This window comes from Periplaneta americana, chromosome 17, assembly GCF_040183065.1.
Source record: "Periplaneta americana isolate PAMFEO1 chromosome 17, P.americana_PAMFEO1_priV1, whole genome shotgun sequence".
Classification (NCBI taxonomy): Eukaryota; Metazoa; Arthropoda; class Insecta; order Blattodea; family Blattidae; genus Periplaneta; species Periplaneta americana.
The window spans coordinates 81,731,515-81,875,693 of NC_091133.1; the positions used below are offsets into that span (position 1 = coordinate 81,731,515).

General features: G+C 35.2%; 1 pseudogene; it reads left to right on the forward strand.

Annotated features, from left to right (window-relative positions):
* Window positions 1-74,615: 74,615 nt before the first annotated feature.
* Window positions 74,616-74,733, forward strand: LOC138693500 (5S ribosomal RNA; annotated as a pseudogene).
* Window positions 74,734-144,179: the final 69,446 nt, after the last annotated feature.

The following is a 144,179-nucleotide window of genomic DNA, read 5'->3' on the forward strand; positions in this document are numbered from 1 at the left end:
CGCTATTAGCATCCATACTTTTATTTTATTTTTTTATTGGGTTATTTTACGACGCTGTATCAACATCCAGGTTATTTAGCGTCTGAATGATATGAAGGTGATAATGCCGGTGAAATGAGTCCGGGGTCCATCACCGAAAGTTACCCAGCATTTGCTCGTATTGGGTTGAGGGAAAAAAAACTCAACCAGGTAACTTGCCCTGACCGGGATTCGAACCCGGGCCACCTGGTTTCGCAGCCGGACGCGCTGACCGTTACTCCACAGGTGTGGACAGCATCCATACTTTTTGTACTTTATTCTGTAAATTTAAATGCAGTGCAGTGAGAAAGAACCTCTACAGTACATCTAAACATATATTTATTACTATTTAATGTCAATAACACAACAAAATTTCAACACATCATTATGTACATCAATTAATAACTTCAGACGTTTCACATTGCTCCTCTTCGTAACTAAATACTTTCCATATATCAGACAAAGAACATTTTCGCCTCTTTCAATCATAAGAAGTCAGGAGTCCAGTCAGCCTAAAACTTACTGAACGACTTCTTCCTCAATGTGTAACGTACAACCCGTGAGTTCATCAGTGACTTGTACAGACCGATTATTTAGTCCTGACAGCTCAGCGACCCGAAAGAGGGGAAGTAATAGGAGGAGTGGGGAGAGTTCCGGAGTAGAGATATAGGCGAATGGTTGGCAAAGGAATGCAGTACAGCTTAATTGTACTGGAAACATAACGCTATATCGCACGCATGTCATCCCATCGCTTCGAAGGCAAGCGAGTGAATAACCCAAACACCCCTTGGCGTAACTAAATGGACTCGGCTGACCAAGGCACACATCGCCTACGACTGTCAGAACTAAATAATCGTACTGTACCTGCGTGCCGTACGTGCTCTGAACAGCGTATACGGGCGATCAGGCACGCTTGCGCTCTCGTTCACATCACTGTTTTATGATGTTCATGTATTCTCTCTCTGCTTTCTTGTGAGTGAGATGATCCGGATATGTCTAGTTGGTTTTCTGTTTTAAAATTGTATCTATAAAACAGAACATGCATATGTAAATTATTCCTGTTACATTCGTTTGACAGATTTTTCTAAAAGAGAAAAATCTTTCGCGCTACTTAAAAGTTTGATATTACATGCAGCCAATTCCTGGATCTCATACCGGGCCTGCCAATACTCCGGGAAAGAAATAAAATTCTCAATCAGCAGATAAGAAAGGTCAAGGTTGTCGGGCTTGGAGTAGCGGTTGTGTGCCGCGCAGAAATTCGTTTAGGTCGCTCCTCTAGTTCTGCCCCATCCGGCTTCCCTGAAGCGCAACATTTTGTTATGACACAACTTAGCACGGCTTATTAAATCCAACCCACATTTATAAAGTCAAGGGACGCAGTTAGAACTGTCACAACTAAATTACATCTCTTCCTCGAGCGCAAGAAATCCAGCCCCTAAAAATTATAACACGCAGCCAGAAAACAACAAGAGGTTGAATTTCACGCATCCACGTTTCCGAATCATATAAACTCATTACTCTCCTCGACACTGCTTCTGGCTGTATTTTCAGGGATGTCGTAACGTTATCACTTCCCTCAACATGACAATCACTTCCCTGAATAAGACATTATTCATACTGTGGAATAAGCATTGCATTAATGCTCGGTGGAGGCTTTAATATTTGTCAGGGAACCCATTTTCCACCACAGAAAATGAATATGTTTATGAAGACATATTTTAATTACTTTCTTCTGTAATAAATAAAATGGATTAAAATTGGTTTTAAATAAGCTATAATTTCATCCATATGCCTAATTACAGATTTAAATAATGTTAAGTATATTGTGCGTAATAAACTTATTATTGACAAATAATTCCTCAATAAAACAAAATAATACAGTTAATATTTGAGGAGAAAAATTCGCTCCGGATCCTTAGTTCTACGTACCATGCGCTCTGACCACTGACCTACGCCGAATTTAATCCACAAGCACCGGATCGAACTTTCCTCCCTCAATGTTTCCCTTTGTGGCCTGACTCCAAGTTAGGCATATATGTTGACGTATATGTCCAATATCAACTGCCATTATACTAGGAGCGCACTCAGCTGAGTGACTTGTTTGGCCGGGATTCCGCAGTTACATGCACAGTAATCTGTACAAATATATGCACTGCAGCTATGAGAATATTGTAGATTTTTTTTATTAATTTGTCCTACAGAATAATATCGATGTTAATAGCGTGTGGGAAAATATCAACTACTAAATGTACATAGAAAAAATAGAAATGATCGGGACGAAATTGAAATACAAACTGCTGAGCCATTTATACCCGAACCCACGCTTTCAGAAGTCGAAATTGCGATAGAAAATCTGAAAAAGTACAAGTCTCCAGGTATCGATCAAATTCCAGCAGAATTAATACCAGAGGGTGGAAGTGCATTATATAGCGAAATTTATAAACTTGTACTTGCTATTTGGGAAAAGGAAATTGTACCAGAACAATGGAAGGAGTCCATAATTGTACCTATTTTTAAAAAGCGGGACAAAACCTACTGTGGTAACTTTCGAGGAATATCACTTTTGTTGACGTCATACAAAATTTTGTCCAATATTATTTTGAGAAGATTAACTCCGTAAGTAGATAAAATTATTGGGGATCATCAGTGCGGTTTTCGGCGTAATAAATCCACTACTGATCAGATTTTTTGTATTCGACAGATAATGGAGAGAAAATGGAGTATAAGGGTACAGTACATCAGTTATTCATAGATTTCAAAAAGGCATATGACTCGGTTAAGAGGGAAGTATTATATGATATTCTTATTGAATTTGGTATTCCCAAGAAACTAGTTCGATTAATTAAAATGTGTCTCAGTGAAACATACAGCAGAGTCCGTATAGGTCAGTTTCTATCTGATGCTTTTCCAATTCACTGCGGGCTAAAGCAGAGAGATGCACTATCACCTTTACTTTTTTTATTTTTTTTATTTTATTGGGTTATTTTACGACGCTGTATCAACATCTAGGTTATTTAGCGTCTGAATGAAATGAAGGTGATAATGCCGATGAAATGAGTCCGGGGTCCAGCACCGAAAGTTACCCAGCAATCACCTTTACTTTTTAACTTCGCTCGAGAATATGCCATTAGGAAAGTTCAGGATAACAGGCAGGGTTTGGAATTGAACGGGTTACATCAGCTTCTTGTCTATGAGGATGACGTGAATATGTTAGGAGAAAATACACAAACGATTAGGGAAAACACGGAAATTTTACTTGAAGCAAGTAAAGCGATCGGTTTGGAAGTAAATCCTGAAAAGACAAAGTATATGATTATGTCTCGTAACCAGAATATTGTACGAAATGGAAATATAAAAATTGGAGATTTATCCTTCGAAGAGGTGGAAAAATTCAAATATCTTTGAGCAACAGTAACAAATATAAATGACACTCGGGAGGAAATTAAACGCAGAATAAATATGGGAAATGCGTGTTATTATTCGGTTGAGAAGCTCTTATCCTGTATGCTATCCAAAAATCTGAAAGTTAGAATTTATAAAACAGTTATATTACCGGTTGTTCTGTATGGTTATGAAACTTGGACTCTCACTCTGAGAGAGGAACATAGGTTAAGGGTGTTTGAGAATAAGGTGTTTAGGAAAATATTTGGGGCTAAGAGGGATGAAGTTACAGGAGAATGGAGAAAGTTAAACACAGAACTGCACGGATTGTATTCTTCACCTGACATAATTAGGAACATTTGACATGGGCAGGGCATGTAGCACGTATGGGCGAATCCAGAAATGCAAATAGAGTGTTAGTTGGGAGACCGGAGGGAAAAAGACCTTTAGGGAGGCCGAGACGTAGATGGGAGGATAATATTAAAATGGATTTGAGGGAGGTGGAGTATGATGATAGAGATTGGATTAATCTTGCACAGGATAGGAACCGCTGGCGGGCTTATGTGAGGGCGGCAATGAACCTTCGGGTTCCTTAAAAGCCATTTGTATGTGTGTGTATATATATATATATATATATATGTACAGAATAATATCAGCTATAATATTGATAATTAATTGGCAGTTGACATTGGACATATATACGTCAACATATATGCCTAACTTGGAGTCAGGTCACAAAGGGAAACATTGAAGGAGGAAGGTTCGTTCCGGTGCTGTGGATTGAATTCGGCGTAGCTCAGTGGTCAGAGCGCTTGGTACTTAGAACCAAGGACCCGGGTTCGATCCCCGGCGCCGGAGAGAACTTTTCTCCTCAAATATGCATTGTCAATATTACAGATATTATTCTGTAGGACAAATTAATAAATAATCTATAATAAAATAATATAGGCCTATCATTTCACGTAATTTATTACGAAGGTCATTAATATGTTGGTTCCATTTTAAATGATTGTCGAAAATTATGCCTAAATATTTAACTTCATAGGACTTCTTAATAAATAATCGAATATTTACAATGTATAAGGCAAATCAGAGTTATGTAAGTTAATACTTAATACAGAAAATACTCATGTATTACCCCACCCTCACAACAAATTATTTCTTCTTGATTTAAGCAACTGAAAAACTATTGGTAACACGCGAAACTTATACAAAATGTGTACAAACTTACGCCCGATTTATATTCATGTAAGCATACTCCGTGTGTAGGATTGCCACCTCTCACGATCTGATCCTGAGCCTGCGGATTTTGATACCCCATCTCCGGGCTCCGGATTCAACTATTATTTCTTCGGGAAATTTTTACAACTTGGAGCAAAATACAAAACGTTCAATTTCATTCAACGAAATTATTAAAGATAAGAATTCTCGTCTAGCAAAAGTAGATGCAGTCTTTTCTTTTTGTGGGTTGTCTAACGACGCTATATCAACTACCAGGTTATTTAGCTTCGATGCGATTGGTGATAGCGAGATGAGGTCGAGGATTCGCCACAGATTACCTGACATTCGCCTTACGGTTGGGGAAAACCTCGAAAAAACCCAACTAGGTAATAAACTCAAGCGGGAATCGAACCAACGCCCGATCGGCAGGTAAGCGCCTCAACCGATTGAGCTACGCCGATGGCTCAGATAGTCTTTATGATCAAATTGCTCTTTTGAATGAAGAATTAAATTTTGAGTTAATGTGTGATAATGTTTGTCTTTAGATTAATTCAGGATGAAAATATTTCAAAACTCTAACTTTTCAGAAACTTCTTCAATTGATATCAAAGATAATGTCTGTACCAGTTAGCAATGCTTTAGTTGACCGCTAATATTCTCTGATGTCAAATCTGTGGACTAACGAGCGCAATAAATTAAGAGTAAATTTAGTTAAGGCGGAATTGTGCATTGGATTGAATTTTATGATGGCATGCTAGGAATTTGCAGAATATATATCCAATTATGATCGAAGAGACATGTTAAAAGGTTGTCAAAGTAACCAAAGTAATCAGAAATATGGCTTTAAGTTTAAAATTAAAGCAAAGACAATTCATGTTCGCTGTTCAGTAAAGGTCCATATAAAATGTTAAATCTTATTTTCACGTTTACAACATAACCATTGTACAGTAGCATTTGTAGGCCGACAAGGTAAATTTCAATTATGTTAATTTTGTAATATTAATATAAATACATTCTGATCCGTTTAGGTATGAATAATATTAATTTATTATTATAAAGCTATTATGATAGTAGAAACAATTTCTTGCTGGTTATATTACGATTAAAAGATGGGAGTTTCCAAGTACAGTAGAAACCCGATTATCCGTCACCCTATTAACCGATTGTTGGATTATCCGACTGTGTTTTTTTTTTTTTTTTTTTTTTTTTTTTTTTTTTTTTTTTTTTTTTTTTTTGCTAGAGAAATATATGAAGTTCAGTACATTATATTAATACGTTACTTTCTTCGAGAGAATTATTACGAGACTTTACCTTTACACAGTATGGTCTACTATTCAAGTTGTTGTACTGTATAACATCTATATAAAATGTCTTCCACGAGTATCAAAAGAAATCGTGTTGTACTAAGTATCAAAAAGTGCAAATAGAGTTGTTTGAGGAGGGAGAAACTGTGGCTCATGTCAGAATACGAAATTGGAATCATAACTTTATGCAATTTAATAAAAATCAAGGATCATCATCATCATCATCATCTTCCTAACAAGTATTAGGCCAAGTGGCCTGTTACGGTCTCAAACTAGAATTTTCAGTCCATCTCTTCTTTGGACGGCCTAGAGATCTTTTGCCATATGAATGGTAATGAAACAGTGCTTTTGGAATTCTGTATCGATTCATTCGTTCGAGATGACCCTTCCACTGAAGTTGATATTTGCTGATGAACTGCATAATAGGTTCTATTTGAAGTTCTTGCATTATGTCCTCATTTTTTTATGATCCCAGCGAGTATATCCAGCTTTTGCTCTCATAAACCTCATCTCACTTGCTGTTATTCTACTGACATCTTCATTCTTCACAGTCCACGCTTCACTACCATAACTTAATACTGGCTGTGCTATGGTTTTATACAAGCCTATTCTTGTGTGTCTTTGTACTAGTGAAGGTTTCATGATTTTATTAATGATCCCCGTTGTTTTATTATATTTACATATTTTTTCAGCAATATCTACTTCATCATAAGGTGATAGTGTATAGCCAAGATAAGTGAAGGTATTTACTCTTTCTATTATTTTATTATTCAAACAGATTTTGCTTGGTACAGGGAATTTCCCACAAAATGGCATGATTTTCGATTTTTCAATATTAATTTCCATGTTATATTTTTCACTGACTATATTTAAATTGTGTACTGAATATTGTAAATCATCTTCAGGTGATGCCATGAGAACTAAATCATCAGCGAAAAGTAAAGCATCAAGCTGCAAATTTCGATTAATTGGAATAAATCCATGGCGTGTCTGTCGTCAATCTTGACTGATTCTATTTATATATATATATATATATATATATATATATATATATATATAATAAACAGAAGTGGTGAAAGCCCACAGCCTTGTCGTACTCCATTATAAATGGGTCGCCACTGTGAAAGTTTATATATATATATATATATATAAATTTATAAACTTGTACTTGCTATTTGGGAAAAGGAAATTGTACCAGAACAATGGAAGGAGTCCATAATTGTACCTATTTTTAAAAAGGGGGACAAAACGAACTGTGGTAACTTTCGAGGAATATCACTTTTATTGACGTCGTACAAAATTTTGTCCAATATTCTTTTGAGGAGATTAACTCCGTACGTAGATGAAATTATTGGGGATCATCAGTGCGGTTTTCGGCGTAATAGATCGACTATTGATCAGATTTTTTGTATTCGGCAGATAATGGAGAAAAAATGGGAGTATAAGGGTACAGTACATCAGTTATTCATAGATTTCAAAAAGGCATATGACTCGGTTAAGAGGGAAGTATTATATGATATTCTTATTGAATTTGGTATTCCCAAGAAACTAGTTCGATTAATTAAAATGTGTCTCAGTGAAACATACAGCAGAGTCCGTATAGGTCAGTTTCTATCTGATCCTTTTCCAATTCACTGCGGGCTAAAGCAGGGAGATGCACTATCACCTTTACTTTTTAACTTCGCTTTAGAATATGCCATTAGGAAAGTTCAGGATAACAGGCAGGGTTTGGAATTGAACGGGCTACATCAGCTTCTTGTCTATGCAGATGACGTGAATATGTTAGGAGAAAATACACAAACGGTTAGGGAAAACACGGAAATTTTACTTGAAGCAAGTAAAGCGATCGGTTTGGAAGTAAATCCCGAAAAGACAAAGTATATGATTATGTCTCGTGACGGGAATATTGTACGAAATGGAAATATAAAAATTGGAGATTTATCCTTCGAAGAGGTGGAAAAATTCAAATATCTTGGAGCAACAGTAACAAATGTAAATGACACTCGGGAGGAAATTAAACGCAGAATAAATATGGGAAATGCCTGTTATTATTCGGTTGAGAAGCTCTTATCATCCAGTCTGCTGTCCAAAAATCTGAAAGTTAGAATTTATAAAACAGTTATATTACCGGTTGTTCTATATGGCTGTGAAACTTGGACTCTCACTCTGAGAGAGGAACATAGGTTAAGGGTGTTTGAGAATAAGGTGCTTAGGAAAATATTTGGGGCTAAGAGGGATGAAGTTACAGGAGAATGGAGAAAGTTACACAACACAGAACTGCACGCATTGTATTCTTCACCTGACATAATTAGGAACTTGAAATCCAGACGTTTGAGATGGGCAGGGCATGTAGCACGTATGGGCGAATCCAGAAATGCATATAGAGTGTTAGTTGGGAGACCGGAGGGAAAAAGACCTTTAGGGAGGCCGAGACGTAGATGGGAGGATAATATTAAAATGGATTTGAGGGAGGTGGGGTATGATGATAGAGACTGGATTAATCTTGCTCAGGATAGGGACCGCTGGCGGGCTTATGTGAGGGCGGCAATGAACCTTCGGGTTCCTTAAAAGCCATTTGTATATATATATATATATATATATATATATATATATATATATATATATATAATAAACAGAAGTGGTGAAAGCCCACAGCCTTGTCGTACTCCACTATAAATGGGTCGCCACTGTGAAAGTTTATTGTTACTTCGAATTGCTATGATGGTTGTTTTATATATATTGTAAATATTTTGTATAATCTGTTGAAGTACTTGATCATCTGCCAAAATCTGAAGTAATTTATTCCGATTAACTTTATCAAAAGCCTTTTTAAAGTCAATGAATGCCATATGCGTTTCTAGATTAAATTCTCTATGTTTCTCAACTAGTAATTTCAATGCGAAATATCCATCACAACAGGACCTTCCACGACGAAAACCATTTTGTTCCTCACTGATAATATTGTCGTAATGCTTATTGAGGATAAAGTGTATAAAGTACGTAAATCTACAACATGAGACGTCCACTCTTCCTTTCAACAGATAGCCATTATAAGGAGCTTCCTTGCAACTTAACTCGTTGTTAACAACCAGAAACTTAAATCAGTGAAGTTCTGATCCACTACCTGGCGTATTCAATACAAAACCATAGAGAAGCTTACGAGATTGTAAGTATTATTCACTAAATTTACCAAAATCTTTTATGGTACGGATTATCCGATTTTTTCGATTAACCGTTCAGTTCACCCCCTTAATTATAACGGATAATAGAGGTTCTACTGTATGACAATCAACATTGCATAATCTGAAAGGACAAATGAAAATCGTAGATGATTAAAATTGCTACTACAAATCAACAGCGGGAACAGTGTGTTCTTTGATACTCTACATTTGAGAGTGTTAAAAGAGTTCAAAGGGAATTTCGACTTGAGTATGGTGTGCTTAATGTAGCTAAATACGATTCCATAATGATGTGGTATCGAACATTTGTACAAACAGGTTCTGTGTTAAAAACATGCAGAAAGTCGCAGGCGAAACCCAGTACGAGAAGTAGCTGTCTCTTGGCTTGGTCCTCAAACTCCTCTGACTTCTTCGCATAGGGTTTTGTTAAAGACATTGTCTATTCACAGAAACCCAGTAACATTGATGATCTGAGAGGAAAAATTACTTAAGCGTTTCAAAAAATCACCCCTCTTATGTTACAACGGACATAGGCTGAATTGCATCACCGTTATGAGTTGTGCAGGGTGCGCCATGGGGGTAATGTTGAACTCTGAGAAATCTCCCATCTTTCAGTGTTTTATGCACAAAGTTTCAACAAATAAAGTTCAGCAGTAAATGTTTTACGGTGTTTTATTTTATCCATACTCAAACGGATCACCCTGTATATTTCGATTCAGAATAATGGAAGTTGTATTTTTTTCTCAGGACTAAGCTATCCGTGTATAAGGACTATTATTATTATTATTATTATTATTATTATTATTATTATTATTGAATGCGAATAGAATCAATGTGTCATGGTTATGCTTATAGTTAATTTCAGGTAACTATGGTGATGAAACAAATAAATGTTTCTTGCACTCAAAATCGGGCGTAACGTTTTACACACTCGGTATTACTGGAAGGCGATGCTTCAGCTGTTACATGGGGCATGTAGGATCAACATGACGGAACAGCATTATATTCCGATGCTGCGGTCCAGCGAGAGATGACCCGCTAATTTCCGCTCAGTTGGGTTAGATGGAAAAGGATCAACACCTGGACACACAGTACACAGTGCACACGATTCAGTTAGACTATTCCTACGAAGCCATTTGCAGACGTCGTTCAAACAGCAACCGATCGCACGGAGGAACTTTATCGCCAGAACGCACAGATCAGCGACGACACAAGATACTGAAAGTCAGATTGCAAACGCAGGTTAGTCAAGTTGAACAGCTTCTCTGAAAACTGACTACACAACATAATTATATTATAATTCCTTGTCTGCTGAAAATCTCTTTCGAATTATTGTTTTTCTCACAAAGATTATCATGCACTTGCTGGAGACAAGACTTAATACTTGTCCCAAACATGCTAGGGATCCATTTTTGAGCGAAAAATCAATTAAAACATGTTTCGAATCAGTATGCCTTTTAATTTTGGGTTGTGACAGCGTTTTGCCATCACAGCTTCGAACTGTGACAGTTCCTGAAGAATCGCTGTGACAGGTAATGGCGATTTTATCACAGTGTGATTTTTGTGTTCCAATGATTCTTGGTGATTGCTTTAATGTCATAAACATCTCACTCATATGACCTGTGGCAGGTAACAGCTATTCTATTATGTCACTGTGTGATTTCTGTGCTCGACTGATTCATGACGATTGAAATATTGCCGGCTATTAACATACAATTCGTAATAGATTAAGTAATTATTAAGAGTTCGTATGAATTTTCTGACGTAGAGTTGCCTGGAGCAATGAAATATAATCATAGTCGACATCAGTCGCCATCAACGCTATAATCTCGAACTATAGTCACATTCGGAACCAGCGACGGACCTGTATTTCCGTAACTTTTCAAATCAGAAAGACGCATTCTTTTCCATTCTTTTTACCACGATCTGGTGTACGCAGGCGGCATTTAGTATCTAGTCTTTATGGAAAAGTAGTATATCTGTATATTATGAAGAAAATATTGCAGATCAAGCATTTTTAATAAAATACAATGAGAGTGTATTAAATTTTAGTAAATAAACTCCTTGCGCCTCTCTTATAAACTTATAATGTTTCTTCTGTCGTAATCTTAGAAGATGATCTATATAGCCTATATTTTTAATCGCCCAGATAACAACCATTATATTGCTTTATTTTTAAACAGATGTATTATATATACAGAGTGTATCTATATATGTGTCCATAAATGTGGGAGTGTATTCCTGACACTAAAACATAACAAAAAGTTCATATGAACATGGGTCCGCAAATCCTTCGTTAGGGAGTAATGAAAGGAATTTCCTGTAGTGACCCCTGATTATGTAAATCACCTCAAACTTCCATTTTTCCCACTTTCCCCATTATAGTTGGTCATGACGTTTGTTTTGTTTTGTCTGATTGCCTTTTGTTCTGTTTTGTGTTCTTCATAGCAACATTCATCACATCACAAGATGTATTCAGTGTCATCCAAAGAATGTGGTTTATGCACGATGGTGCTCCACCTCACTTTATTGTGATAGTTCGCCATTATCTCGATAACCAGTTTCCGAAAAGATGGATTGGTCGAAGGGGATCCATTGCATGGTCTGCCCAATCGCCAGATTTAAATCCAATGGATTTTTACCTCTGGGGACATTTAAAGTCCTTGGTGTATTCAACACCTGTACATAATATCGATGTTCTGAGGGAGCATATCCAAAATAGATTTGTTCCAATCCGTAACACTCCAGAACATTTGCACAGAGTACGGCAAAGCATGGAACGGAGGCTCAGGGCATGCATCGAAGCAGGAGGAGGTCACTTTGAGCAATTTTTGTAAATGTGTGTTGTTAAATGTATCACATGTAACCATTACCAAAAAACCTGTAACTCCTAATTATATTATGAACTTTTTGTTATGGTTTCGTGTCAGGAATACCACCCCACATTTATGGACTCATATATAGATACACTCTGTGTAATATTTCTGAAGAGAATGATTATTGTAAAATATTCTCTAAATATTTATAACACGGTATGTTTCCAAATTCTTGGATGCGGACTATGAATTTAATTGTGCGTATTTTCTCCTACCTCGATCCTATTACCATTATCACTTATGTATGTTAGTCATGTGCATAGGCCCTACGCCCGAACGCTCTCGTTACCCGAGATCCTTATGACTGAAGTGGTTGAAAATAACAATCCTAATTTCAAAGCGGGTAGCAGAATGAAAGCACGAAAGTAAAGTTGGAGGTTTCTGAAATCATTACGCAATGTAATACCCGCGTCCTAAGCCACATTTGATGTGAACCGCAGACGGTCTGAAGTATTCTCGTTTGTGTGGCCTCTTTGTTTAGCGGCCACAGAAAAGGGTAAACATTATAAATGGATATGTGGGAATATCAGTCTGTTGGTTCTGTACAACTGCAGTACGCATTTCGCCGTCGCTATAGAAACCACTGGCTTATATCATTTGTATGCAATAAAATAAATAAAGCATTAGTTCGTATAATATTTCTCATAATAAAGCATGGAAAAATTCACCTATATTTTCCGTTAATTTTCAACGCGAAACGTCTATGTATCAAAAGATCTATACTAATAATAAATCTGTAGTCGAAATTTTTCTGGTAATTTTCGATTTTCCAAAAATAATTGGTCCTAACATATATATAATTAACCACCCTGAAACCGAAAATCGCTTTTTTGAAATTTTTTGTCTGTCTGTATGTTTGTTACCTTTTCACGCGATAATGGCTGATCGGATTTCGATGAAAATTAGAATATAAATTAAGTTCGTTGTAACTTAGATTTTAGGCTATATGGCATTCAAAATACATTATTTAAAAGGGGGTTATATGGGGGCCTGAATTAAATAAATCGAAATATCTCGTTTATTATTGATTTTGTGAAAAATGTTACATAACAAAGGTTTCTTTAAAAATAATTTGCGATGAGTTTTATTCCTTGAAAAAGTTTGATAGGACTGATATTTAATGAGATAAATGAGTTTTAAAATTAAAATAACTGCCATCTAAGGCCGTGTAATGAATTAAAAAACAAATGACTTCGTCTATAAGGGGCCTTGGACAGCAACAATCGAAAGCTATGAAAGATAGTCTGCAGAGAATGTTTCTGTGTTTGTATGAAGTAATATCGGAAGCTTAATTAACCGATTTGTATAATTAATTATTATTTCACCATTGGAAAGTGTAGTTTCTCTAGATGGACATAATGCTATAATGTTATTACAATAACTTCTGATATAATATAATATAATATAATATAATATAATATAATGTAATATTATATAATATAATTTAAGTTATTTGAAGGGTTCAGAACCATAGTGGGCCAAGCGCCATTTACTGAATACGTAGAAAACAAGGGTTAAAATTAAGTTATTACCATAATTCAATGGAAACCTATAACAAGTAAAATAAAATATACACATTAAATCTAAATGATGTCAATCTTCATTAAACTATGGTTGCATGTAATAAAAATTAAGGAACATTTTAAAGGAATTGTCATTGCACCAAATGAGTGTCTCTGGACCAAAATGATCGCATTTTGATTATTTGGATGCAATTTAAATTAAGTAACATATTAAACGATTTATCCATCTATCAAAGACGAATGTTCCCTGGATTAAATGTCCTATTTTAATTATGTAATTACTTTATATTTATTTCTAACTGGTGCAGCGGAGCGCACGGGTACGGCTAGTGTTTAATATTTTACTAAAATATCAACATCTGACTTCAGTCGCTAAGCAATGGCATGAGTTACGTCTCACAATTCCAACATCAGTAGCTAAGCAACGGCAATGTGTTATGTCACACTATGCTAACTTAACTTGATTATTAATATTTGAGGAGAAAAATTCGCTCCGGCGCTATTATACTAGGAGCGAACTCAGCTGAGTGACATGTTTGGCCGGGATTCCGCAGTTAAGTGCACAGTAATCTGTACAGACATATGCACTGCTAGCTATGAGAATATTATAGATTTATTAATTTGTCGTACAGAATAATATCTGTAATATTGACAATTAATATGGCAGTTGACATTGGACATATACGTCAACATATATGCCTAACTTGGATTCAGGCCACAAAGGGAAACATTGAAGGAGGAGAGTTCGATCCGGTGCTGTGGATTGAATTCGGCGTAGCTCAGTGGTCAGAGCGCTTGGTACGTAGAACCAGGACCCGGGTTCAATCCCCGGCGCCGGAGCAAATTTTTCTCCTAAAATATTAATTGTCAATATTACAGATATCATTCTATATGACAAATTAAAAAAATCTATAATATAATAAAAGCTATAATATTAACTTGGTTAGTCACAAATAATTTAGATGAAATACAGTAATCCTATTGTAAATAATTACGCTATAAGCTAACAGATATATGCTGTGAATTTATTTAAAAAATTAAGGAAAATAATAATCAATAATAAAACATAAATTTCATCCTCAATCATATTCACAGTTCTTGTGAATAAGAACCAATTCCTTAAAAATCTAATTATCACAGTGACGCCCAACAGAGAACATTAACGTTTCAAGCAGTTCTCTGAATTCTGAATTCCCTGTCACATTTTTTAAAGTAAAATATGTTTTTATCCAGGAATAGCGGTATGAATTAGATGTCATTAACCCTACCAACAGGGAGGGTACTTTGTGACCAATAGAAAATTTTAAAAATTTTTTGACATTTGTTATAAGCAAATAATATGCAAGTTACTATAATAAAAGAGAAAAATTGAAATATCATTGTAAATATTCCAACAATTACTTCAACAAGGGGGGGGGGAATATTTTTTGTTCACTTAAGCATATTTTCATATTTTAGTAAAACTATCAGTGAAAACGAATAAACAATAACACAACAAGATAAAAGGATTCATAACTGACAATAAATATTTTAATATTTTCAATATACTAATTACATATTTAAGACATAAATTTTAGGGAAGGTGGGCACAAACTACTACTCCGTTGGTATTTCTATGCTTAATAGGTTTTAACAAAATGTCAGGAAGAATATCTGGAAACAGTTTTTCGTGATCAAACAGTTCTTGTTTTCTATTTAATTCTACTGTACAATTTATGTTTATAACATACTGGTGATATCTTAAATTTTATTAAGTAATCTATAATTAATTATTAACAAACCAAATATAAAAGAAACATTCCTAAAAATGGCAGAGGATTCTCTAAATACGTGGAACGTTTAGGTGAATGGTGGCTCTGTGATTTCAAATAAACATACTGTCAGTGACTCAGGAGAAGACGAGAGCGGACTGAGGAGGAAGAGATGTGAACAGATGACGTACGACAACACGAGCAATATTTGTACTGCAGTAAGCGGAAACATTAGGTCTCCTTCTGTTCAACTTAGCTTTAATTTCCATGCGCATTGTGACTCATGTTTCCTGCACGAGTAATAACCTGGCTACTGGGATGCTTATCTGAGCGATGTTTGTAATAATCAACAGCGATAGTCAAGAAGGTCACGTCATTCTTTCCGCTCGTCTTCTCCTGAGTAACGGACAGTAGGTCACCGCGTAGTGAGAATCTTCATAAGGCCTGCTGGCAGTAGTTGCGTCAGAGTAAACAAAACAAAACAAAAACAAAAACAAAAAACAAAACAAATAAATAAATGTATTTAATATTTCAAAATTTGTTTGAAAAGGCGACTGGATTATCCAACAAATTTGATCCATTCTGAATTGAATGTTTTTAGAATTGACCAAATTTATAAATACACTTTAATGAAATTCTATCATAAAAATAGAACGAAATTTGTAGCTCAGCCACATGCTCATAATAAGAGACGAAATGAAATTCTTAAATTAGTTGAACCTAAATATTTCACATCTGCTGCTTTACTACACAGTACAAATTATGGTCCACGGCTATATAATTCGATAATAAAATTTCATCCAGAATTGACTACTTTAAGCAATGAAATTTTCAGATCCAGAATTAAAAAATTTATATGACAGACTTCCCCGTATTATATTATGTACCATGTATTGTAAAACAAGTTTATTTCTATCCTAAGTGTATTTTTCTATTTTATCTTGGTTACTATATCAACATGACCTGCACTAATTATACTACTAATAATAATTTAATATTAATCCATCAATCTAAACATCGTCTCTTTTTTCACTCAGTTATTATTAGTATTATTATTTACTAATTTTATTACAATCTTTATGTAAGCTTTTTTTCTTAAGTATTTTGTCTACAAAGTATGTGTATCTATGTAACGGAACTGTCCCCGAACACGAGCTTTGCTCTTTCGGGGTATTTTAATGTAACGTTTTTATGTATATGCTATTATTAAATAAATAAATAAATAAATTTCAATTTGAATCTGATACATTTGAGAAATTCACCCACATATTTTTCTTGGTTTCATATCTTAGAGATTTTTGCCATAAAATTGAATTTTTGCATCCCTACTACTTTCCTCGCTTTAGTAATTCTCCCACAAATTTCCTGAACATTTGTGCCATGCCTATCAAAATATATGCCGAAATAGGTGTAATATTCACAAGACTTGATTATACAATTCTTCTCTTTTTTAAATCGGTTAATTATAGGTTAAATATGAATAGTTAAAATGCCTCAAAAAGTTTCTCTCCACCACAAATATTACAGTACATGTCAAGTTTTGAATTTTGGTCTCTTTACTAGGCCCAGTCAGGTTGCTAATACACGATTGTGTGCAATTTGTATAACAATGTGTCAGGACAATACGTAAATGACACTACTTGCTAGTTGGTAGTGAAACTGTATACAAACCAGGTTTGTGCGTGAACTTGGAGCATAATTAGGTTGGGCAGCGAGCGTCAGTGAATAGGTGAGGGAGGGTGGGGTGGATATGTGTTCACCAACAAATTGGCTCAGCATTACAGGCAATCACCCAGAATAACGAACTTGATATTGTCGTGTCTGTACAAATCACCCGGAATAACCGCCCGGGCTTGTGTTTGATTACGATGCCTGAGAGCCTGCGTCTAGAGGCACTCGTATAATTAACCTAATGTGGCCTGACGAGGCCGTCCTAGCGGAACCGGAGATCAAATGCAACCAAGGGAATTATATACACTTTACTCTTGAGACATCTGATGTTCATCCTAAAGAATAAATTATGAATCCAAACGCTATAACAGTAGAACTGACAATGTGAAATGTGGTTGATACTAGAGAGATGCAGAATAGAGCTTACAACCAGTTTAGATTCGACCGCTCAGAGAACATCCGTCAAGGTCGAGCATCCGACCGAATGTTCGAATTTAAACCGGTTACGTCTTATGTTTTGCAGGCTACACAGAACACCAGGCGCAATTCATCATACATGAAAATGATCTTTTCTGAGTACACAATCGGAATAGGCGTAACAATTGAAAGAAATTTATTTTCTCTTATTAAAAAAATATGTTTGATATAGGTATGCAATTGATTGTACACTTCAATATACTTATCTTCGTAATCATAACTAATACATAAATGAAGAAATGGACACCAGTAACAACATAGGAAATAAGTGTAATGTACAATATGAAATCTGGTGTCTAAAAGGAATGCAGGAATAAAATAAATTACAATTACTTTACTAAATAGAAGAACAAATAAGTATATACATTCTAGGGTAACATTTACTCTTTAAACTCAAAATACATACCTCTAAAACAGTATTAATATACAGGGTGATTCACGAGGATTTACCGTCACTTGCGTAGCTTATTCCCGAAGACATTCTGAGCAAAAAATGTCAGAGTTAACCTCAATATTTTCAGAGTTACACTAATTTTAATTCTTTGTAAAATACCATTTTTCTTTAGTTTTAAGGGTAAAAGAATATTACAAATAGAGAATGAATTATTCAGAAGTATCATTTCTTTAATTGGCTAGTGTTGTGAAGCTAAAAATGTGTTGTCAGTTGCTGTGTACAGATTTTGTTTTTCAATTTTTAACTCAAATGATATTCTTACGCACTTATCACAAAAATTCTTACAAATCATACGACTTTCGGAACTTGGCTCTTTCAAGTTTAATTATGCATCCTAATGTACAGTCATCAAGAATTTACAAGAGTGGTGTGATTTGTAACAATTGCTGTGGTAAATTAGTAAGAAAATATAATTTTGTAGTTAAAAAAAAAAAAAAAACTGTACGAAGCAACTATGGAATTCACAAGACATTTTTAGCTTCAGCATATTAACTAATTAAAGAAATAATACTCCTGAATAGTTCATTCTTTATCTGTAATATTCTTCTACCCTTAAAACCCAAGAATAATGGTATTTTTACAAACAATTTCAAATTAGTGTAACTCTGGAAATATTGAGATTAGGACAAATGTTTATATGACTTTTTTGCTCAGAATGTCTTCGGAAATAAGCTCCATAAGGGACGGTAAATCCTCGTGAATCACTCTGTATAATGTCTTTTAATTACTATAAACAGCTGAATTATTTCATTAATAAATCATTTTGAAGAAGATAGAATGTCATGGATGGATGGTTCGATTGATCGATAGATGGATCGATGTATGATTGAATGTCGTGAGAGAGGACGAATTATCAATTAAATGGTAGGCCTACACGATGATAACAGCGTCCTTGCAAGGGCTCTTGGAACTTCTGTTCTGCTTTTTCGTCCACCGACAAAGAGTGAGAAAAAACTCGAAGAATCAAGTATACGGAGTGAGTCAGTGTTTATTCCCGTTTTGGTCCAGGTGTGTGAGAGTGGCTAGAAACTACGTATGTTTTCCCTTCGCTATGAGTTTGACATGATTTTCCCAAAAGGATTAGCCTAATTCCAATCAGCCTTTCTGTCTCCATTCCCGTGGGGTACGAGTGCAAGTGCTGGATAAAATGTGTATGAAATATTGAAATCCTGTGATTGATATAATAATGCAAATAAGTGTGATAATTATTTTATATATCTGTTTCACTCCAGTGGTAAACAGAGGCAATGGACCACAAATTGAACTCTAACCTAAGGGGCCGGATTAGGAAATGATTGTACACACACGTTGACAGAGAATGATTGGCATGGGTCAAACACTTGACCTGTGAAATGAGTTGAACTATAATAATTGCACTGATATGATATACACAAGTCTGTGTGTTATTGATGTTTGTATCTACAGCTGCCGTCCCTAGGATGCCAGCTGACCCCTTGTTGCAAATACCACCATATTTTGAACAAACCCCGGTGGTGAATAATTCATGAACAGCAAAGCCAGGCCGAATCTAGCTTGCAGCTGATTTCAATTGAACCATGCTCGATTTTAACAACAGAAGATATATATTTTTGTTAACTTCACTGCTCCCTCTGTCTGCTACATTGTTTTATTTGAACCCGCATCTCATTGAGGTCAAATTGTGATAAATTCAGGCTCTATGTAACGTTCTGTACTATATGTTCTGGTCTGTGATTCCAACTCGTTACGGAGTTTACAACAAAGATGGCTTAAAGCGACTAGAGGGAACGAAATGGAATATCATATGCATAACTTTAGGCGTCAGTCTATTATCACAGATAACTTACGTTGACAACTTGCTTAGCACCAATACTTGTTGCGGTATTTGATTTCCGTTTCTACATAGCATTCTAAATTAGGTAAATCTACATATGCAACATAGAATATAAACACATAGACGAGACAGTTTCTCTGCTACCCGATCTGTTGATATCAACGACTTGTGACCTTAAGTTAACAAGAAAGTGTAAATCCATTATAAAGTAAACTACAACACCCACGTTTTGCTCTTTATCTCATAAACTTTTAAACCTAACCATTTCAAATTTTTAAGTCAGATTATGGACTCTCTTATTAACATAACCTATGAATTGTAATATTCTAGTGGACATAAAAAATAATGGAATATTTTTAAAGAAATCCCATGAAAAAAAAACTGATATATAAGTGCCAATTTTTGTCATAAACTAGTGGAAGGATTTGAATAATTTCTTACACAGTCTACAAACATCATTTAATTTTGGGAATTAAAAGAAAAATTTAATGAATATTTTGAAAGAAATACCTGAAAAAAACTGACATGTAAGTGCAAATTTTTGTCAAAAATTAGTGGAAGGATTTGAATAATTTGTTACACAGCCTATAGACATAATTTAATTTTTGGTAATAAAAAACGTATGGAATATTTTGAAAGAAATCCCATGAAAAAAGTAAAACTGAGACGTAAGTGGCAATTTTTGTCATAAACTAGTGGAAGGAGTGGAATATTTTTTTTATACTACAGCCTACAGACGTAATTTAATTTTAATAATTAGAATCATTTTCCTATATTGTTCTGGAAAAGAGTTTTTTTTTTTTTTTTTTTTTTTTTTTTTTTTTTTTTTTTTTTTTTTTTTTGAAATCTGATGTTACATTAGGTTACTTACATTAATTTTTATGTTTAACAAGAGAAATCCATCTAATTCCCCGACTAGTAAGGAAAAATTAAATGATGTATATAGGCTATATAAAAAATTGATACAAATAATTTCACTACTTTATGAGAAAAAACGAAACTTATGTATCAATGTTTTCAGTTTTTTTCACAAGATTTTTTTCAAAAGTATTTTACTAAAATTGTAATAACTTATGTTTACGAGATTATAACATTTTGCAGACGATATTCACCAGAGTTTCTCAAATATGTTTTAAAATGAACAGCTTTAAAAGTTGATGAGATACAGAGCAAAATGTGGTTGATGTTTTATAGGAAATTTACATTTCCCACTTACCTTAACATTAAATCATAACAGGATCGCCAACATCTAATCATTGACCAACGGACCAAAAGCGAATCGACTAACATAGCTAAAATTCTCAATCGGCTATACAAAGGACGATGTAATACTTGATTAATAATAATAATAATAATAATAATAATAATAATAATAATAATAATAAAATAATAATAATAATAAAATAATAATAATAATAATAATAATAATAATAATAATAATAATAATAATAATAGCAATGTTGTAAAACTGGAAAGTTCTGTAAATAATGGATATTCATATCTGTTTAAAATTGTCAGATTAGAAACAAGTGCGGGCTATCTCTATCATTTTCATGTTCTGAGAATAATAAGTTAATTAAGTAGTAAAATACCGCTGCAATCGAAAAGTATTGGGAATAAATTTGAATATGGAAAAAAAAAAAAGTTTCCTTCTCAGCCAGGATTCGAACCACGAAAGTCTTAGTTGCCAGTATATCGTGCTCTGGAGTGAACAAGGCTCTGAAATCAGCTACAAGGGTCGGTTCGGTATTTTTTTGCCACTACTGTACTTTTTTTACCACAAAAAATTGGATTTTTGACCCCTAATCGCTACCTGGTTCCCTTAATTCGCAAAGTCGAGACACATAGGAGGGTCGTGAGAAAACTCCCAATCAAGTATCATTCTAGTCAGTGCCCATGATTTAATTCAAACTTGCAGAAAGATTAGCCTATGCTTCAGAGCTGACTGACCTACCGGAGGCATCATTTTCGTTATTGCTAGCATTTTACTATTGCAGACTATCTGAAATATTTGGCACCACAACGAAAATTTCTACCTTATATACAACGCTCGCTTTTTAGTGTGTCTATAAATTTCTGCTGCCTGCACAGTCTGTGTTTCCACCTTAGTGATCAGGATATCAGAAACTTCTGGTTTTGCGCACGGCTATTTCCTTCAGGAGGTTTTGTAGCCAACCAATTGGATAACAGAAATTTGGAGCACGTAACAGTAACACGGCGTAAAAAGCGTCAACGAACAAGCACCATGTCCTCAAGGCGGCACGTACGTAGCAAATACATATGTGAATCTGATAGCGCGGCATAGCTGTCAGGCATGGGGGCACACGGAGCGTTATTTGCAAACGCGCGGAAAAACTATTTAGAGCGGGGAAACACGGGCACTGCAAAAACTGCACTGAGTCCAGGTCGAGACCAGAATCACAAACACGTACTGTACCTGGACCGCGGGGAGCTGTGAGCTTTCTGAATTAGAGATAAACGTATGGAGGGGAAAGGAGAGAGGAAAAGGGAATAAAAACAAAAAACAAATAGTACACAGACACAGAAATAAGAAACAAACAACAAAATAGTGAAATAAATAAAAGAGAAAAAAACGAAGAGTGCAAAATAGAGGATAAAATGGAGGAAGGAAAATAACAATAATAGGAAAGCATATCAAGAGAAAGAAAGAATGAATTCATGACAGAAAGAAATAAAGTGAAATAAATAACAGTGGAAATAAATAAAGGAAAGGAAAAGGTATAAAGATAATATAATTAATGTATAAGAAGTACAAGGTAGAGAAATATATACGGAAGAAGTCGTATAAAAATATAAAAAATGGAAGAAATAAATCGAAAGAATAAGAGAAAGAAGAAATGAATGGATAAAAGTACATAATAATAGACAACGAATCATGGAAGAGGAACGTTTGTGAAAGAAAAAAAAGGAAGAGGGAATTATATAACGACAGAGGAATTAAATAGAATGCGATTTTTTTTTCTGGAGTCATGAGGAACAATTTAATGAACTTACCAGGTTTTTTTGTAGGCGGCCGGGTAGCTCAGTTGGTAGAGCAGCTGGCTACGGACTGGAAGGTCCGGGGTTCGATCCCAGGTGGTGACAGGATTTTTTCTCGTTGCCAAACTTTCAGAACGGCCCCAAGGTTCACTCAGCCTTCTATAAAATTGAGTACCGGGTCTTTCCCGGGGGTAAAAGGCGGTCAGAGCGTGGTGCCGACCACACCACCTCATTCTAGTGCCGAGGTCATGGAAAGCATGGGGCTCTACCTCCATGCCCCCCAAGTGCCTTCATGGCATGTTACGGGGATACCTTTACCTTACCAGGTTTTTTTGTAGATTTTTAATACGGCAGTGATATTTAACTAATTAAAATTGATATTTTATTATATTAAAAACAGTTAGCAAAGACTTAACGAAAGATTTGAATTAATTTGTAAAAACAATTTTAACATAAATATGCTCAGAAATACGTTTTACATGTTGCATTTTGCGTCATTCTAATCAATGTTAACATTCAATATTTTAAAATATATATGGATTTAGGTAAATATAAAATCACTGTATTCGTTTATTAGACTCATTGTGTTAAAATAATAATAATAATAATAATAATAATAATAATAATAATAATAATAATAATAACAATAATAATAGTAGTAATAATAATTTATTTATTTAATCTGGCAGAGCTAAGGCCAGTACATAGTTATTACATTAATATCTAAACGTAAAAAAACATGAAAGTGAATAATGAAAGTTAGATAAGTAATATTAGTGAGACAATAATAAACATTGGTAAGAAATAGTAATAATAATAATAATAATAATAATAATAATAATAATAGTCTAATAATAATAATGAGATAATTTAAATATTTATTCTGTGCTAGGCTATACATAACCATTAAACACTGAGCAACTTGTAACAGCTTTATTTGTTAATGATAACTGTTTGAAAAATATTTCCTTAGTCGATTGGTTTGATGTCCGACAGTCTCTGACATTACTCGGTAGGGAATTCTGAAGTCGAGGAACAGCCACAGTGAAAAAAACATGAATATGAGGATGAATATAGGCCTATATAAACGCAATCAGGTTATTCATTCATAAATTTCTGCCCAAGGGCAGGTCTTTCACTGCAAACCCAGCATTCTCCAACAATTTCTATTTTCTACCTTCCTCTTAGTCTCTGCATATAATCTATATATCTTAATATCGTCTATCATCTGATATCCTCTTCTACCTTGAAATCTTCTCCCGTTCACCATTCCTCCAAGTACATCATTCAGTAGAAATTTTCTCCTCAGTAATCAGAATATATGAAAGTCATTCTTTCTTCCATTTTGTGCGATATGGAATAACTACATGGCAGCTGATAAGGTACTTTAAGTTTTAGGTATATGATATTTTGTTTACGTACCAAAATGTATTTTATGCTCGACCATGCCGAAATGTAGTAATTATACACCTAGTAGCAGTCCTTTAATGCATGTCATTAAAGTACACCTATTCATTAAAGTTCAGGTTTTCGATTATTCTCGGATATGCAATCGAAAGACAACGAGGGAAACGTCACGGAGGCTGGAAATCCAATACTGTCGCAGAAGGTTATGTTCTGTTACTATAATAATTAGCGTTAATTGTAAATAATATTCAAATAAATTCTATTTGTCATCTCGTTTTTCAATGTCTAATTTAATTTCAATGTTATATCAAGGTTAATATTTAGTTTACTCTGTAGATTATAGGCTATCAAGGTCAATGTGGAGATTCGTTCCTCGGAAAAAATCAATAGTTTCGCGTCTGCGCACATCTCAAAATTTACGAGGTATTGCACAAGGTCAGTTCCGCTCTTCAGTTAGATATAAATAAAATGAATATTTCTGAATAATTTCAAGTTACAAATATGGTCCAGCATAAAAAGTCGTATGAAACTCGCCTATAATGGTAATTAAAACGCTCGTATGAAAATTATGAAACGAGCGGAAGCGAGTTTCATAAACAAACATACTTGCGTCTTAATTACTATCATTATAGGCTCGTTGCATAATGTACTATTAAAGGAGAAAATTATTTAAAAAAGTACTGATTTTTCATCTTATTTAACTATACTCTCCACTTAATGATCAATCGTCGCATCAAGAACCAGAAGATGGAGACACAAAGAAAGAAAGAAAGAAAGAAAGAAAGAAAGAAAATATTAGGAGGAAAAATACAAAGAAATGAAAATAACGCGTAAGAGAGAGACAGATACGAGAAAAACAAAAATACTTCTATAGGCTAGAAAGGAGAGAATATGAAAGAGATGGGGCAAAAATAAAGGAATAAATTATTAAGAAAAGTGTAGTGTTCTTCTAATCAATTTTTAGCAAATTTAGTAATATAAAAACTGCACATGAACTGGACACAGCCCATACATGGATGAAGATGAGCTCTGCTGTACAGATTCCGCCGCTAGGAGAGTTGTGGCAATTGACATTCAACACGCGCCATCAGGATTTCTCAGATCCCCAGGGACCCTCCTTCACATTCCGTGGAACATGTGTTCTCAATGACAGCACAGCTGCTCTCTCTATCACGGCGCTTCAAGTTCGATTCCCGGTAGCGAAGCAAGTAATGTACGTGGTAATTGCAGCAATGATTTGCGACGGTTAACAACAGATGTCAATTGTGACGCTCCTTGAATACAACCACACTGAACAATTTAATTGCTTGTTGCCATGGATATCATATAGCTGCAGGCTGTAACAGTTGTTCTGTTCTCAAATAACTAATAACTCCAGCTGAAAACCAATTGAACGCCTCACGACAATAACAGAATAACATGATTTTGAAATTAAATTTACCACTATAAATATCTTGCTTATTCAGTTGTTTTGTTAAGGTTTTAGTATGCTTTCCATTCCGCCCACTACACAGTGGGACGGATAGCGATTCTAGCCGGAACAAAATCTAATATTGATAAATTCCTTTCGAATCGTTGAAAATAGCAAAATGAAGGTAAATTATTATGACATTTGATGAAATATTTGTATGAGAATTATTAATTTAGTATAGAATGCCTATTTATTAAAAAAGAATCGTACAGTAATAGAAATTGCGTACAACTAATGCAAATAAAAAATTAAAGTAAATAGAAATTATTTTACAGACTACTATGAAGAGAAAAGTAATACTGTATATGTAGCAAATTTTGTGACTCATGTTTAGAAATCTGAAGTGTCCAGAAGTGCCGGATCCACTAGCGCTAGTGTCGTCCTCATCTTGAGGCTGCAGTTGAGCAGTGCTGTTGTTGGCACTCGCAGGTGGTACTCGTAGTAGTTTAATTACCTCAAATTACATTTTTGATTTTCTTGTATTTGGATATCGATTGATCTGGGATATGATGGGATCAGAAGATACTAACAACATGTGTAGGACATCTAAGTTTCTCTCACGAGGACACTTCCTAGCGTGGTCTAACCTGTACTTTTGTAAATGTTTGTGTCTTGCCTCTTGAGCATCTTCAGATAATATTCCAATAGGAAGTATCGCAGTTTCTGCAATTTTTCCTACATGTATAAGTATTTTATGCACGCTGGATGGCATGTAGTACCATGGATATATCTATTGTACATAAAAATGGGCTGTATCATTGGTGTACTTCTCAAACGCCTCAATATACTGTATATTGAATATCCACATGAAATGGTGCATAAAATTACAGAAAATCTGTGAATGAGGTCTTACTAATGCCCGTAATATTGGCTGTAATTTGTGGGTTTTCAAAAAAACCAACGTGCTATATTGCAATCATTTGATGTCCCAGGGCCACCAGATTTCGGTTTGTCAATTAGAAGACGTAATTTGAGAGCGAAATCTAGAAATAAGCCCCTGTTTTCTAGCTTCAAAAATATCTTTGTTGTTGCCTCTGACCTGACAATGATTTTTAGAAAATAATCCTTTTTACGGTGACACTGCATCCAACGTCTGTTAAAATTACTTCGAATATTTTTCAAAATATTATGAATGCACTTCTCACTATTAGAATCACATGTTTCAATACATAATTTGTTCAAAACATATCTACATAGTTAATCCAAGTCGCCACTTTTATTGGCAAGTATTGGAAATAGATCACGGCGCGAAATCACCGGTAGCGGTTCCGAGTATGAAAAAAATTAACCACATGCAGAGCGGTCAGTAGGAGCAAATGAAACTAGGTTAGTCTTAAAGTGCATACTTAAACCTACATTCTGACATAAAAATAAATGTGACTCTGTGTGACTCTCCTATTATAAGTCAACGTTTACTTTGAGAAATAGTTTTATAAAATGGAATTTCCCGCCGTTAAGTTAACATGCCGTTTCTAAAAATTCAAAGTTATTATGATCATAAAATTTATATAATAGTTATGTACCAACCTTGTTCTTCATTTTCCATTTCAGAATCACAAAATGTTTCACTCCCAGATCGCAGAAAACAAGCTTGCTTCTTACACTATTTCAGCGTGGCTGAGCAATAAAACTGGTTACGGAGAGGAATCCTCGTCAACATCATTGTGTGACGTCCGTATGTTTAGTGTCAAAGCTTCTTTCTCATAGATAAGCATTCTGTGATTCATTAGCAACAACTTGAGATAGGACACGCATAAAAATGAGAACATGTGAAAATTGATTTTGTTCCGGCTAGAATCGCAATCCGTCCCACTGTGGCACTGGGAGGTCGGATTTATCCCTACACTTCGACCAGTCGACCTACTGCACATGACGTTTTCAGAGAATGAACAGATAAAATAACTGAAATATGCTGTGAGTTCAAGTTCTAAGGTTTCCTAATATTTTTCTCAGGACTAGGAGCAGATAGAAACATGTGATTGAGTTTAAAAAAGAGCGGGAACTTGTTGTGAATGCGTGACATAGATGACAGCTGGGCTTATTTTTTAGAGTTCGGAAAAAGTCTTAGGGCCTAATCCATGTATATAATGTTGATGATTATTATAATGAAGAATATTATTATAATATTATTTTTATTGTTACATACCGTAGAAGTGGGTAAAGTCAATCAGTGGGTGTATAATCGATCATTTGCGATTTTTATTGATAATTATATATTTTCTCAGTTACTTGTTAAAATTTTGTTATGTTGGCTTCATTGCCTGACATTGCAAATGTAAGCGAGAGGGACAACAAAAAGCCTGTGCATGCCAACAATGGGAACACTGTGTAATTACCGATGAAGTGAAAATTGTTATTTTCGACTTTTTCTCTTAAATGAAAACAAAGTCTTATAAACTCTAAATTAGCCTATATCCAGCAGTGAAAGGCGACAGGAAGTATATGTAAGTACTTTTCGTTCAGACTGTATCCTGAAATAATAGTTTTGTTAGTACCGGTATTGAAACTTATTATTTTTAAAAAAGTTGACCTTTGTAGGGTTAACTCGATCATGCCATCGACCTACTCGAAGCAGGTAGGACCAGCAGGAAGAATAAATTGTTCACCGAAATACCTCCAACTAACACTTATAAACAAAAAAGTGTCATAGTATAGCTTATATTGATGGGATAGTGGGGAAAGAGGAAGACGAAATTATGGTGAATTTCTTGCGTAGGAGAAGCACTGCCAAAGGAACATATTTTGTACATCCCTCTGTACCTGACTATGGGAATAACGTAGTTTCTAAAGTGACATGAGGAGGGGAAGATTTCAAATAAAATCTGATATAAACATAAGCAATGTTGAATTGTATTATAGGTTATAATTGAGGTGTGTAATTTCAATGTAAATTGTGATTTCTTATATCTTTGTTTGTTGGTATGTGAAGTATTAAAATGTGTTTTTATGTTTTATTAGTTGGCAATCATAGTCACGATTGTACAGTGGAGACCTATAGGCCTAAATATACCGAATAGTTTGATCACAGTAACAAAAGATACACTAATGCTATAGGCATATATTGTAGATTATTATTGTTTTTACAACCCTTATAACAAATAAAATATATGTAATACACTTATTTTTTTAAACATAAACAGTGATCGACTTTACTCCGCAATATTTTAAAATCGATCTTAAACTAAAAATTCAATGGTGATCGACTTTACCCTATTTAAGCAGGTAACTTCAATCACAAGTCAAATAAAAAAATCAATTTTTATAGAGTATAATTCAATTCTTGTAACGTGCCTTCATAAGTGAAGCATATGACGACAAAATGCTATGTTCTGAGGAACTTAGCTCCATTGCATAACCTCAATATCATCAAAATTTTTATCGACTTTACCCTCTTCTACGGTACAGTAGGCCTATATGTGTGTGAACAGATCAGAAAATGGTCAGTGAACTCGCATTCAACAAGTATTTTGAGAACAAATCAATGATCCCCTGCAGAGCCTAGCTTTCTTCCCACGTGTAACGCATCAGCTGTTCACGGCTGGACATTGGGCCGAAGTTCAAACATCTCTTGTTGGTTCTCAACTCCTCAGCGCTGTCCGGTAGCAAACACATGCTGATGGAGACACACCTGAGTGTGTGGATGCTGGACGAACACAAACAGAACGCGAGACAGTAGACAGTAGACCAGTGGTTGCAAAACACCACGAAATTGTGACGTAATAGAAATGCAACCCGCACATCACTATCGCAGGGAGAGGGGTGGAGTGGGTATCTCCTCAGGTAATGCAGCGAATAACAGTGTAGAGACGGACTGTGACCAAAAAACGAAACCAATATAACATTCTTCTACTTATTAACTAAACACACTTTTTTCCATGTTAACTTTTTATCCTCCTATTCACTTTTTTTGTATTATTATTAAAACAAAATAAATTTATTTTCTTATTTATCATAGAAAGAACGTATCTTTACACAGCAGATATTTGAAATTAGAGAAACGTACCAGGCTGGTCACGAAGTTGTAAATTACACTGTATATTTAAAAAAAAAGTCAAAGTATTTTACTCCGATTAAGACATAGAAGCCGATACTTTTTGTTGTTTGTTTATTAATGAAATATTCAAATTACAGTATATAGCCTACGTTGAAAAAAACGTGGAAGTATTTTACATCGGTTAAGACATAGAAGCCAATACTTTTTATTGTTTATTTATTCATGAAATAGTCAAATTACACTACATACGTCAAAAAAAAAAGTCGAAGTATTTTACCCCGATTAAGACATAGAAGCCGTTACTTTTTATTGTTGGTTTATTATTCAAGTTACAGGTAAGGGCGTGGTAATCTTCATAACAAGAAAAATAATGACAACGCACATTGTTCTTTTATACTTCATTTAAAATTTTACAACGAATTAAGTATCTCATATTTTTGCCATCTGCACAAAATAAATACTTTTCTTTCCATGCTCCTTAAAATTAAGTTTTTACTTACTATCTGTTTTCGAAAAGACATCGGAACATATTGTCCTACACACTTGTAACATTACATGCGTACGTCCGCTGCTAATAAATGTCTTTACTTATATCGAAGTGATGGCTGTAAACAGAGAGTGAAGGTGTGATGCCATGGTTACGCTTGAGTGGAGGCAGGGGCATGTGTCGCGACACAGCTTTTGGCGATCACTGCAGTAGACAGTTAACGTTGCCACATTCTACTCTCCGCACTGCACAAAGCACCTAGACTTCTTTTATATCATTCACGAAATATCTCTTTCTTACTCAACAAGTTACATTATACAGAGACATCATTTTATTTTTACTAACATTTCTAAGCCTTTGGATTAAGCTTGAGAAACGGAAACACAGTTAGCTATCCCCTTCCACGATTGGAGTTCGATTATATTGGCGTAATATACAAACATATCACTTTACTAGGTATAGGAGGGAAGAAAAGTAGTTCATCCATTTACGTAAACTAGGAAATATCACGCTTTTGAGTTTGATAATTTTCATTAAGTTTTTGTTTAATCGAAATACAGTACAGTACTAACAATGAGTGTTTTTACTCACGAACTGAGCTGTCCATGCGGACGTATTCATTATGCAGCGTATATTATACTGTCTACAGCATATTAACGTACACTATAGAGAATGAAGTTAAATTGAAAAATAATCATAATATGGATAATTAAATCCATTTTTGAAAATGGTGGCCGTTCATTTCGATACAGGCTTCAGTTGTAATATGTGTAATTCCAATTACCTGTTTCGTCCTTCGTACTAGTAACTCATGTTGAAATAATTCTGTACCTACTCTGTAAAAGAGTACCTTACATACTGTAAATTCAATCTTCACGTTTGCTCGATCCGAAAAGATAAAATTACTCAGACATGCTATCTACTGTCCGTCCAAGTGGTTATTTTGCAGGATTGTAGAAAGGGGGGAAATCACGTGACAGTTAATTACCGAACAAGGCCCTTTTATTTAAGTTATTTTAAACAGTTGTATTGGTATAACATTACGTACACATCCAATTCCTAACAGAAATTAATGTTCTCAGAAAAGAGCTAAGACAGCCCAGCCACTAGCCTTTAGAGAGAGGCGAATACAAGCAGGTGGGGAAAACCGGAATGCGACGTACGCAGATCGACGACATGATTAAATATTGAAAGCTCTCTCGTCGCTGGAAAACGCGAACATATTTTTGGAACGTACTGTTTACTATGACCGTAAGGCTACTACGACTGTATATGCGGACTTGGATCTGTGTGGAAGACGGTTGAACTTCATTAGTAGAAGGGGTGGGAGTGAAGTATATTCAAAAACTCAGATACAATAAAAATTGAAGTAAAAATAAAATGACGTCCCTGTACAAACGTACAGATATCGACGGAGTGACAGAGAAAGTTTGTGTAAATATTCTTACAGTTTATATATAAAATCAACATGAATTGAAATGCATTTATCTGCAACTTCTTCCTTATTCCAACGGTTCGGCCAATATTCAGTATATAGAGTGATTCAAGAGGAATAGTAAATATTGTAGGTTGTGGTAGCATGGAATATTATGAGTAAAAAAAAGTTCACATAAATATGTGTCCAATTTTCAATGGGTGTGAACATACAGCTGTTTGACTGTTACTCATAACAACAGTTGCAAGTGACAAGAAGGAAAGACTTCAGCATTACATTTACTGTATACTTATGTTATAAACACATTTTAACAGTTCACTGCACTTTTATGCCTTGTTGTCATAAATAAGTGTGCAGCTGATTTCAGAGCCTTGTTCACTCCATAACACGATAGACTGGTAACTAAAACTTTCGTGGTTCGAATCCTGCCTGGGAAGGAAACTTTTTTTTGTTCTTTATTCAAATTTATTCCCAATACTTTTCGATTGCAGCGATATTTTATTATTTAATTAACTTATTATTCCCAGAACATGAATTTTACCAGCAATCGAAAAGTATTGGGAGTAAATTTGAATAAGGAACAAAAAAAGTTTCCTTCCCGGGAAGAATTCGAACCATGAAAGTCTTAGTTACCAGTCTATTGTGCTTTGGAGTGAACAAAGCTCTGAAATCAGCTACAAGGGTCGGTCCGGTTTTTTTTTGCCACTACTGTACTACAAGATACAGTATGATTATTTAGTCCTGACAGATGCCGGCGATGTGCGCCTGGGTCAGGCAAGTCCATTTAGTTACGCCAAGGGGTGTTTGGGTTAGTCACTCGCTTGCCTTCTGAGCGATCTGATTTCATGCGTGCAGTGGAGCGGTATGTTTCTGGTACAATTTAAGCTGTCCTGTATTCCTTTACCGACCGATCGCCCTCATCTCTACTTCGGAGCTCTCCTCACTATTCCTATTACCTCCCCTCTTTCGTGTCGCCGAGCTGTCAGGACTAAATAATCGGTCTGTACGTGGGGTGTTAACACCACCCCAATCATTCAAATGTCGCACTGAGAGTGAACAAGTGGCAATAAAATTGACCTAACGGTTTCAGCACAATAAATGATCCTTTTCAAGACGGTAATAAGCCCGCCAACAGTGTAGACAACTTCATTTTCAGAATCACTGGTTATTTAGTAGCTGGGGTGTTGTGGCCAACCTACATCCTAGTTAAAGGTTAATTCGCAGGAAACCGCTCATTTTATTAATAAACAGCAAAGGGATAAATAATTTCTTATCAGTTACTCTAATGATAAGAATAAAAATCAGAAACGTATGGGTAGTTGTTATCGAGTAAAACAGTATTAACATTTAGGTGAAAATGATTTTTTCTGGAAAAAAAAAATATTAATTTGGGACTAATATTGTATTAGAAATTTTTGTTTTACTCTGACTATTACACTTTTACTACGTCACAATACTTTTGACCAATAAAACGGTACGAAAGGACGTCTTTCAACCAATCATGGCTGCTTATCGCACAATTTTATCGCGTCCCTAGCATTTCTTTATTTTTATCACTACCCTAGCATTTTTTCTTTGTTTGCCAACATTTCAAACTACACTGGTCTGGATATAAAAAAAAAAACAGAAAATTACAAACCATTCCAGTCGATGCACAGCACTTTCAAATATGACTCGCATTGGCATTCAAGAACAAGAATTAATAAAGATCACTGGTCATATATGAAAAGCACCATTCGGAAATCCTGAATAAGTTGAGGGATACACCATGTACATCAAGGAGTTCACTTTTTTTACGCATACGTCCAATATAACATCAACTGAACCACCAACCACTAAAACATTCAAATTTGAAAATTGTACTTTCAATTATTGTTTCTTTTAAAATAATTCATGTTTATTTTTTATTTCATCATCGTTAATTAAAACGTTTCTTGTTAATTTCATCATCCCTAATTAACACTTTTCTAACATTTGTTTATATTATTTAGGTTATGTTTGTTATAGCTTCTGCTATATGATATTATGGATAGTCACGTATCAGAGATTGTTTAATACTAAGATTTATTGAAAATCGTCTGTTAAGTGACTTTGATTACTGGAATCCGGATGGTTGACGTGGAATGCAAATGTTTTAATAAAAATGAAACTGAATCAACAAAGCCTTCTTGACTAGTAACCGTCCACAGAGTTCAATGAAGATTCCGTAGTTGGCACAACTGATAAGAAAACATAAACATAAAACACTACTGCCATCTAACGTAACGAAACATAAAACACTACTGCCATCTAACGTAACGTTGAGTTGGTACAATAATACATTTGAAGAAGTTATATTTTCGTAAGCCAATTAATATTTTATTGTATTGGAGTACTTTGTTACTTCTAATCTTTATATACTTTCTTCTAAACGTGTAATAGTCAATTAAACCCCAATCGAGTTTTGATTTGCTCTAGATAAATCAAAACCTCTAGTGAGATTATTTTTTATGAAAAAAAACAAGCTGCGAAAATCTGTACAGTTATATTACCTCTACTCTGTATACATCAGTATCAAAGACATGGTAGGACTCCATACTGAGGGCTCGTATGACCGCAGGTTTTTACGATTAAATATTGCGTCACAGAGACCTAGAATAAAAGCTGACAAACATCTATGGACTAAACGAATTTCCAACAGACTCTTGTCTTATACTGAGCGTCATTACGCTAGAAAACCAATCTCCAACTCACTATTCTATTTTTATTCACTGCAAAGGTCTGCCAACTGCTGCAGTCTTGATAGCTCCCGTATAGCTGCTTTCTCAGTGTTACTATTAATTAGACGTTCTTCGCTTCGCTTTCAAATCAAATCAGCGTCTCCGAGGGACTTAATTAAAAATTATGTGAAGTTCTTTGTTCTAAACGAACCTCTCTCTACATCCGAGGTACAGACTCAATATAAAATTATGCAGTTTCCAATTAAATTCAGAAAATGCAGTTTCGTAGCACCATTTCATATTATTATTTTATTTATTACAACTGTCTTCCAACGTAAGTAGTCTCTTAAACCTTAGTACATTGACATATGATTTACATATATAAATACAGAGTAAAATAAGTATATTTTTTAAATTATTTCAGTAGGTTATTTTACGACACTGTATCAACATCTCAGGTTATTTAGCGTTTGAATGAAATGAAGGTGATAATGCCGGTGAAATGAGTCTGGGTTCCAGCACTGATAGTTACCCAGCATTTGCTCATATTCGATTGAGGGAAAACCCCGGAAAAAACCTCAACCAGGTAACTTGTCCCGACCGGGATTCAAAATACATCTTAAGAGTGTAAATGATTATTTCAAATTGACATGATTTTGTCTAATTTATTCATTTATGTAAGCGATAATTTTGCATTATTATATTGACATTTGGCACTACATTAACTGCAATATTATATTTTAGCATCTATTATGTTTCTTTCTTTCTTTTGTTTGTGTTGTTTGTTTTGTTTTTTCTTATTATGTATTTTGTATATGAATCAATGTAAGCCACCTGTAATTGGAAGCTTGCTTTTGTTGGTGGTGGATTTAAAATAAAATAAAAAAAATATTTATCTGCTACTGCAACTTCGCCATCTATTCATAGAAATAATAACTAAAGAATCCACACTTACATCAACAACTTATCGATCACTATCGATTAGTAAGGTCAGATATCTTTGAAAGTCAGTGTACCTAAAAGTAAGATGCATTAGATCACATTAAATTAAGCAATAAGTGAAATTAAATAATGAATTTACAATATATCTAGCTGGAGGATCATGCGAAATTCCCCTTGAATTAATTCCGAAACTATGCAGCCTTATGTTGCAGAGCAGAAAGTTTCCAGATTTATTGTTAAATATTTATTAACACAAGGAATACAATTTATTTTGCCCCATTTCTGGCACCCGCCCTCCAACCCAGAGACCGTTCTTCATTCTGCTTAATTCAGCATTTTAGAGAACAAGCCTCGCAAGATGAAGGCCTGTTGTTTTACACTGCGTTGTCTTAAGTTACTTTCCCGTCGTGTTAACAGAACTGCAGAGACGTAATAAATAGCACGACCTGGCAACTAAATAAGCTTAAAAAATGGGCCGGTCGGTGGGCGGTCTCGCTACGAGCCCGAGATAAGCCTCTACCATTTTATCTCGCTACATTACCCTCTCTGGCATGTTTCTTTTGTTCTACTCCGGCGTCTCCTGCTACTTCGATGGCTTCCGAGGAAAGACGAGATATCATGGCAGAAACACCCAACATTTCGCGAAACAAATATTACAGCCTCACAAGAACTTTAACACCATTCTTTTACTTTTACACTTCTATCAAAAGTTTCATTCTTTGAAATTAGTTAAGTTGGTTTAAATATCAGGTCTTGAGATGATTTGGTCTTTAAGAAGCTTCCGAGATCTCAAGCTTGTGATGAGATTTAATTTCTCAAACCTCTCCTGTACAAACATTTCATCTGAAATTAATGAACACGTAACTTGTAAGTCGTTTCGAGACGTAGGAAAAGTTGAATCTCGATAGAGAATAAAAAGCAGCAAAATTTCTTTGAGGAACTTAAATGGATCTTTACTGAATTAGATTTCTCGAGAAGCGGTAAGTTCTCACAACGGTCTTTCAACATTTGGAACACATGAAATAGGCCTATACAATCTTGTACAAGCTTAAAGAGAAAAGTGGAGCAAATGGCAATCATCTCTGAATCACTTCAAAACTTTTGCTAACGTTTCGTATATTGACATGTAGTTATTTGCTCTTCTACCTAATTTAAGGCGATTATGATGACGAATCCTGTTTTGAAGTTAGGGAAGCCATTAGGTCGGATTCTTTCAGCCCTTATGGTACGATGACATGAGTAAGGAAGTAGGCAGATGGAAAAGAATGGTGGTAATGACGGTGAAATGAACCCAGAGTCCGGAACTGAAAGTTACCCAGCATTTGCTTCTAATTGGTTGAGGAAAAACCTCGAAGAACCTCAACTAGGCAAGTTATCCGAACCATGATTCGATTCCGATCCCGCTGACCATTACTCCAAAGCGGTGTATTTCTTTCGTCGCAATTGATTCTACTAATATCCTAATAATCCAAGGTCCAAGACCTGCATAACATGGTGGATATTGTAAGAATATTCTGCCGACCTGTATAAGTGTTTTCATCATCACTCTACCTATGTTTGTTCTTTCATCGCTATGAAAGAAGAAACCACAATCTCCTTTTCACTGAAATCTTCAAAGTATGACTGTGTTGCGTTTTTCATTAATATTTTGTCCCTGTCTACAGTAGGATCTTGAGGATATCATGAGTGGATAGAAGACCTAAGATCGAATACTTCGTCTGCTGAATAAAAGAGAGGCATTATTGTCAACGGTGAAAAGAATAAAAATCCTTGGTCATTTGATGAGAGGATAAAAATGTCGACTCTGCCAAAAATCAAGCAGAGTAAAACAAAAGGAACAGCGGTCGTGGTGTACATCGAAAAACTTGGTTGAAAAATTTTATTGAGTGATATATCGCCAACACCAACACAACCTATTCTGTAGAATCAGTAACAAAGTGAAAGTAGCTATGATGACAATCAACGTCCTAGGAAGGCATGGTATGTGAAGAAGATTTTATCCCTGGGACACTCAGTGGTACAGAATACACCCTCAAGTGTAGAGCAAAAAAATCAACATAATTTTAGCAGAAGTGTTATATAGGCCTATGCGAATCTCTTTAAATAGAAGTAAATCTAGTTGACATCTATAATATGTCAGGACTAAAATGTGCATTGCAACTCTCATTGCAAGAGATGTCAACAAATAAGACGTCCTCTGGGAAAACAGGTTCAAGTACGTTATGTCGTTTTTCCGTTCCCAGCATATATTGAATTCTTAATAACACAACCCTCCTGACAAAATATTATTTAAATTCAACAAACATAGCGCACTCTACAAATATCTAATGCTGTTATGCCAGATTCAAAATCTTCGAGACTCTGTTTCTCAAATTAAAGATTTTGTAATTAAGTTGTTGTTCCAAAGAACGGCTCAAATGTAAGAGTAACCCAGCTCAGTATTTGTCCGTGAACTTCAATTTTGTAATTAAATAAATTTCAAACGATTAATATATTAAATAGATCAAATACATATTTGATTCATTCCATGAAGTTTTATCTCACTTTAAAATTAGTCAGCAGAAAAATTAATGCTCTACTTTGTAACTTAGTAAATTTCCTGCGAGTGATACCCCAAGTTGCTTCATAAAAGATATAAGAATAACGAACACTTAAAGCGTTTCCCACTTATAGGACATATGCCAACGAATACTATCGCGGATTCGCCCAAAATGGGTCAGGTGCTGAGCTGTATTCGGTCACAGTAAATCGAAGACTCAGTTACGACCTGCAGCAAAGGGTTTTACTTTATGTTTACAGAATGACGCATAAAAAGTGGAAGAGAAATTTCAAACGCAAATTGCCAAATAAACTTTCATGACTATTGATTTCGTTTTATATCTCCCCATTGAATTTTAAATTCATATGAAACTTTCTTGTGTGTAAACACGTTTTCCAGGCTTGTTTGTGTACTTTCTATTAACTCGGTCACATAGAGCATCATAAATGGCGCGAGCAATGCCCTCAGGACGTCAAACAGAGATATAAAAAGGCCCGGGAAACGTAAGACAGTAAAAGTTACCGTGTGCATATAAAAGAACGGAGGTTACACCGCAAGTCAACGCTTTCCGAATGCTGAGATCTTCGAAAGAGAATCATTCACTAACTACGAAACGCACAACAAAAATTCAAGATACCTTCTTAACCTGGAATTAGCGCCAGGTAAATGCATACAAATTTTAAATGAATAAAATTCCGCTTCTACCTTGTTTTCTGACAGTTCCTCACGAAGATACTGCGAGGTATGATGAAGAAATAAACCGTGTTGTATTGCCCATGGTATCTGACACTCAGAAAAAGAAATTCAGAATGGTGCAAACTCATGTGTTTTTGTAATATATTTGTATATGTAAGTTAAAATTACATTTCTGAGAAATGAAAAAACCTAAATTAGCATTACAAACACCTTAATAAGAGAATAAATAAAAACAACGTCAATTTCTGAAGATATATAGGCCTATGCATACAAGAAGAACTAAGATCAAGATATTCATCAGAGAGAAAATACGCAATATCAAAAAATTATATTGAAATGCAGGTAAAAAAAAGAAGAGGAATTGACTTAAACGATGGAATACTGAATCGAAACAGTTTCTCCATAGTCGAGTGGATAGTCTCACTCCTTTCCATCATGGCGAGTCGATCCCCATCCAGGACACGAAGGAAATTGTAGTGGACAAAGCGGCAACCAGGAGTTTTTCTGGAGGTTTCATGGTTTGTGGAGTATTGATATAATAATGCTGCTAACAATAGGGTATACTCTGGGAAATAAAGTTTGTTTCAATAAAACGTACTATCCTACTTTCTGTGATGTGTTGACGTGTTTTAAACTTGCATATCCCACCCTAGATTGTTCGGCAACTTCTCTGTCATGCCTGTTCTGGGGGTTTGCAGAGCTCTCAGGCAAAACGTAACGAAGAAGTGAACGAATTTATGAGATAACCGGATACTTTATCTTGCTAAGAAGTGAACCTTGTTGAATATGTATTGCTTGTGGTATGAGAATACAGTGCAGGAGTTTTGACATCCCTGCTAGAGAGCTGCACATAGGGTGACAATCGGTTCAGATTAAACCGTTCAGAGAACATCCGTCAAGGTCTATCATCCGACCGAATGTTCGAATTTTACCCGGTTAACCCGAATGTTTTTCAAGCTTGACAGAACACCAGGCGCACTTCATCATACATGAAACTGACATTTTTTGAGTACACAAAGGTAGTAAAAGTTTAACCAAATTTACTTTGTCATATTAAAAAAGGTGTTTGAATGATATAGGCCTACATTGATTGGACACTGTAATACACTTATCTTCATAACTAATTCATAAATGAACAAATGGACACCAGTAACAACAAAGGAAATAAATGTAATGGAAGATATGAAATCTGGTGTATAAAAAATGCAAGAATAGAATAAATTGCAATTATTACTTACTGAATGGAAGAGTAAATGTGTAGGCTACATATGCTACATTCCAGTGCAAAATTTACACTTCAAACTGAAAATGCTTAACTCTAAAACGGTAGCTGTTAACATATAATGCCTTTTAGTTACAGCTACATTATAATTTCGTTACTAATTTTGAAAGAGTTAGAGTATTACTGACAAAAATAAAAGTACTCTCAAGCTCTAACGCTTTTACTTTCACGATCCACGTTGTTGTTCTTGACGATTCTTGACGATATCCAACTTTACTGTAATATCTGGATGAATTAATCAATCAACGAATCAATTAATAAAACAATTAACGAATCAATGAATGAATCAATAAATTAATACATGAATCACTCAGTGAATCAATGAATCAATTAGTTAATCAATGGATGAATGAATCAATGAATCGATGGATGGATGGATGATTGAATATAGATATTGAGAGTGGAAAAAACTTATCAATTAAATGGTAGGCCTACACGATAATAATCGCATCCTTGCAAGGGCTCTTGAACCTTGTGCATGGCTTAATAAGGTTTGCTTTTGCCGTCCACCCACAAAGAATGAGAAACAATTCGTTAAACCGAATAATGAAACACTCCGCGAGACGGAAGAGTTTGCATAGTGACTACAGCGACAGGCGTTCAATAGCAATATATAATTTACATTTTTTTGTAACCGCTTGTGCACGGCTCTAATCCCTGTCCTAAACGGAATTCGAGCTCACGGACCATAGAATACGTAGAAAAGGTCTACACAACGTCCGACAAAATACAGAGTAAGAATCATTGCATTATGAAACATATGTGTAAATTTACAACGTTGAATCTGTTTTGTCATAGAATTACAGTCTATAAACCAAGATGTAGAGCTTGGAGGGGTCATTTCATACCGGCGCCAACGCAACTAACTGTGGAGCTTGCAGAGAAGAGCACCCTCATGCATAAAGCCGTTGGGATACCGCCTTTTTTCACTCCCTCCCCCACACAACCGACCTAGACATGCACTTCGCATTCCGAAAGTGCTGGAATGTAACGTTCTGGCCAAATGTATTTTTACAGAAGCATTTCTGGGACTGCACTCAGTGGACTTTTACTAAACTTTTTATGCAATACTATTAACACCCGAGTCAAAAAATGCGTACAATAATAAAGCTCACACCAGGCAGAGAGGTTTTAACCTACAAAATAGCACAGCGTACTGCATTTTAATGTGATTGCCATATTACTTCTCAACATCGATAAAAGCATCCCTCCCCTAGTTATAAGCCCTGAGAATCCCCGATGGAATGTGTAGTGAACCAAGGCGCATCTGTAGCGTTTTCCCCGGGTGCTCCCACAATCCCTGCAAACATTTTACCATATATATATTATTTACAGACCTTTTTGTCACCAGTGTATAATGTAATAGGAAACTGCAGGAGTACTAAAAAACCCACACATCTGAAGAATCAAAACACATTTTGAAATCAACAACACCGCACACAATCAACTGTTTAAACCTGCACATGTTCTCCAATTTCACAAAAGAAAGCACATATTATAAGAAAAAGAGATAAGCTAATGAATATTGTGGAAATAATAATTAATGAAAAATTGTCAACGAAAATTCGGAATGTTAGCTTTTCTGCCAACAGAACTGACATTGTAAATATGATTTCCTAATTTTTTTCCGCGCGCTCTTTCTACACACGACAGTCTTCTCTCCTAAATAGAATATGAAACACTTCACATTTATATGAAGGGATCATAATTAGAATATATTGTCCACCAATTTAAATGAAATGAGAAAAAATATTTTTCATGCAACAGTTCTCTTGAAGATATCTTCTCTATTGCTGCCACGTCTGGTGGTGAGCCCCTAAGTTCTTCGTCTTCAAAATCAGTAATTCGGAACGATTTAAATATTGAAATGTTAAGCCTACAAAATATCGTCCAAACTGAATAGCTGTTGTAATGAAGGCGTGCCTCGGGGAACTCCCGGAAGGATGGGCAAGTTCACTAGTAGCAAGGATTTTTGGTTACGTCACAACAACAGATAATAATACATCTTGATTACACAACTTTTAATACTGTATCATTTCGGAATATGTATGATAAGACTTTCTTGTGTTGAATTCTAACGTACCTTGTTTACATGTTTCGACCTATTATGGGTCATCTTGAGAGCTGATCGTTGCTGGTCTTGGCGCAAAAAACATAAGAATATAACACAAGCACAAGAACACAAAAATACATCACACTAACATATGAAAACAAAAACACGCACAAGATTGCAACCTTATTCTAGACATTAAATTACAACATCGCATACAGAATAAATAACACTCTACAAAAACATCTCAACACACAAGCAAATACAACCACACGGGAGTATACAAACTCAAATGTCACACTTGCAAAAACTTCTACATAAGACAGACAGGCAGATCATTTCAAACACGTTACAAAGGACACATGGCAGCCATAACAAAATTACAAAACACTTCCATATATGTAGAACACATCACAAATGCTAACCACACCCACAGAGACATCAACACAGACATGGAAATACTACACATCCAACCAAAAAGCCAGAAACTAAAGACACTAGAAAATATGAAATATACAGGCACACAAAAACACACCCCAATGAAATTCTCAACACACAACTCATTTTCAGAACACACACACACTTTGACTCCACTTTACACCACACGAACACATCCTCACAGGAAAGAAAACAAGAGGCGCCAAGACCAGCAACGACCAGTTCTGAAGATGGCCCACAATAGTTCGAAACATGTAAACAAGATACGTTAGAATTTAACACAAGAAAGTCTTATCATACATATCCGAAGATAATAATAGTCACTTTTCAACTAACGATTTTAATAAACTCCGAAAACAATAACAAGTTAACAGGATATATTAGGAATCTAAACTAAATAGCAATGAAGAACTTAATAATAAAACATAACGGAAGCTATGCTGCCACAAAGCTTTAACAATACACCAAGTTAGCAAGGCAAGGTTAATCTAATGCTGTAGGCAAAATAGAATTGAAGAAGAAAATAACTTTGCCAACCACATTTAAATGCAGTACACTGTGCGATTTTTGCAGGTTAAAACCTCTCTGCATAGTGTGAGCTTTATTATTGTACGCATTTTTTTGACTCGGGTGTTAATAGTATTGCATAAAAACTTTAGTAAAAGTCCAGTGAATGCAGTCCCAGAAACGCTTCTGTAAAAATATATTTGGCCAGCACGTTAAATTCCAGCACTTTCGGAATGCGAAGTGCATGTCTAGGTCGGTTGTGTGAGGGAGGGAGTGGAGAAAAAAAAAGGCGGTATCCCAACGACTTTATGCATGAGGGTGCTCTTCTCTGCAAGCTCCACAGTTTCGTGCTTTGGCGCCGGTATGAAATGACCTCTCCAAGCTCTACACCTTGGTTTATAGACTGTAACTCTATGACAAAATAGATTTAACGTCGTTAATTTACACATATGTTTCATAATGCGATGATTCTTACTCAGTATTTTGTCGGACGTTGTGTAGACCTCTGCATCGGTTTTAATGCTAGCCGTGCACAACCGGTTACGAAAAATGTAAATTGTATATTGCTATTGAACGCCTGGTGCTGTAGTCACTATGTAAAGCTCTTCCGTCTCGCGGAGTGTTTCAATATTCGGTTTAATGAATACTCGAGTTGTTCCTCATTCTTTGTGGATGGACGGCAAAGGCAGACCACATTAAGCCATGCACAAGTTCCAAGAGCCCTTGCAAGGACGCGATTGTCATCGTGTAGGTCTACCATTTAATTGATAGTTTTCTTCCACTGTCAATACCTATATTCAATCAATCAATCAATCAATCATACATCCATTCATCCATCGATTCATTTATCCATGAATTAATTCATTCATTCATTGATTCACTGATTGATTCATCGATTGATTAATTCATTCACTGATTCGTTAGTTGATTCATTAATTGATTCGTTAATTCATTCATCGAGATATTACAGTAAAGTTGGATATCTTCAAGAATCGTAAAGAGCAACAACATGGATCGTGAAAGTATAGTCCGACCATCGGTTCTGTGCCCCCGTAAGATGTGCGAACTGTACCTTAATTCCTTTTCAGCCTCGGCAATACATTTCTCTCCCTGTATTCCTATTTCTCTCTTTTCTATCCCTCTCTCTTTCTCTCCCCCACTACTCACAATTTTGAGCCTTCTTGTGGGACAGTTTATTTGCACTTGCAGTCCAGTGTTGTCAACTCAACATGAATACTGTAGTACGGAGTGGTGAAAGAAATATTATTAAGCAAGTAATAGCATTTTGCATAAGTCAATCAGCGTCATTAGACCTACTTAAATTAAATTATGAATAAGTAATAATTAACCTTACAGTATTATAAGCAATATTCAAGAGACATGATACTGTTTGGCGGAAGTTTGGCAACATCCCTATTCGGCAAGGTTCGTGGACTGCTGTTTGACGTAGTGGGAGAGAAACGGGTGGAATGGGGTGAGTAGAGGCGTTAACTTTTCCAAGAACGACGACAGCGCTGAAGGGGCATAGATTCGATAGTCCGACAATACAAGCATTGGAGCTTGAGAGTACTTTTCTTTTTGTTAATAACACTCTAACGCCTTAAAAATGTTTAACGAAATAATAATGTAGCAGTAAATAATTAGAGGTAAGCATTTTGTGAAAGTGTAAATTTTGCACTAGAATGTAGCATACGTACTTACTTACTCTTCAAATTTAGTATGTAATGTGCACACATAGGAGTAACGGTTAGCACGTCTGGTGGCCAGGGTTCGATTCCCGGTCGGGGCAAGTTGACTGGTTGAGAGTTTTCCGGGGTTTTCCCTCAACCCAATGTGAGCAAATGCTGGGTAACTTTCGGTGCTGGACCCCGGACTCATTTCAACGGCATTATCACCTTCATTTCATTCAGACGCTAAATAACGTTAGATGTTGATAAAGCGTCGTAAAATGAACTACTAAAAATAAATTCAGTAAGTAACAATTGTAATTTATTCTATTCTTGCATTATTATTACACAGATTTCATATTTTGCATTACATTTATTTCCTTTGTTATTACTGGTGTCCATTTGTTCATTTATGAACTAGTTCTTAATTAGTAATTAAGATAAGTTTATTAAAGTGTCCAATCAATGAAGGCCTATATCATTCAAACATCTTATTTATTAAAACAAAGTAAATTTCGTTCAACTTTTACTATTTTTTGTACTCAAAAATGTCAGTTTCATGCATGATGAAGTGTGCCTGGTGTTCTGTCAAGCCTGCAAAAAATTAGGGGTAACCGGTTGAAATTCGAACATTCGATCGAATGATAAACCTTGATGGATGTACTCTCAACGGTCGCATCTAAACCGATTGTCACCCTATCTGCAGCTCTCTAGCAGGGATGTCAAAGAGCCTGCACTGCGTTCTCATACCACAAGCAATACATACTAAACAAGGGCCACTTTTTAGCAAGATGAAGTATTCGGTTATCTCATAAATTCGTTCACTTCTTCGTTACGTTTTGCCTGAGAACTCTGCAAACCCACCGTAGAGGCACGACATAGAAGTTGCCGATTAATCTAGGTTGGGCTATAAAAGTTTAAAAAATAAAATACGTCATCACACCAGAGAAAGTAAGATAGTACGTTTTATTGTATTCTAATAAACAAACTTTATTTCCCACAGTATAGCCATTGTTAGCAACAACATATTGGAATTTTTCTGGAAGCTTATAAATTCCATTTCTGCAAATATTCTGATTGATGAATGTTGAGCCTGCATTCCTCCAAGGAAGTAATAATGAATGTACTTCTTCTTCTTCTTCTTCTTCTTCTTTTAATAAAGAAGAACGGCGCACAAATGTGCATTTGGTAATATATCAGTTTTTGGAATATTCCATGAGTGAGTCTGTTCTCTTCTGACATTTGCTGAAATGGTATCGCTCATACAGTTCACCACGTAACACACATGTACACTCCACTGAGGGCTCGTGGAACCCTCGTCGTGTGCAAAGCTTATGATGGAAGCCATGCACTGCCAGCTTAGTCAGGGCGCTCCTCATGCAGTTATTCGGTTCCAGCCATCTTCTGTCTAGCATGGCGTCTGTAGCATAGAATTCTAAGCTGATCTCAGCGCGTTTCCTCCGTCTACTCTGAAGAAATTCCACTTCCTGTCGGGTAAATGGCAACAGCAATCTGATTCTTAGGTCTTCAATTAAGAATGTTCCCTGGGCTAGCTCGTACGTGAGCATAGATGGTGACAATTTCGATACTCCCAGCACTCGCTTCAGGTATCTAGCTTTCACGCTGTCATTGCTTTTCAGGTCGGATAGTGTGAGCTTAGTCCATATTAGCTATATCCAGTAAGTTATTACTGGGAGTGTTTTGGCGTTGAATAGGGTCATGGCGCTTCTTCTTCTTTTGGTATACAGCTCTTATAGTTTAGCTAAATCCTCTTTTAAAACAAACCCCCATCACTTCTGTCCTTTGCCATCTTCCTCTATCTCCTTATGCCCACTTTCCTCAAATCTTCCTCAATGCAGTCTAACCATCTCAATCTGGGACGACCCCTATCTCTCTTTTTCTCCAGTGTTCCAGTGAAGATCATCTTCGCCATTCTTTCATCCTTCATTCTAAGTAAGTGACCTATCCATTCAATTCTTCTAATTTTTATCGAAGTTACTGTATTAGGTTCCGTATATATTAGTTCTAATTCCAAATTACTACGGATTCAATTGCTTTGTTCTTTAATAAGACCAAAAATCTTTCTCAGAATTTTCCTTTCCCATCTTCTAGGTTGCTGTTGTTGCTGTTCAGTCATAGTGCATGATTCACATCCATAAGCCACTATGGGTTTAATTATTGTTTTATATATTAATAATTCTGTCTGCTTAGAAATATACTTTGGCATAAAACCATTTATTCCCTGCTGAAATTCTAGCTTTCATATCTTTACTGTAATGATTGTCCCATGTAACCACTGAACCCAAGTATTTAAACTCATTACATTCCTTAAATTGCTCTGAGCCAATAGAAACCATCTTATTTTCTTCCGTTCTTATCCTACTCTTTTAAATAATTACAGTAATGGTAATATTTCAATACTGGTTCACATGTAATTTTCGAATTTCTATTTACTCCTAATCATAATTTACTTTTTATCCTCCTTTCAGACCATTTCTTGATTGTTCTACGCACAATCACTACTTAACATCCATTGTTATTATTTGTTACACAAGTATGGTCAGTTTAGTCATTGTCACTGTTTACAATAGGAGTACGGGATGTTAGCGTCACCCACACCACTTAAACCGTTATTATCTCGTATATGAATTCAAATTGCAAACTTGTTATAGTTATTGTTGTTTTACCAATTCTAAGAAAGGTACTGAAAGTTTCAGAAGTACAGACTTACTCAATATGTAGTTAAGAGCTCCATATATGTGACTGAAGTGTTGACAACAGCCAGCGCGACTGCTTAAGTGTTAATAACAGTGTTAATATTATTCTTCTAGTGGGTTTATTTACTGTCCTTTGCAAGGTATATACTCATAATATAACAATTATATGTATGTATGTATTTATTCGCACTGCAATGGGTATATACCAGGTGGCAGTGGTAACTAATTACACAACAATAATGACAATAATAAACTTATTAATTAAAAATACAATTAATAATACTAATAATTAATGCTAACAATAATTTATAATAATAATAATAATAATAATAATAATAATAATAATAATAATAATAACAGGGAATATCATAAATTAAATGAAGCACGATCACTTAAAATAAAATTTAGAATAAATCTAATTTGTATCTTAAACCAAAGTTCGAACTAAAACCCACGAGTATCATATGTTCATATCTGCACAAGTACCTTTCAACATTACACTCATTTCGCTGTCAACACACTCACTGCACTGGAACTACGACACAATTCACTGATTCTATCCTGATTTCACTAACACTTCAAAAACATTTCTCTGTTCAAATACTTTGCAATGCCACTATAAACTATAAAGCTTCACTGACAGGAACACGTTTCACTTACTCAACACACTTCACTGACACAACACACTTCACTGACACAACATAATTCTTCACTGATACAACACTTCAATAACAAAATATAATTTACACCCTTTAAATACTGTGTATAATTACCGTCTATTAGTAAAGTCCTTAAGCCTATTTTTAAATATATTTTTGGTTATTGGTAAAGCCTTTAGTAAGTCTGCAGGTAAAGCATTCCAGTCCCTGATAGTACGATTGAGAAAAGAAAACTTTCCAGTGTCCGTCCTCTGTCTTCTTTCCCTCAATTTATATGAGTGGTCGTTCCTTGAAGAGTAATTTGGCGGCTGCAAATTTTATCATGAAAATTACTACCGTAATGTCGATGACAATTATGACAAAGATATTGATGATGATGATGATGATGATGATGATGATGATGATGATGATGCTTACGTTGGCGGGGGTGATGAAGCTATACATCACTGCCTTGTCACTATTTGAAATAAATTTTCTCAGAAGCTTCAATTTAAAATACGCTTATTAAAACAGCAGCTGTGGCTTCATAAAAATAGTTGGCATTTTATTAATTTCATTTCAAACAGAAATATTAATTAAAATTTAAATAACACTGTATTTTTCACAAGACAAACTTTTCTCTCTTACATGAAGTGCGTCAAAGGATGACAAATTAGGTTACCATGGTAACCATTGCATGGATAAAAGGAGTAAGTGTAATACAGTTGACATCCACATAATTTTAATTCCGTTTTCCCTCATAGCTGTAGTGAGGAGGGAACACTTAATTAAATTTCATTTGGCGTACTAGAAATTTTGGCTTGTGAGAAAAGGGATTATTTTGCTCGAGTAAATTCGCAATTATTGCAACCATTCAAGCGGAAAACTGGTCTTGTACTGCGTCTTCATTTCCCTTGTCTTTTAGACAGGTCTGATTGCAATCAACTAGAAGTCTGTGCAGTCACTGCTTCGAAACAAAGAAGAGGACGGAATGCGCCTGTTCAGGTTTCTTGGAAAATATACCGGAATTAAATTCCGATCCTAGATCCCGCTAACCTGGCAACCATTAGTCCCTGGATCGCAAACAAAGACTCAACTGTTCACTGTTTCAAAGGACAAGACGCCGGAAATACAACGCTAACCACTCTGTAAAATCAAAAAAGATTTCTCCGAAAAAATATCGGAGAGTAGTTACAGGAAGGTGGGATACTTTAACAATTTAGGCGCGTTCGCATTTCGACGTTGTTTAAACCAATTACTTATATTCTCACTTCTTTCATTCGTGATTCTTTTCCTTCTTTCCTTTCGTTCTTCCTATCTTTTTTTCTTGTCTTCCTTCCTTGTCTTTCTTCCTTCTCTTATTCCTTGCCTAATCCTCTTATTTCCTTGTTTTTCTTCCTTGACTTTCTTTATTTTTTTGTCTTTCTTCCTTCTCAAATCCTCGTTTTTCCTTGTTTTCTTCCTTGTCTTTCTTTCTAGTCTTCTTTTCCTTTTCTTTCTTCTTTGTGTAATCTTCCTTCTTCCTTGTTTTCCTTCCTTGACTTCCTTTCTTGTCTTTCTCTTCCTTTCCTTGTCTTTCTTTCTTGTCTAATCTTCCTTCTTCCTTGTTTCCCTTCCTTGTCTAATCTTCCTTCCTTGTTTTTCTTTCCCTTCTTTCTTGCCTGTTGTATTTCCTTGTATTTCTTCCTTGTCTAATCCTCCTTCTTCAGCCTTTTCCTTCCTTTTCTTTCTTTATTGTCTAATTCTCCTTCTTCCTCGTTTTCCTTCCTTGTCTTCCTTTCCTTGTCTTTCTTCCTTGTCTAATTCTCCCTCTTCCTTATTTTCCTTCCTTGTCTTCTTTTCTTGTCTTTCTTCCTAGTCTAAACCTCCTCCTTTCTCGTTTTCGTCCTTGTCTCCCTGCCCTGTCTCTCTTCCTTGTCTTACTTCCTTGTATGTCTTCCTTATCTCTTCCTCCTTCTTTCTCTTTTTCCTTCGTTGTCTTTCATTCTTGTCTTCCTTTCTTGTCTTTCTTTCTTGTCTTTCTTCCTTGTCTTTCTTCCTTGTCTAAACCTCCTCCTTTCTCGTGTTCGTCCTTGTCTTCCTTCCCTGTCTTTCTTCCTTGTCTTACTTTCTTGTACAGTATTTCTTCCTTATCTCTTCCTCCATCTTTCTCTGTTTCCTTCGTTGTCTTTCATTCTTGTCTTTTTTCTTGTCTTTCTTTCTTGTCTTTCTTTATTGTCTTTCTTTCTTGTCTTTCTTTCTTGTCTTTCTTTCTTGTCTTTCTTCCTTGACTTCTTTCCTTGTCTTTCTTCCTTGTCTAAATCTCCTTCTTTCTCGTTTTCGTCCTTGTCTTCCTTCCCTGTCCTTCTTCCTTGTCTTACTTCCTTCTATTTCTTCCTTGTCTCTTCCTCCTTCTCTCTCTTTTTCCTTCGTTGTCTTTCATTCTTGTCTTCCTTGTCTAATTTTCCTTCTTTCTAGTTTTCTTCCTCGTCTTTTTTGTCTTCCTTCCTTGTCTCTTTTCCCTTCCTAATTCTCATTTTTTCTTGTTTTTATTTCTTGTCATTCTTTCTTGTCTCTCTTTTTTGTTTTTCCTTCTCTTCCTTTCTTTGTCTTTTTTCTTGTCTTTATTTCTTTAATTTCTCTCCTTGTCTCTCTTTCTTATCTTTATTCCTTGTCTGTCTTTCTTGTCTTCCTTCCTTGTCTCACAATTTCAAGGGTTTTCAAGTAAATGGAAGCTATATTTGCGTTCTGCCTTATTCTTCTTCTTCTGCATAAAGCTTAGGCAGACGGTGTGTCCCGAACTCAAAAAATCTCCCAGGGCTCTAGGACGTCATATAGAACGGAGTTCTCTTTGTTTGTATTGTAGGATTGTTTTGGGAGAGGAGGTTTGTATATTCAATTCTTTCTACAAGGTGTTTCCGTGGTGATGTTACAAACATTTCTGGTTGATAGAGAAAGGCAAAAGCATTAATTTGCGACAAGGAACTCCGATCCGGAAACACTTCATACGAAAGGTATGAATCAATACCATTTTGCGATGCCTATTAAGGTGGAATAAGGACATTTAAACAAAGATTTAATAATTGTATTACCTTCAAGCTACGAAGATTACATTTAAAAGACTTGTTCAAACTGTCGAACCCCGTGACAACGTAACAGTAGGTTCTGTCGCATCCGCTCTAATATTCCTGGAATCATCCTGGCGATGTCACAAGCAGCTAGGATTCTTACCAGGACGTCCACTTCATTCTCTACAGGTGTCTCGTAGACAAGACTTTCTACAAGAATAAACAAATGGGGCAGATCAGGCGTACGAGCTAGCCAAGAATCAGGACCTCCTCTTCCAATCCACATTTCAGGGAACGTATGATTAAGATATACACAAGCATAATATGAAAAAAGAGCTGATGCTTCATCATGTTGAACCCATATGCGTTGGCGTACATCACGTGAGACATGTTCCAATGTGCTTCTTAAAATCATAGTGTGCACCGCTGCAGTTAAGGGAACTGAAAGAAGGTCTACTACGTAGTATTGGCTACGCCCGTCCACATGTTCACTGCAAATATTACTTGATGACTCCTCGCAACTGTGGTGCAGGGATTCGTATCGGCCTGTACATGAATATTCCGCCTATTAAACATTCCATCTCTAGTGAAACAGGCTTCATCCGTGAAAAGCACATAGTAAGGAAAACGAAGGTCGAACACACAGCTCTGCAGTAACCATTGACTGAACACGACGCGATGTGCAAAATCAGCAGGAGTCAAGGCATGAACTTCATGCGGATGTTTGGTGTGCAGTTGTTGTTCCCGTACAGTACTGTGGGCGACACCCATTTCACGTGCTACTGCTCGAGTGCCTATTGGAGACTACTTGGCCAAGCGATCAAGCACTGCTTCTTTGAAGTCTGGAGTCCGTGCATTTAATCTCTCACCTCAGTCGGGGAATTGTGGTGGAAATTGCCCCGTTTACCGTAACAGTTGGAAAAGTATTGGAATCATGGTATGAGCTCGATGTTTCCGGCGTGAATATGTGGCTCGATAGAGACTTTCTGCTTCCCAACTGTCGCTATTTGCTTGTCCGCAAACAAACAGCATATCTGCAAGTCCCGCAGCGTTTACTCCATCTCAGTGAGACTGATCAAATGCATTCTTCAAAATATAAATGTTCTGAAATTTATACTTCAATTTGATCCATCAACAATTATAATAAATTTATCATTAAATTGGATAAGTACTACAGAATGAATCAAAAGTCTGGAACCATATAAATATCTTCCATATGCTTGATTTTCGATTACTAAAAGTGTTACCAGTATTTGTAAGACCAAATGTTCTACCAGTCACACATTTGATTCTAACCCTCAGCTATCTCAAAAACTGTCATTTTGGATGCAACTTTGAAATTATAAATGGAAAGGGGTCATGTAAGTACTCAAAATCATGTGAAATTTTCTGAAAAAAAAAATGGTGCAACTGATTTGAGATATAACTATTATAATGACACAAACATTAGTTACTGCATCTACAGATATTTTCTAACATGGTACACTACTAAGGAGGCTTTAGAAAAGATATTTTTAAGCAAATCTGCTAATTAATTTCTTCTCCTTTACCGTTTGGTTAACCTATGTTAGTAGGAAGTGGAAGATCACGTACGATACGTGTTCCAGAGAATATAGAAGAAGTTCATAATGCAGTATGTAGTGAATATGACGCCTCAAGAACGATTCTGAGTGCAAGGAAAGCGTCAAGACGAGTAGGAATTAGTCGCAGCTCAGTCAGAAATATCTGTAAGCTGGACTTGGAAATGACAGTTTTTAAGAGATGTAATAAAACGAAAGTGACAGAAGTGCCTGACAGAAAAGAAGATACAGTAACGAGCAACAAGACTCCGAACGCCCGGGAAAAAATCAAGAAAATCTGGTCCAAAAATTAAATAAATTCACTATTGAGCCACTGTAATACTAGCAAAATGCAAGCCAGAATCACTTGTATTACTATACCAAACTTGGAATAGGATGGACTGACGGCGCTATTATAGCAAGCGAGAGAACTGACGAAGGTTGTACGAGTAGTTCCCAAACTCACCAATCCTATTCCGAGCTTGGTTGCATAATACGAATCGTACAGCACCAATCTACTACATAAATTCCACAATGTTTAGTAGTGGCATGAACTTTAGTTTTGCAAACTTATGTCCTCCACACCATGCTTCTTCCATCAGAATATAACATATCCGTTCTATCCATTCTTCACCATATGGTATTGCAGAATTTCTCGGTAATAATCACAGTAATATGATAAGCGTAAATAATCACTTTGTGATTCAAAACGGACGCGCCATGTTCCGTCGGATCCCGGCGACTTCGTCACTCGTAATGAGTGCACCTCTGTACATTGGACATTGTGCTTCTGTCACATATTCTGTGACATAGTACATGAGGGTAGGCCACCAAAGATGAATAGAGAGGTAGAACTTAAACTAAGAAGGATTCAATCCGGTATCAGAATTTGAATCCGTTGTGGCTTAATGGATAAAACGTCAGCACGTAGAGCTGAAAATCCGGGTTCGAATCCCGGTGCTGGAGAGAATTTTTCTCCGTTCTAACCATTCTTCACCATATGGTAATACTTTATTACAGAATTCCTATCATGTGCTAAGATGATATTGTGTAAATTGCAGCCGAAAAGTGGTTTTGTGGGGCTTACTCTACCACGAAACACGTCTGCTGTATTTTCGTTAAATATTTTCTAAGAGCGGCAGCACTTATATTAATGTTAACACCACGTTTGAATTAATCGCTATCTTTTGAGCACTTAAACGGTTGGGAAAACCTCGGAAAAATTCCAACCAGGTAATCAGCCCAAAAGGGAATCGAACTCATGCTCAAGCGCAACTCCGGATCGGCAGGCAAGCGCCTCAGCCGACTGAGCTACGACGGTAGCCTTTGAAAAATATTGAAATCCGAATTTGGATAATCAACCTACTTCTATAAGAAAATATACTGTGTAATATGTCCTACATTTAATATAAGCAAATCGTCTTGCTGTGATTATACCGTTTAAATTTACTGGTGAGCATGATGTACAGAAGTTTATGTACAAGGCAACGTTAACACTCAACCAGTTTCAGCTTCCTAGCGTCAGAGTGTATTATAAAAGATGGCTAGTTCTCAAATTTTCCAAAGTTGAGAAGCTGCAAATAAGGAGCAAGGAATATTCATGACAGACGCACCACTTGGAGCAATATATCAGGGGATTAGTTTAGCAAGTGCCTCTCCACGTCACCAGACAGAATACAATTTATAAGGCAAGTGTTTTACCTTCCTTCATCGATTCGATATTCAAGAATGCTGTAGAATAATAAACACCTTAAGCGTCCTTCAACGGTAACTTGGAACTTCAGAATGACAGATCAAACAGAGTGTGGTTTATTCATGTTTAAATATTGGAATAAAACATGCTACTATTTAAAGGAAAGAGGCCGAACACTTACTACAGTTCTAATGATCTAGAATTATATTAACGTCCTGAGTAATCTTGAACAATAATCGAACATGGGAATGGCAGCACAACATGCATATTATATATATATATATATATATATATATATATATATATATATATATATATATATATGCATACACTGGAGGATTATCTGTTATAATTTAAACACAACCCATTTTTAAATATTTGTAAATAAATTATGGAATACTTATTAAGTCGTCATATAGCATAGAAAGTCTGAGGCTAGGCATTAAAACGAGTAGAAAAGTGTTATTTCATTAACATATACAAACTTTATTGAATGAAATAAAAAGTCTGAGGCTAGGCATTAAAACGAGTAGAAAAGTGTTATTTCATTAATATACACAAACTTCATTGAATGAAATAGAAAGTCTGAGGCTAGGCATTAAAACGAGTAGAAAAGTGTTATTTCATTAATATACACAAACTTTATTGAATGAAATAGAAAGTCTGAGGCTAGGCATTAAAACGAGTAGAAAAGTGTTATTTCATTAATATACACAAACTTTATTGAATGAATAATAATTAATAAGATATAATACATTTTAGGCATCAGCTTATCAAAATAATACATAATAAGAACTAGCCGATAAACACGAACATTTTTTTTTTGGAAATATACTGTGGAAACAAAATAACATTTGTTTTAAATTTCTAATAAGAAAAATAGAAAATTTATTATTAAACTCAGTTCTGAAATTATGCTACAAATGAAAACTCCACTACTATAGTGTCAAATATTCCAAATAATGTCCACTGATTTCAATGTTAGGACGATTTTCATTCCGAACTGGGTCAGAATCTAAACTATTTTGAAGAAAACACACATGTTCCGGTTTCAAGAATTTCAGTAATGAAATTATATATTTTTTCTTTGGTAATTTTAAGCTAGGATGAGGGATATTTCTTGGATTAAGCTCTTCCTTTGGTGGTATATTATGTCCTCTGTAAAACTGAATTGTTAGAAAACGGTATTGTAAGTATACGATACTGCAAAGACCCTGATGTATTAAACATGAGTGTAACATACTTTGTATTGCGAATTTTGAATCTTTTGACTAAGCACAGCACTTCACATAATCAACTCTCCTGCCATTTAGAGTTAACGAAATGAAATATAACTTTTACAGTCGATAGAGAAGGATAGAGAAGACATGGAAGATTATGAAAATGCCATTTCCGAAATAACGACTAAGTAGAGTTAAGCTGTTATTGCACCCAGCGTCTCAATTGTGGACAGCTAGAGAAAGGCACTTCTTAGTACCATGGGAAAGACAGGACTTAAGAAATGGGAAGAGATTCTGATGAGAAGAAGAATAAAACTAATTCATTCCTTCGATAGTTAGTTCGCCCCTCCGTCCGTCTGTCTGTCTGTCTGGCTGTCTGTCTGTCTGTCCATCCGTTGATTCGTTCATCCATCCAGCCTTGCATCCATTTATACATCAATTTCTTTCATTCATCCATTCACTCTGTCAGTTTTGGATTTAATCAGTTACATAGCCTACATAATAACTCACTTATTCATCAACTCAATTTTCCATTCTTTAATGTACTTACTTATTGCTTACCTACTTACTTACTTACTTAATTATGGCTTTTAAGAAACCCGGAGGTTCATTGCCGCCCTCACATAAGCCCGCCATCGGTCCCTATCCTGAGCAAGATTAATCCAGTCCCTACCATCATAGCCCACCTCTCTCAAATCCATTTTAATATTATCCTCCTATCTACGTCTCGGCATCCCCAAACGTCTTATTCCCTCCGGCCTTCCAACGAACATTCTATATGCATTTCTGAATTCGCCCATACGTGCCACATACCCTACCCATCTCAAACGTCTGGATTTAATGTTCCTAATTATGTCAGTTGAAGAATGCAATGCGTGCAATTTTGCGCTGTGTAACTTTCTCCTTTCTCCTGTAACTTCATCCCTCTTAGCCCCAAATATTTTCCTAAGAACCTTATTCTCAAACACCCTTAATCTCTGTTCCTCTCTCAAAGTGAGAGTCCAAGTATCACAACCATACAGAACAACCGGTAATATAACTGTTTTATAAATACTAACTTTCAGATTTTTTGACAGCAGACTAGAAGACAAAAGCTTCTCAACCGAAAAATAACACGCATTTCCATGTTTATTCTGCGTTTAATTTCCTCCCGAGTGTCATTTTTATATTTGTTACTATTGCTCCAAGATATGTGAATTTTTCAACCTCTTCGAAGGATAAATCTCCAATTTTTATAGTTCCATTTCGTACAATATTCTGGTCGCGAGACATAATCATATACTTAGTCTTTTCGGAATTTACTTCCAAACCTATTGCTTTACTTGCTTCAAGTAGAATTTCCGTGTTTTCCTTAATCGTTTGTGGATTTCCTCCTAACATATTCACGTCATTCTTTAATGTACATACGCATTAATTCTGCGATTTGTCAATCCATGGTTGCTTATTGAAATATTCAAACCTCATTATTCGACTGATTCACCTCATTCACTTATTGATTCTATGATTTTTTAATTAAAATTTTTTAACCCTAAAATTGGCAAAACTTCATTTCTCACAATAGTTTATTAAACTGTGTCGGACTGTAAAGAAAACAACTATCGCAATGTCCAGATTTTATATGTTGTACAATATTATAGTATTGTGAAATTTAATTATCCTACCAATTTTTTTTGTATTGTCCTATTAAAATTATAGCATATAGCCTATTAACTTGTTGTATCCTATAGGATACATTGTCAATTTAAGGATTAACTATCCATTAAATCATTAAATGATTCATTCTCGAGTTAATAGTTTATTGTACATTAGCCCACTCATTTACTAAATCTATTTTCCATTCTCTTATTCATTAGTTTACGTGCGCATTCATTCCGTCTTTCGTTAGTTCATATATTTACTCGTCCAAACGTTGATGCATTCACTCGCTTCGTCTCCAGGGAAGTACATTATAATATATACTTTAATAATGAACCACATTTTGTACTTCCGTTTCCATCAACAGTAACTCTGAAACTTGTTTTGTATCTCTTATTCGGGACCCATAACGCTCATCCTGTGACGTCACACATTGCCAAAGTGAAGCTTTAAGTCTCTGTCAGAGAGTCACGCCCTCTTGTTGCGGGGGAATGAAACTGCAAAAAAAAAAAAAAAAACAAACGAACTTCAACCAAAAAAATTGTGCGATGTCAATGACAGCTGAACTAACACAATGGAAAACACAATGACAGTGAAGAAAACTCCCCCCTCGGATCGTTTGTCTGAACGCAGCACATTCATTTTGCTCGCTGCTGAAAATGATACATTAGGGCGGCGAGAATTGACTGCCACAGCGTAGTAATAATTTTATTAAACAAAATGCACACATCAAGTTTCTGAAATTTTGTCGTTGTTTAGAACGACCATATTTACCGCAATATTACCAGCCATCTGTGTGTACTATACTTCGTCCCATAATGTCTGACAGGAGAAGTAAACATGGCTGGCAGAGGAGGAGAGAAGTATAATATTGCTATACCTGGTAAGGTTTATCTTGTCTCAGTAGCAATAAAACCAAGTCGCTTCAACTGAGGGTGGAGATTATAGGAGGGTTGTAAATTTTCAGGATTCCTTTCAAAATCTTGTTATTGTACAGGCTGCCGGAACTCAGTTTCTTGAAAGACAAGCTCAGTGACGGAACTACACAGTACGAAGAGAGATATTCTGTTATTTGATTTTGCGCTACAGAATGTATCAACTAGTCCCTTCCTCCACTGGATCGATGGAGGCCATCGCTCCACTCCCCCCATCGCCATAACAACACAGACGAGGTAAGTCATATCTCCTTTCTCTCTCTTTTCACAGTGAGACAAGATTCATCACACAGGCGTTACTCAACCAATGGCAGAAGTCTCACTCCATGCTTATCTCTAAGTTGGGTCAGGATAGAACGCTTCAGGCCACCCAGTTTCAAGTCAAGCACGGAAAGAGACCTCTGCCATTGGTTAAATAGCAAATCGTTGTTGTTCCTGCAATAACTCCTATGTGACATATATATGTAATAATATTTCTTTCTTTCGAAAATGTAGGAATTCAGAATCTCCTATGCAATACCGCCATAGAAGAATAAATGTGTTTTCTCTTCCTACTCAAAATTTTCATATTTTGTACATAGGAATTATTGCAGGAACAACGACGAAATATACTTCTCTCCTCCTCTATTGGCAATGTTTACATCTCCTGTGAGACATTGTGGGACGAAGTTTAGAATGTAACAATTTAGTATATCAAGTAAAATAGACGTAACAGCAAAACCTTTAGTCTTCGAAGTTGGAAACAGGAGTCTTTATCTTTCCGATCTCAAGTGAAATTTAGGATATTTTGAAATATGTAAATGAAAGGGCAGGGTGTGTGTACTATAGCGAACACAGCATCATGCTACTTGAAAAGCAGTATGTTTGCTAGTAGGATAGGATAGGATAGGATAGGATAGGATAGGATAGGATAGGATAGGATAGGATAGGATAGGATAGGGTAGAGATCAAATCCACAAACTACACAGAATCATGCTACTAGTGTTTATTACGGTAATTAGAATAACATTACAGCATTACAGCACACATAAAACCTATCGTGTCCATTTTGCACGGCGATCGACTCACAACTACATTACACATAACATCGCTTTCTGTGCGCTAACCTTATCACACTGCCATTTAGTGATACGAAATACGACATCTCGTCATACCAACACTTAATTTCGAAAAAAACAAAATAGTTCCCATGACTTACGCCCCAACCTTCGTATATGGATCAATGCATAATGAGAATGAATGGATTGATAATTAATTAATGCATGAAGGAGTATAAATATATGAGTGAATACAATAGAGATTATTGCCCATTGAAAATAGACCATCGTACTGATGTCACCGTATTCCAGAAAACTATTAAGTTACAGAACACATCCTTTTTATAAAATATCTTCCATAATGTTCCCAATTTCAGCTGTCGTATCTTCCGGTTCCAGAACAATCGAGCCTAGATACTGGTACCACAGGAATACACAGCCTATACTTTGCAACGACACAGAACATGAAAAGAAGTTTTACCTTCCTCCCTGCATTTTGTACAAATTATAGTAGTGACGTCAAAGCAAGCACATATTTCTGACCTTCACGTCGTGCGCGGGCATAAAGCGCTAGGTATGCTAGGAGGAATAAGCAGCCTGTTGGATTAAGAAAACAGTGGTGCACAAACTTCAAACGGAACGTGAAATTTTATGTCGTTATTTTTATATGGCTTCTTTCTGTTTGTTATTTTCTATATTGTTTGTAAAACAAAAGTACTAGCACATATTTCTTAGCCTAATATTGCAGTTGTGTTTTAAACGTTAATAACATAATAAAGAGTAAAGAAGGAATATTCACACAAATTCCATAATAACTACAACCATGCTGTACTAAGCGAATTATACACATCTTTCCTAAAGAAAGTGTTAACCCAAAGAAATACACTGAATATGACATGGTAAGTTGAAATTTATACTGATGGTATCTTTAGCCTTATAAAAGTAATCAAAACAATATTACAGTACAAAGCAAAGTTGTCTAGGTATAGGCCTATGTTTTAACTGTAACTAATATTACATAATAAAACTCATATCGCATTATGCTTTTAGGTGATATTGGTGCACAATTTTCTGTTATCAGAATATTAATTTGTCTCGAAATCTGTTGAAGCTATAGAGCTGACGTTTTACCAACACATAGGCACATATCTTTTGTTTGTGATGTAACAGTATTTTCTTTGTGAATTCATTTCCTTACAAACATTTTCCATGCGAATATTTTCAAACATTTTAATACACTCTCTTCAGTAATACGTATTTACGATATATTAGATTTACGAAAACATTGTTTTAGTGCCTATAAGGATACTAAACAAACATATCTGAAAATTTCACTTTTCTGTAAAAAAAAAAGTTGAGAAAATATTCATTTTGAATAAAAAAGCAAACTTGTAAAAAATGAACATGAAAATTAAAACCTATATTCTTATAATGCACTTATACTTCTCAGACAAATCTAAAAATTAACATTGATACAGTTTTAATAAGTTCTCTTCCCTTTACCCATAGAATCAGTGCTGGCCATCCCTGTATATAGTTCGACCAAGCGGCATATACTACGGTCTCTTTCCTTTCCGCTGTAAAGCGCTCAGGCTCTCCTGGGCTCTAAAGCGCGCGCTTGCTCGTATGGCCATCAATTGACATCACTGAATTATAGGATCTTCACTTAGATCAAGTATTGCACCTAGATGTTTTCTTTGGGCACTAAAGTCGGTTTAATACCCTTGTTTGAACTCTATTTAACTCCATTTGTTCAGGTCTGGCCCAACTTTCATATCGTGATCTTGACGCTGACTTTCAGTTAACACCTTCCAGGGTTGTATTTGTTTAGCAGTGCTTCACTTACATTTTTGGTACTCTGCATCTGAATTTCGAGGAAGTTTCCAGGTTTATAATTGGGATTAGATCAACCCTTATCACGTTTAACTATTATTTCATTGCCACTAGCTTTCACATGTCCACAAACACAAAGAGTCGGTCAGGTTGTTGAGAGTGTTTATGGAATTAATCTTTTCTTGTCGTAATTGTACTAAGCCAGATGTCGTTTTGAATATCATAAGCGCCTTCAGCGCTAACTGGTTTGTTAGAACAGATACACATGTTCCTGTCTGATGCAGGCACAACCGAGATTTCGTTTTCACAGCCTAAGATTGTATAGATCACAGCCTGGTATACGGTAGCATATTTTCCTAGAAAATGGAGAGCCCTTGTTTCTGAAGTCTGACTATTTAAACCAGCTCCCTTCCCCATCCTGGACCAATATGTATACCAGGTGAACTCACTCACATGTGAAGTTTTCTTCCATAATAACATTTACATAGTATAATCTATAACCAAGGTGCATTTTCCCCTTTAAAGAAAATTGTTCGATATGGTGTTATGGATTGAGGGTGGCACATAAAAACACGTAATTTTTCCACGCATTAGGTCCATTGTGATACTTCAAAATATTGGTGTAGGAAAAAAAAATCTCGTAATTCTTACCTGAAAACCTCTCATTAATGGACGGATTCTATTAGTGCAGTAAATTCCAGCCTTACTAATATTTCGAAGGAAAGCATCGTCAGATATTTACTCCGCTAAAATTCATTTCCATGGATGTAATTGAAAGCATTGTGAACACAAATATCACTGAGAAGAATAGAACATTTACCCATATACGTAGGCCTATTATATATATATATATATATATATATATATATATATATATATATTTCTAGCAATCAAGTCGCTTAAAAACATTCAATAAGGTTTTAAGGCGCCAAAACTGTACCACAAGCAGACCTATGCGCAAGTTTTCACCTCCATTATAAATTATTGTAAATATTATGTAAATGTCATTCTTTTCTCTACAGAAAGTTGGAATAATTCCTGTTTCCATGGAAACCATTATCTTGTGCTTTACAAGAGATACTGGCAGGGTCAGAAAATCGATACATCAAAGAGATGTGTCAGTCTTCCGTGATTGAGCGAATTTCTATCGGACAACTGAGATTATGTAACAGCGAAACTTGTACGTGTAGTTTGTGGCATCGACGTCTAAAACTCAGTGGATAAATGACTTAACAAGAGGTTTTTAAGTAAGTGTACTCATATGCGAAAAGTGACTCATTCGCCAATCTAACCTTAGGTCTACGTGCAAAAAAAAAAACTCTAATTTCAAAACGTAATACTTCCTTCGTTGCAAAATATGGTATAGTAACAAATAAAACAAGTTTTATTAATGCACATTTGCTCATGAAATGTTTCGCTGTGTAGTATTCTGTTCTGTATTGAAGGGACTGTCAGACGTGTAATTTTGAATGTTTCTAATCTTCTGTAGTGCATCAAACTATAATATTTAAATAGTTCGTTATAGATAGAAATCTAATGGGCACCTCCTGTGGTTTTCCTGTTGGAGAAAATGTAAACCCAACCCAATAAATGTTGAACAGAACATCTCAGGTAAAACAGTCCTATAATAACGGGTTGTAATTTATTGCAGTTTTTATGTTAATTTGCCTGTCTCAAAACAATATTTGTTTTTTTTTCTTCTTTTATTAATTTGACATCACATAGAATGAAATGTACTTCATTTATTAGTTTTTATTATGTTAATTTATCATAAAAATAAGCATCTAGAAGATGCATTAATGTTACATTATATTACTGAGAAATTTGACAAGTGTATACCATATTTTGGAACGGAATAAATGATATCTTTCCATACCATATTTTGGAACAGATGGAGTAGTACCTATGGTTTTGTAGCCAGCATTGCTTATTTCATTCCAATCTAAAATAACACATAATATTTACTGGTATTGTGTCTTATGACCGTTCTCAAGAGTAGATTCCACCGAAAACCGTGAAAATGTTCCGAAATATTTTTATTGAATATCTCACTTCTTTAGAACTTAGCCTATATTTTCACACCCCAAATGGATTTAGCTCAATTCTGATTACAAATATGTTTGACATTTTTTTAATTAAGGAAGAAGAGCTGTAAAATAATTTTTTTCATTAAAGAATTCTTCTTACAAATTTATAGTTACAAATCTAGTAAATTTTTGTTTATGTTGGCTCTCTAAAGTTACTAGATGAATGTAGCAGAGGAGAAGTTTAAAAGGTAGCCTATGTGTTGCATAAATTTTCATTTTACTTTCTTATCCATTTTCCGTAACTTTATTTTTCTTGATTCAACACCAAATTTTTTATGCCAAATATTAGGCTAATCAAACTAGATGAAATTTTTACTGCAAGTATTTCTGAGGTAGCTGCATGTTTCTATGGATTTATTTTGTAAGAAATGCTGCTAGTTTTTTAATATTTATTTCACGAAATATAAAAAAAATAACATATTGTATCACTTGTGAGATTCAGACCTGTCTTCGGACAGTTGACTAAAACAACAAAAGTTAAAAAAAAAAAATCCTTGAAAGCGAATAAATGAGATATTTCATAAAATGAATGCATAGAAATGTTTCTGTCTTGTGAATGTTACCAAAAAAGGGAGCCTAAACATTGCGCTCTTTTACTAACAACTTGGGTTTGAAAATACAATGACGTACAAAAAGTTTGAAACACTTGAATTTTACTTAGTATTTAATATGTCACCAATATGTTTTAAATGGTGATTAATTTAATTATACGATTATAAACGTAACATAGACTGAAAAAAAAATTATTATGACTTCGTACCACCAAGAATTACCAACAATAACATGACAATCTAGATTTGAACAAAATTTTGCTTATGTAGAAAGTGGCAACAATGGACATTATTGTTGGTAATTGTTAGTGTTATGAAGTTATGTTCATTTGCTTTTTTACATAGCAAGATTATAATCTTATTAATCACTATTTGAAACACATTGGTGATCTATTAAATACATTTACAAAATAACATTCAAGTGTCCCAAATTTTTGGTCCCCAAGTGTATTTCTAAAACAATTGAAAAAATCAAAGAGCGAAAACATTTGGGAGCTCAATATTTGGATTTTGTTAGACCTTTACATAGTAAAAATGCTCTCAAAATTTGTTTGAACAACATGATTAGGAAAATAGTTGTCATTTTTGTGCAGTTTCCTCTTAAACAGAAAAAGTTGCAACATGGAATGTACTTTATATAGGGTAAAGTTGCCCCTAATTCCGTGACACTTTTTTAAAATTGAATGTCAGTCAAAGCTTTACCAGACATCTTTCTCGAAAGAGTGCATCTTTCGCCTAGTTTTGAGACATCGGTTAACTTCCTAGCAAGATATCCAATTCTCTGACATTCAGAGAAAAAATGTATCACGGAATTAGGAGACTTTAACCTACTTAACTTTCAAAGTGAAAGTCATTAATCATTATGCTGTATTTTAAGGCCTTAAGTCACCTTTCAGCCAGTGTAATGATCCTACATATAACTCTATGACGGTAACAGTTCTTGCTTTTAGTGCAGGGACTTCAGGGATATTCATTTCAACTACTTCAAAGTGTTAGGACAGTTTTCAACGAGGAAATGAACCATGAATTAAAACAAATTATAATAATCTAAAGTCGCAAAATCAGAACCATAAGCCGAGTGTAATAGGAGTTCGATTCTACAGAATTACTAAATATTCTACCAGATATGTGTTTTTTGAGTTGCCCTGATGTAAGAGAACTAGCTTTCGATTCACTACTTCCCGATATCTCTGAATAGAAACTGCATAAATTAGATCTTGTTGTTTAGAATAAAGTTTGGGATCAATAGCACGTCCGTTGGGGACCAGATCAGACTGAAATACATATTCGTAATCCCACCAGACACGAAACGTTACAGTGCTCAAACCAATTTCGTTTATCAACAATCCTAGCAGGTTGGTGGGTTGAGCCGCTGTTTTTAGGTGTCAGGGGTTGTGGTAATATATCAATTTTCCATCGCTCGTGGGATTAGTGATAAGCCGACAACAGATATTCACTCTGCTCTCAGCTTGTTCTGGCATTAATTCATGGAGTGCACGTATGTATGATTTCTGGAGTTCTTGGAGTGACGATATACATACATTCTGTCAAAATGAAACTGGATGAAAGCTTGAGCAGTAAATTTCGTCTAAATCACGTTCGGGTGAGCTAGAAGTTCACAAGAGGAGGCTACGCGCTGTTATCATGCGCGCAATAGCACAAGGCACTCTTAGTGGCAACCTTCACAGTGTGTTTTGCGTTCCGTTTTTGCTGGGTCAGTCCCTTCTTTTTGGTAGAGAGATGCACTTCATAACACTACAAGGGGGCTGTTCTGAACGACGTTGATATCATAAATGAATTCAAAACAAAACAAAATATTTGCCAATTAAGGGGTTAGGTATAGCTTACAGCAGTAACATTTTTGGAAATATTTCACATTTTTTTCCTCCATTACTGTCTCTTGTACAATAATGGAAATTTGTATGTGTAAAACACTATCCTTCTGCTATATGAAAAAAATAGTTTTACGATTTAAAAAATTATATATACATATATATATTTTTTTTTTCAAAATTCAAAATGATGGCAGTTTACTCTCCATTGATGAAGCGTTTCCCCTCACAACGCATAAACTTGTTAACTTTTTCATGTTCTCTCTCTTTTATTTTATTGCTGAAACTCGTGTTTACAATATCATGCTCTTTCAACTACATTCCTTAATAAATAATATTCTTTTTTTTATTTTGTGTTAGAAGAAAATACTGACATTTGACCATTTTTTAAATGAATTTATATTCTATCAGCCAATCTATCAAAGGTAGATATGACATGTATAAATAAAAACAAAAAATTTCATCACAGAATGTTGGATGGTTTTTGAGTTATGTGGGAAACGCTTCATCACTGCACAGTGAACTGAATTTTGAAAAAAAAAAAATGTAAACAATTTTTTTAAATCGTACAAATATTTTTTTCATATAGAAGAAAGACAGTTTTTTACACATACTAATTTTTATTATTCTACAAGATACAGTAATGGAGGAAAAAAATATTGAGTATTTCCAAAATTTTACTGCTGTAAGCTGTACCTGTAAGCTGTATTTTAGATTTATATATTTTTTTTTCTCCCTGTAACATAGTTCTAGTAAGCTTATATTAAATTAATTTTCATCATTTTACTAGCTATTTCAAATCTCAAATTAATTATAATTGATTGAATTAAATTAGCTCATTAATTAAGTTACTACTTTATCTTATAGGTTTATCTAAATTTAAATAAATATGTAGTGTACTAGTCGTTAAAACTTAACTGAAGAATATTGCTGGAGAACCTTTTAAGTGTAGCGTAAATATTCATAATTTAAATATGTATTGTATTAAGGCTGGTTGAGTGGAAGAGAAGGCCTTATGGCCTTAACTCTGCCAGCGAAAATAAAACATTATTATTATTATTATTATTATTATTATTATTATTATTATTATTATTATTACCTAACCCCTTAAGTAAGTCTGTGTTTTACTTCTAGGATCATCCTCGTATTTTAACGTGATATGTTTATGTGCTCGACGTCCAAGACATCTGCTCACAACGTCATAGGCTACTTTCTTTTAATACGGTCACATCAATAATTACAATAGATCTTGGATGACTAACATTATGATATGATTAAAACAAAATAATTTCCAATTCAGCAAAACGTGATAAAACATTAAAGGGAGACAAATCAATGTGACATCACAATGAATTGATTAATCGTACACAAATTAGGGTGATTAATAAATGCGAGGAGTATTAAGACAAAAATAGTTTAAAAAATATATAATAAATAAATTCCAGTCTCTGTAATGACATTATTATTCATCACAATTTCAAACAATTAATTCGCGTCATATTGATGTGTGAATCTTTCCGACTATAAATTCCACTATCTCGAAACTGGGCCTCATGGAATGGGAAAGTAATTATTATAAATAATTAACAGAGGGCTCTGCCTTATTGAATTTAAATACGAGGAGTATGAAAACAGGAATCAAAAGAGCTGTCAGAATTTTATTTCAAATCCCAAACATTCTTACAATCGAATCAAACTCACAATAATATTTACATGCTTTATGCAATTATAGGGGTTCAATGAATCACGTGTCACATTTTTATTTTGGGTACCTTTCTTCGAAACACCCAGTATTTAATTTCACGCCTCTCTCTTCAGGCCACTGTACAACAGAGGATGTATCGCTGAAGAGGTTGGCATTCTGCAAGGTATGTCAGCGAATAACAGACGGTTCAAACTTTATTCTTGTTCAGATGTTGTCAATGAACATCATAAATAGAACAAATCCTAACTTAGAGCCATGTGAAACTCCACTGTATAAAGCGAGAGATTTCAGAGCTCATTAAACAAACTTATATAGTATTACGTAACTTAGAGAAGGACAGATGTAGTCCAACTTACAAACAGAGTTATGTGAAACTACATTAACTACACAAAGTTTTGCTAAAATGTAAGTAAACCGAGTCAATAGGATTCATACCCCGATATTTCGACAATAAAGTAATATTACATTAATTTACAGTATATACAGGATGGATGGTAATCTCTGCACCAAAATGAAAATGTTAAATATTGTGTTTCATTTAACGACACTCGCAACTGCAGAGGTTATATCAGCGTCGCCGGATGTGCCGGAATTTTGTCCCGCAGGAGTTTTTTTACATGCCAGTAAATTTACTGACATGAGCTTGTCGCATTTAAGCACACTTAAATGCCATCGACCTGGCCCGGGATCGAACCCGCAACCTTGGGCATAGGAGACTAGCGCTATACCAACTCGCCAATCAGCTCGAAACTGGTAACAGATCATGAGGAAAGATTTGAAAAATCTAAGCAAGTTTTTTCTCTAACATTTACCATTTTAGAGAAATCGTTATGTTTCTATGAAGCATTTGGCAACATCACGGCTATTGCAATAACTCTACCAGCGCGGCCTGAACTCCTAACCTTCCCCTTTCCTTTTTTTTTTTGCATTTAACATTTAGAATCACCTCATAAATTTTGGTCCGTCGGTCCCCTTCCACCCTGTATAATTGAATAAATTGTGATATCGATGGTGGCAAGAATAATGAAATAATAACCTCATAATTAACATAAAGTAGGAGACATATACTCACAAAATAGGTACAAAGCGAAAATATGAAACTTGATTTGTAATAAGCACGAAGTAATTAGCGGATATTCTACAATAACAGTAATTTGTACAGAAAATTAACACTCTTTTAAAAATATATTTCGAGATGTTCAAAAATTGCTGTATTTTTCCACCCCTGCTCCAAGATTAGGACCGGCGAGAAACGCCCTACAGATTTCTTTTGGAAAAACTAAGGCATAGGCATTGTTCTTCATTAGAACTATTTTATTTCAAATAGCTCCTTAATAATAACAAGAGATAGACCACGTATTAGACCACATGCTAGATCATAATTAAAAGGTAGGATTGTAACTAAGGGTTTCTGTGTATATTGATGTAAATACGTTTTCCTTCTTAATTTAAAGAAATAATATGTTACCGAGATCAGTCATGATATTATCTCTACATAGGATGGTGCAAAACTCAGGCTATTATTATTAAACTGCAAGGGGGTCCATTTCTGTAATAATGTATCTGCAATTTTCAAAAGATTTTGCCCAACCTAGCATCTAATTACATAATTAAAAACATCATGGTTTCTCACGTATTTTTTACAGCATCTCAAAATCCATCTGTAATTTGTAGGCCTACGAGTGTTATAGGAAATACACGCGTTTAAAAGTGCTTCAGATTTTTAATATTGTAATATTATATCACAAAATCAATAAGGATGCTATGCACAGACATTTCGCTAGCCCGCGCTACGAGCGTGCTAAACTAGCCCCGGCTATCGACTGATTACTTGTACAGGATTCATATCATATTACATCGCTAACACTGGTTTATGAATACGAAAAACGTTAGTTCGCTGATCATCCAACGGAAGCCCGCGCTAAGAATATCTATGAATATGGTCCTATGTGTTTAACTATTACAAAACTTTACTAAGTGGTTTTAAAGGTTTTTTTATTTTATGATCATTTTGAATATATATTTTATAGCCATTTCCTTACAATTATCAGCTTATTGAGAGTTGTTCAATAGTTTAGCAAATCGTTTTATGTGAGGTGCGTTACATGTAAGATGAATGTGTCACTTTTTTCGTAACGTTATGCTGGCTTTGCCAAATAACTCTTACATCAAAATAAGAATTTAAATGTGTATGCATGCGTTTGTGTGAGTGTGTGTGTGTGTGTGTGTACCTATATGCGCGCGCGAGTATAGACATGAATGTAAGAAATAATCTGTAGTAATGTCACGAGAGGTATGAGATCTGCCGATAAATCCACGAGCTTCGCTTGTGGATTTATCTGGGAAATCTCAGACCTCGAGTGACATTTATTAGGACTATTTCGTGAATAAAATAAAAATGTAAATAATATATCCCTAAAATTCGATCACAAAATGTTAATAATTGTATATTTACGAATACTTAACCTATTCAGACATTGTGAAGTTAAAATAGATGAATATCGATTACTGCAATAAAGCAAATCGATGTTATTATTCAGTAATGCCAATTGCGAAAAGCGAAATACAGGTTTAATAATGTTAATGACATGTACTGCACTTTTCTCTTATTATTATAACATAAATACATTTTCATTATCTGCTGAAATCATGATTTAATTTAAAATTTTACAATATAATTACAGTAACCTGATTAATACATTAATTAAATGAAGAATTGATGAAAACGCAGTTATCTAATCAGAATGAAGGAATGTAATTTTTTTTTCAGATAGCCTACAATGGACATGGAATTAGAAGATGAAGATGTATTTTATAGGCTATTTTATAGGTTAGGTTACCTGTGTGAGCAGGACCAGTGTCAGCTGTGCCTTATTTCGACCGTTACTACATGCTACAGGAAAGCATTTTTTATAGCTCGACAAACACATTCTCGCTGTAGTGTGTAACGGAACTAAAGCTGCATCTACACAGTTCAACATTCCAATCGCGTACGCATACAATCTGGGCAGAATATTGAAAGAATCAAGTTTAAAACGTACGTTAAATTAAGATGCATGAAGATTTTGTGTCTACATGGTGCGCCGTTTTGAACGTCGTCTTCACTGCGTAAATATATTAATTAATATTAAATATTAATCTTGCATTCATTGCTGTAAAGTTGAAAGAAATGTTTAACCGTGTAGTTGCATCTTAATGTATTCATGATCATCGATTTACGGGGGAACGATTGGCGACAATGACTAAACGAAAGAACGTCCTTGCGATAAATTGATAGCGATAAATCTAGCTGCAAAAATTATCGCAAAGTGTGACTGTGATTGGTTGGAATTCAAAATTTCATTACACTTCATTGGTCGAAAATGGAATGACGTCATATAAACGAAATAGTCATCATAAATTAGGAATTTTCATAGTCTCACCAGTCTATTATGTGCAGTCACGAAGCTTGAGTTGATGAGGGTACTAGGAACAATGGACTGTGTAGGTACTATTTCGCATTGTCTGTTATGAGGCGATAGTAGCGATCCTAGTGGTTAGCAACTATCTCTGGGTACATATTTCGTACGTATTGAGCTTCGTGACTGTATACTGTACACCTAATAGACTGTGGTCTTACTAAGGCCTTACATTGAAAACATGTATTTCCTTAGCTAACACTAGACGGACACGTGGTCAGACTCCATTTAACGTAAAATTAGCACAATTCTGGATTTTTAATGTAGGCTAACACAGAACGTTATTAAATAATACGAGACAATAATACGCCCGAGTCTACGTTCGAAGCAAGGACTGTCTTCCATAAATATTTAAGGTGAAAATCTTTGACTTTTAGCTAACAATATTATTATTATTACTATTATTATTACTATTATTATTATTATTATTATTATTATATTTTTGTTTTCATATTTTCCGATAATGGTATATCTATAATGTGATAAGTTGAGCTATATAATCTTAATTTTCCTTACTGTGTGTACTTAAAAATATTGTATTCATTGTATGCTTTGTACTGCAGTATTTTATTATTACTATAAGTATTATCATTATCATTAGGCCTATTATTATTATTACTATTCTTATTTTCATTATTATTATTATTATTATTATTATTATTATCATCAATAACTGTCTTATTTTTTTATATTTTATACTTTGTATGTCTCATTTATTTTGACCTGCTGTTCACGTTTTATTATGCTTTTTCCTTTCTTTCTGTATGTTATATATTATGTCTGATTTCTACTTACTTGTTGTTTACATTTTATTATTATTATCTTATTCAGTTTTGTGTGTAAAATTGTAGTGTACTTTGTAAATTTGTAGTGTTTTTTGTAACGCAGTTTTACTCCTGGTTGAGTGTTAGAGAAGGCCGTATGGCCTTAACTATGTCAGGTTAAATAAATTATTATTATTATTATTATTATTATTATCATCAATAACTGTCTTATTTTTTTTATATTTTATACTTTGTATGTCTCATTTATTTTGACCTGCTGTTCACGTTTTATTAAGTATGCTTTTTCCTTTCTTTCTGTATGTTATATATTATGTCTGATTTCTACTTACTTGTTGTTTACATTTTATTATTATTATCTTATTCAGTTTTGTGTGTAAAATTGTAGTGTACTTTGTAAATTTGTAGTGTTTTTTGTAACGCAGTTTTACTCCTGGTTGAGTGTTAGAGAAGGCCGTATGGCCTTAACTATGCCAGGTTAAATAAATCATTATTATTATTATTATTATTATTATTATTATTATTATTCACTCAGCCTCCTATAAAATTGAGTACCGGGTCTTTCCCGGGCGTAAAAGGCGGTCAGAGCGTGGTGCCGAACACACCACCTCATTCTAGTGCCGAGGTCATGGAAAGCATGGGGCTCTACCTCCATGCTCCCCCAAATGTCTTCATGGCATGTTACGGGGATACCTTTACCTTTTAACTTTATTATCATTATTATTATTATTATTATTAGTATTGTTATTATTATTATTACTTAATTCTTAACACTCCATCGTTTATCTTCACACATTAATCAATGTTATTCCAAAAGAGTTATGGAGAGCTCGAAAGGGTACATACTTTTCAAAAGCTGAAAAAATGTTTCTTTCTGTTATTATCGAACTGTGCTTCCACATTGTAGCAGTACTGAGTAAGTTAGAACGTTTTTCTGTTGAGAGAGGCACATATCGATTTCTACGCGTGCTAAACTTCCGTCTAGGCACTGATGAATCGTTCCAACTTGGCCAAGGGTATCCGAACTTGCAATCAAATTGTTACTAATCGTAATTGCTTTAATACCGTGGTATTAGAGCTCGAAGCAAATCCCATAGATTTTTCCCTCGGACAGTGATCTGTAGGCTATGAGGACACGATTTATGGCCGCGGGAAAATCACAGCCTCGCAGACACCAGCCCCTTACGGTGAGATCCACACCACTTCCGAATTCACTCTATGCTCAACAGAGGTTAAAATTCCACTTTACTTGGTTAGACCAGGCGTACTTTTCCATCTGATAGATATTCTGGAAGGAAATAGTCGTGACTCTGAGAGATACGTGGTAAAGAAGTAAGTTCTTAGATGTAGCGTACATTGTTGTGTCTGCCTATCTCTACACTTGTCTATTACCCTTTCCGTCTGCCTGTACTATATCTATCTTGTTGCCTACTTATCTACCTATCTGTCGAATTAAGTATCCACCTATGAGTCACATCCCCTGATTGAGGTTCTGGCTGATATGTATAGATACGGAAAAAAATTGGAACTACCTTATTGTATAAGTTTCGCTTAAAACACACTGCTCATGTGGAGTAAACAAGAGCTGTTTTATATGCTACTCGTGGACAATCCTGTGAAATTGTTACCTACTTATAATAATAATAATAATAATAATAATAATAATAATAATAATAATAATAATAATAATAATTTATATTAGCTGGCAGAGTTAAGGCCATAAGGCCTTCTCTTCCACTCAACCAGCAAAAAATATACTTACATATGTATGAACTTACAAGTTACAAAGGTCAAAATAAATTGGGTTACGTGTATACAAAAGTTAATTGTTTTTAATCATTGTTCACTGTTAATTGATTAATAGGCCGATCTAGGGCGACATTTGTTGATACAAAATTATATATTAAACAGTAAAATACTATGAACTATTAATTTAACAATGACATACAAACTGTAGAAAAATTAAAGTAATATACATAGAATATTAATATATTTCAAATAATGTCAGATAATAGGAAAATATTATTATGAAACAATTGTGAAAATACAGCGGTAGACTCCCATCAAGACTCGCTCCAAATTTTAATTCCGTATTTGTACATTTATTATCAGACAATGCATCTCACTCGACGATATGTGTCAGAGGAAGAACAATTATTGTTTGTATGCGTCTATTTTGCTGTAATTAGTGTAATTAGATAAAATGTAGTTACAAAACGTGAAGATACGGTTTTTGACAATTATGTTTACATTCTTTCATAATGAATGAATGAATGAATGAATGAATGAATGAATGAATGAATGAATGAATGAATAGCCTGGTAATGTCCCGTGTAGGGCAAAGGCCTCCTAAGAAAGGGGTGGTTCGATGTAACTTACTTGGTGAGCCATTCCAAGTAAGACTTGTGGCACTACGGTATATATCACTGACACTAACTTTCCTCTTACAAGCTATTTACACTTTAGATTGTACAATGTTCACTTCACTTAAGTGTTACTCTAGTTCCTTGCACTTTCTCCTGTCTCTTGCTATTCTTGACCACTGTTTTCCGGCCCTCGCTGCGAGTATGTCTGCCTATCTGCGCCTTGGTCGTCCTTGTCTTCTCTTCCCCGTGTATGGGTCCTACATTGTAGCTGCGTACGCCCATCTTTCTGGATTTAGCCTTGTCACGTGTCCTCCCCACCTCCATTTTAGTTTTGTTGCCCTTTCCAAGACATCCGCGTCGCTGGAGAGGTTTCTTTCATAATACAGCATATAAACCAAATGATAATGATGTGTAAAATTTAATCATAGCTATTTCTGAAATTTTATCTTGTGAACTACACCCTTTTACGTCAACACCGTCGAAATAAAGACAGAAGACAAATAGACTAATAAAAACGAAGGAAATAAATGAAAACAAAGAATGAAGGGAATAAAGGCTTAGCAATTAAGTAATTCACGAACAGGAATTTAACGAATACGTAACTCGTTGGACGAATTCGCAGATTTCGTAGGTTTCGCGTCCTGGTTCAGAAGTTCGTTGCCCTCTCTACAACAAATTGACGTGATTCTGCGCGTCTCCTCAGGGAGATGGCGGTATAAATAGAGTTAGCTGGCAAGTTTTAATAGACCCAACATTAACTGTAACTCTCGAAATGATCGATGGCTCAAACTGTCATATCACCTGTCTCCCTCTCGGGTCAGATTGCAACTTCACGTACAAATGTGTAGCCAAGTTTTTGTCATCAATCTCACAAGCTGTTGCGGTGGCTAATACAAGATCCATTAAAATACTTCCATGCAGATGTAACGTTTGCGCTGCGATGTAATTCGCGTAACACAAACGATACGAGATTAACAAGACAACGCTTGATGAATTGGTGTTGTATGTACTTAGTATCGTTAGTACTCTTTGGTGATTACCACCTGATCTGAGCTTTGAAATTTGAAGACCAGACGATAGCGTGGATCTTGAGAAAGATAAGTCTCTTCAGCGTGACTTCATTCTGAAGAAAAATAAGTTTGAAATTCTCATGTTGTATTTACTGTACATAGGAAAACACAGTTCATGGTATGAGGAATCAATGAATGAATGAATAACCTGAAACAGCTTCAGGTTACGGCAACGGCCATAACATGTTGAAAATACCGGTTCTCGTCCGATCACCGAATCAAGCAACATTGGGCGTGGTCAGTACTTGGATGGGTGACCGCTTGGGAACACCACGTGCAGTTGGCGAAGCTTTTATTTTTATGAAGGAGTGTCAAGAGAAAAGATGACGAGGCTTTAAGTAAAGATGAATATGTCGTGGAAAAGATTATTGCAAAGAGAACCAATCCGAAAGCAGAATATTATGAGTACCTGTTGAAGTGAGAGCACTATCCAGAGAGTGTTGGGATAACGTCAGAAAAAAGAAAAAAGGGGGAAAAAAGGACAACAGACTCCTGCGATAATTGTACAATGAGCTATAAAATTTACTAGACTTCGCGAGTCAGCACAAGAGAAAATTTACATACTACACTATACAAATTGTTTCATTGTGTATTTCACTTCTGGTAGTGTGGAAGAGAAGGCCTCATGGCCTTAACTCTACCAGAATAAAACAAAACTAGACACGATAAAACAAAGCAAACAAACACACACACTGATAAATAAATAAATAAATAAATAAATAAATAAATAAATAAATAAATAAATAAATAAATATAAAGTAGGCCTACAGAGTGGGCCAAAGAAACGGGAAAATTTTAAATAGTGAAATGAAACTTTAGATATTGTATTAAATTAACTTTTACTATATGAAAATATAAAAGATAGTATGTCATTTATATGTAACCACTACTTCTTGACAATGACAATTAGCATCCTCAAAGAAATATGGTCCTTTAAAAGAGACAGAACTCCAAACGGTTACCTTCTGTGGATGTATGGGCCGCTCATGAAGTTTCCGTGGATTTTTCTTTGCATAATACCGAAAGTTATGTTATCATCATCATCATTATCATCATCATCCTGTTAAGTACTAGTCCCAAAAGAACTGTTACGGCCTGAAAAAGCGATTTTCTTGCCATCTTTTCATAGGTCGACCAAGTGACCGTTTCCCACTTCGACGATACTTCATTATTGCCTTAGGGATCTTGGATGAAACCATTCTTGAGACGTGTTCCTTCCAGTTTAACTGATATCTGGAGTTATAGTCCAGTATTGATGACACATTAAGTTCTTGAAGGATATCTTCATTTTTCTTTCGATCCCATTTAGTGTAGCCAGCTATTCGGCGCATGAATCTCATCTCGCAAGCTGTTAGTCTGCTTTCATCTTTTGTCCTTATAGTCCACGCTTCGCTCCCATTACATAAGACTGGTCGAGCTATTATTTGATAAAGACGAGTACGAGTTGATTTTTGTACTAATGAAGGATTTGAAACTCTATTAATGATGCCCATTGATTTGTTGAATTTTACAATTTTCTCTGATAAATCCTAATTTTCAACAAAAGAAAGTTTATATCCTAAATAATTAAACTCATTAACTCTTTCCAAAATTGTGTTATTTAAACAAATTTTGCTTGGTATTGGGTATTTACCACAAAAGGCCATTATTTTTGTTTTGTTAATGAATATGTCCATTGAATATTTTTGAGCTATTAAATTTAAATTGTGTACTGACCATTGCAAATCATCTTCAGATGTTGCTAGTAAAACAAGATCATTGGCAAGATCATATTATGTTAACGAAGTTGTTTAAATGAAAGTAGGCTTCATCAAACATCCATAATTTGGAGGAGCATCTTCATCATTTTCGATCTTTTAAAAAAAATGTTTCACAAAAAATGACACAAATAAAGTCCATATTATTTAATTTGTGCACAATTTTCAATTTATATGATGAAATTTTAATCCTTTATTTAGTGTTCGTCGTACACTATAGCGGCTATATTAAGTGCCAGAGCATGTCTCCGGACTGAACGCGTCGAACTAATCACTAAAGCATCTCTAACAGTCTCAATATTTTCAGAAGTATGAACAGTTTTTTCTTTATCTGGAATTTTAGTCCTGAGCCTGTTTTTTTTTTCTTTTTTTTTTTTTTTAATTGAGAAGCTAGGTTTTAATCGCATATGAAGAGGGCACAGTATTATGAACACGGAGTTGAAAGTGGCGGCGAAACTCCCTACGCCCAGCTTCTGCGCATTGACCATTTAGATAATAAGATTTTGAAGGAAATCCTCGTATTCACCAGTCCAATGCTCCATGCTTAATAAACCGAAACAATCAAGCTAAACAATGGCAATGAATCTAAGCCTTACCAGTGTAATTATAGAGTGCATATATTTTTCATTTTGAATGTTTTGTTCTATAACAACCGACTTAAACTCGCTGGAGTAAAGTGGGTAAAGAAATATCAACGACGAACGAATTCAAGACTATCAAAACTCCATCTAGAATAAGCAGAAACTCTTAATGGCAGTCTTACAATACCTTAACTCTTGTCTCTCTTGTTGGCGTTTCCAAAGCGAACAAAGTATCGTATTTCAATTAACCGCTTTCAAGTCTATTTGGCGGTAATGATCTTTCCATTTAGTGCATATCGTATAAATGGTTATATGAACATTACATCCAGCAACTTAATGGAAATATAATTGAGCGACATGAAAGGGATCGTCAATTGCCTACCGACAAGTGAATTTTCCAGATTAATCGCAAGAAATTTCGTGACCAGAAATTCATTAAATGCTCACGGAGCAAATAGTAAAATATTGCCTACCTAATTTCAATAAAAGTAATGACTTCAACCAATGAATTACTGACAAATGTGTAGTCTACACTTGTGGAGTAACGGTTAGAGCGTCTGGCCGCGAAACCAAGTGGTCCGGGTTCGATTCCCGGTCGGGGCAAGTTACCTGGTTGAAGTTTTTCCCAGGGTTTTCCCTCAACCCAATATGAGCAAATGCTGGGTAATTTTCGGTGCTGGACCCCGGACTGATTTCACCGGCATTATCGCGTTCATCTCATTCAGACGCTAAATAACCTAAGATGTTGATAAAGCGTCGTAAAATAACCTACTAAAATAAAAAAAAATTGATAAATGTACTTGGATCATTTTTATTCCCTCTACCTATCTAGCGAGCTTAGAAAGTTGTTATTAGACACGAGCTAGAAATGTTTATCATACTTATGCTTATGTGTAATTTTCTTTTTCAGTAGGTTATTTTACGACGCTTTATCAACATCTTTGGTTATTTAGCGTCTGAATGAGATGAAGGTGATAATGCCGGTGAAATGAGTCCGGGGTCCAGCACTGAAAGTTACCCAGCATTTGCTCATATTGGGTTGAGGGAAAACCCCGGAAAAAACCTCAACCAGGTAACTTGCCCCGACCGGGAATCGAACCCGGGCCACCTGGTTTCGCGGCAGACGCGCTGACCGTTACTCCACAGGTGTGGACGCTTATGTGTAAGCTAGTGTTCCATATTAATTTTAGTAGCCTATTTTCTTTTCTTTTGTCGCTAAAGGATTAACTTAAGATTTATTCTAATTTGTAATACTGTTTCATTAAAAATCTCCACGTTATTGTTCTTTATTGTTGTGTATTCTACATTACTTTCATTATATTTCATTTATTATATTCCACAGATCTTACATGAGCAATGAAGCTTTAAGATGTGGAACAAGTCAAAATTTTACAATATTATAATTACAATTTTTACAAATTATTACAATTTTTACAATATTTTACTATTTTTACAGTTTTACAATTTTGTAATTTTCTACAATTTTTTTACAATTTCCTGCAATTTTTTACAATATTTTGGCGAGATGTAGTGAGGTGAGGTGAGGTCAGAAGATTCGCCAAAAGAATACCCGGCATTTGCCTTTTGGTTGGGGAAAACCTCGGAAAAAACCCAACCAGGTAATCAGACCAAAGGGGTGAAATGATGTGAGACCGAGGACTCGCCATAGACCATCCACCTTCAGTCCCATGGCTGGGGAAAACCTTGGAAGTAACCATTCAATGAGACCAAAGGGGGATCCAACCCAAGCCCGAACGCAGCTCCGGATCAGCAGCCCAGCGAGTCTGCCGACTGAGCTACATCGATGGCATAAGTTTTCAAATTGTACTACGTTGTACGGAATGAGTAAGAAGTATGGAACAATACTTGTAACTTTTTTATTTCTAATTTTATTAAGAAACTATACATACAAAAGTTGTAGAGTATCAAAAAAGGAATATTTTGAACATGTTTTCAAGTACTGTACTTTTCATTTATAAAGGTTGTGCCAATGAGTCTGTTTTTTTTTAAATCGCACCAACTACCAGCTTAAATAAGTAAATAAGTGAATAAATAAATAAGTAAATAAATAAATAAATACTTATTTCCCCATTTTTGGATTCTTCAGGTCACAGTACGTACAAAATAATATTTTTTTTTTGTTATTTGTAAACTATTGTTTCGTAAAAATTACCTCTTTTGATGACAATGTATGTATGTACTGAATAAAGGAAAATTCTAATGCTTCATTACATCAATTTAAGAAGACTTTGAATTAAATAATTGCAGACAAAAGCTAATAGAAACAAGTAAATAAAGCTAATAAAAACAATTGAATAACAATGGTTAAACATTAAACAATTTCAAAGACAGATTTCTGCATTGTTTGGCAGTAAATGGAGGCGATTTTGAGCACCTTTTGTAAACTGAAATCAACACATGATACAACACAAAAATGATAATTTTGGTTTTAACGGGTTTTCTTCCTTTACAATCTATGTATTGCATTTAAATTTCAATGGTGCATATCCTAAAATGTGTATTTTTTTAAATTACAAATTTAAATAATATTAATATTGTTATTCAATTGTTTTTATTAGCTTCATTCACTTGTTTCTGTACTAATTACACAATACCCCACCCTGTACAATATTATCTTCAATCATTTTAATTGTTTTACACAACAATAAAACTCCAATTCCCTGCGCCAGGTGCCGCAGAAATGTCATCAAAACTCTTTCTTCAGTGACGACTCAACACTGACGTCCTGTACACTCCCTGTGTAACGAAATTTATTCACCAGTTTACTAAAAGTTGTGGGACTTGGAACTTTGTCGCCAGGGAATTTCGTTGACATCGTCTTTCCCACATGCTAGCCGTGTTAGCACATTTGAATAGTAAAACAACACTGTTTGTGGAATTAAATATTTTAACGTCTATTTTACTCTCTGTGATTATACAGTACAACAAAACGCAAAGAATACTGAATGCGACAGAAGTTTAGTCTGGTGACCTTGATGCTAAAATAAAAATTCGTTCTAAAGCACTCGTGGTTAAGACAGGAGAAACGTTACAGAAAACAGCTGAAATACGAGTAATCACCTAATTTTTTATTTTCAAGCTTATGAAATTTTCATAGAACCTGGGCTCTGCACTTTTTGTCATATTTGAAATTTATTTATTTATTTATTTATTTACTTATTTATTTATTTAATTATTTATTTATTTAATTATTTATTTACTTATTTATTTATTTACTTATTTACTTATTTACTTATTTACTTATTTATTTATTTATTTATTTATTTATTTATTTATTTATTTATTTATTTAGTTATTTATTTATATCTATAACACGGCACAGCCCCAATTACAATAGACAGTACAGATATTTGTTTAAAAAACATAGAATTGCATATAACATGAAAAAAAGAGATAAAACAGATACAAATGCAAAATACGAGTGTAATTACAAATTAAAAATTAAAAAAAAAGAAAAACATATATGAGATAATCTCAAAAGTAAAATAGCACATCTGACGTATTATCTCTCTGTAATATATAATTCTAGATTCACTGCTCCTTTAGAAGGCTGTGCGTCTGGACAGTGAACCCAGAAGTTAAAATGTCCCTCTAATTGTTTTGATGTAAAGTCTGTGGACGACAAAGCGAATTATAAAATGTTCCAATATTTTGACTGCGTTGATAGTCTATCAATGTCAATTTCCAGTTTGTACAGTGATTTCATTTTTTTTATTTCTGTTGTAATATATGGTCCCTGGTAAGGCAGCGGTAGTGAGGAATAAGTATTGGTTCTGTCTTGTAGGCCTACCTATATGATGTTAATGTGTCATGGTTAATATTACACTCCGATTATTATTATTATTATTATTATTATTATTATTATTATTATTATTATTATTATTAATTTTTTTTGGAATTACAGATTAGGTTCATTTACATCTATCGCTCTCGAAAGTAGATCTTTTACGAATCAGGGTATTCACCGTTGATGTATTACAATTTAAAACTACACATATAGTACAAGTTACGTAATATCATAAATTTCTTCTCCCATGAAGAAACGAACCCGCGTTTATTTCGTAACGCGAGTCCAGGTATGATTCTTTAGACCACGATGCTACGGCTCGGGATAAATATTAGTATCTATAAAATTGTAATTTCACTGCTGTGGAGTAGCGGTTAACATGTCCCTCTTTTATCATCATCTTCCTTTCTTTACCATATTCCGATGTAGATTCGGCTGCGGACCGCCACTCAACTTGGAGACCGTAGTATGTGGTCATTAGTTGCTGGTGGTAGTGCTATGTACCGTTGGCTATCCCCTGGGGCTCACAGTGCTTGTGGGACTAGGGTTGAATGAACGCGTTTATACGTACGCAGATAAAAAGAGATTCTGTAAATTGTAGAAGCGGCCCGCAGGGGAATCTGTATCGTGGAGCGCCTTAGTGTACGCACACCATTCCACTCCGGGTAGTATAATGAGCGCACCCAAGCACCCTACGTGCGAGGACAGTCCCTATCCCAGTCCCTTCCCCTCAATGAGGACTAACAGATAGATACCTCTGCTCGAAATGGAAAGTGCGTTCCGACGTCTAGAATTGGAAATTGTAATTTGATTGTAATAGAGGTAGACACTGAGATGTTTTTAAGGCGAGGTATAAAGCATTCCTAAGCACTTCGGCCCAAGGCTCCTTTTGCGCACTCGTGATGAAATGAGTTGCATGCCGATTGTTCTGCATAGATAAACAGGCTCCACAATCAGCCACAAAATACATTTATTCCCAATCATAAAATTCTTCCATATATCTTAAATCTGCCCTATCTCACATATCTACTTTCAATTGTCATGTCCCATCAGGTAGAATCTGGAGAGGCTTCGGTGCCTGCTATTCAAATCAATGAGTCGTTTGGAATCCTCCACCACCACTGCCATCTGTGGAAAAATCTCGAGAAACACCTAACGGAAACACCTGTACCATGGAGGACGAGCGATTCGGCTTCACGCAAACAAAGTGGTGTTCTGTTTTTTCGGGATGGAAATTATAATGAAAGGAGAATTGTTGATAGCGTGGTAGAATTACGAGGAAAAACGCGAGAACCCCAAGAAACTACTCATAACGTCCACCATAAATACAACTCCGGCATCGACAAGATACGAACTCGGGTCCGCTGTTGTCGAAAGACAGCGCCCTGCTACCTCATCCAACGCGATAGCTGTAGTGAAGCTTTGTTCTGAAAAATTCTACCATAACATGATTGTCATTATCGATAGTATTGAAATGTTTTGAAAATTAGCCCATTCAAAATCTATGATTATAAGCTATTCGAGTCCTGTATTAAGATATTAAACACAGTATTGGCGCTCTTACAGCTAGCTTGTACGATGTGGCGTTGAAACATCTCAGTTTTCAAAGCAAAGGGAAATGTGCTTGAAATCTCAGTTTGATCACAGCTTCCTTTTTCGAAACACTGATCACGCCAGCCGAGAAACTTTTTGTACCTGGATTAACAGCAGTCAAGTTGATCTCTATTGAGAGAGGTGTTTTACGTTCTTTTTTTTTCCTAGCATTCATTTATTTCCTATTTTCTTCGCCGATTCTAATCCCCTTCCCTTATTCCTGTTCTACAGCCTCAGATCCCTGTAACGAGTTTTGAAATCTTACCACAACAATCTATATGTAAATGTACAGTATCAACTCCAAATACTGACCTGTACTCTAGAGAGTTTGAAGGACATAATATTGTAAGTATTATGTGAATGTATGTCGGATTATGTTCTGGCTAGTTTCTTCGAGAGCCACACCAAGGACGGACCCTTGCACTTACAATAGTCTTATATTAGCCCATTGGGTGCCCTCTGGCAGATAAATGTGATAATTAGGGAACGAAGTCTGGATACCAAAACATTGTCTAGAGGCAGCTATAGGTTTAAGGAACATGGATGACATTTACTTTACTGATGTACCTTCAGGTTCGTACGAAAAATGAAAGACGTTGCGTGAAGGGAGCTCTGTTCATTGGAAGCTAAATGGATGAGGGTTTGTATTATTTACTGCATTGTAATAGGTTCTTTCAACATGGCATGTTCATTTCCTGTTTAAAAAGTAAACATTTCCATCGTATGATGACACAGATTATCTGCATGGAAATATCATATGTACTTCGGTACATTAAAATAATATATATGATATGCGTAAATCACTTCGTGATTTAAGACGGCGCTTATTCCGTCGGATCCCGGCCAACTAGTCACTCATATAGAGTGTACCTCAGCACATGTGTGGACTTCGGTCCTGCGTTCATAGACATCTATGACGTAGTGCAGAGGGCGGCCACTAGAGGGAACCCAAGAGTTGGAGCTTAATCTGAGACGATTCTAACCGGCGTCGGAGTTGTATCCGGTGTGGCTTAGTGGATAAAGCATCAGCACGTAGAGCTGAAAATCCGGGTTCAAATCCCGGCGCCGGAGAGAATTTTTCTCCGTTCCATTACTCTTCCATCATATTTCGTAAGGAGTTCAATTCTGATCTAGTGAAGATTTCTCCTCCCATTCCCCTCTCTTTCAATTCAATAAACAGAAACGCAGTTGGTATTGCATAATGTGAAGTCTTATTTATTTATTTATTTATTTATTTATTTATTATTTTGCTAATAATTATAACATATATATTATATATAGAAAAAACGTTAGCTTGCCCCTGAAAGAGGAGAACTCGTGCTCAGGGGCGGATTCCTGAATTGAAATTACTAAGTATACAATACAATTTGTCTTATGTCTACTATGCAATTATAGTATATAAATTTAAATTTACAATTTTTCCATTTTTATAAAATCCATACATAACTTTTTAAATATGATTCCGTACCTCCACTAGATGACACCACTTTGACATATTTATAAAATGAAAGGTCACAGAGGGACATTGCTGGTTGTGCATTTTTTCTCCCCGCTCGTTTTGCTTCTTTCTTCCACCGGCACTGAATGCCCGATTTCTACATTTTCCTTTCACACATTTTGCTACCGTTCTTCAATGAAATTGCGGCTAAACAGTCAATGCTAAGCAAAAAACCATAAGTGCACATCTGCTGGTAATTATTTTCTCTACAAACCGCCACTATCATTTCTCCAACCTCTCTCGATTTCCTAGAATCAACATTCCAAAATTTAACTAAAAGTGCTACTTTTCTCAACAACCGTTCAGAAAGGGCCACATTGACATTAGACTTTATGTTTAACTCACCTTTCTGATTCATTTTCCACAAGATGCTATTTAGTTCCCCCTTCTTCCATCCCATATTTATAATAACAGAAACTCTGTGTATTCCACTCGTTCTTGACTCCTTAGAATGATTATGAAAATACAAATAAACAATGTGAACAGCACAATCCATTTATTAACTTTCTTAAAAACAGCATGTTCATTCTTATTGGTGTAATGGTACACACATTGTTATAACACAGGAATTCAGGTAACAGATGTGTTAACAATTTTTTAATGTTATTGCTCTTCTAAATTTAAAATTTTCTGGCAAAGAGAATGGAGATTTTACTGTACATAATAACATAATAACGACTGTCAAAATATCCATGTCCAAGGCGAGATTCAACTCACGACCGTATTAGCGAAAAACTTAAACCTACGGCCGGAGTTATCTAGGAAAACAAGTTTATAATAAGGGTATTTACATTGACTATTACACCTTTACTACGTCATACTACTTTTGACCAATAAAGCGGTACGAAAAGACGTCTTTCAACAAATCATGGCTGCTTATCGCACAATATTTTATCGCGTCCCTAGCATTTGTTTAATTTTATCGCTTCCCTAGTATTTGTTTGTTTTTATCACTATCCTATCATTTGTTTCTTTGCCTCCCAACATTTCAAACTGCACTGGTCTTGACGTCAAAAAACAGAAAATTACAAACCACTCCAGTCGATGCACAGCAGTTCCAAATATGACTCGCATTGGCATTCAAGAACAAGATCACTGGTCATAGCTATGCATCTTCCCTGAAGCCCTATTTACAAATAAATGAAGAGCACCATTCGAAAATCCTGAATAAGTTGAGGAATAAACCATGTGCATCAACTAGTTCCACTTCTTTTACGCACACGTCCAATATAACATCAACTGAACCACCAACCACTAAAATATTCAAATTTAAAAATTGTACTTTCAATAATTGTTCCTTTTAAAATTATTAATGTTTATTTTTTATTTCATCGTCCTTAATTAAAACGTTTCTTGTTTATTTCATCATCCCTAATTAAAACTTTTCTAACACTTGTTTATATTACTTAGGTTATGTTATAGCTTATGCTATATGATATAGATAGTCACGTATCAGAGATTGTTTAATATTAAGATTTATTGACGTTGATTGCTTGGATCCGGATAATTGAAGTGGAATGCAACTGTTTTAATACAAATGAAACTGAATCAACAAAGCCTTCTTGGCTATAACCGTCCACAGAGTTCAATGAAGATTCCATAGTTGGCACACTTGATAACAAGAAAACAGCTAATCATAACACACTACTGCCATCTAGCGTAATATTTGTAATGTTGAGATGGTACAACAATACATTTGAAGACAGTTGTATTTTCGTAAGTCAATTAATACTTTATTGTATTGGAGTACTTCGTTACTTCTAATCTTTACATACTTTCTTCTAATCGTGTAATAGTCAGTTAAATCCCACTCGAATTTTGATTTTCTCTAGATAAATCAAAGCCTCTAGTGAGATTACTGTTGATAACCAAGACATAAGTTGGGTGTTTCTTGTGTTATGCCACAGAAACGTGAGGGCACATTAACATGAACTACTGGCTTGGTTTCGTTGTGGGAGCCGGTCATCTGCTCGCCAAGATACTGGGACTGAAACGAAGTTAATGTTATGACAGCACACGTGAGCACACAGTTTTATGCAGGACACAGCCTAATTGGCCGCTGCCTGTTGCTTACTCAAAACATCAATCAAATTATCAGCACAAACACACGTTAAATGACCACAGGCTGTACATACTGTAACATCGCTGTGTATTTAACAAATGGTACTTGATAATTATAGCGACAATTCTCTGTCATCGTATTCTTTAGTCCAATGGTCGTCGTCAACAACGTAATCAAGGACGAAAAGTTCAAAGGTGAGGCCTTTCGACTTGCAGATCCGATTAAACAAAATAACAAAAAAGAAGTTGATTTCAGTGCCGTTTCCTATATCCTCCAATACTTCCGATTTGATATGTTGTTGTTTAGTCAACTGTCCGAAGACAGGTCTAAACCTCAAAAGTGATACCAAGAAGCCACCAATTATGAGACAACTAGGCCAGAGATAATGGGGTAGGGTGGCCAGTTCCTTTCCCTCTCCATTGCATACATCGCCGACTCCTCTTCTCCAACCACGAGAAATTCTACGGAATGAAACGCAGCGGGGTAATGCTGTGAATGAATGTTGATGTCATAAGATGTCATAAGGTCACACACGTGGGTACTCGTATCTCTATTGGTTAGCTCTCACAGCACAAACAATAACACTGATACACACATTTTTATACTACCCTAGTTACAAAATTAGATCACTGTTAATCTCCTGGTCTTTTAATACCTCCATACAGGAAATAACATATGCAGGAGAGCGCGTGGTTTTTAAACTGACGTTATAACCATAATATTATATATCTACTTCGCTCCAATATATGACGCAATAGTAAGCACATTCCTTTCACGGTTGATCTCCTGGTTGGAGAACAGTAGCTACATATTACATTAATCAAACTTCAGATGCAACAAACAATTGTTCTTTCTCTGACACATACCGTCAAGTGAAATGTACTGCCTGATAATAGATATACAGGACTGGTAAAAAAATCGGACCGACCCTTGTAGCTGATTTCAGAGTCACAAATTCAAATTTTGCTAGTCACAAAACACACCGATTTTTTATAATTAATTGTAACAATGAAATTTATTGCATTTGTTCGATTCTTACCGTCTTTTATTTCCTTCAGTGCCTCGAACTTACAGATGAAAAAACTTTGAGAGTTTTATTTTCATCCGGCATCAATATTACATTTCTACCTCTATTCGGAAAAGATAACTGCGTATACTTACATTAATGGCTTCACTATCCATATTAAAATTACCACAGTTTGACACAATACACAGCATAGGAATCTTTTGTATCAGCTACAAGGGTCGGTCCGGTTCTTTTTGCCACTACTGTACATATCAGTCAGAATTTCATGGGCTTATCTAATTATTAAGCTGAGAACATTTACGTACAGATCTCGGATTTTATCTCTGCCTCTGTGCAACGTCACATTTGCTGTGGGGAAATGAGGGGATGAGAGGAAAGTTGTAATGCTTGTCAATACGCTGACGCCCCCGTTGTAAGATAAACCATTTGGAATTTAACGGCTACTGACCGGCAGAGATATAATCCGAGATCTGTATTAAGAAAAGGGGAACAGCCTAAAAGGCATTAGAGTGTAAAACAGGCACTTCAAATAAACACTAATTTTGTTGGTAAATTTCAACGAACTGCTTCACATAAAAACTGGAAATGGAAGTTTTAATAAAACATATTAACCCTTGACATCCTACATTAACTTTCTGGAGCCATAGTACAGTGTTTTACAATATATTTATTCAAATTTTCCGCCTAAAACTGACGAGTTGTCTCAGTCAATAAGTTACTGAACTGAATAACCTCTCAACCTCACATCAGATAGTCAGACAGTGTTTGAATGAAGCTATATTATCTGCTGATGTCACCTGTGGCCAAGAGAGAAATTCCTGGAAATATGTCAGCAAACTCCTTCATTTCATCCCATCCAGTGCTCCTCTGTAGGATCTTCTTGATCTTTTATCTGATGGTGTCACACAAATCACTCGGTACTTCACAAAGATCTTTCTCTACAATGCGGACTATTATTGCGGTTCTCACAAGGAGTGCTCCCTGGCTCCAGTGATGTTATACTACCCGCAACGTATTTCAACGCAGATCGTAAATGAACACGAAAAAAAAATATTTTAGATTTAAAAGATACCCGCTTCTGAAATAAATTATTTAACCGCGGGTGCTAGACATAACAATATTGAAATGAATCTGTAATAACAAGCATGAAAAGCTACTCTATAAAAGCTAATAGCATTGTTGCCAACCCTAGTTCTAGGGAAATTAAGTGCTATCTGGGGATATAGGGATAATTTACCCTAAATTAATTGTCTCTAGGGATTTTTTTATTTTCCCTTTAAAACTATGTCTTTTTTTTTCATTTCTTCTTCTATTTCAGTTTTTGTATGTTTGAAATTTGAATTCTATATTGCAGTTGTGAGTCCCGTGTCATAATCAATCAGTCACATAGGGGTGAAGCTAAAGTGAATTATTACAATGGTAGACAGAGTTATTATCTCATGCCTCCATGTTAATTAGCACTATCAGTATATTTGTTAGAACTATGTACCCAGCACTGAAGCTATGTTAATGGTTATAATTGCAGTTTTAGAAATAATGTCAGTTATAGTTGTGTTTGTATTGATAACAGTTCTTGTATTAGAACTGATACTTGTAGTTGTAGAGATTCTGTTATATTATGTAATTTTGATATCGATAGTTTTAATTCTAGTGTCATTTATAGATATAGTGATGTAGATGGTTTCTCGTTTTCTTGTATTTGTGGTAGTTGTAATTGTAGTTTAAAAAAAAAGAGTTAAATTATATTGATTTTTACAGTTATACGATTAGTGCTAGTAGTAGTAGTAGTAGTAGTAGTAGTAGTAGTAGTAGTAGTAGTAGTGACGGCATTATTATTATTATTATTATTATTATTATTATTTAGTCGTAATAGTTCAAATAGTAGCATAATAGTAGTAAATACTTGTGGTAAAGCTGATAACATTCCTTTGACGCCAGAAACATAGTAGAGATGTTTTGTGTCATTTAGATCTCGGATTTTTGGGCTCGAATAGGATAGGTTGCAAAATTTTTATGTAAAAATTCCTAAATTTATGCAACACAAGAAACTTCCGAGCGAAGATATTACCTGAAACTAGGTGCATTAAAGAATGTATGTTTGAGCCTACCTTAAACGAGCTTAAAAATCCGAAGTCTAGTCATTACTCATTAAAATATTGTTAGTTCACTTTCTTCGGTAATAGCAAAAGCAGAAAACTCCTTTCCTTTGTGATGAATATACACTAAAATTCTCGTAAGATGTAATTGTATATACAGCAGGGAATAATGCACGTCTTCAAAAGAAACAAGGATTTAGTTTAAACAACGTCATAAGAGTAATTCAATTCAGGTTCGGGTGATATAAATTTCAAAAAAATTCCATTAACTTACACTTGTGTAGAATCCTTGAACTTTAGAAGCGCAATTTCCTGAGTATATTGAATCTTTCCGACAGCTGTAACAGTTACGGAATTGAAATGGGTGTAAGGGAGGATGCAATCACTTCCTCTGACGTCAGAGGATATCTCACATTCCACATCTCTAAGACGTGTAACAACACCCTTTGGGGTAATAACGTATACCCGGAGTTGTCACGTTCACACTGAATATAGTGTTACAATTGCAGGTCGCATCTTCAGCCTGTGTTAATAAAATACATAGTGTGTTGTACATTTAATTCATACTACACCGCTATATTACAACTTCACGAAAATAAACTATTGAAAACACTTTTATAGAATATGCTCTATCATATGTCTGAATTTCTTATGCATGATAAAATTATTGAACTCACGTGTAGAGAAGAAAAATTGCTATCATGCTTTTCCTTAGAGAAAAATCAAGAAGATTTTATAATTACATAAGTTCACAATATTTTACATTTTTATAGAAATGATGATAAAATTGAGTACATGGCAACATTATAAATATCAGGCTTTGAGATGGTGTACATGGATGAATGATTTCAATTTTGTCCTATAATAACAGAATCTTGTTGTTTAATCCTGCTAATATTATAAATTAGAACGCTAATATTTACTTTGTATTAATTTTCTTGTTTTTAGTAGGTTATTTTACGACGATTTATCAACATCTTAGGTTATTTAGCGTCTGAATGAGATGAAGGTGATAATGCAGATGAAGTGAGTCCGGGATCCAGCACCTAAAGTTACCCAGCTTTTGCTCGTATAGGGTTGAGGGGAAAACCCCGGAAAAAACCTCAACCAGGTATCTTGCCCCGACCGGGAATCGAACCCGGGCCACCTGGTTTCACGGCCAGACGCGCTGACCGTTACTCCACAGGTGTGGACAATTTTCATGTTTTAAACTTTTAAGATAAAATAAAATATTATTCTGAACGCAAGATTTGTTGTGCTTCTTTTAGTTTAATAACGACAAGTAAAAATATGCTTGCTAAAGTATATTTATCCAAAAACATATCACTAGAGTCTTATACGCGTGCAAGAAATATCAGCATATAGTAATGTCGAATTTTCTTCAGTTAGAATGCAATCTGTGAGTGTTCTTTCTCAAATGATATATTAGCAGGATTATCTCATTTTTTTTTTACTAAATTCTGTATTGTTTAATCAGATGGTTGTTGAATGCCAGGATATTTCCGTACAAATACAGCACTATACTTTTGTGGAATGGCTTCGTAAAATGCATATCATCAACGATGCCTCGCTCTTCTAATGCGTACTACATTGTCATGAACTAAACTTAACTCACTCAATGGAAGTCAGCTGTATACTAATGCTCTAACATTGATATTCCTTCAGCCTGTGTTATCTGTTTCATATTACGCAAGACAAAACATTTCTACGCTCAATCTAGGAAAATGTACTCACTATTTTCCCGGAAGTCGCGTTCGATCTATAACCCCTGACGACAGCGAGATTGTGTAGTGGGCTTAGCCGAGCAGGTGCAACAGACATGCAACTCATTCCATTACCTATTTGAGTTAAGAGACTTAGTGATGTTTCATATCCTGCCGATAAACACCTCCATTCCTTTATATATCTATATCATAGAAATTAGACCTATTAAAAAGTTGTTGTTTAAAATTGACAGTTCAATCTCAAACTCCATCTGAAGATACTTGCATCCTCAAAGACAAATGATCACTAGACTTCAATATAATTTCATTATGGTTTTGTAACTGTATAAGAACTAATTAATAACAAAAGTAATTTACTGTTCACTAATCGCGATATGACCCAGATGTCAAACCGATTATAAATAAATATAACAAAAATAAGACGACAGTGATTACTACAGAGAAATTAAAATAGATAGCGGCCGCAGTTGAGGCATATTCGTGCTGGGAAATGACGCTGCATTGACCTGTAGTCACGTTACGAGTTCTTCTCCAATCTCAGGATGCCTCAAGGACACACTGGCACACACTGACACGCGTGCATAGTTGAAACAGAGTTATTTCTCTATTTCTATTTTTCACTAATTCTTCTTTTTTTTTTGTAATCTGGTTCATTTTCCTTCTTTCCCTTTTCTTTTGAACGTCTCCTTTCTTTCTCTATTTCTTGATTTCTCTATTTTTTTCTTTCCTTTCTTAATTTCTCCTTTCTTGCTCCATTTCTTCATTTCTCTATTAGTTCTTTCCTTTTTGGTATTGCCTATTTTTGTACATTTCTTTAATGTCCTATTTCTGTTCTTGCCTTTTCATTTTTCCTTTCTTTCCCAATTTCTCTGTTTCTTCTTTTATTTTTTTATGTTTCCAGATTGCTATATTCCTTTTCTTTTTATTTCATCGATCTTGCCCCAATTCTCTATTTCTCTAATTATTATTTCCTCATTTTCTGTTTCCTTCTACTCTCCAATTCTTGATTGCTTTATTTATTTTTTGTCATTTAATTTTTGCTTTCTTTTTACATATTCTAATTTATCTCATTTTTCTTTATTTTTCCATTTTTTCTTTCTACATTTCTTGATATATTTATTTCTTATTCTGTTTTTTTTTTTTTTTTTGTTCTTCCATTTCTTCATTTCCCTGTTTATGGGATAGTTTCAAAGATAAAGTCTTTCGCACGAAGCAGCACGCATTAAAGAAACTCCAGGTTAATATTGAGCATGCAATAAGAACATCAGTGAGTGAGAAGATATTCTCGCACTATCAAGCTTGTATGCGAGTGAAAGGACGATATTTTCAACGTCTATTCTAAGACAGATTTTATAATCCATTTGTGCTCCCTCCATTATAGGCAGCAGTTTACCGGCTAATGCTCGACCTGTCGCCCGGGAATTAGATCCGGTGCTACGGCAGCCATATATAGTAAGCACCATGTTACTGTGTAGTGACTGTCTTGTGCCACTCGACTCATATTTTTTGTTTAGTTTCAAAATGCGTCACTTGCTTTATCCCCTCACGTTTACAAGAATGTAGTGTAACTTGCCGAACTCGCAACTCCAAGAAATGCATGGCGCAGTCTGTAGCAGAACTTTGTTAGAATTCGTAATGTATTGCATCGTATCTAGTGGCTGTTGTGCAGTGAAATTTCAGTCTGTATTTTCTTAACGGTGAGTCGATTCCTTGATTTATTCGTAGAGAATAATTTGGTTCCGTAATTGCAATTGTTTGCTGTGCAGGTCGCAATTCGAGACGGTTTGTGGTGCTAATATTGCTGTTCCGCATTTGTTAAGCGAAGGCAACGGTAATAAACCCGGCCACAGACAAATTCGCTGTGTTATTACGGAATTCTACTCCTGAGCTCCGATCTTTCCGCTCTGATGTTTGTTCCTGTGTGTGTTCAAACTACAGACGATGTAAATGAGCTTGGAATTAATATGAAAGGCCTTTCACTCATGAATAACAAGTCGTGCTGGGAATGAGCAGACGAAATGCACGTTGTTGCCATCATCATCATAAACATTAAGCGTCATTTTTAGGAAAAATTATTTTTATGAATATGTTAAAGAAGATAATGTGGCCATTTTCAAATAGTTTTGTTACACAACCAATACAGTAAAGGCATTTAAGGAAACCTGGCAAAGAGTTTCCTTTCAAAATTTTAACATTTCACGATTTCTACATCATTATTCAAAACTGTATCTTTCATTTTACATGCTATTTATACAGGATGTTTCCGGGCTGGTGTTACAAACTTTCAGGGATGATGGGGAAGAGCACATGTATCAATTTGAGATAACGAACCCTGGTCCGCAAATGACTGAGTCGAAAGTTATAAGCAAAAATAGTTGTTTGTAAAGTTATTTATTTATTTATTTATTTATTTATTTATTATTTTGCTAATAATCGTAACATAAAATATAAAATATACAGAGAAACTTTAGCTCGCCCCTGAAAGAGTAGAACTCGTGCTCAGGGGAATTGTAATTTGGCACCACGTGCCCTCCTTCCCTTAACCTTTGCAACAGTTGTGGAAACATGGTATGGGCCGGATGTCTCCTACGTGGGTACTTGTGCCGATACAATCTGTGAGCTTGTCTACTGTTCCCATTCGCTCATCCGTATTCGAAAATCAGGTCTGGATATTCCGCTCTCTTGTTCCTCCATTTCACTAGGACTGATCGACTGGACACTGCAATTTGTACATATACACTGCTGTTTACAGACGTGCATCTCAGGACCGACCATGTTCGTTACACATTACGCTATCTGCATTGCTTTAGTGTAGTTTCCTGTCCCCACCCCTCAGATAGCGCACTGAATAGAATACTGTAAGTAGACAACGTAAACAACGTCGGATGAATACAGTGTGTGTAAGATGTACAGATAATTATGCATAAATAATGTATACAGAGGAATAAAATTATTTCATTTCCACAGAACTATTTTTGCTTATAACTTTCGACCCAGTCATTTTCGGATCAGGGTTCCTTATCTCAAATTGATACATGTGCCCTTCCCCATCATCCCTGAAAGTTTGTAACACTAGCCCGGAAACACACTGTATATTACAGTAACTTACAATTTTATTGTGTCATAATACTTTAAAATAACGCTACCAATGGTAGTGGCCTGATTTCTTAGAATTTGTCACTTTTGTGTCAAGTAAGCGCAAAGGCGGAGTTATGGGGAGCGGGCATGAGGGGCACTGTCCCCCAAACTTGTCTGAACTCTTTTTTTTTTTTTGCTATTAACGTTAGAAACTATTTTCCTACGTGAACTTCTCAGTTTTAATAACCCCAACGGCTGAAATACCCTTCTCTTCAATTTGTTCACCTGTAGTCGGAGATAGCTGAAAGCTTCTAAATGTTAGCCCTTCACAAACTGAAAAAAATTTAGGAATTGTAATCTACTTTTCAAATTTATAAAACTCATGTATATTCGTCATTTTAATAACTATGTTTCATAATATTTAAATGGGAGATGAATCGTAGAAAATATTTTACTATCGTCATCGAATTTAGATTTAGGCATTTTAGACCTCTTGGTATAAATCATAAGATTTTATTGACATTCTCAATTCCGTTTAAATATTCTATATCTCTAGGATTATATTCGTATAAAGCTAAATGTGAAGACGATATGCATTCAAGCTGTGTACATGGTTACACCAATTTCTGCCAATTTTGTATAATGTCATACGGCGTATTTGAGGTTTAGTGCCTTTCACGGACATTGTCATTTCGCAGTCGGTGTAATCTAGCGTAGCAGAGTCACCGTCTTAAAAATCTCATTTGTGAAGCTTCCCATTTTCTTTTATATTCCTTGTTCAGTACTGAAACCTCACTTCCATATTTAAGACTTGGTTTCTTCTCTCTAGTAAAGGGCACCGTATCAGTGACACTCAGCTACTGTATGGGAGCCTAGTTAAATTACAAATGTTCTGCAATGGCCTGTCATTGTATTTAAAACCCTTTTATTATAACACACATTCTAATTACGTACACAACAACGCCATGAAGTCTGACATTTCATCCACGTGTGCCGATCACATAATGATTAGATGCTGGCCTATATCACGTGCTATAGCACAGCATATAATTTCAAAAAATGAAGAAATGTAACTAGTTAAAGCATTGATTTCCCGCATGGGCACCACCATTTCTTCGGAATGAAAAATTTATCTCCTGAATTTTAATAATAATAATAATAATAATAATAATAAAATTAATAATAATAATAATGTTTTATTTTCGCTGGCAGAGTTAAGGCCACAAGGCCTTCTCTTCCACTCAACCAGCCTTAATCAATACAATACATAAATTTAAATCATACGGAGTGGAAGAGATAGCTATAAACAGGCTTAGGATCCTGGACACTTTAGTAACCAGTGTACGCACAACTTGACTATAGAGTTCCTTGAAAATATTAGACAGACATTCAGTGAATGTAAACAACGATGTCAATGTGCTGCGTTATATTCTGCTGTAAAGAGTACAATCTAGTGACGGTGGAAAATGAAGCAGGATACATACCTCACAATTAGTATTCATGTCCCTCGGCGAGGTTGAAGGCGTTAGCGTTACAACGAACAACCAAGTACAGTAGTGGCAATAAAAACCAGACCGACCCTTGTAGCTGATTTCAGAGCCTTGTTCACTCAGAGCACGATAGACTGGTAACTAATACTTTCGTGGTTCGAATCCTGCCTTGGAAGGAAATTTTGTTTTTGTTCCTTATTCAAATTTATTCCCAATGCTTTTCGATTCCTGGTAAAATTCATGTTCTGGGAATAATAAGTTAATTAAGTAGTAAAATATCGCTGCAATCGAAAAGTATTGGGAATAAATTTGAATAAGGAACGAAAAAAAGTTTCCTTCCCAGGCAGGATTCGAACCACGAAAGTCTTAGTTACCAGTCTATAGTGCTCTGAGTGAACGAGGCTCTGAAATCAGCTACAAGGGTCGGTCCGGTTTTTTTTTTTTTTGCCACTACTGTACATACTTGCAACTAGTTCGAAAAACTGTTCACTATGAATTGAAAATGCACTGTGATGGCCTGAGTTCGTTTCGTTGGGAGAGACGGAAGGATACTGATCGCGAACCGGATTGTAAACTAGCGCAAGGGTAAACAAAACTCGATGCGCCATCTCACTCCTTCTGTACTCCGTTGCACTGTAACGTCACTTTATTCTTAAGCTATCTCGGATCCTAAGCTGGCTGTAACTGTATAACTGAAGGATGCAATAGGATACATTAAAATGAATAGAATAACTATTATGAGTTTTGTTATTAAGCGCATGGTTAATCAGGAAATTGGGTTGAATGTCTGATTAGTTTGGCAACAGCGCATCGCCGAGTCACCTACGAAAACACACACACAGTCGGTCTGAATAGAAGCTTTCAGTCTCTTACTTATTGCAGTACGGTTGCAAGACTTCCTATAATGCCAGGAAATATTTTTATTTAGGCCTAATTACCAAGGAAACTGTTTACTTTATTGAAAAGCTGCAAAGATATAAATCATATATCATTTTCTCTAATAATTAGACTCCTTAGTTTATCATTATAAGATTCTAATGACTCAACTATGTTTACATTGAATTGAACTTACGGGAGGGGGCACTATGATCCACCACTGTGATCTGTTATGATCAATTGCGCTAACCCTCAAGCTAGGCGCACACCGACTGACTACACTAAGGTTCGTTGCGTACTCAGGTTTCGAGCAGGCAACCCCCTCGTCTCCAGGCCTGTTTCATGCTTGATGTAATTTCGTAAAATAAAATTACAAAAATCATCCAATCGTATGTAATTTGGGTTAATGTCATTATGTCGTCGGTGAAGCAATCTTCTACTGGTTAGGAATTAGGAACGATAATACGAAGAAGAGTTTAAGAAAATTATTGATTGTCGAGTCCTTTTGTTTTTTACATTGTACTGAGATTAATATCCTGAATCTTTCTCCAGAAAATTTGTTCTAGGTGAAATCGACAAGCTTTTTGGTTTGCATTTGGTAACAGTTTAGAAATGGCCATATACAAAGCTTCGAATGAACAGACACAATTGAGGGGCTTAGAACAAAAAAGCAGGTAAGTGACATTATTTAAAAAATGAGTTAAGTGCGTGTTGTGGTAGCCCAAAAGGATGTTTCTTTGGAATTAAATCAGGTAAGTGATCACCAAAGCTCGGAACTTGGGGACTTGTGTCTTTGTACGTGGCTAAGCGACCGGACTTCAATGTCAACAAACTCCTGCTTCCAGCACAGAGGTACTGTAAGGTCTGCTATAAAAGTGGTTCCTGGCTGGAACAACATAATGATAATAATATGGTAGGTTGAAACAAGTAATTTTATAGCATATATATAAATAAACATGCAAATATATCAAATTTACAGTTCTGCTCTGTATATTTTATTACAGTGTATGACTACATACATTCGAATATATTTCGAACCCATTCCTTCTTCGTCTGTTAGTTAAACATGATTTGAAACGAAAGAAACTTATTTCCATGTCACATGAAGTGACGGGAGCAAAATTAATTTTTTTATTTTATTTATTTTAACTAGCTACCTACTGAATACAAATTACATTTATAAAACAAAAATGTTTCTAGCCACTACCGTAAGAGCCAGGTTCGTGTACGGTGTGGTCTTAGTCAATAATATAACATAAAATTTACAAGGACACTTTACTAAATACAGTAGGTAACTTAATTCAAACCAATAAATACAACACAAGAGCAAGAATAAAGAAGAAAGAGAAAAAGAGAGAAAAATACACATTTAATATAAATTGACAATTCGAATATATTAGACAGAAATAAAAGGTAAAAAAAATACATTTGTTAATATTATATTATATCGTGGATAATTTTACAAATTTATTTTTTAAAAACTTCAATTTTAAAAAATTTCAAATTTGGAAAATGGTTTGTAATTGTATTATAAAGTCTTAGGCCGAAATAAAGTATCGAATGTTTTCACTGTCACTGTTTCCTGTTCGATTTTCAGCAGTTGCTAGCTGATCTCGTATCTGAGAAAGATAAGTATCCTAAATTTGTCTCGAAAATAGTTTTCAATTTCTATGTCACTACTAGGGAAGGTTCCACTACGACTTGATCCATGGCTATGGACAAATTTTCCACCGATTTAAGGGACTGCAATGTATTTCAAGGAATGTCCGTTTCTAATCTCTAGTTTGTGTTTGACACAAGTTACAAAATATAAACTCTCCATTCGAAGAAAATAATGTATCTCCTCAGAATTCCTCCACGAAATTCTGTACCTAAATTTTAAGAAATATATTTTCAAACGTATACAATACCTATTCGAATAATACCTATTTTCTTATTTTCAAACAGACCGTTTACCTCTAATTAATTATCTGAATGTCATTGGCTTCGACACGACACAGTTTCCTCGTCAGCCTTCCTGTCATTCGATGTGACCACTTTCTTAGTACACACGACTGTCCCTGAGCACTTGCAGGGAGAGCTTTGTGTACGTTGTACCTGTAACCTTACTCATGCACACGACACACAAGTCCCCAAGTTCCGAGCTTTGGTGATCACGCTGTTCATTGCTGCTATATGGGCATCATTTCACCAAACTAGTGTATAATATTCCATTGCATGTAGAACTTTAACTGCAATTTCCTCAAAACTAGGTTTCTGTCACTTACCTGCTTTTTGTTCTAAGCCCCTCAATTGACTCCTTGACTTGTGTGGGTACACTGGCCAGTCACAAAACCTGATCGCGCGCATGCAAATCGAGTGTGTGTTCAGAAATCCTCCGAATGAAATTCAATGTTTACATTTCTGACCTGCTCTGATCTCGCATGCAATTCGAGTGCGTCCGAAAGTTAATGCTATATAAATCTAAAGTGGTGATCTTTTGAAATAAAGAATGGACAGTATTTCCTAGGATCACTATAAAAATATAAAAGTAACATGTTTCAATGTTAATCTCATAGTCCATTCCTTTCATTCCATTTAGCTATTTATATTAATGATATGATCGACAACTCAACTGGAAGGCTACCAAATCAGTTTATCCATCGTAGATCACAATTATATGTCATCAGGTATCCAGTGTGAAATATGTATAATATACTATACAGGTATAAATAAAAATATTCATTATATTACAAAATAGATCTACCCACTGTACCAAATACAAGCATAAATAATACAATTACATATAGTAAGGCAGTAAAAAATTTAGGAGTATATTTAGATTCAAATTTAAATTTTCAAAGTCAAGTGACCTACATATGTAAGAAAACTTTTTCCATAATTCATTCCCTCAGACACTTAACCAACGTTTTACATCTCAGTCTTAAAAAGAACCGGATCCAAACTTTAGTGATGCCCCACTTCGATTATTGCGATTCTCTATTCACGAATCTAAATACTGATCTTGCCCATAGAATACAGCGTGTTCACAATATCTGCGTTCGTTTCGTTTGTAACATTAGAAAATTCGATCATGTAACACCGTCACTAGAATTGTTGTCTTGGAATCCACTTAAACAAAGAAGATTCTTCAACTCCCTCTTATTACTATTTAAAATCATCCATACCTCCACACCCTCTTACTTAGCATCTCGTTTTCTTTACCTTTCACTACCTCGAACCCGGAACATGTACCTTCTCTCTATTCCTCTGCACAGAACATCCTTCTACTCATCATCTTTCAGCATATCTATTCCACGACTCTGGAATTCTCTCCCTGACCATGTTAGAGACTGTCGGACAATATAAAATTCAAATTTAAATTTAAAAATCACATTCTAGTTCATGGAATTGCTTGTTGAACACCTGTCAGGTTGCGCAACTTCGGCTTAACCCATGACATATAGTAAATATGGTAACTATGCTGTTGTAAAATTGGCAATTAATATGTAATGTTTATTATTATTATTATTATTATTATTATTATTATTATTATTATATTAAGTTATTATTATTATCATCATCATCAGTTATCACTATCATCATTGCTATCTCTGTTTTTCTTTCTTCTTTTTTTTCTTGTATTACCTCGATGAGAGCTCTATAGTGTTCTTTTGACCTTTTGACCCTCTATAGGGCTTTAATTTAATTTGTATTATTTTCATCAGCGTTTGTATTTCTTTTTTGTATTTATATGTGCTATCTGGTAGGATGGAAGAGAAGGCCTTATGGCCTTAATCCTGTCAGATTAAATAAATAAATAAATAAATACATAATTTTATTTATGTTATTGTCTCGGCTTTATTATTTTATGTATTTAAATATTTTACAGATGCACAAATATATTTATTATTTTTAGTATCGAATCTATCACAATAGTACAATGAAAGAGTAATGGAACGGAGAAAAATTCTCTCCGGCGCCGGGATTTGAACCCGGGTTTTCAGCTCTACGTGCTGACGCTTTATCCACTAAGCCACACCGGATTCCATCCCCGCGTCGGAAGAATCGTCTCAGTTTTAAGTTCCAACTCTTGGGTTCCTCTAGTGGCCGCCCTCTGCACCACGTCATAGATATCTATGAACCTAGGACTGAAGTCCACACATGTGCTGAGGTGCACTCGTAATGAGTGACTAGTTGGCCGGGATCCGACGGAATAAGCGCCGTCTTAAATCACGAAGTGATTTACGCATATCATATATATTATTATAATGTACCGAAGTACATATGATATTTCCATGCAGATATTCTGCGTCATCATACAATGAAAGAGTAATGGAACGGAGAAAAATTCTCTCCGGCGCCGGGATTTGAACCCGGGTTTTCAGCTCTACGTGCTCACAATAGTGTCAGCAATTGAGAACTAGAGAAACTATTTCAAAGTTTATCCAATGTTATTGCTTTTGACTTATCCCGTGGTTCGAATGTTCACTTACACGATCAAAAAATTCTAGGCAAGATATCTTTGAACGTTAGTGTACAACTACACCATGCTGACTGTATTGCAACATTTGACACGTGTCTCCATCCACCAAAAACCACTCTCATCCCACGCCTGCGCACAGTCATTTCCTTCAACAGAAAACTCGTTCTCTCGGTTCACCGAAAGTTTTTCCCAAAGTTGCTGGAATGTGCGGGCCCGTCTCGTTACGAAGTGAAGGGTAGCATTGCATTCCGGACAAAGCATCCGTGTTTTCAGCACTCCCTCGCAAACCACATACAGAGCTCTTTGTCTGCACACAACGGTACAAGATCAATTTTTCTGAATAATTCACCCACATTTATTTACCCGTAAACAGCGCAAAGAGAATATTCACAATTTTTCCTTGTGAGTGAAACTGAATTATAAATTGCATTTATGCAACAAATTCCACAATTTGGGACATCTGGCCGAAATCTACGGCTGGCTACTAGGATCCAGAATACAAAGCAGAGGTTAAATTAAAAATAAAATACAATATGATTTGCGGAGAGAATATGGAACAATGATAAATTTAAAAATAAATTACAATTTGATTTCGGAGAAACATGAGATGAAAGTACAATGAAGAGTAATGAAATGAAGTAAAAACATATTACGTAGTGTTATACAAGTGATTGTGTAAAATGGATAATGAATCTCTCAATACTGTTGGACAATTAGAAAATTTAAGAGAAAGGAGAATGGTTTTGGTTAACTTAAATGAAGTTCCCCTACCTCCAAAAAGAAGTCCTTTCACTTTTAATGTATTAATATTCATTTTGTATCTCTCACTGAAGTGAGGAATACGTGGATTATAAGTAGACTTCTTTTCATCGTTAACGTTATTGGCTTGTTGATCATCCTTCTGAAAACGGACAGTGGGAAGAATGAGGTTTCCATTTGTTCAGAAAAGAATAATTAATTTTTACTTTCAGACTATATGCAGAAGAAAAATAATGCATTACAATGTTGTAAGTAGTCGATTTCCAGTTTTTTCAGGGAACTACATGATTTCAGTATCTCTGACACGGAAAAAGTGATTTTCGCCAAGGAAATCTCTTTATTCGTCAGCTTTTGAAGAAATGATTTTCACCTACACAATTAATTGGATTTTGTTCATATTCAGTATAAATCAGCGAAAACTCCAGGATTTATGAACTTAACTTACAATCATTTTCATAATAAAGTGACATGGGATTCATAGGATCCTTGTAATTTCGCCAAATTGTGGTAGGCATTTTTATAATTTTATGGCCACTTGCATCAACGTCGGTTAAAAATGTAGTTACCATGGGTTACGAAACCACGGCTGAAAGTAAGCATGACTAAAATGTAATTTTATGCACCGTTCATAACCACCGGTTACTTAAACATTGTCATCTGACACCTCATTTAACCAGAGTACCAGTGATGGTACACTGTTTCTAAAAAAATTGACGAAAGCAAAGAATCCATACATCTGCATTGATAATAGTCAACGTCAACTCCATTCACCATCGAAATGAATGTATCCTATATTTTCGCGTTGCATTTGTTTGTCTTTAAGTGCTGTTATGTTTAGAGGTTCAATTTTTTTTTTTCAGTGCTGTTAGATTACAATTGTACAAAATGGAAATTATAAGCGAAAATGATTTTATGCCAATGTGAGTCTAAAGTCTTAATATATTTCATTACTACATTTAAATGTCGGAAATCTCACAATAATGTAAGTCTGTCCTTTTAACAAACATCTTAACAATGTAACAACCTGAAGCGTAGATAAGCAGGTGACTTGAAAATAATGTAACTAACTCATTGCCGTTGCCAAGCAAGTGACGTCAGGTGTTTTAATCATTTGTCGCCCGAGTAGGCCTATAGACGTTATACGTTAAAAAAAGTAAGGGAACTTTAAGGGAAGTCAAAAGCACAAAATGGCGATTTATTCGAAATCGGCTGAAACGATTTTTAATTTCTTTCTTAAAATGTAGAAATACATTAAATAAGTTATGCAGCGTAATCCCAAACCTAATAACAATAATAATAATAATAATAATAATAATAATAATAATAATAATAATAATAATAATAATACTTCATTGCCAAAACAAAGATACATATTGCTTTTTTATATCTAAACATTCTAGCACCCCCAGAGAGAGTTTCGGAAAAATTATTATAGCCTATGCAGAAACTGCTGCTATTTTCGTTGCGAATTTTCCGAGTTCTAAAAGCGCTTAGAACTCACGTTGGCTTCTATCTGTATTCACAGTCTTTGCTACCAAAGCCACCTTTTCTACTATTATGGATACATACCAAGAGTTCTGGCCGCAGTAATGAACTAGTTGTTTGTATAATTATGTCTTTGTGTAATTCCCAATACATGGGAGATTTTTATAGGGGTAAATTAATATACTACATGGAACCAACTACCTAACTTCCTGACCTGACAGAAGATCACCACTTTGGAGTAACAGTTAGCATGGCTGAGCGTAAAACGAAAGGTTCCGGGTTGAAATCCTGGTTCGGGCAAATCACCTGCTTAAGATTTTTCTTGAGTTTTCCCCTCAATCAATTGAAACAGAATTGCTAGGAAACCTGGGACCTAGGATTCATTCGTCATCATAATTACACTCCCTTTCTTTCCTATATTTCGGGCTTGCTCCGATATAGAGTCGGCTGCGGGCTACCATCGAATTTGGACTCCGTTATATGTGGTCATTAGTTGCTGGTGGTAGTGCTATATACCGTGGGCTCTTTCTTGGACTCATGGCAGTTCCTGAGGCTGAGTTGAGGGACCGCGGTGATGTCTATATGGAAAGATAAAGGACTCTTTAGGCTCTAGGGAGTTCGGAGGCGGCCGCATGGGAATCTGTGACGCAGTGGGCCTTAGGGCATGCAAATCATTCCATTCCGGGTCCACCCAAGCAGCCTACGTGCGAGGGCAGTCTCCAGTCCGTGCCTCTCCACTCAGGTGGGACTAATAATATAGACCTGATAGAAACAGAATTTAGATTTTTTGTCTAGAAATCAATAATATATTATCCTTCCCAGCCACAACTGAACCGAAGTAACTCAGACTCAACGGGTGACTACTATAACTACTAAACAAATCTGAAAATTTTATTTCAGTGTTTTTCATAGCGACATAAAAAAGTAATTTATTATCAGCTCAGAAGGCCTCTTACGTAACATAATTCTAATAATCCATCAGAAGTGTTAAGGCTCCAGTTTAAAAATTTTCAGACATTTTGAAGGACACGTTATTAAACTGTGCATACACAACGTCGTGCTTAATTTGTCTCCAGTCACCGAGCACAAAATGTCCGCAATATCGCCGAGAGACCCTTCAAGAATTCTTCAGCCATTCAAACAAGAAGTATTTAACGCCAGATAATTACCTATATGACGGAGACGAGAATAATGGGCGATTGTCTTTTGTTGTGGCCCGAAGCCTTTGGAGCGCGAGATGAATAATGACGTCACAATTAAAGTCACTGATATAAGGCTGGAAGACGGACGGATGTCATGCCTGTTTGATTAATGAACCCGGGCTTCAATGACGACTGAAGAGCTTTGATGTCGTTTAAGATAAATTGAGAGAGGTATGGATCCAGCCTCCCGCCCTTACCTGTGACACAAGCAGAAGTGTAGGAGATGGTCTTCATTATTAAAAGTCAAGAATTGGCCAACACAAGCTCCCTGCCCTGTATGAAGGTAGTGGAATGAATCTGAGGGACAAGTATCAATATTTGCCAACAGATTACGACCGCTTTTTCCCAAGTTCATTCCACTCAACTAATCAGCATTATCATTATATTTTGTTCTATTTTGTATAATTACAATGACGACAAAATTTTAAATACAGTTGAAATGACAACACGTACTTACATCGAGAACTTTTTGATGAAACACGAGGAATAACTAAAAGTAACAGCAATGTTTCAAAGTTCCCAAAAAATAAAACAGTATTGTAATTTCTTTAAGGGAAGACAGGTGAAAATAGTGATTTTCCAAACTATACACGCTACAGTAGAAACCTACTTTTTTTCCACAGACAGTCTATTTCATACCTGCACAAACAGCGCTCAACGAGCGCGCGCACTCCTTCGGAGCGAGAGAGCTGTGTTTACCGCTCACCGAAACGGAGAGGAAGATACGTCAGAATGACATAGACATGCTATAGGTAGAGGAGAGGGAAACGACCACTCAGCTATCTAGTGGAGTGCAGTGTGTATTCTCAGTAACTGTTTCACGTAGCTTACGTACTGCTACAGTACAGTATGGAGGAATCTAAAAGACGGAACATAACATTTAACATTTAACGATTTACAGCTCGAACTTATTGATCTTCAATGTGACCTAAGGGCTAAAGATCATTTGAATAATACTACTAGCCTGGATGAGTTTTACAAGACTAAACATTAGCAGTAATATCCACGACTACTCAGGCTGGCTGTGAAAATGATTGCTATGTTTGGCTCAACATTTATATTTGTGAGCAACTGTTTTCTACAATCAACTTTAATAAAGGCAGACATCGAACATCTCTAACTGATGTTTCATTACGATCAGTAGGCTACTGTTCTTTTCAGCTGACAACAGCATACAACCTCATTTTGATGTACTGATAAATAAATATATAACAAAATGATATTGTACATTTAAGTAGCTATAGAATTTATATTATTTCTGTAAAATAAATATTTATTTATTAATTAATAATAGTCCAAGATAGTTTTGCAAGTACTGAACGGGAATTCATTTCATAAACACTTATAATAGTACTTCCTTTTGTGTATATTTTGTACGAGATCACCCCTTCTTCCAGTCCACCCTTATACAGAGCGCAGCTAATATCTGCATTCCCCTCATGAGCTGTGAGCCGGCTCGGAGAGCGCAAACTTTGTGCAGCCTGGTCTATTTGATACGGGTCGTCGAGGAGAGACATTCAGCCAATGTTGTGAGATGGATTGTGGCCGAATTTGTGCTAGGTGGTAATAAAGTTACACTGGAGGTCTGGAAGTTGTAGTGCTTGGCATGGATTATGTTTGACTGAGAGAGTCTAATGGATAATGTGGTAAATGTATTGTGGTATGACACAGAGGGAATATTAAAGACTGGATTGTAATTAATTATTAATTGTTTAAACTCAAGTTTGTTGTCAGAGTTATTTTAATGTTGTTGTTAATTCTGTTTAGGAAATAAAATGAAATAAAGGGTGACATAATAAAATTTTTCGTATTTTGTTGAAGTCATTAAAGATTCCAAGGAAATACTAATATATTGAGAAAGTGCTTCAACCTGCAGAAACTTTAATTTACATTTGACTCTTGACATTGTTGTACAGCAGTCTTGCGATGGTGACTACTAATTTCGAGCTAGAGCTCTTTTATGCCCGCTGCGCGCGCGCGGAGCTCTTTTACCTGTAAACATTGCTAAAGGATGTACAGATCTTAGAACACAGCGCATCATGACGGAATGGAAGCGCTTAAAGCTTTCAAGGAAGAGTGGAAGATACAATATTTATGCTTCGAACATGGTGATGAAGTCCAGTGTTTGTTGTGTAAAAAAATATCATTTGAAAAAAAAGCAACACATAATGACATACATATCTGAAGATGATACACACTGAGTATCGAAAACGTTAATATAAATCCAAATACATTAAGATAAGCAAAGGTGGAAAATAAAAAATTGACATTGTAAAACATTAAGCTTATCGGCATCTCCAAAATGAAACTAATAAACGCTAACCAAGCAAAAATCATAAACGCGTATATCAATACAAAAACCAAAATATTGAAAACCAATGCTAATATTTGGTTCAACCAACAATGCTTAATACACAAAGTCACTCCGAAATATGCAACCATCACTAAAAACAGATCTTACACACAACCAGCACAGAAAACCAATAATCAATATCAGAAACTACGAATCAAAAATGAGATCAAATTCTAACACAAAAAGAAAAACTACTTGAATAAGAAACTTTACGACCTACATTTGCAATTAGCAAAATCTTCCGGCAACTTATGGGATACTATCTATAAAAATAGCCAAGAGAAAATTAACAAAGTAATCCAACAGAAATACGAAACACTACAGAAAAAGCTAAACAGCCTAATCAATAACCAACCACAAAAACAATCCAACAACTCTACACATAACAATAGAATAGTAAACTTAACAACACTAAAACTAAACAATCAAGAAATAAACATCCTAAATAAAGGTTACAAACATAATTACCCCCCAAGCAATATACACAAGGTAATAGAAAACCTAGCAATTGAAACCCAACATATTATTCAGAATAGCGACCACGAAAACAAAGAATTTTTACAATATAGCACTGCAAAAATTATAGAGAATTACGTCAAAGACCCAACTACTAAAGAAGAGTTCAAAACAGCCAAAAAAAACAACACAAAGAGCTAAAATTACTAAAACAAAAACTAGACGAAGACAACATCATACACATAAAAGCAGATAAAAATGACGCAATAGTACTGATGAATAAAACAGAATACATAGACAAAACCAACGCATTCTTTAATAGCAACCAGATCACAGAATTAAAATCAGACCCCACACAAACATATAAAAAACAAATTAAAACTGCAATAAAAAATGCACCAGATTTCATACCAAAAAACAAAACCCATAACTTTATTATGAAAAATCCTAAAGCACCCAACCTAAAAACACTGCCCAAAACCCACAAAACAGAAATGACAATGAGACCAATAGTAAACTGTAGAGAAGCCCCAAACTACAAACTCAACAAACATTTATATAAGTTTTTAAACAATAACATCATTCAAAGACACTCAACACACTATCATCAACACTAAACAAATTCTAAAAAATCTTCAAAAATTGAAAACCACTAACGACACCAAAATACTCTCATTAGATGTTACTAATCTATACACCAACATACCAATAAACGAAACCATCAATATAGTCACTAGAAAACTTAACGAGGCCCAATTAGACAATAACCTAATCAAACAAGTTACTCAATTACTGAAAACATCTTTAAAACAGAATTACTTGAAATTCTACAATAAAATATACACCCAATCAACAGGATTGCCATGGGTGACCCCCTCTCCGGATTTTTAGCTAACATATTTTTACTAGATCTAGAAAACAAACACATAAACAACCTAAGCAAAAAATTCAACTTTAGTATTTACGCGAGATACGTCGACGATACATTAATACTATATGAAAACACTCAAAACATAGACAATCAAATATTAAATGAGTTCAACAAATTGCACCAAAATATAAAATTCACACTAGAACAAAGTAACAATAAAAATAGTCTCAATTTTCTAGACCTCAATATAACAATAGAACCCCCAATAATAAAATTCAACATACACAGAAAACAAACCTCAACTACACACTCTATAAACAAACATTCTACGCACCCCATTACACACAAAATCAGTAAATTCCGTTTTCTTACTGACAGATTGCTTACAACCCCACTAAACAAAGATAATTACAACAAAGAACTAAATTACATAAAAAAACTAGCTAGAGAAAACGGATATGAAAACCAATTAATCAATAAATTAATACAAAAAAGAAAATTAAAACTAAATAAAAAAGACTCCACTACACTCCAACCCGCAAAAATAAAAAACAAAAAACAATGGCACAGTTTGACTTTCTACGGGAAAATATCAAACAAACTCTGTATTTTTTTTTTTTCAAAAAATAAAACATCAATATAGCTCCCAGCACCAACAATAAACTAAACAATATAATCCCGAACAAAACCAACAACAACGAACCATTACTAAACAGTGGAATATATCAATTGAAATGTAAAAATTGCCCCAAAACATACATAGGTCAGACTCGACGTAACTTCAAAATTAGATACCGTGAACACACCTCCGATTTCATTTACAATAGGAACAAATCCAAATTTTCACAGCACCTCATCGAGGAAAATCATGAATTAACAAATATAAATGACACATTAAAAATATTAAAAATCATAAATAACTCCACAATAGACACCGCGGAACAATTCCACATTATAAAAGAATTTAACTCAGGAAAACCCCTTCTCAACGAACAAATAGCCAATACAAATAACCCACTTTTTAACTTATTTAAATTATTCCCGCCAAAACAAACATACACAACAACCACACAGGTCCCACCAATACCCCCTCCACTTCCTATTCCAGATGACGTACATTAAGAAAATACTGTAATTGAGCCCGCCATTCTAGTCTCAGCCATGCACCACACAGGAACACTCCGAAATCAGCTATAATTGTAAGTATTTTCCATGCATCAGTTTTACGCGAGATAAATTTCAACTTAACAATAAAACAAAATCGTCTTAATTCAATTTATTAATACAATGTAAATTGTTGCAGACACGCACGGCTGGACTAGATACACGGACTCAACAAAAATATCTTGTATCATATACGCCTAAGTACCTACATACAGTTACAGCATCAATGATTTTCACAGTAGTCAACATGAACAACAAAATTTAAAAAAACAATAAGCCTACAAAAAACTCCAACAACATACAATACCATACTACAGATAATCAGTGAAAGTGCGTCAGAAAGACAGTGTTTTTGACCAAGAACAGTAATAACAACCCAATTTTACGACATAACAGGCTAACACAATATGATAAAAGTGCTATAGTGTTTACAGTGTTTTATAGTGTTTTTATAGTGTATATTTTACTTGTTTATATTTATGTGTCATAATATTGGTTTTAACATAATTTCCTATTTACCTATGTGTGCTTTCAAAAGAAAGAATTTTAACAGAATCATAACAAGCAACCACACACACTGCATCAAGTACATTTATAGTAATTTTAGCTAAATTAAGAAATCATGATAGGTCACACGCACGTGAATAACCCACTACACAATAAGAGGCTAGGTCTTCACAACACATATTGACATACATATCTGAAGATGATACACACTGAGTATCGAAAACGTTAATATAAATCCAAAAACATTAAGATAAGCAAAGGTGGAAAATAAAAAATTGACATTGTAAAACATTAAGCTTATCGGCATCTCCAAAATGAAACTAATATAAAACGGCATTATGAGACGCAACATGAAAGAAATATATAGGCATTATTCAGGAGAAGAGAGAAATAAATTGATTTCGGAATTGACATCAAAGGTAAATTAATTTACATTTGGGTCAGTACATTGTATCTAGAGTCCTTTTATTTCTTTATTTTAAATGTATTGTTGATGTTTTATTTGTTGCTTGTTTCTGGATATTTATTTTTATTAGACTACATGTTTCTTTAATTTAGAAATAATATTTTATCTTTCATTGCACTTTAACTTATACTATTACTTAACTCAAAAAGCTAATTCACTTTTATTCCAATAACTATTTTCAAGATTTTGAGCAAATATGAACTAAACATTTTGAAAACTTTGGTGCAAGGAACTTTTTTAGTAACGTCAATATAAAATATATACTTAAAAATATAATTTCAAAACTATTAGACCTAATTGCACCAAATTTTGTACACATGATATTATTATAGAATTGTTTATATAGTTTAAATTTCACAAATTTTGGCCGAAAATTGTGGAAGTTTTAAAAATCATACATATCCCCTTAAATGATTGACCCCAAAAATTACGATGGCTCTCAATATCTTAATTTAATCGATTTGTTTTTTCGTGTTACATACATCTCACAAATCTCTTTAAGAAAACGCATTACATAATCACGACTGGAGAGTACGGACTACATTTTCACAATCACACAATCGATATACTCTATTTCAATCAATATTGTCATTATTATTTTTTCAACAAATACTCAAAAGTGCTTAGAGATCACACACGTCGAGCAGGTAGATCCTATTAATTTCTCCTAACCAATGAAGTGAAGTATTTACATAATAAATAATTGCTTTTAACAAGAAAGTAGTTTACATACAATTAACTTTTCCTATTTATCTTTTTGTTCCAAAAAAACCTTCCCTTTGCGATTTGTTTATATATGTACATGTATATTAAACAACTGAATAATTTGCCCTATTACATAGCCAGAAATTTAGTAACGCAAGTTAGTGTAATAATTGCTGCCTTTATTCGCTGCATGTGCATGTACATTCCTGTGTCTACGTTACGACGCTATGTAGTGGATGCGCTATGCGCTCGTGATCAAGGTCGAGCTCTTCTACCATAGTTGGAAACTAATATCGTCTCATCCCAGTCCTACAGTCCCTGATATGGTCAGGCAGAGAATTCCAAACCTGTGGAAGCGATATACTACAATATGAGTAGAAAATCCTTGGCATATGAGAAAGAAATAGCGATTTCGATGGTGACTTCATGAAAAAGAGATTAAGGAAAAGGCAGTGCGAAGAGGAGAGAAAGAGAAACGTGAGCTAATTGAGCTGGTGCGGGTTATGGAATTGGTCTATTTAAGTAAGGATTTTGAGGCTGTGAAAAATGCTGCGTACGTGGCAGCAGACGCACTGTTTCACCGCTGTAACATTCATCGTCGTCCCCCAATTCAGAATCCGGTGGATGAAATCTGTATATGCCAGCACGACCGCAGGTTTTTTATGAGCCGCCCCCGAGTAGTGCGGTCTGCCAATACTGCACGTACAGACATGAACTGCAATGATCTATGTCAGCGGGAGCCGGACTTTCATTAAACCGTGCCGCGCTGTAAAATTACAACGACCCTCCCGCCTGTCTGCCTTCATTCAAGCTCGCTTTATGAAATGCACACATTTTTGTGTGATAATTGTGATTACAGATCCGCCACTGTCGGCTGGGAACTGTATCCTGAGAAAACAGAAGCACAGGATAGGATTATGATGAAAATTCCTAGTTTACACACCACGGTCTGGAAGAGACTGCCTGGCATTAATCTGTGAATGTGATTCGTTGAACTACCAGGCGGCAGTGGTTTGATATCATGCTACCGAGGTAGGTTATCCTTGTTGAGACAAAGGCTAATATCAATGGAAAAATTTCCAACAACTTTACTCTTTAAAACAATTTTTGAAGAAACGCAAGGATGAATTCTGTTTTTGTAAAACTATGTATTTAGTTGAATTGAAAGAGAAACTGTTTTATACAATTTCAATATAGGCCTACATTTCTCCGCCGATTTAGTAGAATGCTTTTGAATTTAAAGAAAGCAGCAAAACAGTACATCGTAACCTGTTGTGACGAGAATTCAAGCCCCCACACACCGGTAAAGCATCATGTCACAAACACTTTCACGTATGAGTATTTCTGACAAAGTAAATATTATTGAACGAATTGAAAAAGGGCAAAAATATTACGGATATTGTTTAAAAGTTTAAGTAATATTTAATTAATTAATTATTTATTTATTTACTACCTTACCTATTCACTTATTTTCTTATTTATTAACTTATTTAATTATTTATTTATTAACTTATTTACTTATTTATTTATTTACTTATTTATTTCTTAACTTATTTACTTATTTATTTATTAACTTATTTACTTATTTATTTATTTATTCATTTAATAACTTATTTACTTATTTATCTATTAACGTATTCGCTTATTTATTTATTAACTTATTCACTTATTTATTTATTAACTTATTTACTTATTTATTAACTTATTTACTTATTTATTAACTTATTTACTTATTTATTTATTAACTTATTTACTTATTTATTAACTTATTTATTTATTAACTTGTTTACTTATTTATTTATTAACTTATTTTCTTATTTATTTATTAACTTATTTACTTATTTATTAACTTAATAACTTATTCACTTATTAACTTATTAACTTATTTATTTATTTATTTATTTATTTATTTATTTATTTATTTATTTATTTATTTATTTATTTATTTGTTTCTCACCTTTACTTCTTAACTTTGCTCTAGAATATGCCATTAGGAAAGTCCAGGATAACAGAGAGGGTTTAAAATTGAACGGGTTACATCAACTTCTTGTCTATGCAGATGACGTAAATATGTTATATTTAGGGGTGTGCTTTTATGGTGATTATGATTTCGGTAATTAATATAGTATAATTTCGATAATATTTCGTAAAAAAAAACAAACAATTTCGTGAATATTTCGCACCCCAAAGAAAGTAAAAAAAATAATTAAATATGTTTTAAAATAATTAGTCAAACAGTGAACACATTACAAAAACAACCCTTGACAAAATTGCTATTTTTCAGGAGAACAATAAAAAATAAAAGAATAACACATGTCAGCTATTTCCGTTCAACTGATATTTTATCCTTGTGTCTATTGCACTTGACTTAGGCCGTTTTTGGAGTCTATAAACATTTAAAATAGTAGCAAAATAATTCAATTTCATTAAAAATGACTGGGACTGTTTTTGTAATAATGTCTTCAATTCCTTTGTTTGCCTCAAAATTGCATTCATAATTCAATTTCATTCGACTGTGAGAGGGAGACGGCTAATGCCTTCTTGACCTCACGAAGGGAGTTGCAGGAAAAAGAAATGACCATTGTCTCCTTGAACTGTTCCCTAGAAGCAGTACCTGAACTATACGTACATCGTTGCTAGATGTGACATGTATGTAATGCTGAACGATCACATACAGTAGGTAGAAATGTTCATGTAAGGGAGAAAATTTTCAGGTCTTATTTGGAAGAATGAGTCATTTTTCGTGTGTAGATATTCTCCATAAAAACTGTTTTTGTTGAAAATATCGTGATCATGAAATAATTTCGTGAACTTCTATCAATTTCGCGAAAATTCACGAATATATATTACAATAAATAATTCTGGACTTTCATTAAGGTATTTTCATTTTCCATGCAAAAAATTAAATTTTTAACACATTTCGCGTATATCGTTAATATCACAAAATCACACCCCTAGTTATAATAGATGTAAAATGTATGTTCCATTGCCCGGTCAATTTATCCTTTGTTGCTCTCCTCTTAATATACAGCATTAGTTGATGAAACTCACCTGATAATGCTTACCCAGTTTCAAGTTGTCAGCCACTGAACGTGTGTGTATTTACAAGAATGGGACACAGTGTGGATGTGTATACAGTCCGCACAGGTAAAATGGCAAATCAGTTCAGTGTGAACAGCATAAAACGCTTATTGTGTGTTGGGCAAACGCAACCCTCTACATTGACTTTGGTATATAGACTATGTGAACTCGTCACTGCTATGTCCATTAGCGATTGCATGAACACATACCGTAGCTTTCTATGGAAAACATGAATTCATTTTTACTTTCTCACTATACGAAGTATACAGTGAGATGAAATACGGTAATTTTATGCTGCAAAGAATGTACTGTCTAATTTTAGTGCAAGTACGCGGTTTTAGCATCAATGATACTAAAAAAGCGGTTTCGAGTACGTCGTTTGTCAGTATTTTATTGGAAATCATTCACATGAAAATATATAGTTTTAGTAAGAAATTAATTGGTCTTCCTTTTTCTCTTTTATCTTTTTTCTCGCTTTGTTTTTCCATTTCTCTTTCCTTGTTTTTTGTTTTCCAATCTTCCACTCTCTCTTTTTTCTTTACTTATTTCTTTCTTTCTTTCTTTCCCTCTTTCTTTTTTCTCTCTTTTCTACTCTTTCTTTCTATCTATCTTTCCCTTTCTCCTTGTCATCCTTTCTTTTCCTCTCTTTTTCTGACTTTCTTTCTATCTTTTCTCCTCTTCCTTTCTTTCTTTCTTTCTTTCTTTCTATCTTTCCCTTCTCTTTTTCATCCTTTGTTTTTCTCTCTTTTACTGACTTTCTATCTTTTCTTGGCTTCTTTCTTTCTTTCTTTCTTTCTTTCTTCTTTCTATTTTTCCCTCTCTCTTTTTCATCCTTTCTTTTTCTCTCTTTTTCTGAGTTTTTTCTATCTTTTCTTTTTTTCTTTCTTTCTTTTCTTCTCTCTTTTTCTTCCTTTCTTTTCTCTCTTTTTCTGACTTTCTTTCTATCTTTTCTTCTCTTTCCTTCTTTTTATCTACAGTATCTTCCCCTCTCCCTTTTTCATCCTTTCTTTTTCCCTCTTTTTCTGACTTTCTTTCTTCTCTTTCTTTCTTTCTCTCTTTTTTCCTTTCTTTTTCTCTCTTTTTCTGACTTTCTATCTTTTCTTCTCTTTCTTTCTATCTATCTTTCCCTCTCTCTTTTTCATTCGTTTCTTTTTCCCTCTTTTTCTGACTTTCTTTCTATCTTTTCTTCTCTTTCTTTCTTTCTACCTAACTTTCCCTCTCTCTTTTTCATCCTTTCTTTTTCTCTCTTTTTCTGACTTTCTTTCTTCTCTTTCTTTCTCTCTTTTCTTCCTTTTTTCTTTATTTTTCTGACTTTCTTTCTATCTTTTCTTCTCTTTCTTTCTTTTTATCTTTTCCTCTCTCCTTTTTTCCTTTCTTTTTCTCTCTTTTTCTGACTTTCTGTCTTTTCTTCTCTTTCTTTCTTCCTTACTATCTTTCCCTCTCTCTTTTTCTTCCTCATTTTCTTTCCTTCTTTTCCTCTTTCTCTCTATTTTTACTTTTTCTCTCTTTTTCTTGTTACCTTTCTCTTCTTTCTCGTTCTTTGACTGCACAGTAGAATAGCTACACAAATATTATCGTATATATCAAGGAATAATATTTGAATATTAAAAGTAACTAATTAAACAAAAGTGAAGTAGAAATGCTATGTTTGTATTCATATGTTAGCTTGATTAAAAAACGTACATGTCAGATTTGTTGGCAATTGACTGACATACAGTTTTAAAAGAATTGCTTTAGGACCTACCTTGGTTTCTTCCTGAAGTGACTTTCTTTCCTCTCTCAGTGTGAAATTCACTAACCTGTATGTTTGCACAGTATTTAGTATAATATATAATCTTGTAGAGATAATGCCATCAAGTCCTCTCTTTCCGTCTACTAGGGAATTGAAGTAATTATGAATACAATTACAATATTAAATTGCGATTACAATTGGAATGGAATCTAAGTATCAAAATATTAGCTTATTAGTTCAGATTAGGCAATTACTGAAGTTAAGAACAAAGAAATAATAATTAGTACACTGAAATACAAATTAAACATAGATTATTTATGAAGGGATAAAATTACTGGAAACAGAAATTTTTGAAGGTAGAACAAGACAACACATGCGAACGCAGCTGTTTGTTTCTACAAAACTTTTCTCTTTTCCGTAAAGCAGACTGAATTATTTTGTATGAGATCAGGAGACCTCCTGCAAGGTAACAGAGTAGAAGGCTTAGTATTCACCTGGGATGAAATATAAAATATTCTCGCCTTTGTAGAATGTCTATCAACTGGAAGAAAAAGACTCGAGAGAAATAAGAAGTTTACATGAAACTTGCAGCCGAAATTGGGAGCCGGCTGAACTTATGTCTCGAAAGACTAGTGTTGAAGGGAATATCAGGGTGTGGAGCGAAGGGAAATGAGCTTGTTTCCGGTTTAGTGCGAACTCAAGCGAAAACAGGGAGGGAATCGAAACAATTTTTTGGTTTTTGGTCTGGTTATTGCAATTACGGCTGTATAGGAGGGGAGAATACGGAACTGTTGCCAAGGGAAACACACGGAATAATCAAATTTCAGTCACAAGCATTGCAACTCAGAAACGAATAAGCTGGTGATAGAATATTCGGTGTATAAAAAGTTATTGACATATGCGGGAAAAAAAATTCATGGAGAAAGCCAATTTACACACAGAACGCCTTCAGAAGTTGAGGAAATATTCATTTTAACTTACTTGGAGATCTATAAACACAAAAGATCTTCAGAGAAGAGCAAGGGTTTGAACTCCGTAGATAATGTATGATTTGATACGCAATACCTCTTGCTAATGGTGGATATACAGTTAAACGTCTACCTGCTTCTCTTTCTATTACACTTCTAGGTACTACACACTTCTTTTGATGGGAAAAAAATTATGCAATCTGGCTTTCAGATAGAAGCTCCCTTTGAAGCAGACTTGAATAATTTCAAGATAATAATTGTTCCGGGGCAGGGCATCGATCCCGGGACCCTTCGCTTAGCGCACGAATGCTCTACCGACTGAGCTACCCCAGGAACCATACACGACACCGTCACAATTCTTCTCTTTATATCAACACAACTCAAATGGGCTGACAAGACGCCAGAACCAGCTTTGAGTGCTCACAATTCTGTGTGACTTAAATTGTGGCTTTCTGTTAACGTACCTAAAAAAATTCTCAGATCACTTCAGTTTTTTTAATACTCAATTCTTTAGAAAAACATGATCATTTGTGCAAAGGTAATATTATTCAACGAAGCTGTCACTTTTTTTAATCATAAAAATTAACACTGGTTACACAGAGTGGAAGTGATGTAAGTGTGCAAATTTAAGAATTCGATAAAATACATTGAAACAAGCACAGTATCCTCAGTTAATTTTCTATACGGTCAATAGTAAATAAATTCGGTCTGAAGATTTCTAAATAACGGTTCATTTTGCAATAACGAAGAAGAGCTAAACCTCAGGTGAAATGTCCTCTTGGGCTTTGTATTGGAAGGGAGTTGCAGATAGCTGGTATAAACAAAGTAGTGCGAAGTCGTCTTCTTCCATTCAAGTATTAAGCCATATGGCCTGTTACGATCTCACAGTTGAATTCTCAATCCAGCAGCGCTTCGTTGGACGACCGAGAGATCTTTTCTCGTTTGGACGATAGTGAAGCATGACTTTAGGGATTCTATCTCTACGCATCGATGCAGATGATTCATCCAGTTGTTCCGATAATGTTTTACGTGATTAATTACAGGTTCTAGTTGTAATTCCTCCATTACATCTTCATTGCGTTTTTGATCCCATTTCGTATATCTCATAAATTTCATTTCATTAGCTGTGGTGCGAAGTAAATTCGCTTATACACATTCATGCAGAACGTATTACTTCCAGCAACTACAATTTGATATAAAGACATAGGCTAATAATTTAACAGCGAGAAACACTAACGAATGTGGGAAATTAACCTCAGATGAATTTCTGTTCAAGCTTTTGCATTTAAATTAATATTAATTTTATATTAGCCTACTACTCGGCAAAGCGAACTTACGACGCGGAAAATATGTGTAACAATAACGCTGTGACATCATCGTATCGTAACATAAACACTTCGTCGACTGCAACGCTCTGACTTACAAGGTCAAGTCGAAAGTTCGTCTTGCCAGGTAATAATATGTAGGACTTATAACTTCCCGGAACATCAAGCAATATAAAATCGTCAAAGAAAATGTTCAAATATTGAGCACCATTGGCTTAGCTTAGATCGTCTGAACTAGTTTTGACGCATCCGTGTGAAAACACCCCTGTGTTTCGAATTTCCTGACTACCACAGTTACAGACACACGACGGTATCACGAACTCGCAAGAATACTGAAATAAGTGCTCTTGGATATGGAATGTTTCTAAGAATCTTTCACTGTACAGGAGTTGTGATTTACGTGACTTGCATTTAGTTTCACCATAAATTAAAATCGTGTTTAAATATTCTTCATTTGTATACTTCGATATTTTCACATGGTTTGTCCTCTCCACTGAAAAGGTAGGCTGCGTCTTGTGTTGAAGACTTGTGCTCAGGTAACTGAACTCCTGACTCGTGAACCTTCCACCACTCTATATCTTACCCTAAACTTGACAGGTATATCACCTAACTTCTTTTACGCGTACGTAATCACAAATATGTATTTAATTGCGTCTCTATTCATTAAATTTATGCTAAAATCGACCACAAGATAGCAAAATTCCAAAGGGAAAAGTTGTTCTATTTAAATTCCTCTATCTAATTGCATGAAAATCAGGCCCACACATAATCATTATCAAGTAATATACCCATAAAAGTCTATACAAAAATATTTTTCAAAAATACTGTACATTTGCGACCCCAGTTTATAAGAAAATTGTATTATTTTCATTTCAAAAATTCGTAATTAAAATCTGCAATATGCTCATATTGATTTTATTGTTACTGTTGTAAAAATTGTGTAAATGTTTTGTGTTAAATTTTTTACCACCTGACCACGCCAATTTGCAGTTAATAATAAATCCATACATTATTTATTTATAAGTTTATTTATTTTTGTAGGCCTACTTGCTACTTAATTTTTATTTTCTAAATGATGTACCCAATGGATCATTTGTGTACCTATCCCTTTATTTTGTGTATTTACTAATCAATTTTCTTACATAGATACTTTTATTCTGCATTTATTATGTAACGATATTCATCTATTGAGATACTCGTGCTAAACTGTTCAATTCCTTACTGTAATTTGTTCTTACATTCAAATTAATTTCATGTGTTTATTCATTCAATTTCATTAATACATTTATACATTCTCATTTTCTGATTTCTGCGTACGCTATGTAATGCAGAACCAGTATCATAATTTGCAGTAGGAATTAGCCAAACTCATTAACTGTTAAATTAAGTGTTAAAAGTAACAGTGTGACAGAGTAGGAAAAATAAATTAAAATTAAGCTAAAACTCATGTTATATAATAGATTTTTAAATACATTCAATGCGGGATTGTATAATTCCACAACACGCAAACAACAATTTTATTAATTCGTATTTTTTATAACCTGGAGGAGAAAAGAGAACAACGTGTTAATATTAACATTTCAATTCTTCATAATTAATTCTAACACTTGTTAAAATTTAATTCCAACTAACGTTTACCTGCTTTTGTCTTTTATTTTATTCCATTCCTCACTCATTCATATTTGTAACGAACGTCTGTTAGCATTTTCTGCTTTGTTTTTCTGTATCATTTACATATCATATTGGTTGATATTTTACTTAATATTTGAAATATGCTAATGATAAGTGAAGGATTTCAACCAAGACATTACTAATCTACTTAAAATTATTTCGTAGATGTTCAAGGTTTAAGTTAAACTGCGGTTAATTCCATGAGATGTTAAATTTCATCTCTCAATTGCTGCTTTCAGCAGTTAAGGGAGTAACTATTCATGTTTACCATTAGGTAGATAAGTATGATTGCAATAAGAGACTTGTAATTTTTGTAATATTGTGGAGTAGTCACGTTTGGTTTGAAACACTTCAATTAAGAGAAATATATTTCAAGCAACATATAGAGCAATTAAAGAACTGCGAGGGGAAAGACGCGGTACTCAATTTGATTGCAGACTAAGTCAACCTCGGGGTTGTTCTAGAAGTTTGGCAACGAGAAAATCCCATCACCAACCGGATCGAACCCCGGTCCTTCAAATCCTTAGCGAGTTGTTTTACTAACTAAACTAATCCACTTTACATTAATACTTAATAATAATATTAATATGAAAGTATTAACATCATTCTTAAACGCGGTGTATTTGAATATACGAACAATTCTGTAGATTTCCAGAAAATCTAAATTTTGTTTTTTGTTATCGTTTAATCAATATCAAAATTCGGTTTTACGATTATATTTATACGAATGATTTCCACAGGATTATGTTATAAGTTATATATTTGTATTTAATTACGTTATTATTATTATTATTATTATTATTATTATTATTATTATTATTATTATTATTATTATTAATATTTACTGACTTTTAAGGAATAAGGAGTTCATTGCCGCCCACACATAAGCCCGCCATTGGTCCCTATCCTGAGCAAGATTAATCCAGTCTCTATCATCACATCCCACCTCTCTCAAATCCATTTTAATATTATCCTCCCATATACGTCTCAGCCTCCCCAAAGGTCTTTTTCCCTCCGGCCTCCCAACTAACACTCTATATGTATTTCTGGATTCGCCCATACGTGCTACATGCCCTGCCCATCTCAAACGTCTGGATTTAATGTTCCGAATTATGTCAGGTGAAGAATACAATGCGTGCAGTTCTGTGTTGTGTAACTTTCTCCATTCTCCTGTAACTTCATCCCTCTTAGCCCCAAATATTTTCCTAAGCACCTTATTCTCAAACACCCTTAACCTATGTTCCTCTCTCAAAGTGAGAGTCCAAGTTTCACAACCATAAAGAACAACTGGTAATATAACTGTTTTATAAATTCTAACTTTCAGATTTTTTGACAGCAGACTGGATGATAAAAGCTTCTCGACCGAATAATAACAGGCATTTGCCATATTTTTTCTGTGTTTAATTTCCTCCCGAGTAGCAATTATATTTATTATTATTATTATTATTATTATTATTATTATTATTATTATTAATCAACTTCTCATATTTCTACTTACCGATAACATATTTATTTATTTATTTATTTATTTATTTATGCCTATAACAGGGCAAAGCCCCAATTACAATAGACAGTACAGATACTTGTTTAAAAAAACATAGATAACATGAGAAAAGAGATGAAACAGATACAAGTGTAAATACGAATTAAAATGGAAAATGAGAAAAGGAAAAAAAAAAAAAGAACAGACAAATAGATACTACCTAAATAAAAGATACAGATATAGATATAAATGAAAAGTACAAAATAAAATAAATGAAAAATAGTTAAATATAGATATCATAGCCAAAAATGTAAAATGTATCTATAATAATTGACAATTACAGAGTAAAAAAATAGCAATATCTCATGGTGTCCTGAAATTATGATTGTACTCAGTTATTTTCCATCTTGTCATTTAGTGGTTGTGATTCACATTTCGTTATAAATTAATGGGACAAGTGTCTCTTACCACATTTTTCCTTTCAATCGACAGAACACACGTCTTGTCGATAAGGGTACGCTGACATGCAGGGATTGGAACATTCTGTGATAGCGTAACGTTACACATAAGAAAAAATCAATTCCACAGCGCTAAGCTGTGGAGTGACATTTCATCCCCCATCCCCTATTAAGAAAGACAAGAAGGTTGAAGACGATATGCCGATGCGAAGTAGGCTGGCGCCATCTCTAGCGTTGGCCTTTGCTTCATTCACACCCAGCCACTTGAAACCATAAGCTAAATTGCCTGCCTTCGGGGACTTGCTAAGACATTTATGAAGCACCGTCTCCCCCAGCGACAACACCCCGCCACTACAAACTCTGCCCAAGTTAATTGAGTATGTTCCCAACTGATTGCCGGAGACGTCCTTAGGACAATGTGAGACTGTTCCGGACTGATGCGAGGGGTGGAGGAGACTTGTTCCCCCTTTGGCAGCCCTATGAAATCACAATATAAACAGTGTCGCTAAATACCAAAAGGGATGACCTGTCTCGAGTCAATGTCAGGAACAAGAACACGTCACGGAAACAGAAAACAAATTTCGAAATTAAATTGGAGCTTCTATAACTCCACAAAAATGACTGCGTCATTCTGGGATCGAACACACGACATTGTCTCCTATATTCTGTTTCACAGAGTCAGTCGATGGAGATAGTCACTTAAAGATGTTCTTATATCCCTGAAAAATATTTGCCCTAGGTTCATTACTGCGCCTTTCTTCATCCCAAAGCTCTCGACTTTCTTCAACAAATTTTTTCTTTGCCTGCACTTTGAGCGTTTTCCGAATCTCAGCGCTGAGCAATCTGATGGCATCACGGTGTTCCGAATTTCAACGATGACATCACTGATGCTCTACCGGTGTCGCACTGGTTCCATCAGCATACAGAGGTGGTGGCAGTCTCCATCAGTGAATCTGATTGGTTCTTGTGTGGGGCGGGAATTAGCAGGCTAATGACATCGTGCACTGTTGTGTCATGGCGGTGTGTTCTGCTTGGTTCTGCTGTATTGTTTGTAATGAGCACAACGTAAGAACAATATTTATGTTAATGGCTTATGAACGAACATGTCAACGAACCAGTTATTAGTACTGGTTCAAGAAATAAATTGTTTGTACTCTCTTTTCTTTGAGCGAGATGGCAGTATGGAAATTTCGCAAAATCTTGCTAGCGTAGCACAATAACAACTTGTACAGCCGCCATGATAGCAATTGAATCTTCCAGCAGTTTTGTTTCTATTTCGCTGTAGCGTGAAGTCATTGATGTCCACCGGTTCGGTGAGATTCGGAATAAGCTGTTTGTCTTCATCATTTTACATTCTTTCTCATCTCCGCCATTAGGCTGGGTTTACACATTGCGATTTTACAGGAACGATTTTGTGGGACCGATTTTGCTGGACGACAACAACACATTGGTTTAAATGGAACGGTATACACATTGCTTCAGAATCGGAGCTTGCGGGATGGGACTACAGCATGCTGCAGTTATGCAGGATGCCGCACGGCGGGATGTAGGACTACAACACATGGATTCAAATGGCGGCGTTTACACAATGCAGTTTTGCAGGATCCCGCACGGGGAATTTTACAACTACAACTCAAGCATTCAGGTAGTGACGTTCACACAGTTCAGTTGTTATCTGTTTTTGGTCCTGTGCGTGATATTCGACACAGATTTATTCAGTGTGTTCAAGAACACCCATCATTATGGGAGAAAGGGTGTAAAGATTACATGGACAAAAATATGAGGGAGAAGAGCTGGATTATTGTGGGGGAAAATATGTTTCCATCATGGCAACAAATGACGGAAGATGTGTAATTGTGTAAATTGAAAAAGTATTCGAACAGTTTAAACTCCAGTGACGATTAGACCTGTGACTCCTACGCGTCTGATCATGGGAACTTCTTATCACAATGGGGTTCAGTCTCCAGTGGCCAAAGAAAAAAAATTGGAAAGCATGAAAATAACTTGCCGCTCAAGAAAAATGTCTAAAGCAAAGGGAAAAGCAATTTTAAGAAAAAAAATTTTCTTTAAGTGCACCGAAAATTGCCTGTGATCTTGAACTACAACTAAGTGTAAGTGACAGCACAGTTCGTAATTATTTGAAAAACAATGAATATCGTAATATTCAGAAGAAAATATTTGTTAATGAAATCTTTAGGAAGAAAGATTAAAATTCGTGGAGAAAATTATATATATGGAAAACACTTTTAATCCGTTCTGGAACAAAGCGAAATTCACAGACGAGAGCAGATTCAGTATTTTTTCTTCAGGTGGAAGATGTGACCAAATACTGAACTCTACTCATGAGTAAAGCCTTATTGGTGTCACTTATGAAGTTCCAATCTGTCTTCGGCAAGTTGACTAAACAACAACATAGTTATATTGAAATTTATTCAGTTTATTTTGTAAATTTTTATTGTATATGTTATACTACAGCCCAAGTAACTGAAATGGTTGACTATTGTGTTCATAATTATTATCGTATTGATACTTTCGTAAAAAATGCCATAACTTTTGTCTTTTTAACTGAGCTTCCTAAACTATATTCTACAGTAACCTTGGATAAATACTGAACGGCTATCTGTAACTCATCATCTTAAATTGGCAAATATCACTTGTTCATCTGCAAACATTATAGAATTTAAAATCTGTGAACCTAATTAAAATGTGTTTCGAGATTGTTCTGCTGATAATAGGATGACCAGAACTCTTAACGATATTCTGAAACATAGTGCTGTAAAGATGATGATCAAGAGTTCGTCAAAAAAATTGGATATTCGATCAAATTTAAAAAAAAAAACTTATTTTCATATTGTTTTATCTGAGTAATTTTAAAATTTAACAAATCCTTCATTGACACAAAAAAGAATGAACCCAGGATCTTCTTTCTATTGATTCCTTAAGCAAACTAGCAGCTTCACAGACAGAGCTTGCAGTTTTGAATGACTAGCTGTCAGACTACAATAACAGACCTTCGGCTGGGCCTCAAATTTATGATCACCCACACGAGGGATTCCGTTTTTGTGGGAAATGTGTAGACCGATGAAGGGCATCCCGTCAGGCAGGAGGTAATAAAACGGGTCCTGCAAAATCGCAATGTGTAGACCCAGCCTTACAGTGATAATTAGAGACCGGCACAATATGAAGAAAACTTTCCAAAACGTGAAATTTATTTTGAAAAAGTGTGCGAATATTAAGGAGGGCGACGGGTGAAATTCTGGTCATTTTCAGTCAAAAATCACATTTTCATTTTCTTGTAAAAACTGAAACATAAATCTCATATTTATGTGTTGAGCAAGTTTCGATGCTCTGCGGCGATCGGAAGCATATATATTGTGACAGCGACGTGAGATTCGAACTCACGACCAGCGTCCCGCAAGAAAGCAGATCGCGTGGAGCACTTTGGGATGGCGCGCGGCGGAGAGGGGAAAGGGCCAACGCGGCGAGAGAGTGGAGAGAGAGTGCGCGCGCATCTGGTGCTGGTAGAGAGGAAAGGGCTCTGGATTTCTCTGGAGTGCCATCTCTAGAGACGCGTGGAACTTTCGAGGCTACGTCGCTGTGGTTATTAATTAAGGACGCGAAGGAATGACAGCAGTTTTCAGTTGATTAGTCGCCAGTCAGTGAGAAAGCCAGAGCAAGCAAGCCAGTCTTGTGTACCGGAGTTCGACTCGAGTGTGCGTCCGCATCTGCGTCAGCATCCGAAGGCCTGAGTTCGAGTGCAGTGGACCGCAGTTGGAGGGACCTGAGTTCGAGTGCAGTGGACCGCAGTTGGAGGAACCTGAGTTCGAGTACAGTGAACGGTCTCTGGAGGTCTGTGGTTCGAGATACTGTGAACTGGTCTGTGGTTCGAGATACTGTGAACTCGAGTGATTGAGCTAGAAGAACTGTGAACTGAGAACTGATAGTTCTGATTTGTAAATAGTGCTTTGTAAATATTAGTTAAGATTAACAGTTCATTGTTGTTCGTACTAGTCCAAGTAAATTGTCATTGTCGTCGGTGGAGTGCTATAACGAATACTGTGTTAAGTGACAATCCAATTGTTGACGAGAGCGTTTAAGGCGAATTGTAGAAAGGAATTATTGTTGTGGCGAATAAATTACATTGTTGTAACTAATAAAATTTACAATATTAAACAATATATAAATGGCTGCACCTTTGAACTTCAATTCCATGCAAATTTTACAAGCTGTTTTCTCACACTTTTTTTTTCATAACATTTTGTCAGGTTCAAGGTGTAAAGGATCTTACAATTATGAAGGTAGGAACATGAACTTTTTATTGCATGTTCTATACACTGTGATTAATAAAATGGCGTATTGGTTTTTATGATAAAATGAACACTTTTTGAATTAAAACTGAATAATATTTATAGTGGCAATGGAAAATTTTTAATTTGTAGGTATGCAGTGGTTATACAATCTTTCCCCCTTTTGTAGTAAAGATATAGGAAAACTAATGTGTGATGTTTTTCTAAATATGCCACTAGTCTTGCAAAATATTTCAAACATTTTACTGAAAAATTGAGGAACACATTTCATATTGAAATATGCAAATTTTTAAAAATATTTTTTTAGTAACTCAAAAACTAATTGACTCACAGAAATGAACCTTCTTAACATCATTAACAACACAAACAGGTGTCCTAGGCACGGTTTAAACCCCGATCCTGATCCAGACTTCAATCGTCAAGTACTACAAGATTAAAAACGTGACATAAAATATTATCATCCTTCGATTAACGTAATTTTAAAACTTATTTTCACAATCCTGTATCATTAGCTATCCCAATTTAGAAAGAACTGAATACACAATGTGTTACGCTCCAGAATTTTCGTCATCCACCCTTCATTATGCGACATATTACAACACCAGGGCTTAAAAATCAAATTCTACCTGTAATACAATTTTTTCCCATAGCCTGCATTATGGTAATTGGTAACTCCGAAGGCTTTGCTGGTTGATAATCAGAATACAAGGACGGTGTTCCGCAGTTGGTGGACTGGAATATGATTACTGTGCGCTGTGATGAAAAGGATAAAACATACAAAGAGAAGCTGGTAAGCGAGCCAAAGTCAAGACTCATTCTTTTGCGAAAATTAAAACGTCTTCAATTTTATAGTCCATTATGTAACCAGTGGGTAGAATATTAGCTGCATGTACAAAGGGACCAAGTAAAGAAATTGCAGAGATAATCATCACTACTTCACATTTGATTACTCAGGCATCTGAGATGACGCCATGCATTTCCTTGGTTACTTGCACTGTGGAACGTCTGCCGTAAAAATTCAATTCAGATGGTATCCTGCCTATATAATGCATTGTAACAGTACATTTTGTTTTCGTAAATGCATTACTAAGCAGTTTTTATTCAATAAAATACAGCGTGACGTTAGATTTAAGTGTAAGGTCCAGGACTAAGATACATTCAACTTTTGAGTACTCAGAAACTAAGAGTGTACTGCAATATAACCATTGTGTAAAATAATAATAAAATAAATGGATTTAATAATCCATTGTATTTTATTGAAATTGCAAAATTTTTCAGTCATTCTTATATTAATAAACAAATACAGACTATATAATTTTCCGAATGCTCTAGGTTAATTAGTTTTTGATGTTAAAAGCTGAAGTAATTACATCGATTATGAATTGCGTCTAAAAACTTTGCAAGATCTTTCTTTCGTTTCCTCTGTGAAAATTGTGTGTATCTAATGCCTACTCACTTCACTTGCGTCATTCGGGTTCCGCATACTGCGGACAGATGGCAGGACTGTGACCCATTTTCAAGTTGCATACCCACTTCGGCGGGCCACATTATGCATGATGTGTATCTGTGAAGAGCTATGTCGTGTACTAGACTGAGTGTATGTATAAGTGTTCGTGTAAGTGTAGTGTAGGGAACGAATGAGGATGTTTATGGTGAGGAAGGGAGCATGGAAAACCCGGTGCCGGCACGTAGCCTACTCCTGTCGAATAGAACCAAGGGGGCCGCTAGGCTTAACGTCCCCATCCCACGGACAAATCACTATCAACAGTGACATAGCCTTCATATGCACTGCGGAGAGATTTGATGTTTAACTCAGGCATATCGGTGCACAATTTAGTGATTAGAAATGCAATAAAATATAATAAACAATACAACAGTTGTACAGGGACATTTTATTTTTACTTCAATTTTTATTATGCCTGAGTTTTTTAATGTACTTCACTCCCACCTCTTCTACTAATGAAGTTCAACCGTCCTCCACACAGATCCAAGACCGCATATACAGTCATAGTAGCCTTACGCTCATAGTAAACAGTACGTTCCAAAAATATGTTCGCGTTTTCCAGTGACGAAAGAGCTTTCAATATTGAATCATTTTCGCACAGGTACTGTCGTCCATTTGCCTACATCGTATCCGATTTCCCCCACCAGCTTTTATTCGTCAGCTAGTGGCTGGGCTGTCTTAGCTCTTTTCTGAGAACATTAATTTCTGTTAGGAATTGGACGTTTACGTAATATTATACAACTGTTTAAAATAACTTGAATAAAAGGGCTCTGTTAAGTAATTAACTGTCACGTAATTTCCTCCCTTTCTACGACCCTACGACATAACCACTTGGACGAACAGTAGATAGTATGTCTGAGTAATTTTATCTTTTCGGATCGGGTAGAAGTGAAGATTGAATTTACACTATGTAAGGTACTCTTTTATAGAGTAGGTACAGAATTATTTCAACATGAGTTACTAGTACGAAGGACGAAACTAGTAATTGGGATTAGGTACAATAGTCTATAGTGCGATAATATGCACAATAGAACTGAATCCTGTATCGAAATGAACGGCCACCATTTTCAAAAACGTGTTTAAATATCCATATTATGATTATTTTTCAATCTAATTTCATTCTCTATATTGTACTCTAATGTGCTGTAGACAGTACAATATACACTGCATAATGAATACGACCGCATTGACAGCTCAGTTCGTGAGTAAAAACACTCATTGCTAATACAGTACTGTATTTTGATTAAACAAAAACCTAATGAAAATTATCAAACTCAAAAGCGCGATATTTCCTAGTTTACGTCAATGGATGAACTATTGTTCTTCCCTCCTATATCTAGTAAAGTGATTTGTTTATATTTTACGCCAGTATCATCGAACTCCAGTCGTGGAAGGGAGTAGCAAACGGTGTTGATCCAAAGGTATAGCCAGGTTAATATTAAAAATGATAGTAAAAATAAAATGATGACCCTGTATGAACACCTGTACTTGTCGAGCCTCTTTAATTATTAAAATCAGACATGTTCCGGGGATTGCATTCCCACCATCAGTGATGTTGAAAATTGAGCGATTTCAGGTATGTATCCTCCTGTGTGGCTGGAAGTTGTACACCGCCATCTCTCCTAGTCCTGAGGTAGAAATTTCACATGAAATCGAATCGAACCCGGGCCGGCTAGTATTGAGATAGACACGCTACCACAGAGCTAACTCGGCGGACCTGTGAAAGTTTTCAGATTTGTTAATTCGTGTTGGAGTAAAACTCCAAATATAGATCGCTTTTAGTAAATAGACAAGTTAATAAAATGTAGGTAGGCCTATATTAATATATCCCATCTCGGAACACTAATTCACTATAATTCTTTTAAGTCAACATAATTAATTAAGTGTAGACATTCATGCTCGGTAGAGAGACAGCTTAGAAGTATACAGTAGTGACAACTATAACCGTTTGTAACTCCTAGTTCACATGTAACGAGACATGGAGGCTGGTTTTATACTATTCCGTTTGATCCTTTTCAGTAGATCTAGATGTTTGTACCACAGCAACTAAAAAAAAAAAAAAAATGCTCTTCCTCGTAGTCACCCAACAGAATAACCGACGTTCAGATGTTTTCGATTTCCTGGAACACAAAATTAATTAAATCCATGTCGAAACCCGAAGTCCATGAATTTTCTGGTCTGTCGCATATGAATCACTTAAGTTTATTAACCTTGTTTGAATAATTCAAGAGTTTGATATGGAAATTTCTTAATCAGTAAATAGCTCCGACTTTCTGACATTGCATTATTACAATGACGTTCTGGAATGCAACGCCGTCTCTCAGATTATTGCGGAAATATTTTTAATTACGGCTGTTCCCGACAATAGAAGTCAAAAGTCAATAAAGAGCAAAGTACAAAAAATTGTCTCCTCTGGTTTATAATTTAGCGTTTTCCTGAAGGTTAAACATGTCACTGCCACTACTTCTTATTCGTCTTACATAGTTTAAAGCGAAGCGAAGGTAGTAGGTCTATACGATCACATGCACCGCTCACAAATTGTCTAGGCCTATACAGCGTTAGAAGTTTAGAAAATACCATTGAGTAGGATAGGCCTCTTTTTAGCGGATATTCCTCTACATTGTAATATAACTAAAATAAATTACGTATTTTATAACGTATACAGGGCGATTCACGACTGATGATCCACACTTTAGTAATCAATTCCATGGACCATTTTGAGCATAAAATGTCATATGAACATGGATCCGATTATCAACCGTTAAGGTGTTGCAGCTGATTGAATCCTACAAAAGTAGCTATGATTTTGAGTAAAACTAAGAGTTATTCATTTAAGGGGTTAGGTACAGCTCACAGCAGTAAAATTTTTGGAAATACTCAACATTTTTTTCCTCCGTTACTGTATCTTGTACAATAATGAAAATTGGTATATGTAAAACACTGTCCTCCTGCTATATGAAAAAAAAAATATTTCTACGATTTAAAAAGAATTGTTTATATATAGTTTCAAAATTCAAAACGGTGGCAGTTCACTGTGCAGTGATGAAGGTTTTCCCTCATAACTGATGAACTTGTAAACGTTTTCATGTTCTCTGTCTTTTTATTTCATTTGTTGAAACTCATGTTTACAATATCATGCTCTTTCAACTAAATTCCTTAATAAATAACTTTTTTTATTGTTTTAGAAGAAAATACTGATATTTGACCATTTTTTAAATGAATTTAAAGAAGTGATTTTGCATCATATTGTAGATGTGACATCACAAAAAAAAATTTATCGCATAATGTTGGTTACTTTTTGAGTTATGAGGGAAACGCTTCATCACTGTATAGTGAATTTTGAAAAAAAGAAATATAAATCTTTTTTAATCGTAAAAATATTTTTATTGTATACCAAAAGACAGTGTTTTACACATACTGATTTTCATTATTGTACAAGATACAGTAATGGAGGAAAAACATGTTGAATATTTCCAAAATTTTACTACTTTAAGCTGTACCTAACCCCTTAAAATACACAGAAATATACATTCAAAATACTGTATTAATCATAAAATAAACATACATCAGTTGGAAGAAAATGTAAAAAAATCCCTCCTTCCACTTCAATCCACTTGGTCGCACGGATGTGAAGGGCGCTTAACGATCCGTACCTCGGCACGGCTGTCCTTGATAAGCGCAGCTGATAATCACCAGATCTATCTTCCCCATCACCCCCGTACTTCACGTCACAGCGAAACTCTCCGTTTAATTTACGTTCCAATATTTGTATTACGATGCAAGCAAATCCAAAGCCTAGTGCACAGTAGGATGTTTGGATTTTGCGAAAACTTTAAAACTAATGATAATTGGACCCATGTTCATATGGAATTTTATGCTCAAAATGGCCTGTAGAAATGATTCCTAAATCGCGCGTCATTAGTCGTGAATCACCCTGTATAAATTAACAGAAGTAAATCTAAATGCTGTAACTAAGCATCACTTCAAATATAAATGCTTTATACGCTTAGGCCTACAGTTATTAGTTTATGTTGCACTTCAAAAATCAGAACAAATGGAATACATTTACTTCAGCTATTTTACATGTTAGAAAATACCCAAATAACTTAGTTTAGACTTATTAGACTTATTTTAGCTCTATTGCAAAGAGGGGAATGTCCGCTAAAAAGACATCTATATACTCAATAGTATTTTATAAACTCTGAAACCCACTATAGGGCATTGAATTTGCTTGTTTATAATCCAGGTTTAAATTTCAGTGATTTCAAGTGTATATTTTTGTGGACATAGCTCAGTATTATTCCGCGGTACTACTGTGGCAATAAACTTATATAACTTTTTCTCCATTACTTATTGATACGGATTTTTTTAATAACGAGATGTTGTTTACGTATTTCGTAATTATTATTTTACGATGTTGCGAATAATATTATACAATATGCATCCAAATAAAAATATTAACTTTCATTCTCTGGATTATATACAAAGAGGTTTACCTAAGAGCCCAAATTTGATAGACTTGAACCCCTTTGTTACGTCTTGTGATTCTTGGATGGCATTTTAAGAATGCATTATCGTGTAAAAATATGGGACCCATTTGATATTTTGTTGAAATTGGGAGTTAGTTCCTATTCATATTTACATTATCACCCCCCAAAAGTGAATAATCAAACCTTCAGCCTGTCACGTAGACGTTCCAGGTTCGAGTCATCGAAAAATTCATAGTGATACTTGCGGCAGACAAGGGCGCAAATGAGGTTTTTCGCGAGGTCCTCTCGTTTCCCCATAGTAGCCATCTACATAATTCCGTCAAAATTCCTCCATTTCGTTACCATTGCATAGCATTCCCCGAACGCCGAATGGCGAAGCACGAATCTTGAAAGATCGCAATGCTGGGTCGTAGTGCTCCCTCCCGAAATTCCATTTCATTTCCAGCATTAAGCCCCTACATTATTCCGTCAACATTTCCCCATTCCGTCAGCATTCCCCAAACGCCGTAGCCGTCTGGCGATGCACGGAGGGGGCTGGCCTATGGACGAGTGGGGATGTCTGCTCGATACCTGAATACAGATAGCAGGACCAATCTTTGCGATTGGCAACGGTTTCGCAACCGTTAGAATGCTTGGATGTGGGTGTGCAGTGGAGCAAGAGGGCAGCGAGCGTTCTGAAAACAAATATTTCCTTCCACCGGGACGGACCAATATGTAACAGATAAGCCAATTCACGGCCAATGTTTTCAATTCAGGCGCTCTTTCTATAGTCGCGACGCTGTTATTCCCGGCGTCATTCCTCCCCTTTGCTTACACCTTAGGAAGCGAAGGCTCTATGAAGTCTAGGTAGGTAGTATCGTTCGCCATTTTTGTTCTTTCATTGCCGAGCTACCAGACGAGAAATCTATTTACCGCACCGTTAAACATTATCATATAGTAGCTCCTATGATAATAAATCAAACGCACTCCAATTCAGCAAATAATTGAGTGGCAAATAACGTCTTCGCGTGCTTTCTGCGAAGGCCAACGAAAGAGCCAAAATGGCGGCCGATTATATTAAGTATTTATCGAGCCTTAGGAAATGCATAACGTGATCAACAGCGAATCACGAGACGCACACGTTTAAATGTAGCCGACCTGCAACGTGATTGGCTGCCGAAAATAAGAGCGACGGGACTGTAGTGTGGATATGGAGTTGTGAAAGTAGCTGTGACGTAGGCTATGCCAAGCGCACAGATTGGGCCCGGTATCTGTACTCTGTGAATCTTAGTGTAATCTCAGCTGGTGTAGTTTGGGAATCCGTCTAGCTTGAGGGTTAGCGCAAATCCCAAATCTAAAATTTGCTAGAGTCTAAATCCAAAAATTCAATTCAAGTCTTTGAGTAGCTTAAAAATAATGATGTGTGAATATTAAAGGACGAGTTGTGTTTTACGTGTACCTTCATAGAGAGAACATATCGTGAAGTAAATTAAACGCACAGTATTAGTAAATAATACTATACAAATAAGGTAACACGAGAATTTGTGATAATTCGCGCACGAATTAATTGCCATGTTTTAGATGCTGTACTGGAAAGTAAATAGAACATACAGAAAGCTTGAATGTTTATTTTGTATTTCGTCGTTTCTCTGCAGCCTATCAAACTGAAACCAACATCTGCCAGCAGCGAAAAGGACTAGGAACAACTGTAATGTGAGATGGAGGTTAGGACAATGGATTGAAATTTCTCGTAAGGTAAGTAATTGATGATTGTCCAATCTCAGAATGATAAATGATGCCTTATACTGTCTCATGTAAAGTCTCGAAATCGTGATGATTCCAAGTTCCAGCAATACCGAAGCATGCATTTTTAGTGTATCAAAATATAAAACTATAAGATAACCGGGGGTAATAAGGCCCACTTAAGGAATAAAACGTTCTTTCTTTGAAATGGAGATGTTTAGCAAATTTTTAAATAATGGAATAGCATACTTTCATAGTTATCCTACAATATTCTACTTCAAATAAATATTTAAAGAGACACATAAATGCTGTGAGGAATGAAAATTAAAATCATGTCACTGGACCTTATATCCTGCTATGACAGATAATAAGGCCCACAATAAAGAATATAAGTATTGAACACAATTTGAGCAGATAAAGTCTTCAGTTTTTTCCTCAGTGAGACCTACACATTCATCGTGCACCCAGCATTCACAAGAGACACACACATGTATATCTACAACAATTCTCTTCGCAGACTGAACACATCCGCGTCCCCTGGATGTTTACAAATCCTGAAGCTTATGGTTCATCCAATACTCTTTCTGCATTATGAATTGTAAGTTTTTCGTTTGTTTCATTTCTTGCAAAAAAAAAATTGTGCTTCAGAGTTTGAACTTTATAGCTCAGGGACTTCTATGAACTTGTGGGCGTTTCCACTTATTTGTTTCACGGGCCTTGTTTCCTGCTCTGTTACTTCACGTCAATTTTAATTTATGGAATGCTCATATGCACGTTTCACGTAGCCCCAAACTTCTTAATGTTTACACAATAACGTGCATGTAATATTATAATAATAACACACACTAAAACGATTAAATATCAACTTAAATTTTACAAAATGTTATAATGAAAGCAGAAATAATTACACATAACTTGTTGCCACAAGTCAGCTACAAACAAGAACGAGAATATAATTTCTTTATGCCTCACTCAAATGCGAGAAGAAATAGTTCTTAAGAGCTGTTCCTCTGTTTTGCAAAAGTGTATAACTAATGGCAAAACTAGGTAGTGGGTCTTATAACATGCTGGGCCTTAATACCCTCAGGTACTTACATTGCTTCGCCTACTTAGCAGAATGTGTTTAAGTCTTAAGGGAACCAGGTAGAGATTAGGGGTCAAAAATCCGATTTCTTATTTCGTGTTTTAAAAAAGTACAAAACTTGCTCTTTAAAACAATATAAATACTCTGGGAGGTATTTCTGGAGATAAGCTCTTTAAATAGCTTCTTTAAATTTGACGGTGCATGTAATTCATATATCCTTCTGTTTTTTAAATACAGTGTTCCATAAGCTGACATTTTTCAAACTTAAGTGCATTTTTCTTTGAAACTACTGAATCAATTTACATAAAATTTTTATAGTGTTTTCTGCAGCTTGTGTACTACATAGTAGACCTACGGGTTTAAGAATATCGCACACATAACACGAGAAAAAAACATATACATTGAAAAAAATTGCAAAAAAAAATGTTAAATAAAGTTCAATATTTTTTCTGTTTCACTAGGGGTGAAATATTTAATTAAATTTTGCTTTAGTACTTACAATACACATTACTAGTAAACTTAAAAAAATATAAGGTATATGAGTGAAGATTGTAGCAAGTAATGTGCATCTGAAGATAGAGGTACATTTAGCAAAATGGGAAAACAGGTTATCAGTTAGGGTCCTTCTTTTGCACTTGGATACGAAACTAATGTGTTGTCTTTTATACCACTGAATTCAGAATGATATATCGTATCACATGACAATTTTTATTTCACTCTGAACACTAAAAGCCTAGAAATATTGAACTAAATTTTTGTACTGAAATTTTTTAATCGCACAGACATCACTACCCAGTTCCCTTAAGAAAGCAGCAAAACACTACAACGTGGTCTATTGTGAAGAATCCAAGGGTCCGCATACTGGTAAGGCGTCATGTCTAAAACATGTTCTCCTCTGAGTATTTCTGATAAAGTAAATACTAGGTAACTTCTTGAAAACGGCGCAAAAATTAAGAATATTGCAGAAGAGTAATATAATACAGTGCGATCAGTTATGCTTTCCCCCAGGCGCGGCGCGGGGCTTTTCCTATGAGCGAGCCTCCACTCGTTTGCCGCTCACTGGAGGGAGTAGCAAGCCTGATTGCTTACTTGTTGACCTTGTTGAATACCGCAGCGTAACTGTTCCCGGGTATGTGTTGTGTTGTTCGTTTCTTAATTCTACAGTAGACATAAAGTGTATTATGCCTCGTGAGTTTACAATGGTACAGCGTGTCTTTAGTTACAATTCATATGTGTTAACTTAATCAGCTCGTGAAATTCGAAGACGGTTTCAAGAAAGATTCCCAAGTGTAGACGCTCCAGATCGTAAAATAGTCCATAATCTTTATCATAAATATCAGGAAACTTTAAGTGTCCATCCTAAGAAACCAAAGAAAGTAACGTAGGATTCCCACCGAAGAAAAATTAAATGACAATCGTAATCGTTTAGAAAATTTTCCTAGAAAACTGTGAAATAACGACATTCCAGTTACTAAAATAAAGTATGTTAGGCTATCTGTGTTTGCCAAAAGTTAAAATTACATTATTTATCCATAACAGTTTTACTTAAAATTACATTTTTTACCTTACCAATATATATGTAGCATTTTTTTTTTTACAATTTTCAATATAGGCCTAATGTAGAATTTTTAACTATAACACTTTCGCTTTGAGAAGCTGCAACTGACACTCCTAAGTCTGAAAAATTGGAAGGAAAATGCTGCTCCCAAATTTATACCTGCGAACGTGACGGCATGCAATTCCGATACCTCTTAATAAGTTGTGGCATGCAATTTGATTTTGTTTCACACGCAATTCAGGTTCGCCGTAACAGACACTTAGTCGACTGCAGCGCCCAGACCTACAAGGCTAAGTCGGAATTTCGCCTTGCCGGGTAGTACCTGTTTGTATGTAACCAGTTGTCAAATAGATCGACGTTTTCATTCCCTAACGATTTGTAACTCCATCACCATATTTGAAATTGTACTTTCTCTTCGGCGGGTGTCTGGTCGTTTGAAGTCTGATTCCGAACGAATTTTTATATACGTTTCTGCTTGAATAACTTCTAAAGTATCTAGTAACTGGTAAGTATTTGGATGAGAAGAGTAAAACAAACTGTTCAAATGGGAATGGAAAGAGTCACATGCGATGGCTGTACGCATTGAAGACGAGGAGAGCTCGGCCCATAAGACTGGTGGAAACGTACTGTCATGCATGATATAATTCAGCAAAATAAAATGACAAAAATCATCCACTCGTCTGTCATTTGAATTTATGTCATCGGTGAAGCAATCTTCTACTTGGCTGGGGTTTAAGAACGATAATCCGAAGAAGAATTTAAGAAAATTACTAATTTCGGAGTCCTTTTGTTTGTACATTGTACTGAGACCAATATCCTGAACATTTCTCCGAAGAAATTGTCCCAGGTGAAATCGACAATCTTTTCGGTTTGCATTTGGTAACAATTTAGAAATGGTTATATGCAAAGCTCGAATGAACAGACACAATTGACTTCTTGATTTGTGTGCGTATACTGGCCAACCACAATAGGCCTACCTGATTGCGCGCATGCAAATCGAGTGTATGTTCAGAAATCCCCGAATGCAATTCAATGTTTACTTTTCTGAACGGAACTAATCCCGCATGCAATTCGAGTGAGCCCTCCTGTTACGTTACGATATGATGATATCGCAGCGTTGTTGTTGTTGTTGTTGTTGTTACACATATTTTCCACGTCGGAAGTTCGCTTTCTCGGGTAATAGGTACGTAGATAGTCAATTAGGTGATCTGGCATAATAGTAGACTAACTAAAGATAGACATATAGTCAGGTAAGTAGTGAAAAGACAGGGAAGTAGGCAAAAAAGCTGGGAAAATAGGTAGCAGGAATATAGGTAGAAAGATAAGTGGTTCGATAATGTTTTAGATGTGTAATAGTTAGCATGTAGATAGATAGACAGATAGGGAGATATCTAAATAGACAAACAGATACAGATAGAGATGGTCTGACGTACAGATAAATCCACCGGCGTAGATCAGGTGGCTGGCGCGTTCGGAGATGCGCTCGGGCATGGGTTCGATTCCCTCTTGGGCTGATTACCTAGTTCGGATTTTTCCGCGGTTTATCCCAACCGTAAGGTGAATGTCAGGTAATCCAAGTGAATCCTTGGCTTCTTCTCGCCAAATACCATCTCGCTGTCACCAATTTCATCGACGTTGAATAACCTGTAGTCGATACAATGTAGTTAAATAACCAACATAGAAAAGGCAGACTGACGGACAGAGTGGCAGGTAGATGAATAGCGGACGGACAGACAGACAAAGACAGAAAGATGGGCAAGCAGGCAGCCGCCATAGTCAGACATAGACATTCACAGACAGGCAAACAGACAGATGAATAGATGACTGTGTTATGTAAACTCTATCGGTTGAAATATATCGCTTCATGCTAGTCTGTGTACTCCTATGAGAGCATTAGCGCCCTACACTTTGTATGCTGTAGTCTTTTCTCTTATTTTATGGACGCTGTGTGGACCTTTTTTCTCTAAGTACGACCCGTCAGTTCAATCTTCGCTCAGTCTATTAATTATCTAATAGGCTTAAGTAAAGTCTAGCACTTTCTTTCACCGTTCCCAAATGAAACTGAACTGCTTTCCGAGGGATTCTGCAGCGCTTGTTCCCTGCTATAAATTACATGCAACGAGGACAGACGCTCAATCTCGTGTGCATGACACCGCCAGTTCTGTGGGCAGATATTAAATAGTTGTTTTCTCTTTTATTAACCCTATAAAATTATTAAATGATGTTAATTTTTCAGATTTAGTTATTAATTTTAATTTTTAAGGTGTAACAACAATATTATTTATTTAATCTCGCAGAGCTAAGACCAATAGGCCTTCTCTTCCGCTCAGCAAAGACTATATCTTTCACTGTGGCTGTTCCTCGACTTTGGAATTCCCTACCGAGTAATGTCAGGGACTGTCAGACATCAAACCAATTTAAGAATAGGCTAACGAAATATCTTTCTAACAATTCTTGTTAACAATAATAGCTGTTTCAGGTTTCTCAATGTTTAATGGTTGTATATATCAGAGATAAATATCTAAATTATCTCATTATTATTATTATTATTATTATTATTATTATTATTATTATAACTATTTCTTACCAATGTTTATTATTGTCACACTAACATTAGTTATCCAATTTTCATTATTTACGTTCATGTTGTTTTATGATCTAGATATTAATGTAAGAACTATATAAGCAATATTGTATTCAGTTAGAATTAGAGTCTGGCTGGGCGGAAGAGAAGGCCTACTGGCCTTAGCTCTGCCAGATTAAATAAATAAATTATTATTATTATTATTATTATTATTATTATTATTATTATTATTATTGAATACGATTCCTTTACAATTTTGAATACAATTGTAGGCCTGTAGGTTAAAATTTTTTCTGGTATTCATAATAGTATATTTCAGTGTTTCTCAAACTATGGTCCGCGGACCACCTGTGGTCCTCGAGGTCTGTCCTTATGGTCCTTCAAAAGAAGACAGAAGAAAAAATAAAATTCACAGAAGAAAAAATAAAATTCAAACGAATTGCGTATCACACTATAGCTTAAAATTTCAGAGTTTGAAAATGACACATGGCAATCGAATTTCACTTGTTTTTCCCAGTATTGACATTTTATGAAATTTATTATCCTACACGTCTACCGACTTCCCACTCTACTCTCAGCAACAAAAGTGGGATATAAAGAGCTATGAACGTGGTGTTTCTCGCCATCTTTTCCCTGCACATCTGGCGCCTGTAACTCAGCCAGGGACCACCTGAATTCATAACAGAGGACAAAAGTACCGAACCTTAATCACATTTTAATATACTGGTATTAAAATATGCTACAAAAATGATAAATTTGCTTTTGAAGGAAACAAGAGTAAGATAGTCCGCGGAACTATAATTACTTTAAAAAGTGGTCTCCATTTCAGAAAAGTTTGAGAAACGCTGGTATATTTAATCCTTTCCTTAAAAATGTGTTGGTATGATTCGTTTAAGAATATCAAATTAAGAAAAAAGACGTATGAAAATATAACTACAGACTTATGATATTACTTGTCCCCCGCCGTGGCGTCGTGGCCAGAGGCATTCTGCCTAGGACTCGCATTACGGAATGCGCGCTGGTTCGAGTCCTCACGAGAGCAAGGCATGTAGCACGTATAGTTGAATCCAAAAATGCATATTGAATGTTAGTTGGAAGGCAGGGGGGACTGGATTAATCTTGCTCAGAATAGGGACCGATGGCCGGTTTATGTGAGGGCAACAATGTAATTTTTTAGTTCAGGGCCCCTTCAGAGACATTTTCCAGATGCTATTCCACTAGATTAATAAAATGTACATATATAAATTTAGTGTATTAAAGAAATATGTTTTCGTCCCTCCTTTTTATTTACATTTAAATTGATTTAACACAGGAGATCATAAAGAAGCAAACAATTGCAGGAAACCAGAATCTCTTTTAGGACTGGGAAGAAGAAAGAGAATATTTGAGAAAAAACGTGGTAATAAATGTATGTGTCAGCATCACATAGATTTCCGTTGTTTGGATGTCTGTGAACGAATGCAGACATAGATCCGCCTGTCCCTAGTTGACGGTTGGACAGCGACTCTGCCAAACAGAACCCCATGTCTCCATAAATTCTCACTAACCCAATATTTTATGTCGTAAGGTGTCGCCTTCTATTAAAGAGACCCAACTTAAGGCTGACATCGGCGACAGGCACATTTTTTTCTTCTTCTAGTCTGCCACAATTTCTCTCTTGGGGGCGAATCGTGTACATATACCCGCCCCCACTCTCAAGAGGATAGAGTGCTGGAAAGGAGCAATTTTTCATTCTCATCTCTGTCTCCCTTTCCTTCTTGTTCTTCTTTTATTTAGAAGGCAGCTTTAATTTCGGAAATTTGCCATTTGCATTACGCGAGGTTCTCATTTGCATGACACAAGCCTGGGATATTGCTGCTTTCTTCCCAGTGCACAAAGGCATGGCACGGAGGCGAGAAAAAGAAGTTGTCAGATTTTTGTGTCATTTGCAGCAGCAGCAGGAATGAGGACTACATTAGTTAGCTGGTAATCTGCCTTGCTACTGCACTCAAACACGGCTTCTATCTTACTACTACTCTTTCTGCTGATTTACATTTAAAGGGCGCTCTCTAGGCTCTTGTCAATTGCGAAACTCAAGACGTTTCGTGTTTTATTGCGTTCCGTGTACCTTCACTTTTAACTCTCATTATTGTTCTTACAAATCCTGATCAACATTTAAATTGTTTCTAGCAAGATTCTTGTTTTATAGGAACTGCGGTCTGCAAATGTTAAGTTCTTCGCTCTTCTATAGCAAAGTTCTATAAAAAGTGTTCCCTGAACTACAAGACCCTCTCGAGAGAAAATAATTTAATTCACTGTTTAAATGTATCTGTTGCTTACAGCTCTATTTTTCACACTGAGACACGTTTTTTCTCCGAGATAGAATGGAAGAAATGTATGTACAGTGAAATTTCTCAATAGCGGGCAGCTCCCGGGAATTAAAAAATGTCCGGTATCGAGAAATGTCCGCTATTGGGAATATACATAAAATATAACTACCATATTTTGACACATTTTAGTAATTATGTTAATTCTGAATACAAAATTTTTATACTGTAAGTTAATATACTACGAAGTACTAAATACTGTAGACGCCTACATTAATTTACTTTACGAAAATAGAAAACACCTTAATAAATAATTTTATTTAAATATTTATTATTAGCCCTACATTTTAATTTTAATGAAATCAGACATTTTTGTCAGTTAAGGGGTTAGGTACAGCTTACAAGAGTAAAATTATTGAAAAAAATTCAATATTTTTTCCCTCCATTATTGTATCCTGTACAATAATGGAAATTGGTATATGTAAAACTCTGTCCTTTTGCTATATGAAAAATGTAGTGATGAAGCGTTTCCCTCATAACTCCTAAACTTGTTAAAGTTTTCATGTTTTCTCTCTTTTATTTTATTGCTAAAACTCATGTTTACAATATCATGCTCTTTCAACTACATTCCTTAATAAATAATTTTTTTTTTATTTCGTGTTAGAAGAAAGTACTGATATTTGACCATTTTTAAATTAATTTATTTTTATCAGACAATCTATCAACGGTATAGAAGCGAGTTATTGGGTTATTTTACGACGCTGTATCAACATCTCAGGTCATTTAGCGTCTGAATGAAATGAAGGTGATAATGCCGGTGAAATGAATCAGGGGTCCAGCACCGAAAGTTACCCGGCATTTGCTCGTATTGGGTTGAGAGAAAACCCCGGAAAAACCTCAACCAGGTAACTTGCCCCGACCGGGATTCGAACCCCGGCCACCTGGTTTCGCGACCAGACACTCTGACCGTTACTCCACAGGTGTGGACCTACAGAAGTGATCTTGCATCATTGCATCATATTGTAGGTATAACATGCATAACTACACACAAAAAATTTCATTACTGAATGTTGGATAGCTTTTTAGTTGTATGGGAAACGCTTCATCACTGCACAGTGAACTGAATTTTGAGAGGGGGGGGGGGGAGAAGGAAAAAAATGTAAATCATTTTTTTTAAATCGTGTGTGTGTATGTATATACTAGCCGTACCCGTGCGCTCCGCTGCACCCGTTAGAAATAAATATAAAGTAATTACATAATTAAATAGGACATTTGATCCAGGGAACATTCGTGTTTGACAGAAGGATAAATCGTTTATTATGTTACTTAATTTACATTGAATTAAAAAAATTAAAATGCGATCGTTTTGATCCAGAGACCACTCATTTGGTCATAGAAAATTATTTTAGGAAATACAGGAAACGAATGCCTATCAAGTTTTCTGTGCATAAGATGCTATTTTAATCTTACCTGTCCTCGATTCAGTCAGACGTTACTGTAATAACATTATAGCATTGTGTCCATCTAGAGAAACTACACTTTCCAATGGTGAATTAATAATTAATTATACAATTCGGTTAATTTAGCTTCCGATATTACTTCATACAAACACAGAAACATTCTCTGTAGGCTATGTTTCATAGATTTCGATTGTTGTTGTCCAAGGCCCCTTACAGACGAAGTCATTTGTTTTTTATTTCATTACACCGCCTTAGATGGCGTTGTTATTGTAATTTTTAAACTCATTTATCTCATTAAATATCAGTCCTATCAAACTTTTGCATAGAATAAAACTTTTCGGAAATTATTCGTAAAGAAACTTTTGTTATGTAATATTTTTAATGAAAATTAATAATAAGGGAGATATTTCGATTTATTTAATTCAAGCCCCCTCATAACCACCCTTTTAAATAAAATATTTTTTAATGCCATATAGCCTAAATTCTAAGTTACAACGAACTTAATTTATATTCCAATTTTCATATAAGTCGGTTCAGCCATTATCGCGTGAAAAGGTAACAAATATCCAGACAGACAGACATACAGATATACAAACAAAAATTTCAAAAAAGCGATTTTCGGTTTCAGGTTACGACCAATTATTTTTGGAAAATCGAAAATTACCAGAAAAATTTCGGCTACAGATTTATTATTAGTATAGATATTGTATAGCAGAAGGACAGTGTTTTACACATACTAATTTTAATTATTGTACACGATACAGTAATGGAGGAAAAAAAATTGAATATTACCAAAATTTCACTGCTGTAAGCTGTACCTAACTCCTTAACTTGTCGCTTTATGAATTTTATTTTCTATGTACATTTCTAATTTATTATCAGGCATTACATCTCACTTGATGATATGTGTCAGAGGAAGAACAATTTTTTGTATACATCTGAAGTCTGAACTAGATCAACAGCCGAAGTGAATGCATGCAATGGGAGATATTTCACGAGGTAAAGGACCAAATAGAGAATTTATTAAAACTATTGATCAATCAAAAACAAATAATATGATAGGTATAGATCACAACTATCAATTAATGGACAGGCATCAATATCTGAAGTCTGAGTATTGTAATATGTAACTAATCGGCGATGTATGCAATTGAGGGGAAAGGAAATGGCCACCCTACTGGACTCGGACTCGCTGGTATTATCACCTTCATATCATTCAGGCGCTAGATAACCACAGCAGCTGAAAAAACGCAGTAAAATAACCAACTTAAAAACCATAAACAGTGACGATACCATTACTTCTATTTCTTGATTGGCATCTGTAACAACATAGGTGGCCACTCTTCCTAAGTTGAAGTATTTGGATTAAATTTTTTTAATATTTCAGATATACTTGAGTCAATGCGTTTGACTCGGTGTCCATCATTATCGCTTCTAGCGTATGAATTAGATGTCTAACGTCACGAACTCTCTTTTCCTGAAAATATTTTGTGAAGATAGGCTAATCTTCAAGTTCTGACCACACGTGTTCAATTACGAACTATGTTGCAACAATGGTAAAGAGACAGGTGTAATACTAATAGGTCTACTTACTTACTTACTTACTCACTTACTGGATTTTAAGGAACCCGGAGGTTCATTGCCGTCCTCACATAAGCTCGCCATTGGTCCCTATCCTGAGCAAGATTAATCATATCCCACCTCCCTCAAATCCATTTTAATATTATCTTCCCTTCTACGTCTCGGCCTCCCTAAAGGTCTTCTTCCCTCCGACCTCCAAACTAACACTCTATATGCATTTCTGGATTCGCCCATACGTGCTACATGCCCTGTCCATCTCAAACGTCTGGATTTAATGTTCCTAATTATGTCAGGTGAAGAATACAATGCTTGCAGTTCTGTGTTGTGTAACTTTCTCCATTCTCCTGTAACTTCATCTCTCTTAGCCCCAAATATTTTCCTAACCACCTTATTCT